A 144,179-nucleotide genomic window follows, 5' to 3' on the forward strand; every position below is an offset into this window, starting at 1 on the left:
TGAGCAGTCTCCATGGGTCACTTGACAAGAAAATTGTCCGAGCCACTTGAAATTTCAAGATTTTTCATTTTTCAAGATGGCCGACACCTTAGTGGAGCAGTTAAGTGATATAGTGTTTTATTTGGTGATACAAGTATGAAAATTGGCATGAGCAGTCTCTGATGGTCACTAGACAATAAGCCACCCACAGCTACTTGAAATTTTAAGATGGCGGCCATTTTTCAAGATGGCCGACACCTTAGTGGAGCAGTTAAGTGATATAGTGGTTTATTTGGTGATACAAACATGAAAATTGGCATGAGCAGTCTCTGATGGTCACTAGACAATAAGCCACCCACAGCTACTTGAAATTTCAAGATGGCAGCCATTTTTCAAGATGGCCACCACCTTAGTGGAGCAATTAGGCTCATGGCAATTTTCATGCTTGTATCACCAACTAAATGATTTCTTAAGCCCAATTGCTCCACTAAGGTGGTGGCCATCTTGAAATTTCAAGTAGCTGTAGGTGGCTTATTGTCAAGTGACCCACAGAGACTGCTCATGCCAATTTTCATGCTTGTATCACCAAATAAACCACTATATCACTTAACTGCTCCACTAAGGTGTCGGCCATCTTGAAAAATGGCTGCCATCTTGAAATTTCAAGTGGCTCGGGCAATTTTCTTGTCAAGTGACCCATGGAGACTGCTCATGCCAATTTTCACGCTTGTATCATAAACTGAACGATTCTGCCAAACATAAGCACTTAGCCGCTCCACTATAAGCTTTTAAGGCTTTTGTAAGATTTTGAATAGCAATTCCTTCCAATGGATTTGGTAACACTTTAGTCATTACTAGTGTTCCCATGATCTTCACTTTAGAATACTGATCCAAATAATTAGTAGTTCCTTTAGAAAGATGTAGTAACACTTGATTCATTACTAATGGGCTACCATTACCTTATATTAAACATTGTGCATTATAAATATTTATTAACCTGTATATAGTAGTTCTTATAGTCTTGAGTGAGGTATGAAAAATAGTAGTTATTGATTAGCTAATAGTGAACTACCACATCCGACTGAGCACAATTACTTACTAATTCGTTAATCAGAGTTTCTTGTTAGTTAATAGTCGTTACTACAGTGTTACTAATGCATTACTCATTTGTTCCTGTGTAGTTATTCATTAATGAAGGAACAGTATTCTAAAGTGTTACCCAAGTTTCTATGTTAAAGTGCACTTTATTTCAAAGGTTTTTTTTTTTATGTGTTTTAATATGAATTTAAAGGTTTGAGTCCAGAAGAAGAACAAGAGGTCACAGAAGGTAATGAAGCAGAAAGGCAGGACTTGAACGAGACTGTAGAAGTGACATTATACTGGAAAACAATGTAGAAGTGGAAAGACTGGCGGATGAAGAGCAGATCGAAGAACAACAGATAGAAAGTGGGGAGGAAGATCCAGAGAGGCCTGTTGAGGAACAGAGATTCAAAAGTCCAGAAAATGAACTAGAGGACACAGAGGGTGATAGGACAGAGAGTCAGGACTTAAAAAAGGCTGTAGAAGATGAAGAGGACATTTTATCAGAGTAAAATGTAGAAGTGAGGATGAAGGAAAGATTGGAGGATAAAGAGCAAATTGAAGAACAACAGACAGAAAGTGGAGGGGGAGAACCAGAGAGACCTGTTGAGGAAGGAGACATGAAAGTGACAAAAAAGACTAAACAGGCAAAGGAGATGAAGAAACAGGCAAAGAAAAGAATGAGTAGTGCACTGAAGATGAATGAAATGGAAGAGAGAAGAGAGATAGAGGGAGACGTATTAAAACCAGAATGGTGAGTAGAAGAATATGGGCTTCAAAGCAAAGACTCTAAGAAAATATTACACTCCTATTACTCATTAATAATACCCAACATGGCAAATTAATCCAACCTTCTAAATAAAACAGCAAATTGTTGATTAGAAAAGTTAACACGTCATCCCAACTGCTGTTCGAAGCTCCGATTGCTATAGAAATAGACAGTATTCAGAGATTCTTGTGTATGACTGCTCATGGGCTGCTCCAGACTGAAAATGTTTATATATATATATATATATATATATATATATGATAACATCAACATCGCAGATGTTATAAATGTTATAAATGTAAAAACTCCACGTGAATTTTTTCCGCTGAAAGTTCACTGAGTTTCTTTGTGTGAGATGCCCTCATTTGTCTTCATTTCTCCTCATGATGCGCGAGCCTCAAAAGCACAAGCTTGTTACCGCCAGACAGTACAGCGGCTGTTTGCGGATTGGTTGGCAGTCCGAAAGTTGGCAGATATTTTCTTTACCGATAATAATTAACAAATTTTATTAAATTTTAAATGAACAAATATTGTAAGTAAACAGCAATAGCCCAAGTTTAGAAAAACATTTATTATTAAAACCTATAAAATATTATAAATATTTCTGCATACATTTTTTGTCTCACACCATTTACTTGAATGTATTTGACATGAAAATGAAAATTAAAAAATAAAATATTTTGTGTGACAAAAATAAGATGTATGTTGTTCAAACAGTTGTACATGTTCAAATAATCGCAGCAAATTTAGCTTAGCTACACTCTAAAAAATGATGTGTTGGATTTACTTAAAATATATATGCACCATTTTTGCGTCACACTTTTTAAGCAATCCCAACTTGGAACAATTTTACTTAAAATTTACAAGAAAACCTTTGTTATATGTACTTAAATATTTGAGTTCACACAACATTCTTTACTTAAAAATATAAGTACATATAACAAAGGTTTTCTTGTTAATTTTAAGTAAAATTATTTACCTGACCGCTCATTAGTTTACAGGTGGGGGACGTTCAGGGATTTTGATATTGGATAGGGGGCGCTGGGCCAAAAAAGGTTGAGAACCACTGGTTTAGACAGTCGTCGTTGTCATTTAGGAATAATATTGTGCTTGAATCAAGATCGCCATTTTTTAATGATAAATCGTGCACACATATGGAGCTGTAGCCAATGTGTTTTCGAATTTAATATTTGTACGTTAACGTTACCAAAAGTAACCCGCGCCCAAGGTCTGGCCGCCCCCTTTTCCCGCGATCCATAAAGAATATGGGAATAAATATGCAAAGAACAACCACAACTACATTTACTTAAAAATATTCAAAAGCTACGTGACAACTCGTTAATGTAAAGTAAAAATTTATCCGTGCGGGAGAGCGAGCCTCCAAATAGCGCCGTCTGAATTGTCCTCTTAATGCAATCTTAATGCATACGTGCCATGCCAGTGCGATGCATGGTCATACCCCACGAAATAAACAGTAAATAGGCTACTCTGACTACTATAAACACTTAACCTTACATTCGATGGAAGCTCACTTGCTTAATAATTCAAATAAAATATAGCCTACTCGCGCACAGTCACTATAGGCTACATAATGTACAAACGTTTTTATACGTAGTCGTAAGTAAAACGTTTCTAATTGTTGAAAATTCATAGCAATTCTGAAATTCAGTTTAAAAGTTAATTTCTTGACCAAAAATGCAATAAACCAGTGTAACCTTACCATAAATAAAATAGTGTAGGCTACCTTAAGTTAAAAAAGTTAAGCTTACCTCTTTTCGGTGTCTTCATCACGTTGCGTTTCAGAAAATCTTCACCCACTAACACAATAAACAAGTGTTTATTAATGTTAAAAGGTCAAAATCTAATATTTTAACTAAGTTTATAGAAAGTTAAGCTTACCTTTACACCATCTTCATGTGCTTCACAAAATGGCTCAAATTTTTGTCTGGAAAGGCATCACGGGAAATTGCATATCACATGGCTCGTATAGTTACTTAAAATGTTATGCTAGATTTACTTAATTTTGACGCAATTGTTATAGTAGTTGATTTGACTTGTGTTTTTTCATTTTATTTATGCATACATTTAAGTTCACCTGGTAACTTATATTTTTGTGTTACACACACTATATATCTTAAGTAGAGGTTGAAAAGTTATAAATACTACGTTTTTTGTGTTTAATCTAATTACTTTTATAAGTAATGGTTGTTCAGCCAACAAAGCATTTTTTAGAGTGTACACTGAAAATAATGAACATAGCAGGTCTTTGAAATTACACAAATAAAGCATGCATATACAACTCAATTAATTTATGTTTCATCAGCATTTATTCCATGTGACAATATTAAATCTAAAGTATGATTACGACAATGAGTGGGTCCTGACACGTGTTGTCAAACTGCAATAGAGTTCAGAATATCTCTAAATCCCAATGCGTCTTTTTCATTATCTACATGGATATTAAAATCACTTTATCTGCAGCCAGTTCTAACTCTGATAGAAAATCAGTAAATTCTTTGATAAAGTCTGTATGGTGCCCTGGTGGCCTGTATACAGTAGCCAGCACAAATCTCAAACAGAATTTGTCACTTATACACTTACATAAAGCACCATCACTTCAAAAGAGTTATATTTGAACCTAGACTTTTGAGAAATACTGAACATATTACTATAAATTACAGCCTTTCACAGGAGGCTCATGTTTATAACAGTAATCTTGGACTCAATAAAGTAATGTAATCGTCTGGTTTTCTGCCAGGCTTCTGTCAGACATATCTAGATTATGATAATCATATCATAGTGCTTTTGAAGAAAGGGATTTAATATTCACCCAAGCTTTGTCATTTGTTTATCTGAATTATATATGTTTTTTTTATTTGTTTGACATCAATTACATTTTTACCCTTAAATGAATTTGGGAGCCACTTTGTCGTTTTTGCCAAAATAACTTGATATTTTTATATTAATTTAAAAGCAAAGTTTAATTTTACTTGTCAATTAATAGGCTATGATAACTAGGCTATATGAATATATTTCATGAATCAAAAGTAATTATAATTCATATAATATAAATATAATGAATAATTAGCAGAAAAAGATGGGCAATTTAGTCTCTAAAGTTTGTTTCACACTATAAACTGCTTTGATTTGGAGTGAGAGATACAGGGGGAGTGGCTTTATTGTATCAGATACATGTCACTGCACTGATTGGTCCAGTTTTGGTCTGCGATCTCTAACCCAGAATAAAGCCTGCTCCGGAGCAGCTTAGCCGTGTAGCGTAAGTTACCATGATGATGAACACAACTAAAACCAATCCACTTTGCTCAAACTAATCTCGAACTTTACCTGTTAGCAACTGAAGCCGGCTTTGTGCAACAGGCCACAGGACGTTTCTATTGCTTTACTAGAGACAAAGAACTGCCTTACACTGACAGCTAAATGACAAGTCAGAAAGTTACAACTCAAAAACAACTTCCACAAAACTAACGTCACAGAACTCACGTTTATTTCATTTATACGTTTGCTTTATCTGAATCTCACAGTTTATATTAATTATTGGATCTGTAGAAACCTTTTACTCACAAAATCACACATTGTCAGTCAAAACATTTGCTCGCTGTGACACAGAACAATGCTTTCTAATATGAGTCACTAGATTACTTGATTTGGTGAATTCTCATGTGTATGTTAAGGGTTCCTTTCTGAGTGAAGCTCTTCTCACACTGAGTACAGTCGTACGGCTTCTCTCCAGTATGAAGTCGCTCGTGTTCTTTCAGGTGTCCAGACTGAGCGAAACTCTTGTCACAATATGAGCACTTGTGAGGTTTTTCTCCAGTATGAATTCTTTGGTGCCGTTTCAGATTGTCAGCTCTAGTAAAGCTCTTCCCACAGTCAAAGCACATATAATCTCTCACTTCATTGTGTGTTTTCTGGTGCAGTTTAAAACTGTCCAGCCTTGAAAAACTCTTTCCACAGAGAGAACACACATAAGGCCTCTCGTCTGAATGAACTATCAGGTGTTTTTTTAGTTGTGATGATGAAATAAAATCTTTACCACACTGATCACAGTTAAATGGTTTTTCTCCAGAGTGAATACGCAGATGATACCTGAGACCTGATGAATGAGGAAAACTCTTTCCACACTGAGAGCATGTATACGGTTTCTCTCCAGTGTGAATTCTCATGTGTCTGTTAAGGTTTCCTTTCTGTGTGAAACTCTTTCCACACTGAGTGCAGGTGTGCGTCTTTTTGGCTTTTGTTCTTTGAATTGTAAAGTTATGATGTTCCTCCTCCACTTCATTCAGTTCTTGTCTTTGCTCTTTCACTCTCACCTGGTCTAAAATACACAGAAATACAGTTAGAATCAGTTCAAGTGAACCCTTATTTAATAGCAGAAAGCAACAGAGATCAGGTATAAGATATTTTTTGTGGCAAAGTTTTGTTCTGTCATTCACTTGTTATTATAGTTAAACATGTTTCACAACTGCTATATACAAGGTTATGATTTAGATGCATTTCATCATTTATCATCCATATACTGCTTATTAATTCACATCTACCAAAGCAGTTGTGACGACTGAGACAATCAGACACATAATTATTACATTTAACAAATAAGCTTCAAAGCCCACTCTTAGGAATGTAACATTGTTGTATGTTTGTTTAGTTTAGTTATGTTCGTGATTTAGTTAATAAAACTTGTGCACAATATGTATTTGGTTCTGATTCTCTGCTTGTAACAAAGTTTACTTTACGATTTAGATTTTGACTACAGGCTCTTAGTACTGTACAGTAAGAAAAGACTTTTCCCTTCCCCGAAAATGAATATTTCTTAGAATTAATAAACAATTAACGCTGAGTGTTCACAAGACAAACAGGTGTGTTGATTGTAATATTAATTTGACTACATTAAGTTAATTATATCCAAATATTCCAAATCAATTATAACCAGTTATTACTGATTATTAATATTTCATAGAGCTAATTCATCACACAGTCAACAATGAAGAATCAAGAATGGACACCAACCTATTTGTTCCTCAGTATCTTCATGTTTTATTCTGGATGGTTCTGGATCACTCATGTCTTCAATCTCCTCTTTAACAGATTTCAGCTGCTACTCCTGGAGTTTGAAACTAAAGATTTCACTTCAGTTCTTGCCTTTGCTCTTTCACTTCCACTGGGTCTGAAATATATTAAAACATTAATGAGTTCTGGAGGATAAATGTGAATTTTCAAGTGAACCCTGATTTAATAACAGCAAACAAGTGAGATCTGTTTATCAAATATCATATTTTTGATGTACCAAAGGTTAGTTTTGTCATCCTCTATCCGATTCACGGCAAAAGAGTAACACTTGAGCTGACGTACAACGTAATGATGAACGCGGAAGCGCAGAGGATAGAGCAAAACAAAACACCAGTCACGAATCAAAGTCTAAAACGACAGTTTCTGGAGAGAAATGTTGGAGGAGCTTGAGTTTGTTGTCCAGCCCTGTTTGTTTGTAACCGGAACTAGTTAAATAGTTCAAATGTGAATGACAATTGCTGCAGAAGATGAAGAGAAGTGAATTTATGCCATATATATACCTAGATTATGTGCTTATATTTCATAGCTCTTATTGTATCTAACAATATATATAAACTAGTGCTGTGCCCTAGTGGAAATATAAAACAAATGTTTTTTTATTTTTATATTTAACATTATGTAAGTTAACATTACTTACTGATATTTATTACAATGTTTTACAGGCTTTAGTACGGAGCCTCTGAAGGGACCTTTGCAAAAATAAAAAATATACAGACTTTCACGTGCGCACACATTACAATTTCCAGTTTGCGTTATAGTGTCATTACTACAAATGTGGGAAAAGGGATGAGATGAGAGTGTATGGATACAGTTGGATGCATAAAAGCCACTAGAAGACAAGCCTGCAACCTTCAGCCAAAAAAAGGAAAGGAGACCAGAGTCTGTTTTTTTTAATGGACATCAATGGAGATGGAGAAGAGGCTTCACAGAACCGGTTTTGTGAGGAAATATTTAATGAATCGACTGCCTGTCCACTAATCTTCAACACGTTTTGCGCTAAACAATACTTTTGTTGGGAATGAGGCTGTGTAGATTTTACTATGATAAAAAGGTTATTTTATGAGAGAATGCAAAGAAGGGAATTTTTCGCGATAGGTAGGGTCTGTAAGAATTGAGAAATTACAAAATGCCGGACAGTCTGGTTGAAGAGCGACCAGACCCTGAGAGAACAAAGGACCTTTCTGGAAATTAACATTTGAACATTTGAAGACGTATAGATAGAGAAGACGTCTCTATCGAGACGAAAGTCTCACCTCCGAGTCATCCTAATCTCTTTCCCCATTCCCTCACCCCCTCTCTCTCATGTTCAGATCACCTGAATTCACCCAAGAAAATGTATAGTTTAATGTGAATGATTATCATCGAGTATTATACATATTTAGTATCATTTGAAATGTCTCAGTGCGACTGGTACAAATGTCTCATTTCCAAATAAGTAAAACAAAAGCTAATAAGGTTTTTAAGAGTTTAGGGATAACTGACACACAAAGGAAAGTGGTCTCTGGACAAATGGTCTCCTACCCCCCCAAAAAGGTGTAACTTCTGAATGCAAATTTCCATTGTTAAAAGAAGTTTCCAAGTGAAAGAGGTCCTGACTATATAATGAAATGCAGCAGGGGATTCGGGGCCTTTCTGTACCTCAGATTCGCCCGTGAGGCTGAGAGTGAGACCTCTCAGCCTCATGTGTTTCTTAATGTTGGTTTCGCATTTCTTCTTTTTATTCCAGAGCATTTGATGTTTTGTATCGATTATCTTTGAATTGATTATGAAATTGGCATGATACATTTACCTGGCATAATAAATTGTTACATTTGAGTATTCTAACTGACTTTGACATTATTTTCATTAAAGAGTTAAAAGGAGTTAAAAGTCAAACATTCGCTCATAATTAATGATCTACAGATATCATTAAAATCTTTTCATTTATGGAGTCAGATGAAATAACGAGAGAATACATATTCAAATGTATTGCATTTAATCAAAAAATACTTTGCCTCGAGAAAAGGACAGTAACACGTAAAGACCTTCCGCGCTGGTCGGATGCCAGACTTTGGGCCGATCGAGCGCGAGCTTACAGATCCATTTGTGACATTACCATAGTATTTAATTACCCTGGTAATCCAGAGTTCTCGCGAGAGCACAAGTTGAATTTGCTCAGCGAGTTACTCTGGTGTCTAGTAATGATGCTCATTAAATATGCCCCTCGATCTGAGCTGCACCAATCACATCGGGTTATCTGATATAGGCGGAGCTAAAGATGACGACAGCGCTGTGACGTCAAAGTCATTAGTAAACATTGCAAGATGGCTATGGATGAACACCAGTTGTTTGAAACGGCTTTGGCCGCTACAATGAACGAGTTAGACTTGGCTTTTTATCTAAAACAGGAACAGAAGACGCCGCTCGAATCGTTCCTTTGCAAGAAGGATGTTTTTGCTGTTTTGCCGACCAGATACGGTAAGAGTATAATCAGAGAATGACTAATAAGGTTAGCTCCGCTGGTAGCGTATGGGGGTTTATTGTTGTGATTGGTCGCAGTGTTATCCAATTGCATTCAGCGAGATTTTCAAATGCATGTTTGGTGCCGCCCCTCGAGCTGGCCGATTTTTATTAGTCGACGCCAGACCATTAATCATTTAGATTTAGATCTGGATTTCCAGGCTAGTATTTAAAGGTTGTATCAGTGATTTCAGGCCCAAACATAAATGATCACATTCATCTAATCTTTCCTAACGATCCGCTAGCTGCCCCGGCCCATAAGCACGCCGTCAACAAAACGCGTCTCTGTAGGCAGCCTAGGCTCTGAGATCTGCACACAAAAACAGTTTCACCAACCACTCAAAACCAAAATAGTGTTCCAACCAATCACCGACAGGGGGAGGGTGTTGTGAGGTTTTTCGCTCGTGCACGGCTGCCTATGACGGCTAAAATAAATAAATAAATGATATGTGTTAAGAGCCAGCTTTTCTTTTCTTCTTTTCTTACATAAGCAATATATATATATATATAAAGCTAATAATTGCAAAACTGAATATTCAGCATCATTACTCCAGTCTTCAGTGTCACATGATCCTTCAGTAATAATTCTAATATGCTGCTAAAAAGAAGCATTTCTTATTTTCTTATTATTATTTTTAATATTATTAGTATTGGAAATGTTTTTTTTTTAATATAAAAGTGATTTTTTTTAAGCATAAACAAATAACACTAAATTTGTCTTCACTTAAAATGTTATAACCTCTAACTTAACCTACCCAGATAAGCTCCAGCTACTAAGCTACTACTAGCAAACATATAAAAATTAGGTTTTTATTTTCAACTTGGGTTTTACTGTTGACCAAGTTCAAAGTCTTTCATAAAACAAAAACCATAACAAACATCTTTGTAAAAATAACTTTTACATTACACTAGGCACATAGGCTAATATACGGTTTAATTACATAATAAAAGTTCACTCACCACAAAATACATTTTTAAATCCAATAATCAGATGAGATGATCCTATACTTTAACAATTATTTGTCTTTATTAAGCCATGATCAATGACTAACTGCATGATCTACATAGCTTTACTGAACCTAAACGCAAATATTGAGAAAGTGATTGACAAATATATGCATATACTTACAAAGCCAAAGACGCACTGTGCTGTGGCTCTTAAAGGAGCCTTTGGGTGTATGTAACAGCTATTGACAAAAAAACAAGGGAAGGAAACGGTGAGAAAAAGAAAAACACTGAATTTGATTGTATTGAAATGTATTGATTGTTCATCAATGATCATTGACTAATAAATTTTTTAAGAACATGGCAAATCATACATGCAGAAGACTGCTAGATTGATCACTTACAACGATCAGATGAAAGTTGACACTAAAAAAGAGAGAAAATAATTATTTTCATGCCATTCACCATAAAATCAATAAAAGCTGTTATTTATGAATATATCAAAACATCTGAAACATGTACAAAAGAAACTCTATTAAGTCTCTAATAAGGAATATTAAGTCACAATACAACATATTTTCATTATTGAAAATAATTTTACTTGAATATGATTCATATTTTTTCCCTGGTTGTATAAATGTTGTACCTTTACCGTATTTTTTTTTTTTCTTTTTTTTTGTATTATATAAAAAGTGCAATTATCTATCTATAAATTACAGAAATTTGGATTAGAAATGCTAAAGATATCATTCAATTTATCGGTCAAAGAAGCCTCAAGAAGGTTGTGGTTTAAAAATAAACATTCTGACATACTCTGTCAGCTACACTGTTTACTTCAGAATATTATATTTTATTCACAGCCATCAGCACCACTGAAAACACACACAAAACATTTACATTTACATTTACATTTTATTTACATTTACATTTACACACAAAAACTGATTTGTTTTATTATAATCTCACACGGGTAGGCTACTGTATGCTTAGTCATTTCTGTCTCTCACTCACTCTCTCAATGTAAACAGAGAGAGCGCTCGCGCTCAGAGTGCGTGAGAGAGGAGTTCACGCGCACGCGCTCAGAGTGCGTGAGAGAGGAGTTCACGCGCTCCTGAGAGGAACTCCCGCACTTTCACGCAGCCAAATATTAGAGTAAAATATTTTATAAAAAAAAACTAACGTTAACTTTACCAACATGAACCTGAAACGAAACAGGTTTTCTCAATCCTAGCAAATCTGCTCCATATAGTGTGAATGACGTCAGAAAGATATAACGGTATTAATGGTAATTAGCAGCGCTGAAAGTGTACCATATGGGAAAAAGCCACAAAAAAGGCAGAAAAGCCATTGTTTATGAGAACAGAAGATCTAGATGTGTACGTTTAACATACAGGCCGTCCAATTTATATTTATACATACAACAAATACTTTACCTCAGTAAAACTCTCAGTCCGGCGATGATCTCTCATCCAAAGGGGAGTCCGGCTGTGCGCGCGATGGGCGCGTGACCCTTGCTTATATACCCTCGATCTGGTTCTTTGGCGGTCTTTGCACTTGGTGTGAAATAGTAACGTTTATATATATTTTTTTCTTTATTATTATTATTATTATTATTATTATAAGAAAAGTTCATTTGGATGGGATATAGTAATACTATTACTACTAATACTATTATTATTATTTTTCTCTCTTTTTTTTGTTATTATTATTAAGCAAAGTCCATTTGGATGGGATATAATAATAATAATAATAATGATTAATATTATTATTACTACTATTATTACTAATTATAACTAGTAATAATAATAATTATTATTAGTGTGGCACCTTTAATAATAAAAAAATATATATACTAAAAGTCAAATGTTTTGGTGTAACTTAAGGTATACAGGTAGGTATACCCATCAGATTTATTTAACAAAAACATGAACAAATACAAAATAAACAAAAAAAAAAAAAAAATGTATGTCATTCCAATTATTTTATATACAGTATAGGCTATTTATTGTTGTTATTATTCTTTTTTGCCATAATCCACCTCTCTCTATTTTTCCTCACATTGAAAAATCATGGGAACTCAAATATGGTCCTTGTGGATTTTTTATGTCAACATGGTGAAAATGATATAATAATTGTATTTGCCCTGGTCTCTCATTTGCTCTACCCCATTTAAGTTCATCATACTGATCCTTGATATCATTAAATCATAAATAATATCGACACATAATATATTATATTTTATTACAGTACAATTTTGTTTATAATTCATTTGTTACAGTTTTATTGGCAACAGGTAAAATAAAATAAAAAATATATTAAATCATGAATTTAAAACTCCTTTTGACGTTCTATGAATTGTGGTCGTGAGACCAGCATTAGTTGGTCAAAAAGCTTCTTCTCGGCGAGAATGTCTATACCGTCTGAAGGAATGAAAACATCATACATTAATAAACTAATTTGATGAGGATAGATTTTAAATAAACACAAAGTTAAATATTAAATCAACACCTGTGTTCTGTTCCCGCCAAGGCCAGATCGTGCTCTCTGCAGCTTTGTTGGAGAGTTTTTGCACAACTGAGTGTGTGTCCACAGGATCACCATCAGGTTGTTGGTTGTATCTCTGGATCTCATCTAGCAAGCGCTTCTTTTCTTGGGCAATCTTCTGAGTAATCTCCTGACGCCTTTTGTTGCGATCTGTAATAAGAGCAAAAACAATGGTATTACAAAAGAGCTGCCATGGCATTTAATGAACAGAAACAATATAACTTCCATCTGCATCACTTACATTTACTAATACATACCATTCTGTCTGTTCTCATTTTTAGATAAAAGATTGGTGATTTTGCATATAACAGAATTTTCATGAGTTTTTTTTTTTTTTTTTTTTTAGATATTTGCCAATTTCATATTTAGTAAATTCCCAGTTGATCAATGAGAATCTTTACATAAACATTTTCAAGTAGCCTATAAACTAGTTTTGGAGGCCATCTGTCTATGCTGCCATCTAAAGCCACATTAAAATCTCCACCAACAGTAAATATGGAATTTGGGTATTTAGTTAATAATTTTAACATGTTCCTCTAAACAACTAATAAAGGCTTAATTTTCTTTCTGCTGGTTATAGCCATAAACACAAACCAGAATACACGTCAAATCTGAGATTTCAGTAACGAGACAGATATAACATCCATCTAAACCACTTACATTATGTAACACCTTTCCTTTAAACTGATTTTTTAAGATGCATACACCAGCTGAATGTGTCGTACCATGAGACATCCATATGTCCAGTCCCCATTGTGACCTCCAGAGATTAAGATCCTCTACAGTTGAGTGGCATTCTTGGAGGAAACACAAATCTGATTTGAATTGTTTGAGATAAGAAAACAGCCTTTCACTTAGTATGATTTCTTAGCATTTAAAGAAACAACAGATAAAGACATGAAGTAAAAGAAAGGAAATTGAAAAGAAAGAAAAAACAAACAAAATTGAATAGACCTAGATAAGCAAAACAAGTAACTTGTTGTAAAGAACTTTAACCGGTCAAGAAATGTGCATGACGAGAACCGCAACTCAAAAAATATGAATAAGATATTGAAATACAGTATGAAATTCCAATTAAGCAATACTTTCAATGAAATTTGAGAACATAAGTATACCAGATCGATTAGGTCATTATGAGACTGTATTGTATTATACAAGCCAGACAACACAAATGTCTGAAACATACTAGAACGTCTCAATATAAAAAATAAAATAAAAACTGTAACACGTTCTAAAATAGCACTATTTAAACCACGTGAAAAGACAGCATTTTAAATGTCTTTGTCACGGTTCACAAATCCTTGTGTTCATTTTGTGGATCTGTTGGTGTGTTGTAGGTGTTGGGTCTATGTATGTGTCGCTTGTTAGTTGCCTAGTGACCAGCTCATCACTCAATCACTTCAGCTGCAGCTAGTTTACTGCCTATATCTAGCTGGAGTGAGTTATGCTGGGTGTCGGTTCGTCACTCATGTCTTGTTCTCGTTGCCAGTTACCTCGTCAGAACTGCTTGCTGTGTTTGATTCCCGCGTTCTCCTCTGAGTCCTGTGTGGCACTGGATTACCAGTTTGGGAATTTACATCGACCAGTCTCTTGTAGTGCACCCTGAATATTCCTATTATGGTATCGTCTGTCAAGTTTCATCAGTCTCCTGCATCTTGTCTGATCTGAGCTGTCTAATCAACTTGAGCTACTTGGTGTGATACTGCCATAGTGAGCCTTTTATATGACGGAGAGGAAGAGCATGGTCCTGTTTTGAATTTTTTCTTGAACTGGTGTGAGAAATCAAATCTCCTCTTAAATGTTTCCAAATCTAACGAGATGGTTATTGATTTTAGAATGAGAGAACAGGATATAACCCACTCTACACTAATTAATGGGGAACAAATACAATTAGTAACACATTATAAATACCTCGGTATAGTTTTGGATCATAAGCTTAAATGGGATGTGTGGACTGACTTTTTAAGTAAGAAGATACAACAAAGGTTGTACTTCTTAAAGAAATTGCTGTCTTTTAACGTCCATAGCAGATTGCTCTTGATGTTTGATGGGGCTTTTATTGAAAGCACTATGACAGATTTTCGTTTTTTATAAATTGTATCTTAATTTTGATCAGTGTTTTATCAACCAATTGCCTGTATTTAATAAATAAGAAGCAAATATATAGCAGACAATGTAATAAGACGCCGGCACGATCACTTGCATTGCACGTGAACTGGAGGGCGCCGAAACTCAGCTTGTGCCTCACAGATTTGAGAAATGTATATTATATATAATATATATTATTTTATATATTTATATCATATATATAAATATTTGAGAAATATAGGCTATCTATTATAGAAAGCTTGAAATGTCTACTTTTAAACGAAAATATTAAAAACCAAAAGAAATAGGCTACTCTCTGAATATGTCATCTGAAATATGCATTTCTCTCTGGCGTTCATGGCGAGTCCGCATCGTCAACTTCATCTTTGCAGCGACACAGAAAACACCAGTTAATTAATAAATAATTAAATGTCTCCTTGCGGTTCTTTGTGGCAAGCTTTATGCGTGCGGTCGTGCCCTTGAGTGCGGCTATTACGTAAATGTTTATTATCCTATAGCCTAAGTAATTAAATTAATATAAAGGGGCGATTTGTCCACGAATGGCTTAAATGAACAACTACTAGTCGACTAGAAAAAATTTAGTCGGACACAGCCCTTATTCCACATATTTTCGAGCCAGGCAGCAGGCCATTCTGGGTTGAGCGTACACTTGCACTGATCGGGACAAACCCGAACCTCTGTCTGCTGAACTTGCGCAGAAACATCAAAATAGACATAACCAGCTTTTTAAAATTAAACATTAAGACTATTTTAGCACAAATTATGAGCTTATTGACGATTTTTTATAATTCTTGACAATATTAGAATATATTAAAAGTGTTTTTTTTTTTTTTTTTTTTTGCACAAAGAGCAGCCTAGGGGCCCCTGACAACCTTAATCCGCCCCTTAATCCGCCCCTGACTATATGAATATATTTCATGAATCAAAAGTAATTATAATTCATATAATATAAATATAATGAATAATTAGCAGAAAAAGATGGACAATTTAGTCTCTAGAGTTTCTTTCACACTATACACTGCTTTGATTTGGAGTGAGAGATACAGGGGGAGTGGCTTTATTGTATCAGATACATGTCACTGCACTGATTGGTCCAGTTTTGGTCTGCGATCTCTAACCCAGAATAAAACCTGCTCCGGAGCAGCTTAGTCGTGTAGCGTAAGTTACCATGATGATGAACACAAAACTAAAACTAATCCAGTTTGCTCAAACTAATCTCAAACTTTACCTGTTAGCAACTGAAGCCGGCCTTGTGCAACAGGCCACAGGACGTTTTTGTTGCTTTACTAGAGACAAAGAACTGCCTTACACTGACAGCTAAATGACAAGTCAGAAAGTTACAACTCAAAAACAACTTCCACAAAACTAACGTCACAGAACTAAAGTTTATTTAATTTATCTCAGATTATTTTAATTATTGGATCATGATGAAACGTTTTTCTCACAAAATCACACATTGTCAGTCAAAACATTTGCTCACTGTGACACAGAACAATGCTTTCTAATATGATTCACTAGATTACTTGATTTGGTGAATTCTCATGTGTATGTTAAGGGTTCCTTTCTGAGTGAAACTCTTCCCACACTGAGTACAGTCGTACGGCTTCTCTCCAGTATGAACTCGCTCGTGTGATTTCAGGTTTCCAGACTGAGTGAAACTCTTGTCACAATATGAGCACTTGTAAGGTTTTTCTCCAGTATGAATTATTTGATGCTGTTTCAGATGCTCAGCTGTAGTAAAACTCTTCCCACAGTCAAAACACATATAATCTCTCACTTCATTGTGTGTTTTCTGGTGCAGTTTAAAACTATCCAGCCTTGAAAAACTCTTTCCACAGAGAGAACACACATAAGGCCTCTCATCTGAATGAACTATCAAGTGTTTTTTTAGTTGTGATGATGAAATAAAATCTTTACCACACTGATCACAGTTAAATGGCTTTTCTCCAGAGTGAATGTGCAGATGATAACTGAGACCTGATGTTTGAGAAAAACTATGTCCACACTGAGTGCAGTCGTACGGCTTCTCTCCAGTGTGAACTCGCTCGTGTAATTTAAGAGATCCAGAATGAGAAAAACTCTTTCCACACTGAGTGCATGTATACGGTTTCTCTCCAGTGTGAATTCTCATGTGTTTGTTAAGGTCTCCTTTCTCTGTGAAACTCTTTCCACACTGAGTGCAGGTGTGCGTCTTTTTGGCTTTTGTTCTCTGAATTGTAAAGTTATGATGTTCCTCCTCCACTTCATTCAGTTCTTGTCTTTGCTCTTTCACTCTCACCTGGTCTAAAATACACAGAAATACAGTTAGAATCAGTTCAAGTGAACCCTGGATTCTGACATCAATCTGATTTTCAACGTTGGGTTTGGTCTTCTTAATGCAAATTTTGTCATTGTTTTGGAGCAAATATAATAATAATATGGCTTATAACGGTAAGGCTAACATATTCATACTAAAAGCCAAAAATTTTTAAATAGGGCACTATTTGAGGGTGTCCAGAACCATTGTGGACGTTATTGAATGCACTTATTCAATCTCATATTCAATCCCACTACCCACTACTACTTAGAAATAAATGTGATATTGATATGACGGTAGGCAGGCATAGATTCAGAGGCATAAGGTACTGTAAGTATTTCATACAATGACGCAACAATAATAAAACAATGCATTGACATTTACTTTTTTTACTTTTGATACTTGATACTTTTAAAAACAAGTAAAATCAGTCTTTACAACTTTTACTTGTAATGGAGTAATATTTGACCAGTAGTATCTGTACTTTCACTCAAGTAAGGAAGTTGTGTACTTTGTCCACCTCTGGCAGAAAGTAACAGAGATCAGGTTTCAGATCTTTATGTGGCAAAGTTTTGTTCTGTCATTCTCTTGTTTATACAGTTAAAATATGTTTGACAACTGCTATATACAAGGTTATGATAATTTAGATGCATTTCTCCTTCATTTATCATCTATATACAGCTTATTAATTCACATCTACCAAAGCAGTCAACAATGAAGAATCAAGAATGGACACCAACCTATTTGTTCCTCAGTATCTTCATGTTTTATTCTGGATGGTTCTGGATCTCTCATGTCTTCAATCTCCTCTTTAATAAACTCCATCTTTAACAGTCACACAGATTTCAGCTGCTACTCCTGGAGTTTGTCCTTCTCTTGTAGGATGATGGGAATATTCCCAGTATTTATTGGTGAATTGTTGTGGGAGGGGCTTCACTGCAGGTGTGAACTGTGACCACTGTGTTTTTATCCAATCTGCATTTAAAAAGTACAGGGCCATCAAGTTAAACTGCTGCTGAAAAACCTCTTTGTCTCCAAAAGTTCCCTGTTTTCAGCTCATTCATTATGGTGATGTCTGAGATCTTCTGTAAATTGGCACATTAAGCTCATTTTATTGGTGTCAACAGACTGAAACAAACTACAGCATCATCACCTTTAACTTCAGCTCTTGTCTTTGCTCTTTCACCTCCATCTGGTCTGAAACATATTAAAACATTAAGTTGTTAGAATGAGTTTAAGGAGGATAAATGTGAATTTTCAAGTGAACCCTGATTTACTAACAGAAAACAAGTGAGATATGTTTATCAAATATTATATTTTTGATGTTAATGGTCAAAATGTGAACGACAACTGCTGTATGAGATTATGATGTAATCAGCAAACAGTCCCACAGACCCAGCCCCAAACCCCATCTCTGCAATAATAATTAATAAAGGTTGGTTTAATAATTAATAAAGGCTGCACTGTGTGTCCATGTTAACAAACAATTTCAAAAAACTTGTAATACATTTTTTGTTTGCCTTGATGTAAGTAATTTGAATTTTCATGGTGATATCTAAAGGTAAAATTTTTTACCCTATTCATGTGAGAAAAAGAATGAATAGGCGTATGAATAGGCTATTGTAAAGAGTTCAACCAGGCGCTCAGGTAGAGTAAGAGTCTGTGATAGGTGCTCTTGGGGTAGGGGAACAAATCCAAAATAAAACAAGTCCCAGGCACTCAAAAAAATCCAAGGAGGAGAAGGAAAAAAAGGTTAAAAAGCCTTTATTAGTAGTGGCTTAAACCATTAAAAATGCCAACATGTTTCGACCAACATGGTCTTCTTCAGGGCAAATACATACAGAGAATGACAATGACAACAATTTATAAGCAAGTAAAGACCCAGCCCTAAACCAAGATAATTGAATTAACCTAATGAGACCAAATGTAATCAATTATCCCAATGAGACAATCAGGTCTCCAGGGTAATGGAAGTAACACTGTCTCCTCTCCACCAGTAAGCTGGTGTGTGGTGGGCGTTCTGGCGCAATATGGCTGCCGTCGCATCATCCAAGTGGATGCTGCACATTGGTGGTGGTTGAGGAGATTCCCCCTTTCATGTAAAAAGCGCTTTGAGTAGGCCTGCCTAGAAAAGCGCTATATAAATGTAATGAATTATTATTATTAACACAGTAAGTGAACAAAACAAAGAAACAAGCTACATATCTCAAAAAACAATATCCTTCAGCGCTGAGGGATGTTGTTTTTTGAGATATATAGCTTGTTTCTTTGTTTTGTTCACTTACTGTGTTACTTCCATTACCCTGTAGACCTGATTGTCTCATTGGGATAATTGATTACATTTGGTCTCATTAGGTTAATTCAATTATCTTGGTTTAGGGCTGGGTCTTTACTTGCTTATAAATTGTTGTCATTGTCATTCTCTGTATGTATTTGCCCTGAAGAAGACCATGTTGGTCGAAACATGTTGGCATTTTTAATGGTTTAAGCCACTACTAATAAAGGCTTTTTAACCTTTTTTTCCTTCTCCTCCTTGGATTTTTTTTGAGTGCCTGGGACTTGTTTTATTTTGTTTTAGTATGAATAGGCTATATTTGGGTCTTTTTCGAAACTTTCCCCTAATGGGTTACTTCAGGGCTTTTTTTCCCTTACTCAGGACATATTGAGGATACAAAATCAGTTGAGTTTGCTTCTGTTGCAATTTGTTCAAGGTTGACCCCCATTTTGGCTTAAAATGGCTGGACTACAAGGCGAGTACAGGTTGCAGACGTCCACAGATATGCCACGCCCCTTCTACGGATGCGAGACATTCCCCCGCTCCAAGCTCCTAAGGAAGCCGTCCTACCTAGCCTCAGAAGTCTGGAGAGACGCTTGGCCTGGGACCCCCTACGAGCCGACGAGTACTGTGCAGCAATTCACAAGTTGGTGGAGACGGGAACAGTTAAGAAGATTGAATTAAGGGAAGCCTCAACCACAGATGAGTCGTGGTATATACCCCACCACTTAGTGAGCCATAACGGAAAGAGTCGTTTGGTCTTTAACTGCTCCTTCCAATTCTGAGGTTGAAGCCGCAATGATACCCTCCTTCCTGGACCAACATTGGGAGCCTCTCTTCTGGGCATTTTATTGTGCTTCAGGGAACATGTGGTAGCAGTCACTGGTGACATCAGAGGCATGTTTCACTGTTGTCAACACTGCTTACATTAGATAAATGTGCTGTAAGTAAAGTAAATAAATCTATAAAGTAACTAAACATAAGGGTTACACTTTATTTCGATAAAGTCACTTTTCAACTAACTCTCATTAGAGTATTAGTAGACTGTAGTAGACTGTCAGTAGAATGTTAGGTTATGGTTAGGTGTTAAGCCTGAAACACACCAAGCTGAAAGATGGAACTCTGATTGGCTGTTCAGCTTAGTGAACGAGTCAGAGCACGAAAATAATAACAAAACACTGAGCAAAGAAGTCAAAACGGTACAGATAGAAGGCTGTTCTAATGTTTCGTCATCTTACCTGAGTGTTTCCAGCCTGCAGCGTCGGTTTCCCTTTTTTAATGATGAATTTAGACGAATATATCTGCAGAAATAGACAGTTGTCTCATTTACACACAGGCGCAAAATGCCCATTCTAGCCAACAGTCGGCAGTAGTTCTCTCGGGGTGTGTTCAAGTTTTTTACCCCGACGCGAGGCGACAACATATTCGGCTTTCATCAGAGCTAGTTCGCCAGCGTCGGCTTTGTGTGTTCCAGGCTTTAGGGTTCGGAGAACAAGTTGATTTGTAGTTGCCAAGTTATTCAGGCCTCGTTTACACTGCAGGTCTTGATGTCCAATTCCGATTTTTTACCTTTATCCGATTTTTCTGACCGTCCGTTTACACGTTCTTTCAACTGTGACCCATGTCCGATTCATGTGTTTACATTTGTCATTCTATCTGAAACATCGCACATGCTTAAAGGGTTAAATTCTCTTGCACAGATTGACGAACACGAAATATGCTTGATGCTAGGTCTGGGATATAAGCGAAGTTCGCCAAAGATCACCATGATTTTAAGGTGGAGGAGAAAGAAAAGTGCCATCATTGCAGCCTGTGTATATGCTTCAGTTATTGTGAGAGTTCAGAGAGTTCACAGGACTGGTGGGAGCATATTGTGTTTAAATATTGGCTTTAACGAGGAGCAGTGGGTCAGACATTTTAGGATGAGCAAGCCAACCTTTGATATGTTGTCAACGTTTGTCCCCATTCCTCTCCTATGACGTCACGGCGTGTCAATCCATCCCTTTGCATATGTGCGTCGGGGTTTCTCTCATCATTAAACTGCGGAGACGTTGCCTAATGCCTCCGAAAATCAGATCAGCCTGTTTACATGACAGTCGCATTGGCACATATCTGTTTACATGGTCATAGAACATATCCGATCTGTGTCACGTATGAGCAAAAAATCGGAATTGGGTCACATTTCACTGACAGTGTAAAAAAGGCCTTAGTAGAATGTCTGTTTGGGGACCAACAAAATAAAGTGTTAGCAGATATTAAGCAGACAGTCTACTAATACTCAGTAGAATTAGTAGAATTTCTAAAGTGGACTATGGAAATATAGTGTTACCAACATAAGTTATCTATTTTATTTGTCCATTACTACTGTTGATAAATTGAGGAACATTTATGTTCTTCTTAAGAAACCCACTCTAAATCAAGCACATCTGGAAAAATACAGACCAGTATCCTTTATTCCATTCATCGCGAAAATACTTGAACGAGTTGTTTTCAACACCCTGATAAGACCGTCCATCACTCCACCACCCTGATGAGACCCTCCATCACTCCACCTGCCCTGATGAGACCCTCCATCACTCTACCTACCATGATGAAACCCTCCATTACTCCACCTGTCCTTATCAGACCCTCCATGACTCCACCACCCTGATGAGACCCTCCATCACTCCGCCTGCTCTTATGAGACCCTCCATTACTCCACCTGCCCTTATGAGACCCTCCATCACTCCACTGCCCTGATGAGACCCTCCATCACTCCACCTGTCCTTATGAGACCCTCCATCAATCAACCTGCCCTGATGAGACCCTCCATCACTCCACCACCCTGATGAAACCCTCCATCACTCCAACTACCCTGATGAGACCCTCCATCACTCCATCTGCCCTGATGAGACCCTCCATCAATCAACCTGCCCTGATGAGACCCTCCATCACTCCACCACCCTGATGAAACCCTCCATCACTCCATCTGCCCTGATGAGACCCTCCATCAATCAACCTGCCCTGATGAGACCCTCCATCACTCCACCACCCTGATGAAACCCTCCATCACTCCAACTACCCTGATGAGACCCTCCATCACTCCATCTATCCTTATGAGAACCTCCATCACTCCACCTGCCCTGATGAGACCCTCCATCAATCCACCTGCTCTGATGAGACCCTCCATCACTCCACCGCCCTGATGAAACCCTCCATCACTCCACCTGTCCTTATGAGACCCTCCATCACTCCACCTGCCCTGATGAGACCCTCCATCAATCAACCTGCCCTGATGAGACCCTCCATCACTCCACCACCCTGATGAAACCCTCCATCACTCCACCGCCCTGATGAAACCCTCCATCACTCCACCTGTCCTTATGAGAACCTCCATCACTCCACCTGCCCTGATGAGACCCTCCATCAATCAACCTGCCCTGATGAGACCCTCCATCACTCCACCGCCCTGATGAGACCCTCCATCACTCCACCGCCCTGATGAAACCCTCCATCACTCCACCTGTCCTTATGAGAACCTCCATCCCTCCACCTGCCCTGATGAGACCCTCCATCAATCAACCTGCCCTGATGAGACCCTCCATCACTCCACCACCCTGATGAAACCCTCCATCACTCCAACTACCCTGATGAGACCCTCCATCACTCCATCTATCCTTATGAGAACCTCCATCACTCCACCTGCCCTGATGAGACCCTCCATCAATCCACCTGCTCTGATGAGACCCTCCATCACTCCACCGCCCTGATGAAACCCTCCATCACTCCACCTGTCCTTATGAGACCCTCCATCAATCCACCTGCCCTGATAAGACCCTCCATCAATCCACCTGCCCTTATGAGACCTCCATCACTCCACCGCCCTGATGAGACCCTCCATCACTCCACCTGCTCTTATGAGACCCTCCATCACTCCACCGCCCTGATGAGACCCTCCATCACTCCACCGGCCTGATGAGACCCTCTATCACTCCACCTGCTCTTATGAGACTCTCCATCACTCCACCTGCCCTTTTGAGACCCTCCATCACTCCACCTGCTCTTATGAGACCCTCCATCACTCCACCGCCCTGATGATACCCTCCATCACTCCAACTACCCTGATGAGACTCTCCATCACTCCACCTGCCCTTTTGAGACCCTCCATCACTCCATCTGCCCTGATGAGACCCTCCATCACTCCACCTGCTCTTATGAGACCCTCCATCACTCCACCGCCCTGATGAGACCCTCCATCCCTCCACCGGCCTGATGAGACCCTCCATCACTCCACCTGCTCTTATGAGACCCTCCATCACTCCACCGCCCTGATGAGACCCTCCATCACTCCACCGGCCTGATGAGACCCTCTATCACTCCACCTGCTCTTATGAGACTCTCCATCACTCCACCTGCCATTTTTGAGACCCTCCATCACTCCATCTGCCCTGACGAGAACCTCCATCACTCCACCTGCTCTTATGAGACCCTCCATCACTCCACCGCCCTGATGAGACCCTCCATCACTCCACCTGCCTGATGAGACCCTCCATCACTCCACCTGCCCTTATGAGACCCTCCATCACTCCACCTGCTCTTATGAGACCCTCCATCACTCCACCTGCCCTTTTGAGACCCTCCATCACTCCACCTGCTCTTATGAGACCCTCCATCACTCCACCGCCCTGATGATACCCTCCATCACTCCAACTACCCTGATGAGACCCTCCATTACTCCACCTGCTCTTATGAGACCCTCCATCACTCCACCTGCCATTTTTGAGACCCTCCATCACTCCATCTGCCCTGACGAGAACCTCCATCACTCCACCTGCTCTTATGAGACCCTCCATCAATCCACCGCCCTGATGAGACCCTCTATCACTCCACCTGCTCTTATGAGACTCTCCATCACTCCACCGCCCTGATGAGACCCTCCATCACTCCACCGGCCTGATGAGACCCTCCATCACTCCACCTGCCCTTATGAGACCCTCCATCACTCCACCTGTCCTTATGAGACCCTCCATCACTCCACCTGCTCTGATGAGACGCTCCATCACTCCACCTGTCCTTATGAAACCCTCCATCAATCTACCGGCCCTGATGAGACCCTCCATCACTCCACCTGCCTTTATTGCCTCAGATTGTGAAGCACAGTGCAGCGCATAACAACCTCAGGCACGATGGAATGGCTCACCTCTGGTGGTCAGTTGATTCATCAGAATAAAGCTGCAGAATGAGAACAGCTGTGTTGAGATGGCAGCAGGATGTGGGGTTCAGTGCCTGGAAACACATGATTCTTAAAACAATAAGTTTGAATAAAGCTTTGTTTCATGTGTTGTTGGCCGGTATATGCATTTGTTTATTTGTTTTCATTTCTCCTCATGATGCTCGAGCTTCAAAAGAATAAACATGTTACCGCCAGACAGTACAGCGTCTGTTTGCGGATTGGTTGGCAGTCCGAATGTTGCCAAATATTTTCTTTAACCATAATCATTTAAAAATTAAATTACATTTTAAATTAACAAATATTGTAAGTAAACAACAATAGCCCAAGTTTAGAAAAAACATTTATTATTAAGAATTTCAAAAATATTTCTGCATCAATTTTTAGGCTACGCCTGTGTCTCACACTGTTTACTTGAATGTATTTGACATGAAAATGAATTGTTGCTCATTGTGACTACTTCTTACGACATATCTTCATGTGACTAAGAAGGCTTTTTTTATGTTTGAAGCTCTTCTCACACTGAGTACAGTAATACAGCTTTTCTCTAGTATGAACTCGCTCATGTTCTTTCAGGTTTCCAGACTGAGTGAAACTCTTGTCACAATATGAGCACTTGTAAGGTCTTTCTCCAGTATGAATTCTTTGGTGCTGTTTCAGATTGTCAACTTTAGTAAAGCTCTTCCCACAGTCAAAGCACGCATGATCTCTTACTTCATTATGTGTTTTCTGGTGCAGTTTAAAACTGTCCAGCCTTGAAAAACTCTTTGCACAGTGTGAACAGACATAAGGCTTCTCATCTGAATGAACTTTCAGGTGTGTTTTTAGATGTGATGATGAAAAAAAATCTTTACCACACTGATCACAGTTAAATGTTTTTTCTCCAGAGTGAATGTGCAGATGATCTCTGAGAGTTGATGCATGAGAAAAACTCTTTCCACACTGAGTGCATGTATACGGTTTCTCTCCAGTGTGAATTCTTAAGTGTGTGTTAAGGTTTCCTTTCTGTGTGAAACTCTTTCCACACTGAGTGCAGGTGTGCGTCTTTTTGGCTTTTGTTCTCTGAATTTTAGAGTTACAATGTTCCTCCTCCACTTCATTCAGTTCTTGTCTTTGCTGTTTCACTCTCACCTGGTCTAAAATACACAGAAATACAGTTAGAATTAGTTCAAGTGAACCCTGATTTAATAGCAGAAAGCAACAGAGATCAGGTATAAGATATTTTAAGTGGCAACGTTTTGTTCTGTCATTCACTTGTTAATATAGTTAAAATATGTTAGACAACTGCTATATACAAGGTTATGATTTAGATGCATTTCACATTTATCATCCGTATACTGCTTATTAATTCACATCTACCAAAGCAGTCAACAATGAAGAATCAAGAATGGACACCAACCTATTTGTTCCTCAGTATCTTCATGGTCTATTCTGGATGGTTCTGGATCACTCATGTCTTCAATCTCCTCTTTAACAGATTTCAGCTGCTACTCCTGGAGTTTGAAACTGAAATTTATCAGCTTTGCTCTTTCACTTCCACTGGGTCTGAAATATATTAAAACATTAAGTTGTTAAAATGAGTTCTGGAGGATGTGAATTTTCAAGTGAACCCTGATTTAATAACAGCAAACAAGTGAGAAATGTTTATCAAATATCATATTTTTTATTTGCCATCCTCTTTTTAAAGGGATAGTTGAAAATTACCTCATGATTTACTCACCCTCAAGCCATCCTAGGTGTATATGACTTTCTTCTTTCAGACGAATACAATCTGAGTTATAATAAAAAATGTCCTGGCTCTTCCAAGCTTTATAATGGAAGTGAATGGCCGTTTCTGTTGTGAAGTCGGAGTCCATTAAAGTGCATCTATCCATGATAAAAGTGCTCCACACGGCCCTGGGGAGTGAATGAAGGCCTTCTGAAGAGAAGCGATGTGTTCATCAACTATCAACTAAAACAACTAGCTTCCAGCAGACAGCCGTACGCATCGATTTACGGCAAAAGAGTAACACTTGAGCTGACGTACAACGTAATGACGAACGCGGAAGCGCAGAGGAAAGAGCAAAACAAAACACCAGTCACGAATCAAAGTCTAAAACGACAATTTCTGAAGAGAAATGTTGGAGGAGCTTGAGTTTGTTGTCCAGCCCTGTTTGTTTAACCGTGCATCGTCACTCATCGTCACGTGTTACTCTTTTGGCGTAAGTCGACTTGCGTATGCCGTCTGCCGGATATTTTTCTTACACGAACACATCGCTTCACTTCAGAAGGCCTTCATTCACTCCCCAGGGCCGTGTGGAGCACTTTTATCATGGATAGACGCACTTTAATGGACTCCGACTTCACAACTAAACGGCCATTCACTTCCATTATAAAGCTTGGAAGAGCCAGGACATTTTTTATTATAACTCAGATTGTATTCGTCTGAAAGAAGAAAGTCATATACACCTAGGATGGCTTGAGGGTGAGGAAATGGGGTAATTTTAATTACTAATAAATTACTAATACTAATAATAAATTTTTCATTATAGGGAACTAGTTAAATAGTTAAAATGTGAATGACAATTGCTGTAGAAGATTATTATATAAGTGAATTTATGCCATATCTAGATTATGTGTTTATTTTTCACAGCTCTTACTGTATCTAACAATATATATAAACTAGGGCTGTGCCGGTAAACTTGACAAACCCGGTGGTGGTGGTACGCCAAAACACATTTTTTTTTGTCAAGTTAATTTGTAAACCACGTGATTTTAGTTTCACTTTCTCTGGCAACACAAAATCAAACATAGCCTAAATGTCTTGCCCTTGTGAAAGATCAAATTCCCACTTCAGACCTTTTACAACAAGTAGAAAACATGAAGATATCAGAAAAGAGATCGCCTGTCTCTTTCCTGCTCGTGTCCCACATCCCTCTCAAAGCGCAGAGCGGTGGGCTATATCACGCGTCTTTGTGTGGAAATAATGTTGTTTTTTTTTTTTTATATTTAACATATTATGTAAGTTAACATTGCTTACTGATATTTATTCCAATGCTTTACAGCAGGGATCAGCAACTCCGGTCCTGGAGGGCCACTGTCCTGCAGAGTTTAGCTCCAACCCTAATTAAACACACCTGAACAAGGCAATCAGTGTTCTCAGGATTACTAGATAGATACAGGCAGGTGAGTTTTTATCAGGGCTGAAGCTAAACTCTGCAGGACAGTGGCCCTCCAGGACCGGAGTTGCTGATCCCTGCTTTACAGGCTTTAGTGTGTGATTTATTTGACGGAATTGCTTTAACACGCATGTCTGTTATGATATGGATGTTTGGGCCTCTTTTATTATTATTATTTTATTTCAAAACACCCCCCCCCCCCCCAACCACCACCGTTAGTTGGTCCATTACCACTGCGGTGGTAAAAAACTGTGACTGTCACAGACCTAATATAAACTAAGCCAATTAATGACAATTATTAATGACAACTTGAACAAATAAAAATAGTAATTTTTTCACATACATTTTTGTGTGCTGTATACAGTAAGGGAGGTATTGGCAAAGTCTCACCTGTAGTAACTCAGTCTGGTCATACTACATGGTTATGTATGTTACGGTTATACCAAGGGCGTAACTTTGGGTCTACCATTGGGGGGGTTAAACTCGCTGCATATTTATTAATTTATTTATTGAATAATTTTCTTGTGTAAAAGGTAATTTGCCGTTCCTGTTTTAGAAATACATTGTGATACTTTTACTGATTTAGGCTACTTAACGTAAATGCAGTTGTTCACTTGACTATTTATGCCATAATGACACAGTGTTTAAGCACTAGCCAGCAGTGGCAGCTTCCAATTAATTGATTTTTTGTGTGTTCAATATCTTATAAAAAAAAAAAACTAAAAAAAAAAAAAAACTTAAAGATTAATCAATTGCATCACTGTATTGGCACCTACATGCAGCAAATGTATTATGCACAATTCAACTCTCAATATTACAATATAGGGTGGCACACTGGAGTGCAGCTTGCACCTTTATTCTGAACAGATTTCACATATTGGTGGGCATCACCAAAACTCACCATCCACTAACAAAATCTTTAAGTTTATCTGTTAAAATGTATTTTATTAACATCACATTTTAAAAACTTAACATCAAATAACAGCATTAAAAACTTTCAAAGAGAGAAAATGAAAGTGCAATTATATTATCACTTTGCATGAAATAAGACTCAAAAGTAGATAAAAAAAATTGTGTTTGCATTTAGCCTCTGATAACATCAAATTCAGAAACTGGGAAAGTGTGGACTAGTTGTGCTTTGATTCATTTTGTCACTTTGCAAACTGCAAAAAGAACAAAAAAATTATAAAAAAATAAAAATAATGATAATAATCTCAAATTGAGCCGGAGGTGGTAAATTCCTAATAATTTACGTATTTTTGTTTTTAGGTATTTTAAGATAACTTACCTAAAATACGTTGCGCATGCAACTAACGCGATCGTTATAAAGGTGTTTAAACAACAAAACACATCCACTTGCACATATTTGACAATCGGAATATCAGATATATCCTGCTATAGCTAACAAATTTGTGAAATTTTGAATAAAAAGAAATAAAAGCAGATCATCAGTCATTCATTCAGCGCTATTGTGGCTGCGGTGTGACAAGCAATGAATGACGCGTCTCCATGGGAACCATAAAGTGATAGCCTAGCTACTACTTTTAAACTTACGTGTAAAAAGGTTCAGCAAGGCTTACATTTAAATGTGTCTTTGTTTTGTTTTGAGTGTATGGTCAATAAATAAAGGAATTAAAAAGATGGGCACAAAACCTGTTTGTCGCGCCCCATTTGTCATGTCTCTATTCCCCCCAGTGTTGCCAACTTAGCGCCTTTGTCGCTATTTTTAGCGACTTTTCAGACCCCTTCAGCGACAATTTTTCAAAAAAGCGACTAGCGACTAATCTAGCTACTTTTTGAACAAACCTCAGTAACCTCCAAATGTTGCCAGCATGAGTCCTGCGAGCGCGAGGTTTGCTTTCTCCTTGCCGTCACACACCTCTCTCTGCGTCTACCCTGTTCTGTGAATGGCTGAGGGCAGCAGCACGGCAGCTAACAGACGTGAATGAGCAGTGTTGTTTCCACGGATGGACTTATCACTTATCTTTTGTTTATATTTAAAGTATTTAGTTTGAACATTTTATTTTCCTTTCTTTTCTTGTGCTTATTACTTGTAATACTCACTATCACAGTGCTTTAGTTCAGTTCCCGAACTCTCTCAGTTCAGATAATTTTACACATATAAAAAATAGTCATTCAATAGCTACTCGTTCTATTGTCTGACAAAAAAATATAGTAAATGAGAACAGCTTTATTGGACATTCGGCTATATAGCCTATATTATATTATATTATATTATTTTATATTATATTATATTATATTATATATTAAAATATAGTATGTAGGCATGATTTTAATGAGAAAAAACATTAGGCAGGCAGAACGAAAGTACGCCGCGATGACGTCATGAATATGCTAATTGACGTATGACGTCATCTAGCGACATTTAGCTACTTTTAGGGGAGGCGTTAGCTACTTTCCTTTGAAAATAGTTGGCAACACTGATTCCCCCCCAGCAGTGGGCCGCGCACGCGCCCGCGCCTCACACTTTGAGAAACGCACCTCCGTTTGGTCAGGATTTTTCCTCTTTTTGGCTGGTGTCGACCATAGACTGTAAAAAATGGTGTCGACCAACAATGAAAAATCGTTGTCTGGCTGCCTTTCAGTGTCCTTTTTCATCTTTCCATCCGTTAGCATGCACCGTCAGCTTTCTCCAACCATTCATCCCAGCGACTGCGCAATATAGTGAACAAACTTGGTAGAGAAAGCGGGTTGGGTAATACCAAGTAGTCGGCGGTGCGGTGGGCGGGAAGTACATTACAGATTATTTAAAATATGATACTATCTTTCTTGCTGGCAAATGAAATAAAGAAAACGAACAAAAGTATTCATTCGGAATATTTCATATTTATTTTAATATGGGGGGGGGGGGGTATATTAGCTGGATCAGATTTTTGGGGGGGGTCATAACCCCCGTAACCCCCGTGCAAATTACGCGCATGGGTTATACTACAACACTTATTTTGGGAAATTAGTTTTTTTTTTTTTGCATTATTTTATGATTTGTTATTATGAAAAATATTCAAAAACTTAACTGTAATTCTCTGTATTGTTGCCAAATTCAGATCACACATTTTTATACAATTATACAATTGTATTGCATTTATCCTAAACAAAGTCTTATCATATAACCAGCAGGACAGCAGTGATGTGTGATCTTAATTCGGCAACAATACAGAGAATTAGTTAAGTTTTTGAATATTTATCAGGTTTTGCACTTTGCAGCTGGTCCCTTCTCAGCAGCCTGCGCATAGAGATCAATGTATTCTGTCCACTGCGAAGGAAAGCTCGTTTTGAGGAAAATAAGGTTGTAGCTGCAGGTGTTATATGTGTAGTTAGTGTTAGGTGTGTTAGTTAGTTAGTACATGTGTTAGGTGTTATTTGTGTAGGAACAACGTTTAGTTCACGATTTATTGAACGCGGAAGTCCGCGAATATAAAACCAACTTTATCTAAGTCTATAAACATGCATCAACATCAAAATGAAAATGAAAGCTAAACCCACAGACTCAATCCACCAAAATGATATGTGAAGAAATGTATGTTTAAAAAAAAAACGCGCGTTAATAAAACTCCAAAAATACATCGAACTGTTGGAAAAAAACGCATACATAAACTTGTAACTATTATCATAATGAATAAAAACTACAAACTAAACTATTTTCACTCTTTAAATGCAGAGAGACCTACCTGACTGACACTCTCCAGTCACTGCTGTTCTGATTGAGCGCGCGCACGCGACCGGTCCATTACAAATGACGTCACTCACAGAACGACCTCAAAATAATATTCATAAACAAAAATATATATTTTCCCTCTGTCGTGCACAACAAAATAAAGATGATATACATTAAGTAAAAGAATATAAAACATTTAAAGCATAGCCTATAATTAATTGTTTCAGAATCGGAACAGTTACAACAACAACCCTCTCAACACTACAAATACATTATATCTGCACACACTTGCAACTTACTACAGCAGTTTTAATGCCGTTTTATACCATCTTAAAATCAAGAAAACGACCAACTTTATTTTTCAGTATGTTTAACATTGTACAGCTTTTATTATTTTCTAACTACAGCAAGTGACTCTTGTAGCCTACAATCAGGAAATAATATAGTTAACCTTGGTAAATAAGTAAATTACATGAATATTTTTTTTACAGATTTTGCATAGGTTATCCAGTTAGAAAAAAATACAAATAATTATTGACACTAAATTAAACTCAGTCAAGTCAAGTCACCTTCATTTATATAGCGCTTTTAACAATATATATTGTAGCAGCTTTACAGTGATAATAGGAAATTAAAGTAACAGAGATTATTTTGGCTTGACAGCCTTTATTTATTAATTTATTATTATTTATAATGAAGTGATATACAGTGCACACTTGCAGTATAATGGCTGACAACAGTGACAAGATAGGAAAGTGTGTGTTCCTAAGGTGAGATACTTTTTATTTCATAACAAGTTACGAATATAACATTATAATAATGACACTGACATATAGTTTTACAACATGTCTGACCGCAGAACTGAATTAGGAAAACACATTGCAGTCAGTTGATTTTTTCTTTAAAATTAGTCTGACAGAAGTCTCAATATCTTTCATGCACATCTTTCAAAATAAAAGCCTTGCATCAGAAAATCATAGAATTATGTTTGTTGTTGTTGTTTCTATAGCCCCCTTCACAGGGCCGGGATTTGTCCCATGATCATTTGATTTTGGTTCATTCCCACTGCCAGTGATTTTCTGGAATCTGTGAGTGTGTTCACACACATCCCGTAAAGATCCCGTAAAGACACATGGCGCGTTAGGGCTGTCAAAATTGTTGAAAAGCTAAATGCGAATTTCTTTCTTAAATATTAGCAAAATTTGAATTATATTTGAATTCTCAAGGCAATACTGAACGTTAGAGGAAAAAAGTACTGTATTGTCTCCTACCGGCCACAAGAGCACGCAAGTGAGCGCAACAAGCAAATATAAACCAAATCAAGCATTGCATCTTTTATTGAAATTAAATGACATTCACTTTTTAAAGTGCATTAACTTTTACACTCCTCTTGTACTCACTACATCTACGTATTGTTCGTCAAAAACATCAGAAGCTCAACTTGATCTGCAGCGAGTGCTGGGCGCTTTCTGTTGACAATGTTTCCAGCTGATGAAAACACACGCTCAGCTCTGACCGGTGCCAGGTGTGGACAAGTATGTATTTGCCAGCCGTGCAATATGTGCATACATACCGCTAACAGAAATAACCCACGTCAGTTCTACCAGAAAGACTCGGGAGATACATTGATATAACAAGCGTATATTTTTAACAGCCCAGCAAGCATACATTTATAAAGTTCTTTGGCATAGACCCCGTCCTTAGCGAGCAATGCGAGGGTAGCGGAAGCTGCATATCCTGCCTGAAGACGAAGGCAGGGGCGCAGCCGAACCCCTGGAGGTAAAGGAAGGGACCATCTTGGGGATGGTTGGGGAGGATGGAAGTAATTGGCAGCATCAGCATCTGCGAACTCAGACAAATTTAAGTACCAATGTTTTATACTGCGAGTGTTAGCACATGATTGGTTAGAAGTCTTCCTGGCAGAACTTACGCTAAAGCTTTCATTTACGTCATCATCATGTCTTGCGCACCTCTTGACACACCAAAAATTTGAATGCACGGTTTTTGCATTCATAGTGAAGATGCCTAACGTGCATCATCACTACGACACACCGCTTACGGCATTGGTCCTGCTTTTGTTCACACGGCACGGCGCGTTCCGGGACTGATTCCGGCAATGTTCTGCATCGATCCCGGCATCAATCCCAGGAAGTGTTTGCATTCACACAGAAGGCACTCTAGCAATTTTACGGCAATTGCCCGGGATCAACGCGCTGTGTAAAAGGGGCTTTTGACTGCAAACTCACGACCCACTCTTTTCGAAGCACCTCCATATTTTGTTCATCTCACATAAACTCAAATAAACAGAAAAAACAAAACGAAAAAATACGGCTAATTTACGTTTTTCTGAATTTTTCCAGTTGTCGTGGTTGTCTTATCGCTTTGTGCATGCGCAATATATAGCCGTGCAATAAGCCTGTGATTTTTCCTTGTATGGTATCGAAAGACCCACAATGGCCTCACTCGAGTCATACATGGAAGTAATTTATGATATGTTTATGAATGGAGTGACATATAGGGAGATTTCTGAAAGATTTCTTTTCTGACGAGGAAAAGAACCGGAGAGATAGCTACGAGCTAAAGTTAGTTCTAAGTTTTGAATGATTGATATATTACTGGTCATCGAAGTTAAGAGCCAGGGGGGGATTTTTCTTGTTTTTTTGTCAGTGTGTAACCCTGTTAAAACGTGAGAGTGAGCTTTGTTTGGAGCTGGTTAAATGGGTCACGGAGATTCTACTGAAGTGAAACTAACGCCATAGCCATGTGCGAACTGCTAATACATAGCCATGTGAGAACTGCTACTATATAACCAGAAATCCACTTTGCCACCGAGTTTCTGATGTGCGTCAGATGCTGCCACCCATGTTGCTGCAATAGATGTGCTCAGGATTCGCGCTGCAGGCCGGAGGTGTCGCGTTTGCACATGGACGGACGGAGCTTCAGGACGGGTTTCCTCATTGCGTATCTCACCATTGGACGGAATGGTTTGGATAGACGGTCACTACAATCATTCTGTTACCGAGGAATCGTGAGTACAGACAATATTATTTGGAAACATTTCAACTGAGCTTCAACAAGCACGCCAACGTTGTGGTACCACAAAACTGAGACATAAAAGTAGAAAAAACCCCGGGGTATTGTTCATTGTCATTTCATTTGGAACATGAGGACATTTTTAAAGGTTAACTCACCTAGTTCTGAATATATTTATATATATATATATATATATATATATATATATATATATATATATATATATATATATATAATACATTTTGAGTATAACATTCAATTGTTGTGGTCTGATATTTAAGTGTGTGCGAGTTAAATGTGATTGGTGTTATTTTAGTTTTTAATTTTAATCTTAATTTTTGCAAATAAGGGTTATAGTGGCTAAGTACAGTATATGTGCATGGGAGTTTTATGCTCACAGTGAAAAAAACAAACGAACACAGTATAGCTATATTTAAGCTAACCAGGCCTCTCTACACTCTAGCCAGAGTCGCATGCCCGAAGTTTTAGTTGCTGTGAATACATCCTGATTTTAAAATCTAGTAACCTCTCACCAATTCATTCCCCATGCACATGATAACTCCTTAAACAAAGTGGAATTGTGTAGGAGGGTTACATATATATTTGCTGCTTTACTATTTGCTGTAGTGTGTGTGTGTGTGTGTGTGTGTGTGTGTGTGTGATGTAGTGTCCTGGACTGGTATTCCTTACATTAAGGGAAAAATATAGTAATACCAGAAAATGTTGACCTCGTGGGAATATTTTTTTGGTCCCCATGGGGAAACAGGCTTATAAATCATACAGAATGATATTTTTTGAAAATGTAAAATTGCAGAAAGTTTTGTGTGACAGTACCCCTCCCCCTAGGAGCGCCTCCTGGTGCTCCCAGAAGAACTTGCCTGTTGATTGTAATCATCAATAAGGGAGTGATACAGAATGTCCCTAGCAGGATCCCAACTTCTCTCCTCCGGGCCGTAACCCTCTCAGTCCACCAGATACTGAAATCCGTGTCCCATCCATCTCGATTCCAGAATACGATTGACCGAATACGTTGGTTCCCCGTCTACGAGTCGCGGCGGTGGGGGAACCAGGACTGGCGTATTAAGGTGAGAATGAAACACGGGCTTTAATTTAGAGACATGAAAAACGGGATGAATTCTCCTGTACGCCGGAGGAAGATTGAGTCGGACTGCCACCGGACTATGGATTTTGGTGACAGTGAACGGGCCGATGAATTTGGGAGCTAGCTTGTTCGAAACAGAGTGGAGCAGAATGTTCTTGGTTGAAAGCCACACTTTTTGACCAACGTCATATATGGAAGGCCCTTGACCGGTGGCGATTGGCCTTAGCCTTGGTGCGCGCCCCCACCTGGAGCAGAGTCTCACGGGCTCTGTTCCATGTGCGGTGACACCTCTGGACGAAGGCGTGAGTGGAGCGAATCGCGACTTCGGATTCCAGATTAGGAAAAATTGGTGGCTGGTACCCTAAACTACACTCAAACGGAGATAGGCCCGTGGATGACACTGGTAACGAGTTATGTGCGTACTCAACCATAGAAAGTTGCTGGCTCCAGGAGGAAGGATTCTTGGACACCAAACATCGCAACATTCTCTCCAAATCTTGGTTGGCTCTCTCAGTTTGGCCATTGCTTTGTGGATGATAACCCGAAGACAGACTGACCGTAGCTCCCAGTAATCTACAAAACTCCTGCCAGAATTTGGACACAAATTGGGGTCCCCTGTCGAAGACCATGTCCATCGGGAGGCCATGAAAATGAAAGGCATGATCTACGACAGTCACCACTGTCTCCTTGGCAGAGGGTAATTTGGGCAAGGGAATAAAATGAGCCGCCTTCGAGAACCAGTCCACTACGGTCAAAACGACCATCATGCCATGAGAGGGCAGGAGGGCGGTGACAAAATCTAGCACTATGTGGGACCAGGGTCTCGAAGGGACAGACAGCGGTTGGAGTAACCCATCAGGAGGTCGATTAGACGTCTTACCAGTGGCACAAACCAAGCAAGCCAAAACAAAACTACGAATGTCGGGAGTCATTAATGGCCACCAGAATCGTTGCTTTACCAAACGACTGGTGCGGTTTACTCCTGGATGACAAGCCACATTGGCGCAATGACCCCATCGAATAACTTCGGACTGTAACTCCTCCAGTACAAACAATCGACTCGGTGGACAATCGAGCGGAGACGTTACCCCTTCTAAGGCTGTTTTGACCTTCGATTCGACCTCCCATGTGAGTGTGGAGATAACTAGTTTCTTGGGTAAAATGCACTCAGGAGTAGACAGGCGTTCATATGGATCAAAAATACGAGATAAAGAATCGGGTTTGATGTTCTTGGAACCCGGGCGGTACGAGAGGGAAAAATCTAAACGTCAGAAAAAAAGTGCCCACGAGCCTGCCTGGAGTTGAGTCTTTTGGCATATCAAATATATTCAAGGTTCTTGTGATCGGTCCAAACGATAAAAGGTACCCCTGACCCTTCTAACCAATGACGCCACTCCTCCAATGCCAACTTGACTGCTAACAACTCTTTGTTAGCAATATCATAGTTACATTTGGAAGGTGATAAACGGTGGGATAAAAATGTGCAAGGATGCATCTTGTCGTCTGTGGAAGAGCGTTGGGAGAGAACTGCACCTACCCCCACCTCTGACGCGTCGACCTCCACCACGAACTGACGTGAAGGATCAGGGGCGATTAAGATAGGGGCAGAAACAAAGTGGCTCTTAAGGTTGACGAATACAGGCTCGGCTGTATCGGACCATCTGAACATTGTTCTGGGGGAGGTCAAGGCGGTCAGAGGTGCCGCTAGTTGGCTGAAGTTGCAAATGAATCGCCGATAGAAGTTGGCGAACCCCAGAAACCTCTGTAGGGCCTTACGGGAATCTGGACTTCGCCAATCTATCACAGCCTTAACCTTGTCAGGATCCATACGCACTCCCTCAGAAGAGATGATGTAACCTAGGAAAGGAACAGACTGTGCATGAAAAGCGCATTTCTCCGCCTTAACAAAAAGCCCATTCTCTAGCAACCTCTGAAGCACTCGTCTGACGTGCTGAATGTGTTCCTGGGGAATGTAGACGTATATGAACTGGTCTACCATATCTCTCAACACGTCATTAACGAGTGCCTGGAAAACCGCTGGGGCAGCCCGAACTACATAACCAAATATTCAAAATGGCCCCTGGGGTGTTGAACGCAGTTTTCCATTTATCCCCCTTCCTGGTGCGAACCAACTGGATAGAGCTTGCCTTCCGGTAGATGTCTCTGTGTTTAGGAGATGGCACAAATGGGACATCCTTGAATGAAGCGTTGGACGGCCTGGGTCATAATTGGCCACCGGTAGCATTCACACAGGAGCGAGAGGGTTTGCTGGTTACCTGGATGAACAGATCCCAGAGACGGTGGTGGACACCAGTTCATGAGGTGGGAGCTGTGATCTGGTCGTTCAGAGACTTCTGAATCAGGCACACGAAGAGGTCTGGAGGGAGAATGGTTTCAGGAGATTGTTGAAATAAGTCTGGAGAGTGTATATGGGAAAGTGCATCCACTTTGGTGTTCTTGTCACCTGGACAGTAGTTAACTTTAAAGTCGAAGCGTGTGAATAACAAAGCCCTCCTGGCTTGGCAAAGATGGCATACATTCTGGAGATATTCCAAGTGGCAGTGATCAGTGATGACAAGGAATTTGTGTTTTGCTACCTCCAGCCAGTGTCTCCATTCTTCCAGAGCTAACTTGATGGCGAGAAACACATGGTTGCCGATGTCGTAATTCTGCTCTGTCGGGGACAGTTTTAGGGAGAAGCCACATGGATGAGGCTGGGCTTGTACCCCTTGTAAATGTGATAGCACTTCTCCCACAACATTGGTGGATGCATCCGTTTCACTACGAAGGGTTGGTTTGGATTGGGATTTTGAGGATAGGAGCAGTGCAAAAGGCTTCTTTAAGTTGGTTGAACGCTTCAGTGGCAGGTGGACTTTAGGACAGAGACATGGGCTGATTTTGGAGAAGTGAAGTGATGGGAGAGGCAATCAGGCTGAAGTTGGCGACAAATTTCCTGTAGAGATTTGCAAATCATTGCAGCTCTTTGATGGTTGTGGCCAGTTTCTGACAGCATGGACCTTCCCCTGGTACACCTGGATGCACATTCATCAATGATGAAACCCAGAAAGTGGACAGATGGGCGGTGAAACTCACATTTCTCCTGATTCTGGTAGAGTTGGTAGTCTCTAAGGCATTGAAGGACCTGCGCAACATGCTTGCGAGGTTCAGTCAGGTTTCTGAAGTAAATAAGAATATTAACAATGTAAATGATGACAAACTTCTGGAGCATGTCCTGGAATACTTCATCCATGAAAGCCTTGGAAGACTAAAGGTAAGTTAGCAAGACCGTATGGCATTCATAGTGGCTGGTATTCAGTGCTAAGATAGTGAGATGAAGGCTGTTTTCCACTCGTCACTCAGCGATGCGAGCGCCTCTCAGTTGTTCTAGAGCTGCTGGAACCAGGGGAAGAGGATTACGGTAATAGACAGTCTGGACATTAAGAGCTCTGTAGTCGATGCACGGCCTCAAGCCTCCGTCATTTTTTGCCAAGAAAAAGGATAAAACTTGAAGCGGCAGGGGAATCATGTAGTCGGATGAACCCTTGTTTAAGAATCCATGACATTGGCCAAAAGTTGTGAAATAATTGCATGATCTTAACTCTACTTTGGTGCTGCAAGGATTTTGTACAACACCAGGATAAACATCCTTCTCATCTGAGCTCCTCAGCGGTCTAACAGTGCTTGTCACTGTCAACAGGGTTGAGATGACAAATCAAATCAAAGTAGGCGGGGCTTTATGTTTACAGAAGCTGTTGAGCGCGATTCAAGAGTGATGCTTCAGTTAACGGTTATAAAGTGCAAGATAAGATGCAAGTAGCTAAACTAAACATTAATATTTGACAGCTGTTTACGATAGAAATGGTATACGACCAACAGAAATAATCAGATGCAAATTAAGAAACTTTTGACTAATTTTGCCATTTCGAATTGAAGCATTATTACAGCATTATTAATCAGCATACAAAGAGCATTTCATAATAAACAATGTTAGAATTTGAAAGATTATTTAGAGGTGGCAAGGAAAGACAAAAAAAAAAAAACTTTTAAATTAGTTAACTTTGATTTGTCCTCATGATAAGAGTTTTGATTATTAGATTATGTACATTGTTTGGTTTTAGTAGATTATTGCTTTGAGCAAAATATAAAAATGGACCATACTTTTCTTAAGAGGTAAATACTACACACCCAGCATGTTTTCTCAGTCCCAATGTCTTCTATGTGCCATAAATAAAGGTGTCTAACATAAAAAAAAACCTTTTTATATTTATACAAGTTGGGAGAAATATTAACTTTTTTGGATACATTTTTGGTAAAAATTCTTAAACGTCACTGTTTTGGCTCTCTGTGTGCTAATGAACGCTAATTGGTTGAGCAACATTGGGGGGCAAGGTGTTTAAAAAGGTATAAAGATAAAAGTAGGTTGTTATACGTTTTGTTATAGTTTCCATTATATTTCATTTAACAAGCTGAGACAAACCTTTGAAATCTATTTTAAAATATGTTTCTGCCTCTTATTAGATTTAGAACAGTATTAGAACATTTATTATACAGTCTTTGGATGGCAATTTGTCTTAGGTCAACAATATTCTTTCACAAACCTAATGTGAACGTGAGAAATTTGTCTATGAAAAAAAAAAATCTTTAATCTATATATTGAATGAAAGTGAAAGCTAAATGACAAGTCAGAAACGTCCACAAAACTAATGTCACAGAACACGAGTTAACTTCACTACACATTTGCTTTATCTGAATCTCATTGTTTATTTGAAGTATTGGATCTGTAGATAACTTTTGCTCACAAAATCACACATTGTCAGTGAAATGGTAATTATTTGTTGTTATTGTACAGAGCTTATAGACCTCTTTAATACAGCAGAGATATGTGTAGGTTTTTTTAATACATCTGTTTATGAAATAACAGGTTTTACAACTAAACAAACAAAATATAAAAAACCCTCCATATTACATTTAAAAACCAATATTGAGTGAATTGTTTCATATATTGACAAATAACTGATAGTTGTTTTCTTACATGTTTCCATTCTCTTTTTAAATTTTGGTATTTCTTTGAGTAAGCACTCAATCAAAGAATAATTCAATAATTTTCTAGTTTTCCAACATATAAAACACAAATATTGTGGCATTTCACAGAAACATTAGTTTAGTAGTTAACTATCTACACATTTACTTATAACATGATTTTCTTTAAAGTTTGGGATCTGATGAAAACATTTGCTCACTGTGACACAGAACAACACTTTTTAATATGATTCTCTAGATTCTTTGATTGGGTGAAACTCTTCTCACACTGAGTACAGTAATACGGCTTCACTCCAGTGTGAACTCGCTCGTGTGATTTCAGATTTCCAAACTGAGTGAAACTCTTGTCACAAGATGAGCACTTGTAAGGTTTTTCTCCATGATTTCTTTGGTGCCGTTTCAGACAGGCAGATGTAGTAAAGCTCTTCCCACAGTCACAACACACATGATCTCTCACTTCATTGTGTGTTTTCTGGTGCTGTTTAAAACTGTTCAACCATGAAAAACTCTTTCCACAGAGAGAACACACATAAGGCTTCTCATTTGAATGAACTATCAAGTGTTTTTTTAGATTTGATGATGAAATAAAATCTTTACCACACTGATCACAGTTAAATGGCTTTTCTCCAGAGTGAACGTGCAGATGATACTTGAGATCAGTTAAATTTGTGAAACTCTTCTCACACTGAGTACAGTCGTACGGCTTCTCTCCAGTATGAACTCGTTCGTGTGATTTCAGGTTTCCAGGCTGAGCAAAACACTTGTCACAATATGAGCACTTGTAAGGTTTTTCTCCAGTATGAATTCTTTGATGCCGTTTCAGATCACCAGATGCAGTAAAGCTCTTCCCACAGTCACAACACACATGATCTCTCACTTCATTATGCATTTTCTGGTGCCGTTTAAAATTGTTCAGCCTTGAAAAACTTTTTCCACAGAGAGAACACACATGAGGCCTCTCGTCTGAATGAACTTTCAGGTGTTGATTTAGATCTGATGATGAAATAAAATATTTACCACACTGAACACAGTTAAATGGCTTATCTCCAGAGTGAACGTGCAGATGATACTTGAGATTAGCTAAATTTCTGAAACTCTTCTCACACTGAGTACAGTCGTACGGCTTCTCTCCAGTATGAACTCGCTCGTGTGCTTTCAGAGTTCCAGACTGAGAAAAACTCTTTCCACACTGAGAGCATGTATACGGTTTCTCTCCAGTGTGAATTCTCATGTGTGTGTTAAGGTCTCCTTTCTGTGTGAAACTCTTTCCACACTGAGTGCAGGTGTGCGTCTTTTTGGCTTTTGTTCTTTGAATTGTAAAGTTATGACGTTCCTCCTCCACTTCATTCAGTTCTTGTCTTTGCTCTTTCACTCTCACCTGGTCTAAAACACACAGAAATACAGTTAGAATCAGTTCAAGTGAACCCTGATTTAATAGCAGAAAGCAACAGAGATCAGGTTTCAGATCTTTCATATGGCAAACGTTTCCCTTACGAAAAAGAAGTGTACCTCAAGTTAATTTTATGAATCATACTTAAGTAATGTTCAAATATATTTTAAGTATACTTATACTTTATGTAGTGAAAAAAAAATATATATATATCGCATTTTTGTCAAAGACTGCGTCCGGATGGGATTCAGAACGATAATCAAAACAAAGATGCAGTAGATCCAGTCCAACAACACCCCAAAGTTTCACAGTCATTAACGCTTACGGTAACGTTTGTCAGTTTTGATTAATATTGTTTTGATAATCGTGCCGTTTACATTTGCGTAAGCAATCCTCTATCAGTTGTTTCTGCTTCTTCTTAGCCTGTGTTTTAATCCGAAGATGCGTAATAGTCCCTGTACCGTCCAACAGTGAAAACATGGATAGCCGGAATATTCAGTCAACGGCGGGGGAAGATTTGAAGTAAATGCCTGTGTACACTAGCAGTGGACTAGCCTACACAAACATTCAGATACTCAGAATTAGGGAAATAGTCTGTTTTCTTTATAAACCAATATTTTCAGTGTAAAACTATGTGAAAAAGTATTTAATGCTACTAAATTAAAAAATTAAACAACATCAAGACAAGTATACTTAGAATACGTAATTACACTTTTAAGTATATCTCGTATACTTAAGTGCAATGTTAAGTACATAATAAGTAGGGCTGTCACTTTACGTTCGAAAATCGATTGCACAATCGACTGGACCAACCAACGCAAGTTTCGAAAACGAAAATAGGGAATCGATTTTAACTGTCTTTTCTCGGAGCGCGTCCAGCTCGTCACGATACGCCCGCAGCGAACGTGCGTCATACAGCAACTGCAGGCTCTGACAAACACGCATAACAGCAAATTATCTTTCTGCATAATGCGTCTCTTTTTACTACAAAACTGTGAATTCTGCCGGTATTCAGACAGTCTCATACAATCAGATACAAATTCGGGCTACGCGTCTACAATCGCCTACGTACTAGGCGAAATTTGTTTGACATTTCTAATCGTAAACACAGCCATGTTGAAGACTGACGTAATGTTTTTCATTTATGCTATGGCAGTCCACTCTGCTTATTGTTTTTCAAGAATGTTGCACTCCTGTTTGTCATTGTGTACGAAACTTCACGCCAATAAATCATCAGAAATATTGCAGACTTGTGCGCGTCTCAAGCGCCCTCTTTACGTTCGTCCTAATGCCTGTTCGTTGTCCGTGGATTTGCCCATAGGCTATTTTGCGTTTAAAATGGAAACGTCTTTAGACATGGAAAATCGATTTTACAATCGATTCAATGAACACTTATGTCTCAAAAATCTAACAGGATTTTTTCACAAAAGTGACAGCCCTAATAATAAGTAGACTGAAAGTATATGTTATTATTTTTAGTTTAAAAGAAGTATACTAATAGCACACTTATATAAACTTCTTTTTCGTTAGGATTGTTCGGTCATTCATTTGACAAAAATGTGTTTGACAACTGCTACTGTATATACAAGTTATGATCATTTGGATGTATTTCTCTATCATTTATCATCCATAAACTGCTTATTAATTCACATCTACCAAAGCAGTCAACAATCAAGAATCAAGAATGGACACCAACCTATTTGTTCCTCAGTATCTTCGTGTTTTATTCTGGATGGTTCTGGATCCCTCATGTCTTCAATCTCCTCTTTAATAAACTCCATCTTTAACAGTCACACAGATTTCAGCTGCTACTCCTGGAGTTTGTCCTTCTCTTGTAGGATGATGGGAATATTCCCAGTATTTATTGGTGAATTGTTGTGGGAGGGGCTTCACTGCAGGTGTGAACTGTGATCACTCTGTTTGAATCCAATCTGCATTTAAAAAGTACAGGGCCATCATGTTAAACTGAGCAGCTTAAAATCCAAAAGTTCCCCGTTTTCAGCTCATTCATTATGGTGATGTCTCAGATCTTCTGTAAATTGGCACATTAAGCTCATTTGGTGTGAACAGGCTGAAACAAATTACAGCATCATTACCTTTAACTTAAGTTATTGTCTTTGCTCTTTCACTGCTATCTGGTCTGAAATAAACATATTAAGGAGTTAGAATCAGTTTAAGGAAGATAAATGCGAAATTTTAAGTGAACTCTGATTTAAAGTCCCCGTGAACCGGAAGTTGCAAACGACTTTTCTCCAGTTTTATGACGTATTTCCCAGTGAAACGGAATATTGAACAGAGGGCAGGGTTTTACTCTAGCGCTCCTCCTCTCCATCTCTGCTCATAGCAGACTAACGGTTTGAGGGGAGTGGTTACGCGTTGCCCAAACCAATTCCTCAAACCTACGTCATCAGAGAAGGTCCTCCAATGCAGAGGGGAGGGGCATTTTCAGATTTTGATTGAAGATTACCATGGTAAAAAATTTTTTTTTTTAAATATTTTCTTGCACGGATTAATTGTTCACCACAAGACTAGTAATATGCGCTAACAAAGTAAATAGGGTCAATTTTGATTTCATGGGGACTTTAATAACAGAAAAAAGTATCAGAGTATCAGATCTTTCACTTTCTCTCATCTCTTTTGCGCTCACAAAGTGGAAACCGCACTGAAGCACATTCAAATATCAGGACGTTTTTGTTGTTGACTAGAGATAAAGTACTGCCTTACACTGTTTACTGGCATATTGTGACTTCTCTTTGTAAGTTGTCTGAGCAGAACTTGGTGAAAAAAAATATATATATGCGCCAACTATATTTGCAGCCAGACTAATTATCAGTATACCTCAATTGTGTTAATGATTATTTAACTTGAAGTGTGTTATTTTGAAACATGTAATTTTGTACTAAGTATATTTTTGTAGTAATTAAATCGTAGTAAAGCATAACTTTAAGTGTATTTAGTGTACTAAATTGGAACAACTTTAAGTATACTTAGTAAACTTTAAGTATATGTCTGTTAAGTGATATTAAATTACTCACAGAGTGATAATTCAAATAATAATAAATGCGTTCATCAGGAGATTTACTTAATCTATGTTGAAATTATCTGCTATTCTCTATCATTTTACTTTGTCTTACGCTGTTGTATATTATAAAAATGTCTTCCTATTTCACGGTCATTCCAATTTCCTTGCCATTTCCTATTTCAATCTTCTTTAAACAACAAAAAAACAGAGCATTCTGGCAAGATCAAGGGATCAAATTATCTCTCCACACTCAGATTACACGATTTTAGCCCGATTTGGCACGATCCGTCTTTTGTAAGGTGTTGTGGGGATTCGTAGACGACAACGGGCGTTGGCAAAGTTCGATAGTTTCATCTTGTATAGTGTGTCATAGTGGACGACAACCGACGCCGCGTCTGCGATGCTTCACGACATCACGATAAAAAGACTAGCATGTTTAAAAAAAATCGGTCCTCCACAACAGGTTCTGTCAAGAGTGAGTGAGTGTGTGTGTGTGCGAGTGAGTATGTGTCTATGTATGTGTGTGAGTGAGTGTGTGAGTGAATGAGAGAGTGAGTGTGAGTGAGTGCATGAGTGAGTGGGTGAGTGAGTGAATGAGAGAATGTGTGTGAATGAGTGTGTGTGTGAGTGAGTGAGTGAGTGAGTAAGAGAGAGTGAGTGTGTGTGACTGAGTGAGTGAGTGATTGAGTGAGAGAGTGAGTGAGTGAGAGAGAGAGTGAGTGACTGAGTGAGTGAGTGAGTGTGTTTGTGTGAGTGAGTGTGAGTGAGTGAGTGAGTGAGTGAGTGAGTGAGTGTGTGTGTGTGTGTGTGTGTGTGTGTGTGTGTGCGCGAGTGAGTGAGTACGTGTCTATGTATGTGTGCGAGTGAGTGTGTGAGTGAATGAGAGAATGTGTGTTAGTGAGTTTGTTTGTGTGAGTGAGTGAGTGAGTGAGTGATGAGTGAGTGAGAGTGAGTGTGTGTGAGTGAGTGAGCGTGTTTGTGTGAGTGAGTGTGTGAATGAGTAAATAAGTGAGTGAGAGTGTGCGTGTGTATGTGCGAGTGAATGTGTGCATGTGAGACGGCACGCGATGGCTGGTCGGGAAGCAATGTGTAGTCTGACATGTTTCTTGTCCACGACACGACAAGATTTTAGGAGTCAAAATCGCGTAATCTGACACAGATTACAGGCTCGCTTCCATACCCTCGAACTCCACGAGGACGCAAACGAGGGCAATTAATGACAGACAGCCGAACACAATGACTAATCATCAGTAGACTAACCATGTAACTCAAGAGTGGTGGGGAACTAGAACAAAGGAAACATGTGACTGAAGATAAACTAAAAGTCAATGAAAGTGAATTTAACAGAACAGAACTGTGATAACGTCTATAAGTACAACAACACATTCACTCTGAGTATCTAATATTATTTCTCTAAAAGCTTCACCATCTTTAACAAAGGTTCTACAACCCCCAACATTTGATCCAATTATATCCTTTCTAATCAAGTTAGATGTTTTCATCAGACAGAGGCAGGTTGGTGACTAATGGCGCTTTTCCACTACACCTTGCCTCGCCTTTGTTTGGTTTCCACTGTGTAAAAGTTGTAACTGTATCTGCTTCCAGGTACTTTTTTTCGTACCACCTCCGGCGAGTTTATGAGCGAGCTGAGGCGATACTAAATAGTGACGTGAAAACACGGCAGACTGCTGATTGGTCAGAGAGAATCGTCACTATTCACTGCGTTATCATTGCACGCGCCAGACGGAGTATCCTGAATAAAAAAACAAAAACAGCATACACTCGATTTACTCCATTGTCCTGTGTGTGTGGGTAGCGGGTGTGTGTCGCGTAGAAGAAGTCACGACAGTTTCCTGCGGCGTCACTATGACGACCAGGTACTATTGTGGAGGTACTATCTGCAATGGAAAACGGAGCGAAAAGCTAGCCGAGGCAAGGCGAGTCGAGTCGAGCTGGTACTGGTAATGGAAAAGCGCCATAAGTCTATTCCCAGGCGAGACCATGGCTGGTGAGGAATGGGTACTGGATGGAGCTTGCCTTCCAGTAGATGTCTCTGTGTTTTGTAGATGGCACAAATGGGACACCCCTGAATGAAGCGTTGGACGGCATAGGTCATACTTGGCCATTGGTAGCATTCACAGAGGAGCGAGAGGGTTTGCTGGTTACCTGGATGAACGGATCCCAGAGACGGTGGGGGACACCAGTTCATGAGGTGGAAGCTGTGATCTGGTCGTTCAGAGACCACTGAATCAAGCACACGAAGAGGTCTGGAGGGAGAATGGTTTCAGGAGATAGTTGAAATAAGTCTGGAGAGTGTATATGGGAAAGTGCATTCACTTTGGTGTTCTTGTCACCTGGATGGTAAGTCACTTTGAAGTCAAAGCGTGTGAATAACAAAGCCCTCCTGGCTTGGCAAAGATCAAGATGGCATACATTCTGGAAGTTGCAGTGATCAGTGATGACAAGGAATTTGTGTTTTGCTACCTCCAGCCAGTGTCTCCATTCTTCCAGAGCTAACTTGATGGCGAGAAACACATGGTTGCCGATGTCGTAATTGTGCTCTGCCGGGGACAGTTTAAGGGAGAAGGCACATGGATGAGGCTGGGCTTGTACCCCTTGCAACTGTGATAGCACTTCTCCCACAACATTGGTGGATGCATCCCCTTTCACTATGAAGGGTTGGTCTGGATTGGGGTTTTGAGGATAGGAGCAGTGAAAAAAGGCTTCTTTAAGTTGGTTGAACACTTCAGTGGCAGGTGGACTTTAGGACAGAGACATGGGCTGATTTTGGAGAAGTGAAGTGATGGGAGAGGCAATCAGGCTGAAGTTGGCAACAAATTTCCTGTAGAGATTTGCAAATCATTGCAACTCTTTGATGGTTGTGGCCAGTTTCTGACAGCATGGACCTTCCCCTGGTACACCTGGATGCACATTCATCAATGATGAAACCCAGGAAGTGGACAGATGGGCGGTAGGGCTGGGACGGTATGGATTTTTTCTTACCGCGGTTGAAAAGCAAGAAATTACCGCGGTATTGCGGTAAACCGCTTTAAACCTCAACCCCCCTCCACACCCTCCCCACGTTTTTTTTTTTCTGCAACGTCGCGGCTGGAACAACAAACAAAGTGTGGCAATGATAATCGCAGGTACTGTTTATGTGCTTTATTTGATGTTAAATGCATGCAATGTGACTTTGAATATCGTTTAGTGCTCCAGCTTTGAGGCTGTAAAAGCAACAATGGATAATTCACCTCAGATCTTGAAATTAAACAAATGGAAATAAGAACGTTCAAACTGTGAACATACAAGTGTATTCTTTGACAAATATTGTTTTAGTAACTCAGTAGCCTATGTATTTTTAATAATGTTTAAATGGTGTAATATTTGTGAATTCGATTATGTAGCTGCTTATCCATTTTCTTGCAAGTGCCGTCAAGATTACTCTCTGGTGCTGTGCACTTGCCGCGCGAGGGTTGACAAATGTGGTCTTCACGTGAGAGAATTGTGTTAAATAAGCACGTGCAATTAAAAGCTGAGGTCCTGCTTTTGGGGCTTCAAATTATAGGCTATAACACATTTGCAATATAATTGGGAGTCTGCACAGGGTGTTTATTTTGAAATTGACTTTTTTTTTGTTTTACTTGGCTTGGACGCGGCGTCCGTCGAAAATAGACTAGGCGCCTATCTTTAGCGAAGCGGCGCGGAGAGACGCTTCTGAAACGCGCTGCGTCGTGGCTGGTGTAAACACAAGCATTGAGTTAAGTGGGCGCGATCAGCTCCGACAGCCACGTCATGTTATTATGTGTCATAGAACATTGCGCTGCCCAACTTGCGAAAGGACGGATTTGCTCCATCAATTTGTTTAGAAAACCTTGAATCCATGTAAGACACACTGTTATTCTACACATGTCATTAGAATGACTCCGTGTCATTAGACACAACGTGAAGACATGTTAAGGCCAGTGTTTATTTAATTTTTTTTTGCGGTGATGACGGTGACTAGCTCAGACCCGCGGTAGGTGTCACATGACCGCGGTATTGCGGTAGTGCGGTAACCGTCCCAGCCCTATACACAAAGGGGTCTAACATAACATAAAAAATAAATAAAAATAAAAAAACTTCTGATCTAACCTTTTTATATTTATATCAAGTTGGGAGAAATATTAACTTTTTTGGATACATTTTTGGTAAAAATTCTTAGACGTCACTGTTTTGGCTCTCTGTGTGCTAATGAACGCTAATTCATTGAGCAACATTGGGGGGCAAGGTGTTAGAAACGGTATAAAAGTTAAAAGTAGGTTGTTATACGTTTTGTTAACAATTCCCTAACAGGAAACTGCTTCCTGTTGACGAATGCGCATGCGTCGCGTCTGAACGCGTTGTTGTCTTTGGAGCTCCATCGATTTAATTTATAATTCTTGATTTTCTCTTTAAACTCACTTACAATGATCATTTTCTACCTTTCCTCACTGAGAAGCACTGCTGCTCAAACCTCATAGTTACAACGCGGACTGCAGACGTGTCTCAAGCCTATTAGTGATCCAATGCCGGATACTCATATAGGTTACTCCCTTGGATCACGGCTAAACGCGTCTTCTCCACACTCACTTACAAACAAACATTTTTTTCGCCTATCGTGCGTCTACTCTACACCCCTACCACTAAAAAGACGGATTATATCCAAGACTTCAGCCATAAATTAGTATTAATATTGATAGCATCACTGGTAGCGTCGTTGCTAACTTAACGTTACTGTCCATCTGTTAATATCAGATGTAAGTAGTCTACCTTTTGGTGCAGGTGAAGACACATTTGAACTTCACACACTGTAGTCTGAGCTGGAAGCTGTTGAGAAACAGATCCACAACCTTTTAGTGAGACAAGCCGAGCTGATAGACCGGCGTTTAGCTCTTGAAACATCATGCGCCGATGCACACAAATCAGTGATTAACGTTAATAACCCGCTAACTCCGACCTTGTCTACTCCGCGCGTTACTCAGCATCGGTCCCGAGCGCCAGGTCGCGATCAGCCATGGTCTCGTTCACTCCGGCTCCAACACGCCACCACGAAGCCTGGATGGTTCCGCAGTGGAAGACGCGAGTCAGGTCTAGAACAAGACTCTCTCCGACCCTCCCGGTTTTGGAGTTATCCACCCAAAACCGCTTCTCCCCTCTTCGCGAAACTGAACACGATGCGGTGATCATCGGCGATTCCATCGTTACGTTAAGTAAAAGTAAGGTGCATAGTCACTGCTTTCCTGGTGCTCGTGTTTCTGAAATCGCTGCTCGCGTTCCCGAGATTCTGAACAGTGACGAGCGCGTCGGAACTGCGGTCCTGCACGCGGGAGTGAACGACATCAGGCTGCGCCAGACGGAGGTTCTGAAGAAAGACTTAAGGAATCTGATCGATACGGTACGCAGCACATCGCCTGAAATAACGATCATTGTGTCTGGACAGCTTCCCACGTACCGACTAGGTCATGAAAAGTTTAGTAGATTATTCGCGCTAAATGAATGGTTAACGTCATGGTGCAATGAGCAGAAACTGCTCTTTGTAAATAATTGGAATCTGTTTTGGGAGCGTCCTAGGCTTTACCGTGCTGATGGCTTACACCCAAGCAGATTCGGATCGGATCTTCTGTCAGATAACATCTCCAAAATGTTAAATACCTTTTGACTAGTAACCAAAAGTCCAAATCATAGTCTCTGCTGCACCAATTTAACTGATATAAATACTAGTGTTGAACATTGCATAGAAACTGTGTCTATTCCTCGTTTAGTGAGATCAAATAATAAATCTACTGCAGGATCAAGGAAAAATCTAATTGTTATTAAACCAGAAAATGTTGCTATTAGTAAACAAAAACAATTTCTAAAGCTAGGTCTTCTAAACATTAGATCACTCACACCTAAGGCAGTTATTGTAAATGAAATAGTCACAGATAATAGCTTCGATGTACTTTGACTTACTGAAACCTGGCTTAAACCAAATGATTATTTCGGTCTAAATGAGTCTACTCCATCTGGATACTCCTATAAGCATGAGCCCCGTCTGATTGGTCGTGGCGGCGGTGTTGCAACAATCTATAGAGATATTCTCAATGTTACTCAGAAAACGGGCTATAAGTTTATTTCGTTTGAAGTACTTGTACTAAATGTTACACTCTTAGATGCTAGAAAAACATCCCTATTATCTTTAGCCTTGGCTACCGTATATAGACCGCCAGGGCCTTACGCTGATTTCCTAAAAGAGATTGCAGATTTTCTCTCAGACCTATTAGTTAATGTCGATAAAGCATTAATTGTTGGAAATTTTAACATACACGTAGATAATTCAAATGATGCGCTAGGGGCTGCGTTTACAGATTTATTAAACTCCTTTGGGGTCAAGCAAAACGTTACCGGACCAACTCATCGCTTTAATCATACACTCGATTTAATTATATCACATGGAACCGATCCAACTGATATAGATATCATTCCACAAAGTGACGATGTAACTGACCATTACATGGTAACTTGCATATTACGTACTCCTGTAATATATCATGCTGCGCCATGTTATCGATCAGGCAGAACAATCCTTCCATCCACCATATAATTTTTCAAATTGCTTATCTGAACTGTCTCAGCTGCTCAGTGAACCCAAACAAACAGATGAATTAGAGGAACTAACCAGCACTATGAGCACCATTCTCTCTGGAACATTGGATATTGTTGCACCCATTAGATTAAAAAAGGTCAGAGAGAAAAGTAAAGCACCATGGTACAACAATACTACGCATGTTCTAAAGAGAGAAACCCGTAATTTAGAGCGTAAATGGAAAAAAACTAATTTAGAGGTCTTTAGGATCGCGTGGAAAGACAGTATGTCACGTTATAAAAAGGCCCTTAAAGCGGCCAGGGCTGAGCACCTCCGCAAACTAATAGAAAACAACCAAAACAATCCTAGGTTTTTATTTAAAACCGTGGCTAGACTAGGGCTGAAACGATTAGTCGACATTGTCGACATTGTCGACAATGTCGACAATAAAAAATTGTCGACAAATATCTTTGTTGTCGAGTAGTCGTTTGATCCCACGTGACCTAATGTAAAGGCCTGCAATATCGCAATTTGACCGCTACGGCGCTGTAGCGCTAGAGTGTAATGCAGCCGTTACAAATGCTTTTGCGGTAGAAGAAAACACAGCGCGAATTATGACGGGAGTGCAAACGAATCCGAACTAGTAAGGTGTGTGAAAGTTTCATAAAACTTCAAACCAAGAATGCTGTCGTGTGCAATACATGCAAGGCGGAACTTGCTTTTCACGGGAGCACAACATGCATGTTAAAACACTTAAAGAGGAAAAACCCGGCACGAGACGAGCCGGTGAGAGGTGAATGTTCTCCAGCTGAAGCTAAATAACTAGCAGTAAATTTATTAGAATTTATTAAATTCATTATCTCTTTATTAGATAATGCAGTACTACTAATAATAGCAATAATATTAACAATAATAATATAATTACAGTAATGTGATGATTTATTTTTGCATAGAATAAAGCTTGATCGAGCTTAGGAGTCAGGGCTGTTTTTATTATTGTAACTCTATTAGTTATTACAGTCTTATCACTTTCCTGTATTTTGTTCCATATTCATGAAGACTTACAAAAAGAGATGTTATGAAGAATATCATGTCAGTTATTTTTTATACTGTAAATTAAAAGGTGAATGAGAATGTCTCTGTCAGCTCAGCTGTCAATTTTTTTTTTTAATTGTATTCTTATAATAATTGTTTGCAGTTTAAGTTTGTCTGTAATTCAGCTAATTTTGTTGTTGTTTTTTTCTATTGAAAGAGAACAGAATATTTAACCAATGCTTAGAGAGCATTTGTGTGTGATTTGAGTTGAAATCTGAAAACTTAAAGAGAATGACCTGTTTAGTTGGCTCAAAGTTCATTAAACCAACCATTTCAAAAGCTGAAGTGATTTTCTTTTTTTATATTATAGTTAGAATATGTATAACTCAGTGTTTTAACTAATTGAAAAGGCTGAATAATCGTTCCAAACTTACTGATTAGTTAGCGAAATAATCGACGATTAGTCGATTAATCGTTCTAATAATCGTTAGATTAATCGATTATCAAAATAATCGTTTGTTGCAGCCCTAGGCTAGACTAACAAATAAACAGATGTCACCTGAACAAAATATTCCGTTACAGTTTAGTAGTAATGATTTCATGAAGTTCTTCACTGAGAAAATAGAAAACATCAGAACCACAATTGTAAACGTTCAATCCTCAATCGCGCCTTATAATTCAGCCTCGATTATCACCCCGCAAGAACAATTACAGTGCTTTACAACTATAGAACAAAAAGAGTTAAATACACTTATCACTTCATCTAAAACAGTGGTTCTCAAAGTGTGGTACAGGCTCTCTCTAGTGGTAAGCAGAGGAAACACTGAATTTCAATCTCACCGGTGTGAGTAGAACGTGATCAACTGCTAAATTCAAAGTGTGCTTTTTTTCCCAACTAACGTGATCATTATAAAGGCGATTCAATGCTGTAGCTAACAAATTTGTGAATATTTTGAATAAAATAAATAAATAAAAGCAGATCATCAGTCATTGAGTGGTTGTGGTCGCGTATATTCCAGGTACTGGACGCGTTTATCCAAGAGCACCTGAGATGCGCTGGACTCACTGCAGCATCCATCGTGAGGCGCTGGCAGTGAAGAAGATGCCTGGTGACCTGAAGTCTGTGCTGGACACTTTGCTGTGAAAACTGTGAACTTCATTAAGGCCAGACCGATGAATTCTCGTTTATTTTGTGTGCTCTGCGAGGAAATGGGCAGTGAGCATGTCCAACTCTTGCTACATACTGAAGTACGGTGGCTTTCAAGAGGAAAGGTGCTTTCGAGGCTTTTTGAATTGCACAAAGAGGTCCATTTGTTCTTACAGGACACACATTTCCCCTTGTCAGACATTTTTGAGGATACTGTGTGGCTCTGTCAGCTGGCATACTTGTCTGACATTTTTTCACGTTTAAACGAACTGAATTTGGGACTACAGGGACTCTCCATCAATGTTTTTGATGTGCATGACAAAATCAATGCACTGCTTAAGAAGTTGGAGTTATTTGAAATCAAAGTCAAGACAGGTGATGTTTCAGCTTTCCCTGCTTTGGAGAGTTTTCTGACTGACAATGACCTGACGCTTGATGGTAGACTCAGGGATAACATCACTGCACACCTCGTGTCACTCAGACAACAGTTCCTTGATTATTTCCCAGTGATGCCTGAAGCTGAAGCTAGCAGCTGGATGAGAAACCCTTTCAGCATCGACACCTCTCAGATGGCTTCACAGGACTTAACTGTTGGTGAGCAGGAGAGTTTAATAGAGTTGTCTTGTGACGAAACATTGAAGGCAGCTTTCAGAAAGCAGACATTGCTGGACTTTTGGATAAAGCAGCACAGTGAATACCCTGTGCTTTCCGACAAGGCCGTGTGTTTTCTCCTTCCTTTTGTGACCACGTATCTGTGCGAGAAAGGATTCTCTTCACTTGTTGTCATAAAAACAAAGTACAGAAACAGGGTGGACGCTGAGCCAAACCTGAGACTGAAGCTGACCTCCATTGACCCAGACATCTCAGGACTGTGTTCACAGAGGCAGGCGCACCCATCACAATAAGCTCATGTAAGTTTTAAACAACATGTCCTTGTTTTAAGTGCAATACATTTTCATTTAATCTGTTAGTACAGTTTTTATTTCACTTTTAAGTACAATACATTTTCATTTAATCTGTAAGTACAGTTTTTATTTTACTTTTAGGTGCAATACATTTTAATTAAATCATTAAAAAAATACCTCTATGTAAGCAGCACACAGTGCAGTGTTGATGTTAAAACTGTGTTGTTACAATGTTTAAAGTGGCTGACAACAATAAATATTCTTATTATAAATAAAAACTGCCTGGTTTTTGAGCTGTGCATAACTGTAGCTGAATAGTTAGGCCTACTACGCTACTGTATTTTAATATTGGTCATTATGGTGGTACTTGGAGAGACAAATATTTTCTGAAGTGATACTTGGTATAAAAAGTTTGAGAACCACTGATCTAAAACAACAACATGTTTATTAGATCCTATACCAACTAAACTACTGAAAGAAGTGTTACCTGTAGTGGAAGAGCCTCTCCTCAATATTATTAACTCATCTTTATATTTAGGTCATGTTCCTAGAACTTTTAAATTGGCAGTTATAAAACCTCTCATTAAGAAATCACAATTAGACCCACATAATCTAGAAAATTATAGACCCAATTCAAATCTACCTTTTATGTCTAAAATACTAGAAAATGTTGTGTCCGCCCAACTGGGCTCTTTCTTGCAAGAAAATGACACCTATGAAAAGTTTCAGTCTGGATTCAGGCCGCATCATAGCACTGAAACTGCGCTCGTTAAAATCACAAATGATTTACTTTTAGCTTCTGACCAAGGCTGTATCTCAATATTAGTTTTACTTGATCTTAGTGCTGCGTTCGATACTATAGATCACACAATACTCTTAGATCGACTACAAAATTATACTGGTGTTCAAGGACAAGCATTAAGCTGGTTCAGATCATACCTATCTGACCGCTAAAATTTAATCTTATAAATTACAGATATATAAGAAACTCTCTTACCATTGAGGCATCAAATACTTACTTAAGTGCAATGATTGTTCCACATTTTTTGTATTGCATGACAAGTTGGTCTCAAGCGGGTAAGACAGTCTTGAGACCACTTGAATCATTATATAAAACAGCACTTAAGATCCATGATAAAAAAACACGTCAATATCACCACTGTAAATAATTACTAAGTACAATATTTTAAATTTTGGAAATTTGATAATGCATTCAAATGTTTGCTTACTTTTTAAAATCATTAATAATGCTGTCGCTCCTCCTCTAAAAAAATTTATTACGCGCAACTCAGAAAAAAAAAGAGCTACTCGGTCAGCCACTAGAGGAGAGTGCAATATTCCCAATCGCAAAACTTCTTTTGGCAAATCAACTTTTTCATTTGTGGCCATAACTCAGTGGAATACTCTCCCTACACACCTTATTACATGTACAAATCCTCAAACCTTTTCGAGTTTGACAAAGGCATGGTTACTGTCACAACAAAATTGTACACATTTATGAAGTGTGTGTGTGTGTGTGTGTGTGTGTGTGTGTGTGTGTGTGTGTGTGTGTGTGTGTGTGTGTGTGTGTGTGTGTGTGTGTGTGTGTGTTGGTTTAAGTAAGGGGGAACAATTGAGCATATGATAGTTTTAATTGAAAATTAAGTGTGACTGTAGTTGTAAAATTGTATATTTTAATGTTTTGTATTTTACTTTTATGAAATGTTGTCCTATTGTCTTATTGATCTGCCAAGGGACTACGGGCGGAAAATAGCACTTGTGCTATAACCTGGCACAATGCATCTCTCCTTGTTTTGACACAAGGTTAATGTTAATTTGTGCATTGTCCCTGTTTAAAAATAAAAAGAAACTTCAAACTTCAAACCGCTACCATTTTGTCTAATTAAATGGAGAAAAATCGATCATTACTCCAGTGAGCTATGGAGTACCACAGGGATCTGTGTTAGGCCCTCTGTTATTCTTAGTATATGCTGCCACTTGGAAATATTATAAGGAAACATGGAATTAGTTTCCATTGTTATGCTGATGACACTCAAATCTATATTTCATCATGGCCAGATGAAAACGCTAAACTATCCAAATTGACCGAGTGTGTTAAAGATATAAAAGATTGGATGACGCGCAATTTTCTTTTATTAAATCCAGACAAAACAGAGGTACTAATCATCGGTTTAAAAAACCACCCACAAAACCTCTCACAATACAACTTTAACATCGTAGAATGTCCTGTTACTTTATCCTCTACAGTAAAAGACCTGGGTGTTATATTAGACTGCAACCTGTCTTTTGAAAATCATATTTCATATGTTACAAGAACAGCCTTTTTCCACCTTAGAAACATTGCTAAGCTACGTAACATGCTATCTGTCTCTGATGCAGAAAAAGTTAGTTCATGCATTCATGACCTCGAGACTAGATTACTGTAATGCTTTATTAGCTGGTTGTCCTGCATCCTCAATAAACAAGCTACAGTTAGTCCAAAATGCTAGAGTTCTAACTAGATCAAGAAAATATGATCATATAACACCAATTTTATCATCACTACATTGGTTACCTATAAAGTTCCGTATTAATTACAAGGTATTGCTACTGACTTATAAAGCCCTAAACGGCTAAGCTCCAGTCTATTTAACCGATCTTCTATCGCCCTATAATCCATCGTGCTCTTTAAGATCACTAAATTCGAGGCTTTTGGTCATACCTAGGATATCCAGGTCCACCAAAGGAGGGAGAGCATTTTCACATTTAGCTCCAAAACTCTGGAATAGCCTTCCTGATACTGTTCGTTGCTCAGACTCGCTCTCCCAGTTTAAAATTAGATTAAAGACGCATCTCTTCAGCCAGGCATTCATATAATACTTTTAATCTTACAGTTAAATCTGACCTATAGTTCATAAACGCCAGAGGAGAACTGGCCCCCGACTCAGCCTGGGTTATCCCAATGTTTTTTTTTTTCTCCATTAGGTCACCTGATGGAGTTTCAGGTCACCATTAGGTCACCTGATGGATTTTTTCGGTTCCTTGCCACTGTTGCCTTTGGCTTGCTCAGTTGGGGATATTTGGGGATATTTAATTTAATTAATCACTCAACAATACTATTGATCAGCATTACCAAACATGGACGTTTTCCACTAGAAACAAACATTGATGTATTGTTTTAATTTAATACTGTGAAGCTGCTTTGATACAATCTATGTTGTGAGAAGCGCTATATAAATAAACTTGACTTGACTTTTTATAGTTCCCATTATATTTCATTTAAAAAGCTGAGGCAAACCTTTGAAATCTATTTTAAAATATGTTTCTGCTTCTTATTAGAACTTATTAGAATTAGAACAGTTTTAGAGCATTTATAATACAGAGCCTTTGGATGGCAATTTGTCTTAGGTCAACAATATTCTTTCACAAACCTAATGTGAAAGTGAGAAATGTGTCTATAAAAAAGATATAAGTCAAAAACAACTTCCACAAAACTAATGTCACAGAACACGAGTAAACTAACAGTTTACAGTAAAGTAACACATTTGCTTTATCTGAATCTCATTGTTTATTTGAAGTATTGGATCTGTAGATAACTTTTGCTCACAAAATCACACATTGTCAGTGAAATGGTAATTATTTGTTGTTATTGTACAGAGCTTATAGACCTCTTTAATATTGCAGAGATATGTGTAGGTTTTTTAATACATCTGTTTATGAAATAACAGTTTTTATAAATAAACAAACAAAAGATAAAAACACCCTCCATATTAAATTTAAAAACCGATATTGAGTGAATCGCTTCATATATTGACAAATCACTGATAGTTGTTTTTCTTACATTTGTTTCCAGTCTCTTTTTAAATTTTGGCATTTCTTTGAGTAAGCGCTCAATCTAAGAATAATTCAATAATTTTCAACAAATAAAACACAAATATTGTGGCATTACACAGAAACATTAGTTTATTAGTTGACTATCTCCACATGTGAATCTCACATAATTTTTTTCAAAGTTTGGGATCTGATGAAAACATTTGCTCACTGTGACACAGAACAACACTTTTTAATATGATTCTCTAGATTATTTGATCGGGTGAAGCTCTTCTCACACTGAGTACAGTAGTACGGCTTCTCTCTAGTATGAACTCGCTCGTGTGATTTCAGGTTTCCAGACTGAGTGAAACTCTTGTCACAATATGAGCACTTGTAAGGTTTTTCTCCAGTATGAATTCTTTGGTGCAGTTTCAGATGCTGAGCTGTAGTAAAGCTCTTCCCACAGTCACAACACACATGATCTCTCACTTCATCATGTGTTTTCTGGTGCAGTTTAAAACTGTTCAACCATGAAAAACTCTTTCCACAGAGAGAACACACATAAGGCTTCTCATCTGAATGAACTTTCAGGTGTTTTTTTAGATTTGATGATGAAATAAAATCTTTACCACACTGATCACAGTTAAATGGCTTTTCTCCAGAGTGAACGTGCAGATGATTCTTGAGATAAGCTAAATTTGTGAAACTCTTCTCACACTGAGTACAGTCGTACGGTTTATGTCCAGTATGAACTCGCTTATGTAATTTAAGAGATCCAGAATGAGAAAAACTCTTTTCACACTGATTGCATGTATACGGTTTCTCTCCATTGTGAATTCTCATGTGTCTGTTAAGGTCTCCTGTCTGTGTGAAACTCTTTCCACACTGAGTGCAGGTGTGCGTCTTTTTGGCTTTTGTTCTTTGAATTGGAAAGTTACGATGTTCCTCCTCCACTTCATTCAGTTCTTGTCTTTGCTCTTTCACTCTCACCTGGTCTAAAATACACAGAAATACAGTCAGAATCAGTTCAAGTGAACCCTTATTTAATATCAGAAAGCTAGAGATCAGGTTTCAGATCTTTCATACCCTAGTAAAAAAAAAGTATACTTTATTGTATTTGTAATATATTCCCTGTTTTAATAGTACATAGCAAATATACTAATAAAAATATACTATTTTTAAATATACAAAAAGTATATTAGCAGCATACTTTTGACTATTTTCACAATACAATTTTTAACACACTTTAAAATAATTGTAATTTAGTATATTTTCTAAAAATATATTTTACAAAAATATACTAGAAGTGAGAGTTCTGTTTATTTTTTATAAGTATATTTATTTGCACTTTTCTTAAATATATTTTATGAATATTTTTTAACTATGTGCTGAAAATGATCATTGTAACAATGCATTGAAAGTATACACTGTAAAAACTAAAGGAGCCTCAAATATCCTGTCGGATACTCAAGGAACTTAAAAATGTAATTTAAGTGTCTCAGAGCTCTTTCTCCTAGTAGGAGGAGCATTGATATTTAGCACTTTGTATTTAGTTCAGAGGTTCTGGAGTCACCTTTTCATTACCATGAGACCTCGAAGTGCTTTGGGGGAAAATAGAGGAACTTGAATGCGATAAAAGGGTTATTGGAAGATCTTTTAACATTTAAGTGGTTCCTGGAAGATCTCCTATGTTAAAGCCAGCATCTGGAGGAACCCAATGGTTCAGTGAGGCCAGAATAAGATTATTATTATCCCATTATTATTATTATTATTATTATTATTATTATTATAGGCTACTTAAGTTTGATTCAGTATACATACCCAGGTGAAAAAGACATACTATTAAATGTATTAAAAATGTACCTGAGTGTGTTTTTAGTAGGCCTACAATACAAATATACTTTAATGCATTTTTAATACATTTAACAGTAGCCTACGTCCTTTTATAGTTTACATTTATTTAGTATAGGCCTATTTTATTGATTAATTTAAACCTTAAACAACAACACTAAATAATAATAATATGAAGAAGAAAAACCAGGAGGAGAAAAGTTTTATTCTGTCACGAAACTGCTGCTATTCCTCTGCTGTCACTCGCACTGCTCGCGCGCAACAAAGCTCAGCTGATCGACGTCATCGGGTTTGAAAGTGACGGCTCTCCTCATCAAAGCCTGCCGCAGCTTCCGCCGTTTGTTCGGCTCTCCGTTACAAGGTTTGTAAACTCGCCAAATAAATTTAAATACAGAGTGTGCTATATATTCAAACACACGCACACACACACATATAAACTAAATGTAGCCTATTATACATTACTACGTTTTTACAGTGTTTACCACTCGTTTATTGCACAGTATCTGGTATGAAGGTTTTAGCCGCGATGCTAACTACGTTGATCTAATGAACAAATGGAAATGGAAATTACTGACTTATAGCCTAACTAATTTAGCTGATTCCTGTTGTCGTCATTGGCATTTGTTATGAATAACAAAAGCAGGTTAATACAGTTTGGTCTGTTTTTGTTTAACGTTAGCCTAACTTAACGTTACTACAGGTGTCCTCATTCTCTCAAATGCCATTTTAAAGCCATTTACTGGTCAATAAATATTATGTTGTACAATACAATTTTATGTTGCAGTGAGTAAAGGTGCGGTAACATTTTTGAATTCTGTGAAATTACACAGGCAAAAAAGTCCATTGACCATTGTCAGCAGTGTAGCGGCGTAATGTATGAAGCACAGCTCACACAGGAGTCACTTTCAAGCAGCTTTCTGTTAGTCAAATCTAGCGAATTCCAGTGACCAACCTGGTCCCATAGTGACATTTTTGACCACAAACAAAATTGCTGATCATGTGGATTCTTATTGAAATGACTGGAATTCACCAGTGAACATTCACAGAACAACAGATAATTTTACTGCACCTTAATACTGTTTCTGGGTTGAAGCCTCTTGTTTCATGAGAATACTCGACAACCATTTTGTAACGGTAGCCAGCTGGAGTGCCCTTGAGAGCAACCACTCACAAACTACATTTCCCAGAACTCACTGCCCAGACTCATCAAAACTCATTATCACATTCACCTGTGTCTTGTTATCTTGTTTAGTTCACCCCATATAAGCCTGGTTCACTCTTCACTCACTGCAAAGTTTTGTATGTTGTTGCACTGCACTTCTGAGCGTTTTCCCTGGTTTCATGTCTCTTGGTTTTTGGATTCCTTGCCTGTTCCGTGGATTACTCTCTTGCCTCTGACCCCTGCCTGTTTCGTTTTGTTCGTTTATTTTGACTGTCTACTTGTGTTTTGACCCTTTGCCTGTTTATTGGATTTCATCTTTGGATTACCCCTTAATAAAGCTGCATTTGGATCCTCAACCTTCGTGTCTCGGAGCAGTCGTAACACATTTATTAACACTGTTGATTCAAGTCACATATTTATTGTAATGACCCTGACAGGTGCATTCAGCTTTGGGGAAGAAAGTATATTTTTACTCAAATATAATATATTTATGGTATATTTCTTGTTTGTTTGGAAGACAATTAATTAATTTGTAATGTACTTGTAATATAAAAAAGTACGCTTTAATATCACTAAACAAGCATGAAAATACGCATGTACTTAAAGTGTACTAAGTATACTTAAAATTGTCTCAATTTAGCATCAAAAAGTACACTAAATACACTTAAAGTTATACTTTAGTATAATTTAATTATAACTAAAATTCACTTAGTACAAAAAAAAATAGCACACTTCAAGTTAACTAATTATTAACACACTTGAAGTATACTGACAATTAGTCTGGCTGCAAGTATACTTAGCATACTTATTTTTCACTAGGGTATGGCAAAAATTTCCCTTACGAAAAAGAAGTATGCTTTAAGTTAATTTTATGAATCATACTTAAGTAATGTTCAAGTATATTTTAGGTATACTTATACTTTATGTAGTAAAAAAAAAAAAACGCATTTTTATCAAAGACTGCGTCCGGATGGGATTCAGAACGATGATCAAAACAAACATTGAGTAGATCCAGTCCAACAACACCCCAAAGTTTCACAGTCATTAACGCTTACGGTAACGTTGGGCAGTTTTGATTAATATTGTTTTGATGATCGTGCCATTTACATTTGCGTAAGCAATCCTCTATCAGTTGTTTCTGCTTCTTCTTCGCCTGTGTTTATATCCGAAGATGCGTAATAGACCCTGTACCGTCCGACAGTGAAAACATGGATAGCCGGAAAATTCAGTCAACGGCGGGGGAAGATTTGAAGTAAATGCCTGTGTACACTAGCAGTGGACTAGCCTTCACAAACATTCAGATACTCAGAATTAGGGAAATAGTCTGTTTTCTTTATAAACCAATATTTTCAGTGTAAAACTATGTGAAAAAGTATTTAATGTTTCTAAATTAAAAGATTAAACAACATCAAGACAAGTATACTTAGAATACTTATTTATACTTTTAAGTATATTTCGATCAAAAGATTGAGTACAAGTCCTATAAGTCCAAATATACTTGGATCTTTCTGTCAGTACCTATGAGTCAAGTATACTTAAGTGCAATTTTAAGTACATATTAACCCTTTGATGCGCAAGCTATGGAAACCCCTTCTAATGCACAACATGGGTCTAAAAAGACCCGTATTCATTTCCTATGTTATTTCATGCATGGCTGGACTTTTTTTTTTTTATCTTTTGAGATCAATTTATTTAAGCATTTAATATTCCATGATCTATAAATTCCATGATTTATAAATATTAAAAATGTCTTGTTTTCAATTACCAAAAATTATTATTTGAATTTTTTCTAGGTTTTGTGTTACTCTATCAAATTTACTTATCAAGCATGATAAAACAAAAGAATAAAGACAACATTTTGTCAAATTAATCATTTTAGCAGTCATTTAGACAACACATTTAACACTTGAAATGTTTATTTGCCACTTTCTCTAACATAGCAATCACCAAAGGTGTAAAGTCCAGGTTCAGAAAGTAAAGGTCCTCCTCAGTATTTTGTTCCAATCACCTGAATTAGCCTAATTACACCACCTAATTAGCAGTTTTTCAGCCAGTAGGTAGAACTAATTAGTGAAATCAGCTGTCTGAGGTCATGGGTGGAATAATATGGCAGGACTTTCTGACCCCTGGACTATACACCTCTGGCATTCACATATCATAGATAACTGATAACACTGAAATTGAACTGTGTAACTGTATTGAATTGTGGTGAATGTGATCAAATAAAAGAAAATACAACAAACAAAATAAAATCACACTGGTACAGCGGCATCTCAAATTGCCATCTTGGTGCTTACATGCCTCACAAATGACAAATGACACCTAAACTCTTAAAACATTGAATCATTTCAGCATATGAAGGATTATGAACTGTTAGGCCTTCTACATGTAAATAAGCTTTAAAATATAATCTTTTTTTTTTAGTGTAGCTAACATTAGCTAGCTAGAATATGTTCCCAGCTAGCTAGTTAATAGTATTGGACATGTTTCTCCTTCTCACAAGTAATTTCTCAGTAGGATTACAAGGTCAAGGTAACCATAGCCTAATATTCAAATATTATGTCCATCTTTTACAAAATATAAAATATTTTCTGTGGTTAAAATAAAATAAGACTTGCATCAAATATACAAAAGCAGCTGTGTTGAGTTGTGAAATGTGTGGCAGGTGAATAGTATTCTGCAGTAAATCTTCCTACTTGCAAAAATGTGCAAATATCAAAGGTTTATATATGGGTCTTTTTAGACCAATGTATGTTAAAAAAATTTAGAGATACAAAAACTGTGTTTGTTTATAAAGTAAGAAAGGAAACATAAACATAATGATTTGTGGAAATCAAAAACAAGATATTTAATGAATACATGGAATAACAAATGATAAAATACAAATATTTTAAAGATTCAGCAAAGAAACACTCAGCCATCACTGAAATAACATAGGAAATGAATACGGGTCTTTTTAGACCCATGTTGCGCATTAGAAGGGTTGCGATACAAAAACGATTTTTATTCGAAAAGAAAGAAATGAAAAATTTCAATTAGGATTTTCAATAATCTAAAACAAGTTAATTGAGGAATAGCTGGAATACTGAATGATGAAATTAATTTTTTGCAAAGATATAGAAAATGAAAACTCAGTCGGGTCTTTTTAGACCCATGTTGTGCATCAAAGGGTTAAGTAAACTGAAAATATATGTTATTATTTTTAGTTTAAAAGAAGTATACTAATAGCACACTTGAATAAACTTAATAAAGGATTGTTCTGTCATTCATTTGGCAATATAGTTAAAATGTGTTTGACAACTGCTATATACAAGGTTATGATCATTTGAATGTATTTATCATCCATATCCTGCTTATTAATTCACATCTACCAAAGCAGTCAACAATGAAGATTCAAGAATGGACACCAACCTGTTTGTTCCTCAGTATCTTCATGTTTTATTCTGGATGGTTCTGGATCACTCATGTCTTCAATCTCCTCTTTAATAAACTCCATCTTTAACAGTCACACAGATTTCAGCTGCTACTCCTGGAGTTTGTCCTTCTCTTGTAGGATGATGGGAATATTCTCAGTATTTATTGGTGAATTGTTGTGGGAGGGGCTTCACTGCAGGTGTGAACTGTGACCACTCTGTTTGAATCCAATCTGCATTTAAAAAGTACAGAGCCATCATGTTAAACTGAGCAGCTTAAAAAAACAAAACTTCCCTGTTTTCAGCTCATTCATTATGGTGATGTCTGAGATCTTCTGTAAATTGGCACATTAAGCTCATTTGGTGTGAACCGGCTGAAACAAATTACAGCATCATTACCTTTTACTTCAGTTATTGTCTTTGCTCTTTCACTGCTATCTGGTCTGAAATAAACATATTAAGGAGTTAGAATCAGTTTAAGGAAGATAAATAAGAGATTTCAAGTGAACTCTGATTTAATAACAGAAAACAAGAGATCAGGTATCTGTCTAGTATCTTTCACTTTCTCTCATCTCTTTTGCGCTCACAAAGTGGAAACCGCACTGAGGCACATTCAAATATCAGGACGTTTTTTTGTTGTTGACTAGAGATAAAGTACTAACTTACACTGTTTACTGGCATACTGTGGCTTTTCTTTGTAAGTTGTCTGAGCAGAAATGTTGATATGCTATACAACCGCATATGGCCCTGTATCTATGGGCCAATGTATACTTGTATAATACTGTATAAACAACAGAGTGAAATAACAGCACCACTACATTAAAGGTGCTCTAAGTGATGTCATGCGTTTTTTAGGCCAGCATATTTTTTGTCACATACAGCAAACATCTCCTCACCATCCGCTAGCTGCCTGTCCCCTGAACACACTGTAAAAAAACGCGGTCTCTCTAGACATCACAGGCTCCACAAACAGCAACAAAATCAAACTTGGGTAACCCGCACCATGAAAACATAACAAACTGTTCCAGCCAATAACTGACAAGAATGATTTGGGGGTAGGGTTTGGGGGGTTAGTGCGCGGATGAGGAGGAGGGAGGGTCTAGCTAGCCGTTTTGTTTGACAATACTTCAAACGTCAACAAGAAGTGACATCACCCAACATCACTTAGAGCACCTTTAACCGAGATGATGAAAAGCATCCGTCTCATTCCAGTATAATTTCTGTTTCATTTAATTTCATTCAACAACTGTAAAAATATGCCAAGTATATTTGCAGCCAGACTAATTATCAGTATACTTCAAGTGTGTTAATGATTAGTTAACTTGAAGTGTGCTATTTTGAAACAGTTAATTTTGCACTAAGTATATTTTAGTAGTAATTAAATTGTAGTAAAGCATAACTTTAAATGTATTTAGTGTACTTTTGTGTATTAAATTGGATCAATTTTAAGCTATTTGCACTATATTTTAATATATTAAATTGTGCTGAAATGGAACCACTTCAAGTATATTTAGTACATTTAAGTGTATTTTCTTTACAGTTCATTAAAAATATACTTTCATATGTCTTAAACTACAGTTATTATAATATATTTGAAGCTTAATTTTAATGTACTTCAAGAGCATTTAAATAGCATTTCAGCTCATTAAAAAACGTATTAGCATTACACTAATAGTTTATTATAAAGCTGTTATATTAAGTATTCAAATGGTATATTAAAAGTACAAAAATAATTAAATATAAATGTTAAGACATACACAGACTTTGAAATCACGGAAACTTTAATATACTATATTCTGTACATTGCAAAATAAATACATAAGTACATAAAAAAAGTAAATCAGCATATATAATCTCTTGAACAAAATACATTATAACAAAGATCAGTGAAATGCTATGGCAGAGCTATATTTATAATTTTTTTGTAGAACATTTCAGTTATACCTGTATTATTGAAAAGTACACTATGAATATTACATCACTAAATAAATAAGCATCACAATGCAATTTTCTGAAAAAATAAAATAAAAATAAAAGTTACGGAAAAACAATGTGCAGAAGTGAATGCATTATTTACAAACTCAAACAGGAACCCCTTCACTGCAAACAAGCTGAAATGGCCTAAATCATCAGTTTCAGTCTCTCTCTATGGATCTCAGCATTTTTAGACAGAATCTAGGATATGTTAGTATTAAAATTTATAAAATCTAATTTATATTTAGTACAAATAAAACTAATTACAGTAGTGTACCGATTAGCTAGGTTTTTACAGTAATGCACTGTATTACACAATAACAGTACCATGTAGTTACTGTAAAACTGAAATACGGTAATTGTACTGTAAATCTTAATTACAGTAACTTACTGGCAACAGTGTTCTGTTTAAAAGTCGACATTTCAAGCTTTCTATATGTGTCTCAGGTCTGTGAGGCAAGTAGGTCTTATACGCTTATAGTTTTGGTTAATTTATGAGACGAGCTCCAGGTTCACGCGCCAGCACCTCCGTGTTGTGATTATCTATTGTCTACTATATTCTTATTTATTAAATCCAGGCAATTGGTTGATGAAACATTGATTAAAATTAAGATACAGTTAATACAAAACAAAATTAAAGACAGGCTTTGTGCTTTCTGTTTGAGGTCTCTGTGAAAGATTTAAAGCAGTCTTTTAGTGCCGCTTTCAGAGCGCTCACGTCCGTTCAGTTTTTTTCCTCAATGCGAACACGAAAAATAAAATAAAATATTTTATGTTCTGTGGAGAGCCAACCCTTCTTCATTCATAGTATTACTTTTGGTTTGCGCAGTGTATTTCACAGAATTACTACAATATATTTTGTGTTACGTCCGTTACGGACATGTGTATTTCCCTCATATTAAATATAAAACTCATGTAGAGAAATTTTTCTAATGTCTGATGTATTTTGTATTAACTACTTTATTAAGGGAGTATGGATAAACAGACGTTTCAAGTTTTTACTGTTAATGTCACGTCCATAACACTGGAACTGCCCCATTTTAACTAGTTTTGTGGTGTAGGTTTACGTATTATGTTAACTTCAAATAATACTAATAGTAATTTAAAGATGTAGTAGCATTGGATCTGGACGGGAAGGATAACTCTGGAAGGGCTGTGTTGCGTTTCTGCCTTCTCACACCGGTTTCGATTTCGGTTTCATATCGCATATCGTTACAGCCCTAGTTAATGTGTTACGTTAACATACCCGGACACCTATTCAGCCTGTTGTTCTGTGTGCAATTGTGTATTTGAATAACTTCCTTTCCAGATGTCTGTACTTGGTCTTATGTGCAACTTATATGTTTTTTGACTGATGCGATTTATAATCCGGAGCGATTTATAGTCCGGAAAATATGGTAACCACATCTCGTGCACTCTTTCTTCTCTTTCCCTCCCTGTGTGCTTGAAATTCGCCTGCCTGACAGTTCGTGGTTTTGTTCACAGCCACTTCTGCTTCTTCATGCAGCACTTTCATATGGCTTTGTGTTATTTCGTTTGCACGACAGATATCCACTGCCTTTGCTAGGTTCAAAATGTTTCCCTGAGAAGCCTAGCTCTCTGTGTCAGTAACACCACAGACAATGCGATCTTTAATCAAGTCATCATTTAATCTTCCAATTCACATTTTTTCGCCTTATTTTTCAAGTCAGTCACGGAATGCATCAATGGTTTCGTTCGGTCCCCATGTGCTCTCGTGAAAAACATATGTCTCAGATGTCCTAATATTCTTTCTTGGCTCACAGTATTCTCTAAACTTCTCTTTGAGCACTTCAAAATCAACCACTTCATCATCAAAGTCCATGTTATTAAATACCTTTATAACTTTTGAATGAAACTTTTGAATCCACGCCAGATTTCCTTCGAAATCCAGATTGTTAGGAGGCTTCAGCTGGTCCACAGTTTTCTTCTGACTCCATTTGATGTTAATTGGATGCAAGTTTGAATAATTCACGGAGACACTGGTTTCATGCGACTAGCTGTTTTTACGGAACTTTCTTATTCTTCTCTTTTACAGGTTACAACCCAACACATCTTTATACTGAGAGCGCCATCCTCAGGTAAGGAATAATAATACAATTAGCATCATGCCCGATTCATTTGAAATGTATTTTAAAATATCCTCCTGGGACCCAGGGATAGACTTCTCTGACACCATACATGTCACATGTCACAATCTGGGTGTCCTGTAAAGAGCTTTTCAGAAATATGTTTGGAGGTTTCACCATGAAAACAACTAAAATGTCTGACATTAATTTAGTGATCAAATGTAGCAATCTTATGGAAATATGATAATATATTGTAATTATTTAAATTTAAATTAATCTGACTACTTTTCAAATTGTATTTTATAAACCAACATGTCAGGAAAACGTTATGGGGTTTCAAATAAAAAAAATGACTTTCTGTTACAGAACAGGGCGTTGATTTCATACATTATGACTTAAATCATGTTTATCAGGCATTTCGGGAGACACAACAAGTGAATATGGAAATAAGTTATACATTAATATTCCTATGACATATTAGATATTATTATTAAAATGTTGCCAATTATTACTCCAATTATTACACTTTTTTTCATTAAATGTTGCTCCAAGAACACATTAATGTGCACATTAGATACAGATATATTGCATTTAATGGGAATATTAATTTATGTCCATTTTACCCACATATTGCATAAAGTAAAATGGTGTATCAACTGATTCTGTTATATCTTTCATAACATAGTTGAGAATCATCTTTATACAAATTTTAGTTAAAATAAATCCTGAAACCCCAAGATTTATTGGTGACTGAAACAAAAAATCCCATTGGTTTTGCCTATACATATAATTTCATGTCATTTTATTTTTTAAACAACTGAGTCCTGGGGCCTCATAAACGTATTACGCTGTGTACACACAAAAGAAGGCGTACGCCACTCTCTACGCAATAATTGGTATTTATAAAAAGAAACTTGACGGGAAAATGTCCGGTCCTTCACGCAAACTCTGACCCAGGCGTACTCACAAAAATGGGTGAAATGAGAAATGGCGACACCGTCGGCAGATGGAAGAAACACATGAAAGTGTGTGAAAGTGTGTGAAACTGTACCAGGGGTCGGCAATAGGCGGCCCGCGGGCCAAAAATGGCCCGCCAGCAATATTTTCTGGCCCGCCGGATTATTTTGGAAGTCCGTTTTTTTTTTTTTAATCAGCCTATTTTTATTTTACAATAACGGTTTACAAATAGGCCCCGTGTATCATTCGTTCAATCATTTTTTTTTTTTGCAAATTAAAATAAAAAATAAAAAACGAATAACGACTCGTGCGCTCAGATCAAAAATATAAAAAAATAATAACGGGTTTAGACGAATTTTAATGTTGAATTTTAAACACCTTAGCAGACATACCAATGAAATCATTTTAAACAGATCAAGTAGGCCTATATTGTGGTAAAAGATTACAGACATTGTAATAAGGGTGCGAATTGCAATCATGCTCTCATTCGCTTAATACAAAATAGTCCACCCAAAACACGAGAATTCTCTCATCATTTACTCTCCTTCATGCCATCCCAGATGATATGACTTTCTTCTTGACATAAACATAGACAAAGATATTTAAGGAAATAATCCATCTCTGTGAGTCCATAATACAAGTGGATTGTAACCCATGTACGTAAGATTTTTAATAGTTAAAACAGTTTACATTATTATATCTAGCCTATTGTTTGACTTCAGAAGGCATTGATTCATCCACTGAGGTCGCATGGATTACCGTCACGCTCACTGTGTGTGGTTTTTAAAGTGTCTTTAGGACTTGCAGAGATGGATTACTTTCCTTACAATCTTAATTCGTATTTATCTGTAGAAAGGTGAGTAAAATAAGAGAGAATTGTATTTTTGGGTGAACTATCCCCTCAACATTCATATGCTATTGGTATGCTAATCCAAGATCAGCATAGATTAATAATAATAAAGTGAAACCTCTTGTGTGCTTGTGAACTATGTTTGTTTTAATCTAGAGGAAATTGAAATATTTGCTAGTTTATATTAAAATAAATCAGGTGTCTGAAGATCAAGATCCCAGTCATTCAAAGGTGATGTGTCTGAACAAAGTAAGATTATTGTCTGATAGGGACAGTGGATCTCTGATAATATCACTCCATCCTCTGTGTCAGCATCAGAATTTTGTTTATGGAAAAGTTGCTCCACTCCCTGGAAAATGAGAGAAGAAATGTATTATAATCTTACAATACAAACTGTTTTGAATTCCCCATACAGTAACAAGTTGCAGACTTAAAATATTTATTATATTTATATTTAAGGGATTTTACAGTACTAAATATTTACCTCGGAGTCAAGCAGCATTTATCATCTGTAATACTGTTGTGTAACCAGTAGATGGCTGTATTGCCCTATATATAAACATATGGATGTGTATTCCCTAGTTGCTGGATGTTTTCAGTCATAATTACTTGCATGTATTAAGTTTTTAATTTGGACATATATTATTATTAAAGACTATTAAAGATTTAACATTTGTCAAAGAAATGTTCATTTGAAGTGCACTTTTTTCATTATTATTAGTCAAATATGGACACAGAAAAAGCTATTTGTTACTCATACTAGATACATATAATAGCTTTATCAGTCATCTATATCACGCAAAAGTAATCAGTATAAATATTGCAACCAGGGCAATACTTCAAAATAATTGAGTGTTTACATGTTATGAACAGAGACGTGGCCTGTGGTCAAGTTGTGTCTCTCCTCTTTCAAAAACTTTGCATCGCAAATTAATCAGCAATTGATAAATTCAGGTTTAAATAGCTTTATTGGCATGGTAAAAAAGGCTTTACATTGCCAAAGTTGAATCAGGCAGTGATTGACAGCGCTCTGGTCCTATGGCATCGGTCATTGACTGATACAGTACAGATAGGCTACTGTACAGTACTCTAGCTCAATGTTGTTTGGGGTGGCTGGAGGGAAATATGATCTAATCGAAGCAAATATGATCTAATCGAAGACTGTAACCGAATGTAGATAAACAAGTCATGTAATGATTGGGCTAATAGTTAAATCAAGACAACGCAGCTCAGCTGTATAATGTTATGGGCTCTCGCTGAGCTCTAAAATGCCTCTCCACCTGAAAAAAGCCAGTACTGTATTATAAATAGTATTAGTATAGTATATAAAAAAAAATCAGACTTAACTGTTACCACAAGTAGGCTAACGTTATCCAGTATCCTCCTGATATAGCGACGATGATATAGCGACTTGATAGCGACGAAATATCATTCGTCTGTACTATTCCTTCTATAAGAGATCATCTCAACAATATATGTAGCAGCAAATAAATACAGATATAAACTTAATATCACTAAAATGAAATAGAAACTGTGATTACAGACGCTCACATCCACACAGAAACACACCACTGACGTCTTCACTTCCAGGTCACGAAGCTATCAATCAAAAGCTCAGTAACCAATGAGAACACACTGTTACTAGCCCCGCCCCCACGAGAGAAATGTGTCAGAACGGCGAACGAAAACTCTGGGAGCGTAAACGAAAACTTTAGAAGCGTAAATGAAAACTCTGGAAGCGCATTTGTAAGTTCAGATCAGCGATTAAAATATGAGAAATAGTTAGCAAGACATGCAATGTATTAAAAACGAAGTCAAAAAATTTGCCTGCGATTTATTCTTTTTCAGTTTTAGAGATAATTTATTTAGTTTCAATTTATATTTTCATTAGTTTCTTGAAAAGCTACGTTCATTTTTATTGGCACAAGAATAGCTCCATAGCTGTAGACCGTTGTGTAAAAGAAATGGCAATACTGCCTCTCATAAATAACATGAAGACTTCACAAAGCAAGTCTTACAATTAACAGCCTACACGAACACCCATTTGATCGATCTGCAGTGTAAAACAAACAAAATCAAACGAAGATTACAACAGATATGCAAATTAACACATATTTGCAATAGGGGTTGAACTGACTAGTCGATTAGTTGACTAGTCGACCTTAATGCATTGCCGTGACGCTTTAAGCTTGACGTCGACTAGTCGCGTTGATCATGTGACACTATGATTGTCACCATCAAGTGTGTGGAAATACTTCATTAAAGATGAAGCTTGTAAAAATGTCACTTGGAAAGTAAGTCTGTCCTGAAGTACAACAAAAGTACAAGTGCAATGCACACTAATCTGAAAAGGCATCCGCTAACGTTAAGTGAGGAATGCAAATCATCTCGACAGCAGGTAATTTACCCTTCGCAGGGAGTTTGATTGACAGGCGATCTGACCAATCGTAATCCGCCATTTCTGTCCGACAAAGCAGTCAGTAGAGTTAGTAGATTTACGTTGGAGGATTTGAACTTGAATAACGGCGTGTACTGACGTCTTTCCGCAGTTAAAACAACACTCCTTCTTATGTTCATTCATGTTTATTTGATGCTATTAACTAGAAGGAAGAGATGATCAGTTCATGAGCAGCTTTAACTGAGGCTCTACAGCGATCTGTCACGACACATTAAAGAGCCACAAAACGGTATTTATTGTTTAAATTACTTTATAAAATGACCAAATATGAAAGTTGAGACTTTGTTTCATATTAAAAGTAACCTGCTCTGTCCTGTCTGTCAGCACATCGTCAGTGTCCTCTCTGCTCCGCGATGTATATTCCACTGTGTCGGACATAGCAACAGTAACTAAAGGGGGAGTCGTCTTTGCGAACGGTCAATTAGAAACTTCACTAAACATGATCGAAAAGTAAAAACTGTGAATGAGCAGGACTGTGACAGTGGGCTTACAGCCTATCTTGCATAAATGGCATTGTTATACCAACATAATGCATCACTAAAAAATATTTGCACTAAAACGGGAGTTATTGTTGCATTGTTACCGTTAAGTTTGCAACATATTATGAACTGTCTGTCATCATCTTTATCATTTTCTGCCAATAAATTGCAAATTGGGGCATGTTGCAAAGCAGTCCCATCTCTTGTGTTTTTATGAATGACGAGTGACTAGTCAATGTCGACTCGACTTTGATGTCATGACAGTCGATTTAAAAAAATCGGAAGTCGTTCAACTCCTAATTTGCAAACAGAAAAGTGAAATATATGTTCTGCAATAGGAACTATACTCTCATTCCTACTTAATAATCAAGAAACTTTGCTGCCGTACCAGAGTCCAGCAGGCGTAATGATATGACGCAGCGCCTGAAAATAGTCCCCAGCTCGGTAGACTATAGGGTCGATTATTTTCAGGCGCTATGTCATATCATTACGCCTGCTGGACGTTCCTGCATTACGCAGGAATGAGAGTATTCCTAGCCATATCAGCCTATAAAATCACAACTTTACATTTTCTGTCGGTCTTAGTACACGATGTAACTACAGAAGAGTCAAGTTTTAATAGGAAAAATATTGAAACTCCTTGGTCATTTTTTTGAGAGAGATGCTAATGGTCATGTCCGATTCAATGATCTATGCTAAGCTATGCTAAAAGTGGTACCGCCAGACCCGGAGATCGGCTGAATGGTTTCGAAAACGGTAAAACTCAAATGTTTAACTCTGGGGGAGTTGTAAAATGAGCCTTTTTCCAAAAAAAAAGTGGAGTATCCCTTTAATAGGGATTCCCCAATAATTGCCACCAGTCTCTCATCAAGAGCTCCGGTGTCCCCTTTCCTCCACCCGTGGCAGACATTCTCTGGCGATGGAGCGCTAGATGCTTTTTTGCATCGACTTTGATGTCTGACCATTTCTTTTTTATTTCGGCCACGGTCCGAGGTTGTGAGGCTGAGGCATTAACGGCATCTGCAACCTTTTGCCACTCAAGTGCCTTTTTGGCATTAGTAATGCCCACACTGTGCCCTCCAAACAACATTTTACTCCTCTTTTCCACCTCGCCAACGATAATTTCTACTTCACATTCTTGGTTTTCCTCTCAGGGTTTGCCATGATTTCGCAATCAATGAATATTAACTTGTGGGCGTTTTACTGACTATTTATGGGCAACTACGGGCGTGACATGAAGCTTCAAAAGCTGCGCTACATTTAGAATTGATTGTGATTTATTAAGGGAAAACTGCGTAGGATGTGTGTGCACGATTTTATAAATCTGAATATTTCTGTGCGTACGCACATCCTATGTTTCATCCGTATACCACTTCTGACGCAAATCCTACGCAAAGTTTTATAAATGAGGCCCCTGGTGTCCACTACAGAGGCCATAGCATAACATATGTATAAAATAAATTTTTCAAAAATATTTTTTTTTTTTTTTTTTTTTTTTTTTTTTTTTTTACCATTTGTTTCTTATGCTCTAAAAACAATGTGATGACATGAAAAAAAAAACTAAATTAAAAAAAAAAAATTCTAGGCTGCAGGAGGATGTTTCTGCCTCAGAATTATACAGAGCCTTTGGATGGCAAATCTGTCTTAGGTCAACAATATTATTTCACAAACCTAATGTGAACGTGAGAAATTTGTCTTTCAAAAACTCTTTAATGTATATATGGAATGAAAGTGAAAGCTAAATGACAAGTCAGAAAGTTACAAGTCAAAAAAAAAAAAAAAACTTCCACAAAACTGATGTCACAGAACACGAGTAAACTTCACAATACATTTGCTTTATCTGAATCTCATTGTTTATTTGAAGTATTGGATCTGTAGAGAACCTTTACTCACAAAATCACACATTGTAAGTGAAATGGTAATTATTTGTTGTTATTGTACAGAGCTTATTGACCTCTTTAATATTGCAGAGATATGTGTAGGTTTTTTAATACATCTGTTTATGAAACAACAGGTTTTATAACTAAACAAAAAAAGATAAAACACCATCCATATTATATTGATATTGAGTGATTTTTTTCATACATTGACACATAACTGATTATTGATTGGATTACTGATTACTGATTATTTGATTGGATGAAACTCTTTTCACACTGAGTACAGTTTATCCAGTATGAAGTCGCTCATGTGATTTCAGGTTTCCAGGCCGAGTGAAACTCTTGTCACAATATGAGCACTTGTAAGGTTTTTCTCCAGTATGAATTCTTTGGTGCCGTTTCAGATGACTAGATGTAGAAAATCTTTTCCCACAGTCACAACACACATGATCTCTCACACCGGTGTGTATTTTCTGGTGCTGTTTAAAACCGTCCAGCCGTGAAAAACTCTTTCCACAGAGAGAACACACATAAGGCCTCTCATCTGAATGAACTTTCAGGTGTAGTTTTAGATGTGATGATGAAATAAAATCTTTACCACACTGATCACAGTTAAATGGCTTTTCTCCAGAGTGAACACGCAGATGACAATTGAGATTACCTAAATTTGTGAAGCTCTTCTCACACTGAGTACAGTAGTACGGCTTCTCTCCAGTATGAACTCGCTCGTGTTCTTTCAGAGATCCAGACTGAGTGAAACTCTTGTCACAATATGAGCACTTGTAAGGTTTTTCTCCAGTATGAATTCTTTGGTGCCGTTTCAGATGGCCAACTGTTGTAAAGCTCTTCCCACAGTCAAAGCACATATAATCTCTCACTTCATCATGTGTTTTCTGGTGCAGTTTAAAACTGTGCAGCCTTGAAAAACTCTTTCCACAGAGAGAACACACATAAGGCCTCTCATCTGAATGAACTTTCAAGTGTTTTTTTAGTTGTGATGATGAAATAAAATCTTTACCACACTGATCACAGTTAAATGGCTTTTCCCCAGAGTGAACACGCAGATGATACTTGAGACCTGTTGCATCTCTGAAACTCTTCTCACACTGAGTGCATGTATACGTTTTCTCTCCAGTGTGAATTCTCATGTGTGTCTTAAGGTTTTCTTTCCGTGAGAAACTCTTTCCACACTGAGTGCAGGTGTGCGTCTTTTTGGCTTTTGTTCTTTGAATTGTAAAGTTACGATGTTCCTCCTCCACTTCATTCAGTTCTTGTCTTTGCTCTTTCACTCTCACCTGGTCTAAAATACACAGAAATACAGTTAGAATCAGTTCAAGTGAACCCTGATTTAATAGAAGAAAGCAACAGAGATCATATATCAGATCTTTCAAATGGCAAAGGTTCCCCATACGAAAAAGAATTATACTTTTTATTAATTATACTAATATTAATTATTAAGTATATTTTATGTATACTTTATGAAGTAAGTATACTGATGTCAATGTTCTAGTAGTATACTTGTAAGTGTATTATTTCAATACTGCTTGGGACCAAAACAAAGATTTGAAGTAAATTCCTTTGTACACTACCAGTGGACTAGCCTACACAAATATTCAGATACTCAGAATTAGGAAAATAGTCTGTTTTCTATATAAACCATTATTTCCAGTATGTAAAACTATGTGAAAAAGCATTTAATGCTGCTAAATTAAAAGATTAAACAACATCAAGACAAGTATACTTAGAATACTTAATTATACTTATTTATACTTTTAAGTATATTTTGATCAAAAGATTGAGTCCTATAAATATACTTGGACCTTTCTGTCAGTACCTATGAGTCAAGTATACTTAAGTGCAATTTTAAGTACATAATAAGTAGACTGAAAGAATACTTTATTTTTAGTTTAAAAAAGTATGCTAATAGCACACTTGAACAACTTCAAGCCAAGCATACTTAGAATACTTATTTATCCTTTTAAGTAAATCTCAATCAAGATTGAGTCCTATAGTCAAAATATAGTTGGAACTTTCTGTCAGTATACACTTAAGTGCAATTTTAAGTACATAATTGTCAGAGTTCTGTCACTTCCGTTTGGGTTACATCTTGGGTTGGTGACAGAGCTCTGGCATTCCCGGTTTGTCATGTGTTTCTGTATAGTCTGGGCTGCGTTCAGCCCCGACAAAACGTTGCACAACGTTTTTTAAACAGACCACAGAACACATCTTACCTAATTCAGACTAAAACACATCTATTTAGCCTCACATACTGACTTTATTTGTAGTTCATACTGTTTTAATACCCTGTATTTTCTTTCTTATTTTTAGGAAAAGCACTTAATTACCATGGTTTATTTCTATACCAAATGTCATACACTTGCAATGAAGCTAACAATATAAACAACTACATCATTATGTTGATATCCTATATTTTTACAATAAAACTTACAACAAACATGTCTTCTAATATCCTCAGTTGTTGTGTATACCGAGCTGCATCAAACACATTTGTACATTATTTTCCTTCCTCGGTTGTTGCGTATACCGAGCTGCATCAAACACATTTGTACATTATTTTCCTTGAACCCATTGTGCGAGTTCACTTTAATACCGCGTGCTTTATATACATGTTGCTGCTGATTGGACTGCAGTTCTGACACACCCACTAAACAAGAGAAAACGTATCTCAAACCCCGCTGCACAGGGGTGCACGCCGTTTCCAGGAAACATGACGTTCAACCCGGAAACCGTAGCAAACCGTTGCGCACCGTTTTGAACTTGACAAGCCATGTGCTCACAACAAACCAGGGGCACGTTCATGTATTTCCTTGTGCCATGTGCTCTCCTGTCTATTGTCTAGCCCCCTGATTATTGAATAATTTGCCCCACCTGCTTTCTTTGTTACCCTCTTTTGTTGCTTCCCTATTTAGTCTCCCTGTGTTTGCAGTCCTGTGCTGGTTCGTTGTCTATGTTCCCTCGTGTTTTCAGTTTTGCCAGATACCGTCTTTGTCCCCCCCCCCCCCACAGGGAGTTGTTGTTGTTGTTGTAGTTTTGTTTTATTTTTGATTACTTAATAAAAACCCTTTTTTCCTGTACATGAATCCTCGCTTCACTATTTTTTACCATTCTGTGACAATAATAAGTAGTCTTAAAAAGTATATGCTCTTATTTTTAGTTAAAAAGAAGTATACTAATAGCACACTTGAATAAACTTCCTTTTAAGGATTGTTCTGTCATTCATTTGTTAATATAGTTCAAATGTGTTTGACAACTGCTATATACAAGGTTATGATCATTTAGATGCATTTCTCTATCATTTATCATCCATATACTGCTTATTAATTCACATCCACCAAAGCAGTCAACAATGAAGAATCAAGAATGGACACCAACCTATTTGTTCCTCAGTATCTTCATGTTTTATTCCTGATGGTTCTGGATCTCTCATGTCTTCAATCTCCTCTTTAATAAACTCCATCTTTAACAGTCACACAGATTTCAGCTGCTACTCCTGGAGTTTGTCCTTCTCTTGTAGGATGATGGGAATATTCCCAGTATTTATTGGTGAATTGTTGTGGGAGGGGCTTCACTGCAGGTGTGAACTGTGATAACTGTGTTTTTATTCAATCTGCATTTAAAAAGTACAGGGCCATCATGTTAAACTGCTGCTGAAAAGCCAAGAGTTCCCTGTTTTCAGCTCATTCATTATGGTGATGTCTGAGATCTTCTGTAAATTGGCACATTAAGCTCATTTTATTGGTGTGAACCCATTGAAACAAACTACAGCATTGTTACCTTTTACTTCAGTTCTTGTCTTTGCTCTTTAACTTCCATCTGGTCTGAAATAAACATATTAAGGAGTTAGAATCAGTTTAAGGAGGATAAATGTGAAAATTCAAGTGAACCCTGATTTAATAACAGAAAACAAGAGTTCAGGTATCTGTCTAGTATCAGATCTATCACTTTCTATCATCTAATCTATACTTATTTTAGGTTTGCACTCACAAAGTGAAAACCGCACTGAGGCGCATTCACATATCAAGATGTCTTTGTTGTTGTTTGACTAGAGACAAAGTACCGTCTTACACTGTTTACTGGCATATCGTGGCTTCTCTTTGTAGAAATGTTGATATTATAAACATCCGCATATGGTCCTATATACGTACAATGCATGTTTGTATAATATAAACAACAATAGAGCGAAATAACAGCACCACCGAGTTGCTGAAAAGCATCATTGACTCATTCCAGTATAGTTTTTGTTTAATTTAATTCAACAAGGTATAAGACAAATCTTTTGAAATCTATTTTAAAATCTGTTTCTACCTCAGAATTTAAACAGTTAAGAACATTTATTATACAGCAGAGCTGTTTGTTTCATGTGGAAAAACCGAACCCCCAAATAAAAATAACTATTATTATTTATAATAAAACATTAGCTTTTGCTGTAATAATTACTGTAATGTCATCATATCTGATTATAATATACTTTATACTGTACTCGAATTGAGAACAAATGCATTTATTATCGTTATTCCAGAATATTAAACCTCTACAGTACAGCGTTGCCTTCTCAAGCCCTATGTTCAGTACATGTTTCTTCAAATGATTGCAACCAATTAGAATGATTGAAAAAGTATCAAAGAACAGTCCAGTAAGGGTTGGGAGTCACTAGCATGCACCATTTGAAGGTGAGAAGGCAAGATTATTTGCTTTAGTAATGTTATTTAAAATGACCAGGAGACGTTGCGATATCTTTCAAGCAGAAGTTATTCTTTATTGAGGACTTCGCTTTGCGTTGCTGCAGTCATCCAACAATCTAATCTAAAGAAAATTGCCTTGCAATTTTATATACATTTAGGGGAAGGGATTTACATTGAGGTTGAACAAAGCATATAAATGAAGTATACAGCTTAAGGAACCCGCCCCAGACTCCAGAGTGTCACCACTCTTAATCCAATCAGCATAGCTATTCAAACGCATATATGCTAATCCAATCAGCCTAACTATTCAACGTCTGGGGCTCCAATGAGCCATTAAAGACAAAAGGTTAGAGTCTCCGTGATCTGACTCATTTAACTTTCAATGGAAAAACAGCGGAGACAGAGTAGAGTGTTCTATTGTGTTGAGGTCAGGACTGGTGTGCAGTCATGTTGGAAAAGGTAGATGCCATCCCCAAACTCTTCCCACAAAGTTGGGAGCATGAAATTGTCCAAAATGTCTTGGTGTGCTGAAGCATTAGGAGTTCCTTTCACTGGAACTAAGCGGCCAATCCCAACCCCTGAAAAACAACCCCACACCATAATCCCTCCACCACCCAACTTTAAATTTGGCACAATGCAGTCAGGCGAGAACCATTCTCCTGGCAACCGCCAAACCCAGTTTGGAGGTCTGTAGCTATCGACTGTGCCAAAAGTTGGTGACTTCTGTTCCCAATTGCTTCTACTTTGTTATAGTAGTGAGGAAGTTTTATGAATGAACTTATGGCACTGGTGGCAAACTATCACAGCACCACACTTGAATTCACTGAGCTCCTGAGAGTGACTGGGTATTCCCTCTGCAATGGTTCCCCTTTTACCATCAGCAGGAGCGAGGAGGAAACTAGCATGCCCGCCACAGAGTCTGTTCCAGTGAGAGAGTCTGTTACAGTGATGGCTCCAGCCCCTGACCAGAGTCCGCTCCCATTCACAACCCCATAGCTCCTTCCAAAAAAACAAATCTTGGGGTAGGCGATGGTGGTACTATACGTTTTCATCATAGTGGCCAAGCCAAGTTCCAGAATCAAGGCCTACCTGGCTTCCTGAGCTGCTGGCGCCACCACTTATCACCTTCCAACTTCTCCTCAATTAAGTGCCACCATCCCTGCAGTGTATACTGTCCCATCCCTTACCCCCACAAGTTCCTATTAAACTTTTTTCCTGGCCCCTCGGAAGGACCCTTGTCTGTACCAGGCCGGCACAGACTTGGGCTTGGTCTCCAGAAGGATAGTGTTCTTGACAGATTCCTCCAGCCTGGGTTGGAATGCTCTGTGCAAGGGCAGGCCAACATCCAGCTCCTGATTGAGCATGGACAACATGGCCGTGGTGTCCTACATAAACCTCCAAGGTAGACTCGGATCGAGGCCTCTGTACAAACTGGTGAGACGGATGCTTCATCCCCAGATGGTTCACAAGATCTGGAGAATCTTCAAAGAGGGCAGAGGTTGATCTCTTCACTTCAGCACAAAAGGGACATCCTCGAATGTAGCGTTGGACGGCTTGGGTCATACTTGGCCACTGGTAGCATTCACGGAGGGTTTGCTGGTTACCTGGATGAACGGATCCCAGAGACGGTGGTGGACACCAGTTCATGAGGTGGAAGCTGTTATCTGGTCGTTCAGAGACCACTGAATCAAGCACACGAAGAGGTCTGGAGGGAGAATGGTTTCAGGAGATTGTTTAAATAAGTCTGGAGAGTGCATGCAGAAAAGTGCATTCACTTTGGTGTTCTTGTCACCTGGATGGTAAGTAACTTTGAAGTCAAAGCGTGTGAATAACAAAGCTCACCTGGCTTGACAAAGATCAAGATGGCATACATTCTGGAGATATTCCAAGTTACGGTGATCAGGTCTCTGTTTTGCTACCTCCAGCCAGTGTCTCCATTCTTCCAGGGCTAACTTGATGGCGAGAAACACATGGTTGCCGATTTCGTAATTCTGCTCTGCCGGGGACAGTTTTAGGGAGAAGGCACATGGATGAGGCTGGGCTTGTTCCCCTTGGAACTGTGATAGCACTTCTCCCACAACATTGGTGGATGCATCCCCTTTCACTATGAAGGATTGGCCTGGATCGGGGTGTTTGAGGATTGGAGCAGTGCAAAAGGCTTCTTTAAGTTGGTTGAATGCTTCAGTGGCAGGTGGACTTCAGAACAGAGACATGGGCTGATTTTGGAGTTGTTAAGTGATGGGAGAGGCAATCAGGCTGAAATTGGCAATGAATTTCCTGTAGAGATTTGCAAATTATTGTAGCTCTTTGATGGTTGTGGCCAGTTTCTGACAGCATGGACCTTCCCCTGGTACACCAATCAAATCAAAGTAGACGGGTCTTATTGTTCACAGTAGCTGCTGAGCGTGATTATAGAGTGACGCTTCAGTTAACGGTTATAAAGTGCAAGATAAGATGTAAGTAGCTAAACTAAACATTAATATTTGACAGCTGTTTATGATAGAAATGTTATACGACCAACAGAAATAATCAGCAAATTAAGAAACTTTTGTCTAATATTGCCATTTCAAATTGCACAATAACACTGGCCTACATGAATCATGTAAATTATGTTTTAATTTACATGATTCATGTAGGCCAGTGTTATTCAAATTTCAAAATATTACCATTTCTATAGAGCTAAAACACTTCAGAAAACGAGAATACAGCTAATACAATTATTTTTGTCTGTCATAAAGATGACTCTGACTGTTTAACTAAACCACGTTTGTGACTAAATCAGGTTTTAAGTTAATTTGTGCCATTTTTAGACGCTTTATTTTCTTCATACATACAGCATTATTAATCAGTATACAAAGAGCATTTCATAATAAACAATGTTAGAATTTGGAAAATTATTTAGAGGTGGCAAGGAAATAAAAAATAATAATAAATGAGTTAACTTTGATTTGTCCTCATGATGAGAGTTTTGATTATGTACATTGTTTGGATTTAGTAGATTATTGCTTTGAGCAAAATATGAAAATGGTCCATACTTTTCTTGAGGTAAACACTACACACCCAGCATGTTTTCTCAGTCCCAATGTCTTCTATGTGCCATCCACAAAGGTGTCTAACATAACATAACATAAAAAAAAAAAAAACTTCTGATCTAACCTTTTTATATTTATATCAAGTTGGGAGAAATATTAACTTTTTTGGATACATTTTTGGTAAAAATTCTCTGAAAAATGAAAAATATTTGGCTCTCTGTGTGCTAATGAACTCTAATTGATTGAACAAAAGTTGGGGGGCAAGGTGTTAGAAACTGTTTAAAAGTTAAAGGTAGGTTGTTATACGTTTTGTTATAGTTCCCATTATATTTCATTTAACAAGCTGAGACAAACCTTTGAAATCTATTTTAAAATATGTTTCTGCTTCTTATTAGAACTTATTAGAATTAGAAGAGCTTTAGAACATTTATTATACAGAGCCTTTGGATGGCAATTTGTCTTAGGTCAACAATATTATTTCACAAACCTAATGTGTACGTGAGAAATTTGTCTATAAAAAAATCTTTAATGTATATATGGAATGAAAGTGAAAGCTAAATGACAAGTCAGAAAGTTACAAGTCAAAAACAAATTCCAAGGCTCTTGATCCTTATATGTTTACTTTAGATTTTGTTTGGCTGTTGTATCTGAGTTATAACTGTCAGTTGAACAAAGAATAAAGTGATCTGATGGTGTTGGTTATATTATGACTATCATCATTTAAACTTGATTACTGAACTCATTAAGATCCTTCTTTCTGACTTCGATTTATGTTGTTGGTTACGGCATAACTGTGAATCTGCATAAATGCCCAGAATTTTTAATATAATATAAAGGATTTCTTAGAAATTGTTTAAAAAAATAAACTTACAAATTATTTTAGGCACACACAGACGTCAAGATTCAGTCTATGCATCTCAACAATGGTGACGAGCAGAATATTCAATTAGGAAAAGTAAATTACATAGACAATTCAGATAATAATTTATTCATACCGCAATGCATGATGGGAGCCATTAATGAGTTGTGATTGGTGGCAGCTACTGCAACATGCTTTATTATTGTCACCATTGTTGAGATTCACAGGCTGATTATTGATGTCTGTGTTTCTAAATGAATTTATTGAAAGTGTTTTGATCAGAACAATGTTTATTCTATATATTGGATTATAAGTAAAGTACTGATAATCATATGCTGTAGAAACACAAAGCTGCTGCTAACAAGCTAAACCAAACTATCTCAACAAGTTTTATTTTTCAGATCACAGCATGATTATGTCAAAACATAATCAACACTATCAGATCACACTTTACTTTGTTCATTTAACTGTTATAAAACAGTAGACAGACAACAGTAAAATTTAAAGTAAACATATATGGGTCAAGAGCCCAACTAAAGCAAACACCCATGACCATAATGGTAACTTACAATTTGTGATTTTCTCCTTCAGTGATTCTGCTTGTTAACATCAGGTGTCTTCAATAATGCTCAATCATCACTAAATGAATCAATTATCTCATTAACTTTAACACTCTTGAGTGTTAATTTAACACTCATATTTTAACACTTTACACTCTTGAGTGTGGACTCATATACACTCCCAGCCCCAGGAGTGTTAATTTAACACCGCTCCATCTGAAAGCAGGTGATGGCGATTTACTACTAATCAAGGAACCGGCTTTACTGACGAGATGCGCCTAACAATATTGTGCAATATATCGCCCAGCCCTACTCAGAATGCATTGCAGCATGAAGCATGTCACCATTGTTGAGATTCATATGCTGATTCTTGATGTCTGTAGAACTTTCAGCAGTCCAACATGTGTAAATGGGGTTTTAGAAATCATTTGATGTTCTGATTAAACTGTGCTGGATCTCTTGCTGTAGAATCACAACAATAAAACAAAATGAATGACATACTACTCGTACAAACCTTACACAAAATATCAGTGAGTTAAGCCACTACATGACGATGCCTATATTCTTATCATCAATCAGCTTACAGCATCTGATTGCATTTTATTTTGCTGTTCTTGCCATAACAAACAGACACACAGCTGCCTGAGAAAAACTAATGTTAAAAGTCAAGAGCCCGACTGAAGCACACACTGATCGCCACAATGGTAACATCAAATCAAACTATTACTTTTAAATAAGTAATCAACATCTTAACCTCTGTTAATTCTCAATAAGAATTTCTGAAGACGTCTGACAGAAATAAAGTCAGTCTGGTTACTAATAAGTGAAGCTGGTAATGCTGTTTGTGGAGTTGTTTAATCCAATCTTGAGAGATGTAATGTATTTTATCTTCAGTTGATTTCATCCAAGGCAGTGGCTGGAAGGAGGCCTAGTTCTTGTGTTTCTCTTTCCTTCAGTGATTATGCTTGTTAACAGCAGGTGTTCATCAATAATGCACTATCAATATTCAATCACTTAATTATCTCATTACCTCCAACACTGATTCAGTGTTACATTAAACAGCCTGTACTGTGCACACTAAGCAGTGTTCATTTCATCTGGGCAAACCCATGTGGGGCCTACATGGAAACCGAGGACAAAACTGGCTGGGTCCCAGTTAGATAGCCCAGGTCAAACCCATTTGGGCCCCACATGGCTGTGCTGGCTGGGTTATTGACCTCTTTAATATTGCAGAGATATGTGTAAGTTTTTAAATACATCTGTTTATGAAACAACAGGTTTTATAACTAAACAAACAAAATATAAAAACACCATCCATATTACATTTAAAAACAGATATTGAGTGAATTGTTTCATACAGTATATGGACAAATAACATATTGTTTTTCTTACATTTGTTTCCAGTCTCTTTTTAAATTTGGGTATTTCTTTGAGTAAGCATTCAATCAAAGAATAATTCAATAATTTTCTTTTTTCCAACATATAAAACACAAATGTTGTGGCATTTCACAGAAACATTAGTTTATTAGTTAACTAACTCCACATGTGAATCTCACATGATTTCCCTCAAAGTTTGGGATCTGATGAAAACATTTGCTCACTGTGACACAGAACAACACTTTTTAATATGCTTCACTAGATTACCTGATTGGGTGAAACTCTTCTCACACACAGTACAGTGATACGGCTTCTCTCCAGTGTGAACTCGCTCGTGTGCTTTAAGGTTTCCAGAATCAGTGAAACTCTTGTCACAATATGAGCACTTGTAAGGTTTTTCTCCAGTATGAATTCTTTTGTGCCGTTTCAGTTCACAAGATGTAATAAAGCTCTTCCCACAGTCACAACACACATGATCTCTCACTCCAGAGTGAATGCGCAGATGACAATTGAGATTAGCTAAATTTGTGAAACTCTTCTCACACTGAGTGCATGTATACGGCTTCTCTCCAGTATGAACTCGCTCGTGTGATTTCAGAGTTCCAGGCTGAGTGAAACTCTTGTCACAATATGAGCACTTGTAAGGTTTTTCTCCAGTATGAACTCTTTGGTGCTGTTTCAGATAGTCAGCTCTAGTAAAGCTCTTCCCACAGTCACAACACACATGATCTCTCACTTCATTGTGTGTTTTCTGGTGCAGTTTAAAACAGAACAGCCTTGAAAAACTCTTTCCACAGAGAGAACACACATAAGGCCTCTCATCTGAATGAACTTTCAAGTGCTTTTTTAGATGTGATGATGAAATAAAATCTTTACCACACTGATCACAGTTGAATGGCTTTTCTCCAGAGTGAACACGCAGATGATACTTGAGATCAGTTAAATTTGTGAAACTCTTCTCACACTGAGTGCATGTATACGGTTTCTCTCCAGTGTGAATTATCATGTGTATTTTAAGGTTTCCTTTCCGTGTAAAACTCTTTCCACACTGAGTGCAGGTGTGCGTCTTTTTGGCTTTTGTTCTTTGAATTGTAAAGTTACGATGTTCCTCCTTCACTTCATTCAGTTCTTGTCTTTGCTCTTTCACTCTCACCTGGTCTAAAATACACAGAAATACAGTTAGAATTAGTTCAAGTGAAACCTGATTTAATAGCAGAAAGCAACAGAGATCAGGTTTCAGATATGTCATTTGGCAAAAGTTTACCCTTACGAAAAAGAAGTATACTTTAAGTTAATTTCATGAATTATACTCAAGTATATTTTAAGTATACCTTATGTAGTAAGTATACTAATGTCAATGTACTCGTAGTATACTTGTAATTGTACCATTTCAATATTGTTTGGGACTAAATCTGCCCACTTTTAGTGTATAAAGGTAAGCATTTAAGTGCACTATAGGTACAAAAGTAGCAAACTTTAACTTTAACTAGTTTAGAACTATGTTTCTCATTTGTACTGCATCTTTACTACAAATTAACTTATTATACAAGTATAATTCTAGCTTACTATTTTAATTCTTGTAGTAAATGTTTTTAGTTTATAAAAGTACACTTTGAAGTGTACTCTCAGTAATCTATAGTTTAATAGTTTTATACTTTGTATACTTGTAAGTTTTGTGAACATACCTTTGTAACATTTGTGAACGAAGTGACCATACCATCATACTTATAGTTTACTATTTATATATTATGTTTTGCTCTTTAAGTATACTAAGTTCCTATTTAAATATTTCCATTTTAAATACATTTAATCTTAGCTTCATGGCTTCAGAAAATCGCATTTTTGTCAAAGACAAACGATGATCAAAACAAACATTGAGTAGATCCAGTCCAACAACACCCCAAAGTTTCACAGTCATTAACGCTTACGGTAACGTTGGGCAGTTTTGATTAATATTGTTTTGATAATCGTGCCGTTTACATTTGCATAAGCAATCCTCTATCAGTTGTTTCTGCTTCTTCTTAGCCTGTGTTTTAATCCGAAGATGCGTAATAGTCCCTGTACCGTCCAACAGTGAAAACATGGATAGCCGGAAAATTCAGTCAACGGCAGGGGAAGATTTGAAGTAAATGCCTGTGTACACTAGCAGTGGACTAGCCTTCACAAACATTCAGATACTCAGAATTAGGGAAATAGCCTGTTTTCTTTATAAACCAATATTTTCAGTGTAAAACTATGTGAAAAAGTATTTAATGTTTCTAAATTAAAAAAATAAACAACATCAAGACAAGTATTTAGAATACTTATTTATACTTTTAAGTATATTTCGGTCAAAATATTGAGTCCTATAGTCCAAATATACTTGACCTTTCTGTCAGTACCTATGAGTCAAGTATACTTGATTTCAATTTTAAGTACATAATAAGTAGACTGAAAGTACATTCTTATTTTTAGTTTAAAAGAAGTATACTAATAGCACACTTGAATAAACTTCTTTTTCGTAAGGATTGTTCTGTCATTCATTTGACAATATAGTTAAAAAATTAGTTTGACAACTGCTATATACAAGGTTATGATCATTTAGATCCATTTCTCTATCATTTATCATCCATAAACTGCTTATTAATTCACATCTACCAAAGCAGTCAACAATCAAGAATCAAGAATGGACACCAACCTATTTGTTCCTCAGTATCTTCATGTTTTATTCTGGATGGTTCTGGATCACTCATGTCTTCAATCTCCTCTTTAATAAACTCCATCTTTAACAGTCACACAGATTTCAGCTGCTACTCCTGGAGTTTGTCCTTCTCTTGTAGGATGATGGGAATATTCCCAGTATTTATTGGTGAACTGTTGTGGGAGGGGCTTCACTGCAGGTGTGAACTGTGATCACTGTGTTTTTATCCAATCTGCATTTAAAAAGTACAGGGCCATCATGTTAAACTGCTGCTGAAAAGCCAAGAGTTCCCTGTTTTCAGCTCATTCATTATGGTGATGTCTGAGATCTTCTGTAAATTGGCACATTAAGCTCATTTTATTGGTGTGAACCCGTTGAAACAAACTACAGCGTTGTTACCTTTTACTTCAGTTCTTGTCTTTGCTCTTTAACTTCCATCTGGTCTGAAATAAACATATTAAGGAGTTAGAATAAGTTTAAGAAGGATAAATGTGAAAATTCAAGTGAACCCTGATTTAATAACAGAAAACAAGAGTTCAGGTATCTGTCTAGTATCAGATCTTTCACTTTCTATCATCTAATCTATACTTGTTTTAGGTTTGCACTCGCAAAGTGGAAACCGCACTGAAGCGCATTCAAATATCAAGATGTCTTTGTTGTTGTTTGACTAGAGACAAAGTACCGTCTTACACTGTTTACTGGCATATTGTGGCTTCTCTTTGTAGAAATGTTGATATTATAAACATCCGCATATGGTCCTATATACGTACAATGTATTTTTGTATAATATAAACAACAATAGAGCGAAATAACAGCACCACCGAGTTGCTGAAAAGCATTTTTGGCTCATTCCAGTCAATTCAAGTCAAGTCAAGTATATTTGTATAGCGCTTTTCACAATACAGATTGTATCAAAGCAGCTTCACAGTATTAAATTAAAATAAAATAATACAACAAGGTTTGTTTCTAGTGGAATTTATTGATTGATAAAACAAAATTAAATATCCCCAAAATATCCCCAACTGAGCAAGTCAAAGGCAACAGTGGCAAGGAACCGAAAAACTATAGTTTTTGTTTAATTTAATTCAACAAGCTATAAGACACATCTTTTGAAATCTATTTTAAAATCTGTTTCTACCTCAGAATTTAATCAGTTAAGAACATTTATACTACAGGGCTGTTGAATGCTTGAATCTGATTGGTTGAAGAATGTTCTAAGGTGTGCATTATTTTCAGGGAAACGCACGGCTAAAGTAGTTCCAGGCAGGTCTTGACCGCATTACAGTTCCATATCACTTCGCGTAGTCAACTGTAATAACGGAAAATAGGATACAATTCATAACAAGAAAAAGCATTTAGCCCCATGCGCTTGATCTGCAATTTTCAATGTCTAGCTTCACAATCAATGGAAACATGCAGTTTAATTTTAATAAATAAAGTATATTCCTATCTATAATCAATAGAAAATTAAACTGAATATAGGCTAAATAAATGGATAGTCCTGCAGCACAGATTTTTATTGCAGATAATTTAACAAATAAATAATTATTGATAGGCCTACTTGTTAAAGTAGGAGCTCTTAGAGCTCAAACATGACAATCTGGGGCTCAGGCCAGGAAGCAGACAGACTGGCTTAACCGACTGTCTGCTAGCGGCCTCGCGTCACCAAGGTCAGATAAATCCCATCACATAGAGCCTCTTTCACCTAGCTATCATCATATAGAGACTGTGTCTGTTCCCCGAATTTGGAAATCCAAAAAACGTTTAAACCCAACTAAGGTTAAAAATTTAATTGATGTTCAACAAATGAAAAACAGCTATAATACAGATGAGCAAATGCTAAAGCTTGGGTTGCTGAATATTCGATCGCTTACTTCAAAAGCACTCGTTGTTAACGATATGATTTCAGATAATAACCTAGATGTGCTGTGTTTGACAGAAACCTGGCTAAAACCAAACGATTACATTACTTTAAATGAATCAACCCCGCAAGATTACTGTTATAAACATGAGCCTCGTCTGAAACGCAAAGGGGGTGGTGTTGCTGTAATCTATAGTAATAGTTTCAAAACCACTAAGAAATCAAGTTTTAAATATAATTCTTTTGAAGCATTGGTGCTTAATGTAAAAATATATAGTGTAAACGATAAATCACGTTTGAGATTTGTGCTGGCTACTGTATACAGGCCACCAGGGCACCATACAGACTTTATCAAAGAATTTGCGGACTTTCTATCAGAATTAATATTGACTGCAGATAAAGTACTAATTGTTGGTGATTTTAATATACACATCGATAATGAAAAAGATGCATTGGGATTGGCATTTAAAGACATTGTAAATTCAATTGGAGTTAGACAACACGTGTCAGGACCTACTCATCGTCGTAATCATACTCTAGATCTAATATTATCACACGGAATAGATGTGGATGCCGTTGAAATTCTGCAGCAGAGCGATGACATCTCAGATCATTACCTAGTCTCGTGTAATTTGCATTTAGCCAAGGCTGCAAAGCCGACTCCGTGTTTCAAATATGTGAGACCTATCACTTCTGCTACTAAAGATTGCTTTATTAATAATCTTCCTAATCAGTTTCATCATCTCAGCATCTCAGATAGCTTAGAAGAACTAGATCATCGGTTCCCAACAGAGGGGTCGCGGCCCACAAGGGGGCCTCAGCGAGCTCTGTGGGGGGTCGAGTCATATTTTGAAAGGTTTTGAGCAATGAGCATTAAATAAAAGTACTTAACTTTTTCTGTTCAAAATTTACAAAATTTATATAATAAGCGAGCTCATCATGAATCCATTTTCCAATCCGTGTTTTTGTCTTATCTTGAACCACTATGTTACACCTATAATAAGTGTTTACATTGGGACTATTTTACACTGGTTCGCATCGCTGCCGCTGCGGAGTAGCCCCTACCTGCGTGACTCGTTCATAGACGTACACAGAGAGAAGTAGTTCCGGCTACAATGTTCTTCCGAAAGACGCATTATTCTGTTAATAAACGCAAGTTTATTATCGCTCGCTATAGCGCCAAAAGCGTAAAAAATAAAGCCTCATATTGATAAAGCCTCACAAATAACATACAAGTATTGAGGTCCCAGACAGCAGTCATTTAGTAATAGCCTTTATTCCTTTTTTTTTTTTTTTTTACCTACACACCAGTGTGAATATTTTTGTTATTGCATTTCAAATAGGGCCAATTTATAGGCTACTCCTAGGCTTACGTTTTTAAATTACAAAGGGCCTACTGATGTTTTTGTTATTGTATTTTCAATATTATAGGCTATTATTTGTGCATAAACATATCTGGTTATAGTAAACATACCGTTTGAGAGCGATAATATCATTAAATGTGAAGGGGGGCCCTAAAATATTTTCTTGGGGAAAAAGGGGGTCTCAGACAAAAAAAGGTTGGGAACCACTGAACTAGATATTACAACAGAAACGTTTAACTCTCTCTTTTCCAGCACTTTAGACACAGTTGCTCCGTTGCGCTTAAAGAAGATTAAAGAAAATAGTCCAACGCCGTGGTACAACGAGCACACTCGGGCCCTTAAGAGAGCAGCCAGAAAAATGGAGCGCAACTGGAAGAAAACAAAACTAGAGGTATTTCGCATTTCATGGAAAGAGAGCTCAATTACTTACAGAGAGGCTTTAAAAGCTGCTAGATCTGCTTATTTTTCAACCCTATTAGAAGAAAATAAACATAATCCTAGGTATTTATTTGAAACGGTGGCTAAACTAACGAAAAATAAAGCTTCAAGCACCGAAGTTTCCAAGCAACACAGCAGTAATGACTTTATGAACTTCTTCATTTATAAGATTGATAATATCAGGGACAAAATTATAACTATGCAACCGTCTACTACAGTATCGCATCAGGCAGTGCATTGTAGTCTCCCTGAGGAAAAATTTGATTCATTCGTTGCTATAGGAGAGGAAGAATTTACTAAACTCATTAAATCATCTAAATCTACAACATGTATGTTAGACCCTATACCGACTAAGCTACTGAAAGAAATACTTCCAGAGGTCATAGATCCTCTTCTTAATATCATTAATTCGTCTTTGTCTCTAGGATACGTACCAAAAAACTTTAAGCTGGCTATGATTAAACCGCTTGTTAAAAAAACGCAACTTGATCCTTCAGAATTAGTCAATTACAGGCCGATCTCGAATCTACCTTTTCTGTCAAAGATATTAGAAAAGGCAGTATCCTCACAACTGTGTTCCTTTCTTGAAAGAAATGATATCTGCGAGGATTTCCAGTCCGGATTTAGACCGTGCCATAGTACCGAAACAGCTCTCGTTAGAGTCACAAATGATTTGCTCTTATCATCCGATCGTGGTTGTATCTCTCTATTAGTGTTACTCGATCTTAGTGCTGCATTTGACACCATCGACCACAACGTTCTTTTAAATAGATTAGAACATTATGTTGGCATTACGGGAAATGCACTAGCATGGTTTAAATCATACTTATCTGACCGTTATCAGTTTGTGGCAGTAAATGATGAGATGTCTCATCGATCACAAGTTCAGTATGGCGTACCACAAGGCTCAGTACTAGGACCGCTGCTGTTCACTCTGTACATGCTACCCTTAGGAGATATCATTAGGAAACATGGCATTAGCTTTCACTGTTATGCCGATGATACTCAGCTCTATATTTCTTCAAAACCTAACGAAACTTATCAATTCACAAAATTAACGGAATGCATAGCGGATATAAAAAATTGGATGACTTGTAATTTCCTACTTCTAAATTCTGAAAAAACAGTTTCTAATTATTGGACAAAAAACTTCCTCACGTAATAACCTAGAATACTGTCTAACACTTGATGGCTGCTCTGTTAAGTCCTCGTCGTCGGTTAGGAACCTGGGTGTGCTCTTTGATACCAATCTTTCATTTGAAAGTCACGTGTCTAGTATCTGTAAAACTGCATTTTTCCATCTTAAAAATATATCTAAATTACGTCATATGCTCTCATTGACAAATGCGGAACAATTAGTTCATGCGTTCATGACCTCAAGGCTAGATTATTGTAATGCTCTACTAGGTGGTTGCCCTGCACGCTTAATAAACAAACTACAGCTGGTTCAAAACGCAGCAGCTCGAGTTCTTACCAGAACCAGGAAGTATGACCATATTAGCCCAGTTCTGTCAAAACTGCATTGGCTCCCTATTAAACATCGCATAAATTTTAAAATATTGCTGATTACTTACAAAGCACTGAATGGTTTAGCTCCGCAGTACTTGAGCGAGCTCTTAACGCATTATAGTCCGTCACGTCTATTACGATCTCAAAATTCCGGCCAGTTGATTATACCTAGAATATCAAAATCCACTGCTGGCGGTAGATCCTTTTCCTATTTAGCACCAAAACTCTGGAACAGTCTTCCTACCATTGTCCGGGAAGCAGACACACTCTGTCAGTTCAAAGCCAGATTAAAGACACATCTCTTTGACCTAGCTTTCACATAATACATTGTAGACTTCTATAATTTAATGTTATGCTGCATAGATTAGGTCAGCCAGAACCGGGAACACTTCCCAAAAATCCTGATGTACTCGTTACATCATGAGAAGAATGGCATCTACGCTAATTTTAGTGTCTGTGTTTATCCCAAGGTTTTTCCTGCAGCCTGCCGGATCCAGGCCGTATCCAGATCTGACGAAGGACCTTCACCTGGACCGATGACAACGCAGTGCTGAAGTGCCAACTAGTCTCTCCCTATGGAGGATCCCACTACCACTCTACAGATAAGGCGTTGTCGGGAAAATTCGTCTCGCGGTCCTACCCCAAAGCAACAAATAAAATAAAATTCCTTATCAAAATTTATAAGGAAAGACAAGTATTTTGTTTAGGCTTGGCTTGTAGGGAATTCCAAACCTGCGTATATTCTAACGCACATAACTATAGAACCCATTCTAAATGCGCATGTGACCGCCATCAGCGTTTCTCACAGGTTCGCGTTTAAAGTCTGTGTAGAGAGAATGGTGTCGTCTTAGCGGCCCCTAATTTAATAACAAATGATCATTGCGACAGAACCAAATCAATTAAAACTAACTTTAGATGGAAATAACTTAACTCTGCTGTAAAGCCGAAACAATCTCTGTTACCTTAAATTATACGCTTATCTCTGTAAAGCTGCTTTGAGACAATCTACATTGTTAAAAGCGCTATATAAATGAAGATGACTTGACTTGACTTAAAAGGGCTTTGTGTTTCATTTATTTGGCTAGTCTGTCATCTGTCAATAATAGAAACAAAAAAGAATGAACGAATTAATTCAAACGAATTGAATTAATAAATAAATAATAATAATGACACACATGCTTTTCTGTCTCATTATTGCAACATCTCTCTAATAACTGCATTAATAACAGCATAAAGCCGGGGACACACTTTAAGGCTGGTTATGAATGTAATTTGATACGTGTGACTGATCATGGCCAAACGCATTCAGCGCGTTCAGTCTGTGTTCAAAGTCGGTGTTTAAAATCTGCTGTCATGAAAACAGTCAGAGAATGTGTCAGCTAGTCGTGTGTGTCCAGCATTAGTCTGCTATCAGTGGCTCAAACCTCCGTTACTAACTCTAAAATGACGTTTTGGAATTAGCAACGGAGGCAGGGATTAGATGCGTAAGAAATTAGTCCTACATACAAGAGCGTTTTAATGACAAAAACTTTACAAACGTCTTGAAATACATAATCTGAACAATGGTTCGAGGTGTGGTAACTGTAGTATAAGCGGAATAATTGACTTCAGGCCGTTGAATTATTAGAAAAATAATGCACACCCGAGGTGGTAATGCGGTCACGACGCGAAGCGGAGTGGCCGTTACACCTCGGGTGTGCATTATTTTTCTAATAATTCAACGGCCTGTCGTCAATTATTCCTTACTTATTATACAGCAGAGCTGTTTGTTTCATGTGGAAAAACCGAACCCCCAAATAAAAATAACTATTATTATTTATAATAAAACATTAGCTTTTGCTGTAATAATTACTTTAATGTCATCATATCTGATTATAATATAATTTATACTGTACTCGAATTGAGAACAAATGCATTTATTATCGTTATTCCAGAATATTAAACCTCTACAGTACAGCATTGCCTTCTCAAGCCCTATGTTCAGTACATGTTTCTTCAAATGATTGCAACCAATTAGAATGATTGAAAAAGTATCAAAGAACAGTCCAGTAAGGGTTGGGAGTCACTAGCATGCACCATTTGAAGGTGAGAAGGCAAGATTATTTGCTTTTGTAATCTTATTTAAAATGACCAGGAGACGTTATTCTTTATTGAGGAGTTCGCTTTGCGTTGCTGCAGTCATCCAACAATCTAATCTAAAGAAAGTTGCCTGGCAATTTTATATACATTTAGGGGAAGGGATTTACATTTAGGTTGAACAAAGCATGTAAATGAAGTATACAGGTTAAGGAACCCGCCCCAGACTCCAGAGTGTCACAACTCTTAATCCAATCAGCAAAAAAATCTTTTTGTCTAAAATCTAACTTACTGTGTTTACTCAGCTCTAACAGTGATTTTCTGAAGTAAAACTGACGCTTCATCTTTTGTGTGATGTACAATAAACTTTATTAAACTCATCAGTATATGTTTGATCATCATTCTGACCTGGTCCGAAACAGCAGACTTGTAGGCTATTAATAATGGATACATACAAGCAGATGACAAATACGTTATAACCATAATTAAACTACTAAACTATACCTGTTTCATCTCTATACAACACTCTGACTCTGTAGGCATTCTTGTCCGACTCGAAATGAACGCCGTTACTGAGAGTTTCTGATATTATCATCATTCCGTGAGATGAAATTGTCCTGACAGATTGAGCGCAAGCTCATGAAGCTCCGCCCCCTGTGTCGTCCAGCAGCAGCTTATTTGCATTTAAAGGGCACGCACTAAAACAGCACGTTTTTCTGATCACCAAAAAATGACAATTTAAACATGCTGTAAAAAATGATCTGTTGGGTATTTTGAGCTAAAACTTCACATACACACTCTGGGGACATCAGAGACTTATTTTACATCTTGTGAAAAGGGGCATAATACGGGACCTTTAAGTGCATGTGTCTTTAAATGATAATGAGCTTTGCTCACCCCGCCCCTCTGTTCTGTGGGCGTTTTGCCACAACACCACACGTGGAGTGTTGCCTTGACAACAGTTGAGAGTAACGTTATATTTTGAAGAATGGCAGCAGGAGTCTCTGAGGACACTGTGCAACCGTATCAATTTGAACTGGAGTTGGAAAACAGGACGTTTCTGAATGGTTGGTTAACGTAATGTCACTTTGATCTATCTTTGTGTGTACTGGCAGGGTAGTAGAGTAGTGAGATACGAACGCTATGTGTTTACTGATGTATACGTTAGTTCATTGACAGATTGATGTTACAGCTAATGGTCATAAAAAACTTTTTTCGGTAAATGTAGGCTTGTCCGTGATGCGTAACGTTATCTATGCAGTGTTTGGTACAACTGTCAAGACTGAAGCACTAACATTTTACTGATCTGTTTAAAAAATAACCAGTCTGTGAGACTATGACAGTCATTAGGCACATAAACAACACATACTCAGACAGGAGCTAATACCTTTTTCAATGTTCTCGCTTATAAAGCAGTCTGGTGAAATGATTCACGCAAACATGAAAGCATTGCAGTTGATCGTGGGGAATATTCCCTTCGAAAACAAAACTCAACCACAGCGCATAGACGCCATTCTGCTCATAGACAGTGGTCCAGCCTATCAACAATGATCGCGCAGACTATGATGACAGCTCGCTCACGAGCGAGGGCGGGTCTGTGTTGAAACGCTGCTGTCAATCAACAATCGTGGGAGGGGCGGCTTGATTTGAGAGAGGGGAAAACACATAAGGAGATAAAATAAAAAACACTGGATGGATTTTTATCATTTTATGATGGTTGTGTACAGGCACTGCCAACACACATTTCAAGCATCTTGTAAAAGTGCATGTACCATTATATGACCCCTTTAAATAAAGCACATAAACAGTAGCCTTCCTGAGATTAGCATACTTTATGTTCTCTGCAATGCTGCAAATAGGAACGTTTCTAAAAATTAAAATGGAAAAGATACCTTTTAATACATGTCACGGCTGGTGAGGACACGGTGTAATAAATGTAGGCACTGACAGTGACAAGAAAGCCTATTCTTTAAATTTGACAATAAGGGTTTTTGTTATCAGCTGCAATTTGTTTACGGCCAACAGTTGTTTTTTTACAAATAAATGAAAAGCCTGTTGAAATTAACAGCATCTCCCCTCTTGCTGTATCAGAATCTCACAGATTTAATTTATGATTGTCACTGTAACAATGTGTCTATTCCTAAGATCAAGCTGCCTCATTCTTTCAGTTTTTTTGATTACATTACCTTGGGAATAACTTATTTTTTAAATACTTTAAATGGTAGATTATAAGGCTATATATTTTATGCTGATGTATAGTATTTCTAAAGTGTTAAAAATGAAAAAAATAACCCGACACAAACCGAACCGAGGATTTTGTGAACCGTTTCACCTCTACAAAACACCCATGGCCCTGAATCAACATACAATGTCTGTTTTGTATAATATAAACAACAAAAGAGTGAAATAACAGCACCACCATGTTAACCGAGATGCTGAAAAACATCTTTGCCTCATTCCAATTTAGTTGCAGTTTCAATTCAGAACCTATGTATGGCAATGTGGCGCAAGTCAAAAATCGTTACTTCATAAATTACTTCTATGAAAAAAAAAACTTCAATATAAATACATATTGAAATGAAAGTGACGGCTAAATAACAAATCACTAGGGTTAGCTACAACTCGAACAAATAACACTAACACCATAGAACAGGTTTATTTCACTATACATTTGCTTTATCTGATTGGATCTGTAGACAACTTTTTCTCACAAAATCACACATTGTCAGTGAAATGGTAATTTTGTTTTATTGTACAGAGCTTATAGACATTTATAGATGCACATAAAATACTATTATATTGCAAAGAAGTGTGTAGACTTTTTTAATACATCTGTTTATGAAATTGCAGGTTTTATGTAACAAACAAAAGTAAAACAACAACTTTATTTTGATATTTCTTTAAATAAATGTTCAATCAAAGAATAATTCAATCATTTTCAATCATTTTTTTTCTCCAACAAATTTCATTGTTTATTAGTTAACTAAATACACATTTACTTAATGTGAATCTCACATGATTTACTTGGACGTTTTGCTTATTTGATTTGATTGATTTTGTTTACTTGGATGATTCTTTGATTGGGTGAAACTCTTCTCACTTAAGTACAGTAGTACGGCTTCTCTCCAGTATGAAGTCGCTCATGTGATTTCAGGTTTGCAGACTGAGTGAAACTCTTGTCACAATATGAGCACTTGTAAGGTTTTTCTCCAGTATGAATTCTTTGATGCTGTTTCAGATGACTAGATGTAGTAAATCCCTTCCCACAATCACAACACACATGATCTCTCACTTCATTATGCATTTTCTGGTGCCGTTTAAATCCTTCCGGCCTTGCAAAACTCTTTCCACACAGAGTACACAATTGAGGCGTCTCATCTGAATGAACATTCAGGTGTTTATTTAGATGTGTTGATGAAATAAACTCTTTACCACACTGATCACAGATAAATGGTTTTTCTCCAGAGTGACGGAGCAGATGATTTCTGAGATCAGATGAATATGTGTAACTCTTTCCACACTGCGTGCATGTATACGGTTTCTCTCCAGTGTGGATTCTCATGTGTGTTCTAAGGTCTCCTTTTTGTATGAAACTCTTTTCACACTGAGGGCACGTATACGGTTTCTCTCCAGTATGAATTCTCATGTGTATCTTAAGGTATCCTTTTTGTACGAAACTCTTTTCACAATGAGGGCATGCATGTGGTTTCTCTCCAGAATGCATTATTAAGTGTGTCTTAAGGTATCCTTTTTGTGTGAAACTCTTTCCACACTGAGGACATGCATAAGGTTTCTCACCATTGTGAATTCTTAAGTGTGCCTGAAGGTTTCCTTTTTGTTGGAAACTCTTTCCACACTGAGTGCAGGTGTGGGTCTTTTTGGCTTTTGCTCTATGAGTTATAAAGAAATGATGTTCCTCCTCCTCTTCATTCAGTTCTTGTCTTTGCTCTTTCACTTCCACCTGGTCTAAAATACACATCAAGTTAGAATAAGTTCAAGTGAACCCTGATTTAATAGCAAAAAGCAACATATATCAGGTTTCAGATCTTTCATGTGGCAAAGGTTTGTTCTATCATTCACTTGTTAATATAGTTAAAACATGGTTGTAATTAGAGATCGACCGATTCATCGGTTTTGTCGATATACCAGTTATCGACAAAAATCCAGACCAATAGTTTTTCCGGTTTGCATCCGTTGCTGGAGCGGCTGAGAAGGGTGCGCTGTCATTACACAGGAGAAGAGCGCCATCTAGAGGCCCAATAAAACTAGCACTGGCACCTCAAGTTGTTTATTTTATCACGTGAAGCTGTGCGCTGCACGGAGAGAACACGCTTCATGGAGAGCGCTGACACTTCAGATGCGCATTTAAAACAGAGCACTAAAGTAAATGTTGCCATTTCATTATAAAGTAATTCATTTGTTGACTAGATGCTGCGTTTGCAGAGAAAGAACAGAAGTATGTCTGCCGTCGAGGCTGAGAGGATTAACATTAGTAGTACCTCAAGCGGTTAAAAGAATATGATAAAAACCACACGCAAACCTGACCCAAATGTTTAATGTCGCAAATGTTACCATCTATTTCCATTAGTTTATATCCAGCTGTTAACTTTTATGCATTCATTGAACTTGCATATTTAAAGCTAGTGACGTGATTGCTTTCTCAACACTGCCACGTTCATGTAGCTGTCAGAAACATAAACAAATCAGAAACACATTCGATTTCAGTTTTTTTAGCACTACAATACATAGTTATTTTGATTAGATAATCTTCAAGTGTTCTAAAATTGAAGCAAATAAAGTGAGAGACTATAACATGTAACATGGTAGATTATAAGGCTATATATTTGATGCTGATGTATAGTATTTCTAAAGTGTTAAAAATGAAAAAAAAATATATATATATATATTACCAATGTATAAACAATCTCACATGATTTACTTGGACGTTTTGCTTATTTGATCTGATTGATTTTGTTTACTTGGATGATTCTTTGATTGGGTGAAACTCTTCTCACTTAAGTACAGTAGTACGGCTTGTAACATGTAACATAGGTCTACATTTATGTAATTGTAATGCTCTGGCCCAGAGTCCTGCACGGGTCCGCTTTTGTAAATACCCGCAGTGCTTAAAACCGCATCCGACCCGTTTTCCGACAGCAGCACTAATTAAAATCCGCATCCGATCCGACCCGCTTAAAACAGAACCGACACCCGACCCACACCCGAAATAAAATAAGTTTAGCCTATCACATTATAGACACAATTACAAAAATGTTTATTGCCAGGTCATACAGAAGTTATTACACGACAATTAACACAAGGACAACTTCAGCCGAAGCTGTCAAAAGACCGGTACATGAAGAACATGGCTAACGTTACCACAAAACTTTTTACCAATCGAACAGACGCGGCTACAACACTAACGTTATATCTGCCACGCAATTTCGTCTAGCCTACATCGGACAATTCTGGGTTCAAAAACCCCTGCACACCACATACTTAACAGTGTTAAATTGAAAAATACTGTTCGATAGAACTGCTTTGTTACCACAGTTATCTGCGTGCTTCCTCTGCGATGAAGTTCCACATTTGCGGCTATCCAACACGAAAATATAGCAGCTAAGACTTTCACAATATTTTCTTCAGATAACTCCTAATTTCTCCCACACACTGGACTTGATTTTTGATGACTATTGTTGACAACTTTACAATCTCCACTAGCTATTCTTTTCTTCAACTCCTCAGCATCCATCTCGACGACTGCGAGCAGATCGCGCACGGTTATGATGAATTTTTAAAAGTGGAAGTAGCCTAGGTAACGTTATAGATTCCTGGGAGGGTGTGGCACGTGGGCACAAATAAACTGATGTGGATTTTAAATTATTTTATCAACTTGAAATACAGGCATATTTTTGTAGATGTGTTCCTAAAAATATGCATATATTTTTACGTTTGCATGTGATTGTTTTAAACCCGTGTTTCCCCCGTGTCCGACACAGTTGGATATTTTTCACCCGTTTGAGCAAAACTTGCGGGTGACCCGTCGCACCCGTGCAGGACTCAACTCTGGCCTTGGCAGATATTTAAAGATGGCCATCTTTAAGCATGACTCTTTGGATTTATATGAAATGGTAACACTTTACAATAAGATTCCATTTTTAGCATTAACTAAGGTTAATAAATGTTGTAGAAGTATTGTTCATTGTTATTTTGTTAATTTCAACATTTACTAATAGCCTACATTTTAAGTAGTAAATACATTTTTTATTTTATCTGTTAACCTTAGTTAATGTACTATGAACTAACATGAATGATCAAGGTACAATTGTATTGCTCAAATATTAATACATGCTGTAAAAATGTACATTGCATAATATAGTTCATGAAAGCTAGCTAATACATCCTTGTTAACAAATCAGTGTTACCTATGAAATGTAAGTATGTTTCTAGGTTATAGCTAAAGAAACAAACCTGTAATATTTTAATGTTTACATTATTTTCTGTAGAATTAGTTCTGTATAACTTTTCATTTTAATACATGCATATTTATGTATTTATTTCATTTAGTACATTTCAGTTCAGCACTGTTTTACTTGGAGTGTTGCGTTTGTTTTTTATCCAGTATCCATTTAAAAAAATATTGGTTGATTAATCGGTTATCTGCAAGTACAGTCAAACCTACTTATCGGTATCTGTAAAATCCACTATCGGTCGACCTCTAGTTATGATTAAAAAGGTAATGATCATTTAGATGTATTTCTCCATCATTTATCATCCAGAAACTGCTTATTAATTCACATCTACCAAAGCAGTCAACAATGAAGAATCAAGAATGGACACCAACCTATTTGTTCCTCAATATCTTCATGTTTTATTCCTGATGGTTCTGGATCACTCGTGTCTTCAATCTCCACTTTAATAAACTCCATCTTTTATAGTCACACAGATTTCAGCTGCTACTCCTGGAGTTTGTCCTTCTCTTGTAGGATGATGGGAATATTCCCAGTATTTATTGGTGAATTGTTGTGGGAGGGGCTTCACTGCAGGTGTGAATCTTTATCCAATCTGCATTTAAAAAGTACAGGGCCATCATGTTAAACTGAGCAGCTGAAAAGCCTCATTGTCACTGAAAGTTCCCTGTTTTCAGCTCATTCATTATGGTGATGTCTGAGATCTTATGTAAATTGACACATTAAATCGTTTTATTGGTGTCAACAGGCTGAAACAAACTACAGCATCATTACCTTTGAAATTTCACTTCAGTTCTTGTCTTTGCTTTCACTTCCATCTGGTCTGAAACATTAAAACATTAAGTTGTTAGAACAATGTAACGTGAAACATAATGTTAACATGTTAATGTTAACTGTACATATTTGCTGTACAGAGAAAGGCTATACATTTTTACTATAAAGCACATCATGAAAGAAGCAAGTACATCTTTGTTTACATGTATCTCATTAAAATGAAAATGAACACTGCCAGTAATTTTCCAGAATCTGTGCGTGCATTCACCCACATCCCGTAAAGAACCGTGACATAGATGTGACATGTAATGTCTCCAGCGTCTTAACGTCTTAGCGATTTCTCTCTTGCTAATGCATTTTTTTTCTAATTCGATCATAAACTTGCGCATTACATACCGTTTCACTAGCTGGTGAACGATCCCAGCGTCAGCGTCATCACTATGACACACACCTTACGGCATTGATTACGGCTTTTGTTCATGCAGAGCACGTTTCGGGACTGATACCGGCAATGTTACTAGGTCCCTAACCCGGATCGATCCTGGCATCAATCCCAGGACGTGTTTGCGTTCACACAGAAGGCATTCTGGCAATTTCCCGGGATCAACGCACCGTGTGAAAGGGGCTTAAGTAACTTGGCAACTACAAGTCAACTTTTTCTACTAACCCAAACCCTAACCCTAACCTAACAGTCTACTGACAGTCTACTAATACTCTAATGAGAGTTAGTTGACATGTAGTTGCAAAGTTACTTATAGTTAGTAGAATATCTAAAGTGGACTATCAAAATAAAGTGGAACCATCTTATACATTATAAAATCACTTTTACACACACAGAATGACTATCAAAAGGTACACATTTATTAAAAACTGTTAACACAGTCAAACGTAACAACGTGTGCGTGAGAAGAAAATATTGCAAATAAACAGCCAAACAGTTTACAGTTAAATGAAATTGTTTTTAACAGTTGTTAACATTGATGAATATGACCTGCATTTAAGACCAAATTAGACTTTTTTCAGCATATTGCATTCAAATTCAGACTCAAAACAAATATGTTTAGCCGTGTTTTAGCATTTACTGAATGAGCACTGAGTCACTGAACATCTGACTGATTGCACTTTATGTCATCTATGTATCATCTTTTTCTTCTTTTCTTCTTTTTATAACTGGTTTAATTATCCTTGTTTTTATTTTGATTACGATTTTGTTTATTTTTTGGTTAGGACTGTCTGGTTGGAAGAGTTGAGAGAATTGGGAAGCGAGTTTACGCATGCACTCAGACATGAGTTTGGGACAGCAGGTCCTTGGATGCAGGCTGGTGTATTACTTATGTATATGTTGTGATTATTTTATCATTATTATAATTCCTTTACTATGTAAAGCACTATGTGCATTAAATGTGCTATATATAAACATCTTAAACATTAAAATAAAGCAATAAAATATTTATATGTAAATCTTACTTTTGTCTTTTTTTCCCCATAGGTTTGATATGAGCATTAGTAACCTTGGTTACACGCGCACAGCATCCTGAATAGTAGAATTCAGTTCTTTTTCGCGACTTATCACGCTTTTAATATTTCTTTTCAATATAAAGCACATCCTGCTCTTTTCTTTCTCATTCATTCATGTTTTGTTATTAACAACTTTAAACAGAATCATCAACTGAAATCTGCGCGGATTATCAAAAATATGACATTTATAGGACATAAAGGGTCTCTGCGGCAAAGGTGAAAGGACCAGCGGGTGAAATGTTTCAAAATGTCTCTTTGCAAAGCCAAGCACCCGTTGATAAAGGGTGAGTGACCACACCTGGCTCTTTGGCAAAAATCATGTGGCTCGCGAGCCATAGGTTCCCGACCACTGATCTAGACTGTAAATGGATCAACAAAAAAATTGTGATAATATTAAAAAGATCTTCATTTGTGTTCCGAACGTGGACAAAAGTCTTGTGTGTTTGGAATGTGATGATGGCGAGTAAATTATTTTTGTGTGAACTGTTCCTTTAAGAAATGGAAGATCAAGAAAGATGACTCCTCTCCAGTCGGTTTGAGTTCTGCAATGAATAACACGGACATCAATGATTTAATATATAATGTGAAAAAGAAGGTATACTGTTGCATAAAAATTAGTGCTGGGCAACGATTAATTGTGATCAATCGTATCCAGAATAAAAGTTTGTGTTTAAATAATACATGTGTGTGTACGGTGTATAATTATTTTGTATATAAACACATATGCATGTATATATTTAAGAAAAATGTGTAATTTATATTTAAAATATTTATATATAATATAAATTATGTATAAATATATATTCAGTGTATACATGCAAATATTGCTTAAATATATACATTCATGTATATTTATACAGTGAGGAAAATAAGTATTTGAACACCCTGCTATTTTGCAAGTTCTCCCACTTAGAAATCATGGAGGGGTCTGAAATTGTCATCGTAGGTGCATGTCCACTGTGAGACATAATCTAAAAAAAAAAATCCAGAAATCACAATGTATGATTTTTTAACTATTTATTTGTATGATACAGCTGCAAATAAGTATTTGAACACCTGAGAAAATCAATGTTAATATTTGGTACAGTAGCCTTTGTTTGCAATTACAGAGGTCAAACGTTTCCTGTAGTTTTTCACCAGGTTTGCACACACTGCAGGAGGGATTTTGGCCCACTCCTCCACACAGATCTTCTCTAGATCAGTCAGGTTTCTGGGCTGTCGCTGAGAAACACGGAGTTTGAGCTCCCTCCAAAGATTCTCTATTGGGTTTAGGTCTGGAGACTGGCTAGGCCACGCCAGAACCTTGATATGCTTCTTACAGAGCCACTCCTTGGTTATCCTGGCTGTGTGCTTCGGGTCATTGTCATGTTGGAAGACCCAGCCTCGACCCATCTTCAATGCTCTAACTGAGGGAAGGAGGTTGTTCCCCAAAATCCCGCAATACATGTCCCCGGTCATCCTCTCCTTAATACAGTGCAGTCGCCCTGTACCATGTGCAGAAAAACACCCCCAAAGCATGATGCTACCACCCCCATGCTTCACAGTAGGGATGGTGTTCTTGGGATGGTACTCATCATTCTTCTTCCTCCAAACACGTTTAGTGGAATTATGGCCAAAAAGTTCTATTTTGGTCTCATCTGACCACATGACTTTCTCCCATGACTCCTCTGGATCATCCAAATGGTCATTGGCAAACTTAAGACGGGCCTTGACGTGCTGGTTTAAGCAGGGGAACCTTCCGTGCCATGCATGATTTCAAACCATGACGTCTAGTGAATTACCAATAGTAAGCTTGGAAACGGTGGTCCCAGCTCTTTTCAGGTCATTGACTAGCTCCTCCCGTGTAGTTCTGGGCTGATTTCTCACCTTTCTTAGGATCATTGAGACCCCACGAGGTGAGATCTTGCATGGAGCCCCAGTCCGAGGGAGATTGACAGTCATATTTAGCTTCTTCCATTTTCTAATGATTGCTCCAACAGAGGACCTTTTTTCACCAAGCTGCTTGGCAATTTCCCCGTAGCCCTTTCCAGCCTTGTGGAGGTGTACAATTTTGTCTCTAGTGTCTTTGGACAGCTCTTTGGTCTTGGCCATGTTAGTAGTTGGATTCTTACTGATTGTATGGGGTGGACAGGTGTCTTTATGCAGCTAACGACCTCAAACAGGTGCATCTAATTTAGGATAATAAATGGAGTGGAGGTGGACATTTTAAAGGCAGACTAACAGGTCTTTGAGGGTCAGAATTCTAGCTGATAGACAGGTGTTCAAATACTTATTTGCAGCTGTATCATACAAATAAATAGTTAAAAAATCATATATTGTGATTTCTGGATTTTTTTTTTTAGATTATGTCTCTCACAGCGGACATGCACCTACGATGACAATTACAGACCCCTCCATGATTTCCAAGTGGGAGAACTTGCAAAATAGCAGGGTGTTCAAATACTTATTTTCCTCACTGTATATACAAAATAGTTATACACAGTACCCACACATATATTATGTAAACACAAACTTTTATTTTGGATGCAATTAATCGCGGTTAATCGTTGCCCAGCACTAATAAGAATTTAAAGTAAACAGGCAGGAGACAAAACAAACATAGTTATAGCCTTAATTAAAAAACAATTGATAACAACGAGGAATTTTAACCTTTCCTTACCATAAACCGTCTTTTCCTCTGTTCTGAAGAAGCTGAGAAAATCCTCAAGTGTCAATTACTCCCGGCGCAGGCAAAATGAACACACAATGCGCAACAAGTCTGAAATATTACATGCAAAACATTAATTTTAACAATTATCAGCATATACATAATTCAACCTTTTTTTACATATTGCTGTTTCATTTCCTTTAGGGAAACTAAATTCATTACATTCGGGTTAATAAAAATAATTAAATGTAAATCTGTTGATAACCCTCAGTCAACATACTTAAAAAAAAAAACTTGTAAACATGACATAAGAAACCCACTATATTAAAAGTGTCTCTTCAGTTCAATAAAAGAGGCCGTTAAGTTGTTAAAACCACGAATATTCCCATATAAATATTTTTCTTGCTTTTTCCGCATTCAAAGAAACCTCAACATAATCTTGGGGGAAAAAAAAAATGATAAGGACTTTAATTTATTATCTTTACTTACCATAAACCACTTGCTTCCACCTGAAGACGCTGAGAAAATGGCTTCTCTCACTGATGTCGTTCGTGTTGTTAACGTGAAATGCATGTTCCCTTTCACATCCGCGTTCCCAACCCAGCAGCGTTGTGTTACAGATTAAGAACGATTTTCAATCAAAATTGGGTTGAATCAACCCAGCGTCATTATCTCAAAAGTCTCAACCCAACGTTTTTTAATTAAATTGAATAATTTTAAAATAAAAACACTTAGTAAAAATCAGGGTTTCCCATACATTCATTAATTTGTGGCGGCCCGCCACATATCAACGCTGACCGTCACGGATTGATTCAGATTTATTTAATATGGGTAAAATTGTATTTTATTCGCGCTGCTTGCTCCCCCTCTCTCTCACAAACTGACAATGGAGGCACGACTAGCCCCTCCTTCTCTTACCGCACGAGCTGAATCAAAACATGAGCATGTAGAGGGCGGATTGTTGCCGGTGCTTAATGCTTATTGCCCCAGCGAAGATTCCAGAATCAATCCGGAGTTGAATGGTTAGTATAATGAACACTGTTGCTCAACATAACTCTGAGAAGTTGCCTAGATGTTAAGCGCGGTCGCGTTTCATTACAGATTCGCGCAAAACTTTTGCGATTTTTTTTTTCTAAATATCCGTTACAACTTTTGCGAAATGACGGCGTTTCTATTAACCGATGTTATGCGACTAAAACATAATTTGTTCCTCTCGCGATCAGTCATTCCAAAAATCATTGCAACGGACGTTGGTAGGTTCATATCACAGCCACCAGACTAGACATTATATTATTATTATCTCCAGATTCAGGTTGGTGTGTGTTGGTTTTTGTCCACCTCAATCTCCAGGGGCCTCATTTATCAATCTTGCGTACGCACAAAACTTTGCGTACGCCAGCTTTCACGCTCACGGTCGGATGTACTAACAGTGAAATTAACGCGAGAATGTGCGTTCCTCCACGCCAATTTCATGTCTGGCGTACGTACATTTCTCATTGTTTTTGTCCGTTGGCGACTCTTACAGGCAATAAAGTGAAGTTGCAAACATTACACAACGAATTGTTCTACAAGTCTATCGCACCACCAACCGTGGGAAGCATTACTATTAATTTGCTATTTATAAAATAATTGTCATATATTGTCACACGCCTTATGGGAATATTCTTCTATAAATTTTGCAATTAAGTAAGAACATATAAAAGCATATGCAAACTGATACAACCCTTAGTCTATGGCAATGACAGCTTTGGTTTAATGTCCACCTTTATATCAGACCATTTCTTTTTAAGGTCATTTAGGGTAGACTTTGTACAGTTGAGACATGTGTAGGCTACAGTTGAGACACGTCAACTGTACCCCCGATAGAGTTCTATTAGGAAACACTGTTTAGTTGTTCAGTGTTATGATAACAGTTTAAACGCCGTAATAGGACCAGCATAGGACACAAATGAAAATAAAATGTGATATTTGTGATATTTAAACTGTGTATTATTAATAAATATTGCTACATATCTTGTTCCTGCTGTATACATTTTAACCAGTGCTAATTTAAATAAAATGAATGAGTAGCCTATAAATGGATGAATAAACAAAAATGTTGCCCAATTGTTATTTTCTTTATTTGTCTTTATTTGTAATATTTTCAATGAATGGTTAGTTACCTTCACATCATTATAAATTGGTGTCTCAACTTTTCAGTGTCTATTTTTGTATGAAAAAATCAAAACGCAAAAAAGTTTCTCAACTGTACTCAGTCTACTCTACAGTGTGACTTTCAGATCCCACCGCATTGACGACATCAGCCAAACTTTCCCACTCATATTTTTTTCATTTTGTTATTAATTCTGGAGGACAAACTTCAAAATAAAACTTTTTTTTTCCGTTTCTACCTCCGATAGTAGCACCTCCAATTCACTTTCTGTAAAGTTTCGTTTCTTGTCACCATTTTCTTACTGTTTCTTTTGCCAAAGTGGACTCATTACCATATTTAAATTAATTTAATTAAGGGAGGAGACTGGGTGGGGCGTTGTGCTCGTGCATGTGCGCTCAAATTTACGTTAACTGGGATGTACAAAGAGAATATGCGTGGGATCCTTCGTACGCAGAGATTCATACATCTGGGTTTTTTTGTGCGTACGCACATTTACAGCTTTGTCCGTACGCAATGTTTTAGTATGAATTCAACGCAAGTCTTTGTACATGAGGCCCCAGGTGTGCGTGTGTGTGTGTGTGTGTGTGTGTCTGAGTCTGTGTGTGTCCACCTCCAGGTCCAGTTTGGTGTGTGTGTGTGAGCCTGTGTGTGTCTGAGTGAGTATGTGTTTGGGTCTGAGTGTGTGTGAGTGTGTGTCTGTGTTTGAATCTGTGTGTGTGTGAGTCTTTTTGAATGTGTGTGTGTGTGTGTGTGAGCCTGTGTTTGAGTGTGTGTGTTTGAGTGTGTCAGTAAGTTTGTGAGTTTGTGTGTGTGTGTGTGTGTGTGTGTGTGTGTGTGTGTGTGTGTGTGTGTGTGTGTGTGTGTGTGTGTGTGTGTGTGTGTGTGTGTGTGTGTGTGTGTGTGTCCAGTTCCAGGTTTGTGTGTGAGCAAAATTTGCAACAAAAAGTCTGTGGAGCAGTCATAGCATAGAAAGTGTAGCAATGGCAAAGTCTTTAAGTTATCTGACACTAACTGTTGGCAATGGGAATGTGTACTTGTCAATAAAAATATATGATATATATATAAAGTTTATATATATGATGTATATATAAACATTATATATATATATATATATATATATATATATATATATATATATATATATATATATATATATATATATATATATTAACTTAATCACCCTCCCCCGGTCCCCGGTCCCCAAACACCACACCACCGCAAATAGAATCTAATTCTGTGGGAAACACTGAAAATGATTAAATATATTATTTGTGTACCTGCATGTCATGTGACTATTAACCAACATCAAAAATCCATTAAAGCTACAATATGTAAAAAAAAAATTTCGCAGCTAGGGGTCACTAACCTCTTACAATAACAAAGGCGTAGATTGATGACGCATAACCGGAATTATGGAACTTGTCGTCATGCCGATGGATCTAATAATGTTTATGGATGAGTGAATACATTGATGTTTTTAACATTACTGTGGTATGAAGCAGGGTGCGAGTGCTAATAAGAGGCAGATATCAGCGGCACACGCGAATCCCGCGGATATAAAGGAAAAAGGAAATTTCATTCTACCGAACTACCCGCAAGTTTTGAATTACTACTCACACAGGTCAGTTTATTTGACAAGTTAAATTTGTGAAGTAACGCAGCGCTGTTTCACTTGGTCTAACGTTACACTATCATACTAAACTGCATTTGAGTGTGTTGACAGTTATAATGTTATTCTGTGTTAGTTTGTTGGCTGTATGAGACTAGAAGTAAGCTAGATCAACATTAGAATAACATACTGATCATATTCTAACATTTCATCATGTTGAGCTATATAACATTGATTAGTTTTATGTACAAAATCTCAGCATCTCAAAAACGGCACCCTGATATTGATCCTCGTTTTAGTTCTCCTTTTGTCCCAAAGTCTGCTTGCCATGGTCCATATTGTTTGAACGAAACAACAGCAGTGTGAGCGTGCCGCTAGACGTAACACAGTTGTCCACGTCTGTCGCCATGGTTACTATGGCAGTACCAGCAGAAACCAGGGATAACGCGGATACCATAAAACTTTAAATAATAGCCCAGGCTTTTATTTTCCCAAATCGCCGAACTGCACCGGCTTGTATTTGAGACAGGCGTCTATATGAGACAGGCCTTTAATTTAGTGTTGAGATGAGCATGACAGAAGGAGGTTACCATATCTGTGTTTGTGTTTAACAAATCAGTTAATGTAAGAATTAGCCTACTATAGTTCCGTATGTCTAAAGGGGGTTCGCAAACCCGACGAGAAGCACAGCGCCACGTCTTTAAAATTCGAACACATTATTCTCTATGAGTGTACATTGTCTCAACTCGTCATTAATGTATATACTGACTTCACCCTGAGCTGCAATATAGCCTACATTCAGTTTTACATTCATTAACAGAAATCAGCTGCTTGAATGAAAATTGCTGATGTTATCGGATTTTCAGGTGATATTCTCAATTCATTCAGTTAACGGACGCTCTGAGGTAAAGTGAATTCAGACTGCAGACTAAGCAACGATTGTATTAAATTGTACAGTACAATCATAACATAGCACAGACATGATCTTAATACCATAATATCCATAGACATAACTGTATTGCTGGCCATAAACTGACAGAGTGCACGTCTGGTGTGCGATACTTCGAGTTGTCATAGACGCGACGCGGCGCTGCGCTTCTCGTACGGTGTGCGACCCCCTTTAGATTATTGGCAGCATAAAAAAACGAAACGATGTGACAGCCATGGGCTGAACAATACAAGATACAGGTAATATCCATTGAGCCTATGAACTAGTTGCCAGAAACACATCAACAAGAAAGAATGAAGGCTACCCAGTAAAACAACTGCAATCATGTGATACAAAAGGACCCTATTCATCACTATCATCATCACCACGATCCTCAACTACAAGTTCATTGGTGAATTCCTCCTCCTCCTCCTCGCTCTCCTCCACTTCTCCCTCTCCTCCGCTAACTCTGCCTGCCTTGTTTGCGCTAACAGCTCCCGCCCAGATGCGCAGGGCTCTCTTGCGTGCGCAATCTGCTCCATAGAACTGGCTTAAACAGACGATCTGATGGGTTTTAGAAGATTAAATACAACCCGAACAGACCGGGCCTCTATTTGAGACTGGCCTTTATTTATCCAAACCTGTAGCCACACCAGGCATGTAAAGCCTCTGTTATACTTTCCGCGACCGCGATGGCGCGAGGGTCCGCAAGGGTCCGCGTGACGTAAAAATCGTCATCGGGGGTGCGCGCGGAGGCTCGTTGCGGACTGGCGCGTGCCTCCCATTTTTTGTGACCGCGCGGACCAAGGGCGCGCGTTCATTAGGTTAAAACCGCGAAAGAGATGGAAATAACATGGACGCCGAATTTAAAAAAACGGAAAACGCGTGCATTCTAGAAATAGAACCAATGCCTATTTTTCACGCAAGCCTGTTGGAAGCGTTTCCAGGCAAAATAGAATAGGAAAAGATGTTTATATGTCATTTTGACAAGAATACATATTAATAAATGTCATTTTGATGTTTGAAAGTGTCTATGTTTTGACATAAATGCAAACATAAACTATAAATATTTAATATATTATCGATTATACTGGCCAGACCGATCTACTGCGCATGCGTTTAACGCGTTTACCGAGCGGACCTCAGCAGAAAGTATAAATACAAGTAGTCCGCGTCCGAGCTGTGCGCAGCTGTCGTGTACGCGTCCAAACTGGAGTATAACAGAGGCTTTAAAGAGACAGGCATCTATTTGGGACTCGGCTATTATTTGAAGTTTTACGGTATTACGTCATTGACAGATGGCAAGTGAACAAGGACGAGCCATTATCTAAAATTGGAATTACTCTGAAATTAAAAATCTTTGGGAACTTTTGGAATATTGAAAGTACACAACTGCAGGAAATATATCACACTGTGCAAGTGATTTTGGATATTTTATTACAAAAATCTTACATATTGTACTTTTAACTTAATTTAATTTTATCTATTATTATTATTATTATTATTATTATCATTGTCTTAATTGTATTGTTGACCTAACATGTTTGCTTAAAATCTCAGGGTAATCTTCAACTAAATATATTAAGACAAAGAGGTTTAGCTGGGGGGAAAAAGGGGGTGGAGGGGGGGTGGGGAATCCCTGCATTGCATACAAATAAAATGATGTGAATTTTTACATTTTAATGTGTTTGAGAGACAAAAGCCTTCCAGAGACAGTAATCCATGACTGGGTGATATAATTCAAATAATTAAAGTGTGTTTAACAATAAATGCTGAGAAAACTCTACTCAATTAACTACTGCTTTTTTCTATTCAATTAAATGAACTACTAGCCTACTTAATTTTAGGGAATCTTGTAATGCGTTATCCAGATTACAGTAAATCAGTAACTAGACAGCTATGTGCATACAAGCATACTCTGTGTGAGTGTGATTAGTGTATATATCTATCCATAGTCCATATATATATATGAAGAGTTCAGATGCAAAAGCCTCTAAGTGCCATCTGATATTTTCTTCTAGAATGATCATTTTTATAAAGCTTGTATATTTAAGTTCAGTAATTTCACTTAAATGACAATTAATAGGTAATTAGCATTTCAAAATTTCAGATGGCACTTAGAGGCTTTTGCATCTTAACCCTTCAAATATATACTAATCAAATTAAAGACTAAATTCAGCTCTAGCCTTAGCCTAGCACTAGCCTTATATAGGCTAGCTCTACATTATGGACCATTATTCTTAACGTTAATCAACTAACATCAATTCTTACATTAGAAACTAAGAAGATTCCGTGTTTATTACATATTAACACTAAACCTGAGCACACAATGTGTTATAAGTAGTTAAATACCTCATATCTCAAGCTGGTTCATGGTCATCTTTCACGTGTGGCAACAACACACTGACTGAAAATATCCAGCATCCAGCGAAAATACTCCACAATTTCAGTCATTCAAACTCTTACACGGTCGTTAAAGCATCTTAGTAACAAATAGTACATTTGAAAGCTCTGTTTATATGAACCCTAAACTTTGCAATTCAATGCGCATATTAGTTTACATGTGTATTACGTGCAGTCTGAATGCAAACAAACAGTAAGCGCATGCGCAGTGCGTCAGTCAGAGCCGGAGAAAGACAGACAAAAAAACTGACGTCACGTCACAAGAGATTTTTAGCTAATTTCAGTCTCTTCTAGGGCCGTATACTCACCAATGAGGTCCGGACCTCGACATTTTTGTGTATATAATAGAAGTATATAATAAAGGTCGTGAAATAATTGCCAGATCTTAACTCTACTTTGGTTCTGCAAGGATATTGAACGACGCCAGGATACCCGTCCTTCTCGTCTGAGCGCCTCAGTCTAACAGCGCTCGTCACTGTCAACAGGGTTGAGATGACCAATCAAATCACAGTGGGCGGGGCTTATTGTTCACAGAAGCTGCTGAGCAAGAAATCCAGACAGAGTGACAACGGTTATAAAGTACGAGATAAGATGCAAGTAGATAAACTAAACATTAATATTTGACTACTGTTTTATTATAGAAATGTTAAAAGACCGACATAAATAATAATGGGTGCAAACTAATAAACTTTTGTCTAATTCTGCAATTTTGAATTAAAAATAGCCTTTAATTTGCGTGATTCATGTAATTTGTCAATGTAAAATGTAAAAATGTGGAGGATAAAAAACTGTCAATGTGACAAGACAAGAAACATTAACGAAGCCCTTCTCATCATATTAGGCACAATGAATGTGCACATATTGTGTACCTTAGCCTTCAGTAAATGTAATGATCCATGAAACAAATAGCTTTCAGCTTTGTTTACCTTCTTCACTGACAGACGAAAAGACAGTATCAATCAAAGCTCAGCACTGGAAGGGAAGAGATACAAGTCATAATAAGGAGACTGAAAGAAAAAGAAAGAAAGAAGATGATGGAGAAGAGAAGAAGAGCAGGTACTGACAAATAAATAAATTACATGTATTTGACCTTAATTCCAATATATTAAAATGCACATTTATGTAGCCCCTAGCAAGCTTTTGGGACCTCAGTATTTATAAAACCCTGTATACGGTCCTGGTCTTCACTGAAAGGTTTGAATTTTCATTCAGATCAGTTTTAGAACATGTATTATACCGAGTCTATGGATGGCAATTTGTCATAACAATATTCTTTCACAAACTTTAAGTGATCTTAGAAATAATTTTGTGAATTTATAAATAAACAACACCTAGGCCTATAAAAAAAATAAAAATCTTTAAGGCAAGGCAAGGCACTTTTATTTCTAGAGCACATTTAAAACAGCCACTGCTGAGCAAAGACTTGTTGCCCAATCTTACAACTTTAGAAAATAAAAATACATAAACTCACAGGAACACACACAAATTCATAAAAATTACATTGAACCAAAAGTCAGAGAGAAAAAAATAAGTCTTCAGTGAGGATTTAAAGCTATCAACATTGGAAGACTGCCGTATGTGTTCCGGCAAATCATTCCAAAGATGTTGAGCAGCAACAGAAAAGGCACTATCAGCCTTTTAGTTCAAGCGAGATTGTGGCACAGTCAGCATTAACCTGTTTGAAGACCTTAAGGGCCTAGAACATTTCCGGTGGAGAAGAAGATCTGTAATGTAGTGAGGAGTCTGGCCATTTAACCCCTTATACACATACAACAAAACCTCGAACTTAACACTGTATTCGACCGGCAACCAATGAAGTGAAGAGCAGGAAAAATATGTTCCCTCTTTCTAGTTCCAGTAAGAAGCCATGGCGGCAGCATTTGTATCAGTTTAAGGCGGGGTAAGGAGGATTTAGCCACGCCAAGATACGGTGAGTTACAATAATCCTTCCTGGAGGATATAAAATGCATGCATATGTAAACATGAACATTTAATGTTGAAATGAAAGTGACAGCTAAATGACAATTCAGAGACTTACAACTCAAAAACAACTTCCACAAAACTAATGTCACAGTTCATTTCAATATACATTTGCTTTATCTGAATCCCATTGTTTATTTGAAGTATTGGATCTGTAGATAACCTTTTGCTCACAAAATCGCACATTGTCAGTTAAATGGTCATTTTATTTGTCGCATAGAGCTTATATGCTACTTTTATGTTGCAGGGAAATGTGTGCTCTCAAATAAATCCGTTTATGAAATAACGGGTTTTATGTAACAAAGAAAAGTTTAAAAAAAAATTATATTTGCAGTCAGCATACAACAAAACAATTCAAAGAAATACTTAAAGAGACTAGACATATTTCTGATTCTGATGTAGAAGCAGCTTTGAATGGTGTGACAGATTTGCATTCTTCATACATGCAGCCTTCCTCTCTCTACAGAATATACCAGGAAGCAGTTTTTTCAAAAGAACTTCTCTTATATGCACCCACAACCTATTTACCTAGGGACATATGATAAAAGAAGAGACAGGTATGCACAGTACATCCCTCTCAAATACACTAGCAATGCAATATTAAAAGATCCTGTGGTTTGGCAGGAATGTGTGAAGACTCAAAATGTCCCTTCTACAGGGGTGTTAACTGATGTGTGTGATGGATCAGTATTTCATACCAATGCTTTGTGTGTGCAGCCAGGTATAAGTTTAAAGCTTATTTTGTACCAGGATGCTTTTGAGGTAGTCAACCCTCTCGGCTCGGCAAAGAAAAAGCACAAGATAGTGGGGGGTGTACTTTACACTTGCCAACTTTGAGCCGTTCTATCGGTCAAGTGTTGATCACCTGCAACTTTTGCTCTTGTGCACAGAGCAAGATTTTAAATACTTTGGGCTGGAGAAATTGTTTTCAAGAATGCTGTCAGACATTAAAGAGCTAGAACACAATGGTCTAGTCACGTCTTCAGGTCATATTGTACGGGCAACGGTCTTGTGCATCGTTGGTGACAATTTGGGATCCCACTCTATTGGTGGTTATACTGAAAATTTCAGTACTGCCTCTCACTGTTGTAGGTTCTGTTTGGTACCTAGAAAGGAGATTGGTAATGTGACAGTCAGGTTTCCAGTGAGGACAGTTGAAAATTACAAAGAGGCTGTGCAGTCTTCAGTATTTTCAAGTATGTCAGCCTGGCCTTTCACCCTGCATAGGCCATGACTTATTTGAAGGAGTGGTTGCCTATGACCTTTCTATTTCGCTGCAGTACTTTGTGAAAGTATAGAAATAGATGACTTACCAGCAACTCAACCGGCAAATCAAACAGTTCAAATACATGGGTTCTGATGCTAGTTCAGTTCCTTCAGAAGTCAGTGAACGTGGAATTAAGATTGGTGGGCAGGCAGCTGAGAATTGGTGTTTGCTTCCCATCATTAATGGGGACAGAATCAAAGACACCCAGGACCAGGTATGGCAGGTAGTGATAATGCTAAAGGAAGTAGTGGAGTTAGTCTGTTCCCACAAAATATCTGCTGCCCAAGTTAGTTTCCTTCAGGTCCACATTCAAGAATATCTTGAAACAAGGAAGCATCTATTTCCCTCTGAAAAACTGAAACCAAAAGATCACCATCTCCTACACTACCCATTGTTGATCATGAGGTTTGGCCCACTCATTTGTTTGTGGACTATGAGATTTGAGAGCAAACACTCATACTTCAAACAATGTGTGAGGAGGACACAAAACTTCAAAAATGTTTGCAAAGAGTCTGGCAAACAATCATCAGCTCCTTCAATCCTTCATGAACTCCAGTTCCTTCTCCTTCTACCATGCTGAGCTGTACAGCAGTAAAGTACACAATACTATTGAGGCAAGCTTGGTCACGCCTGACTTCATTTGTGTCTTGAAGATGAACGAAGCTTATGGATTTGGAACGACATGAGGGAGAGAAATTAATGACAGAAGTTTCATTTTTGGGTGAACTATGCTTTTAAGCAGCTTTCTCTCAACAAACATTTTACTGTTGTCAGTGTAAATGAGGTATTTGATCACTACAGAAGTTATTACTCCACAACCTGCGTGATGTCATTAATTACAGTTTTATGTTCTTGAGCCTACATGGTTTGAACGAAGGATGTGCCACAGTTGCTATTGTTATTGAAAATAGTTGTGACTAGTTAGTTAATTTCTCCAACAATGGTGGTTGCTCTCCTCCATTGTCATTCTTCTTCTTTGAACTTTGAACAGGAAGATTTGCTATAAACACTGCTCTGTTCTGCTTTCTGCATGTAAGGGGGAGTAAATTAAGTAAATAATTTACTAGTGTGCATGTATCAAATCTGTCTGCACGCAGACATGGCTCGACAGGACGCATACGCTGAGCCTTCATGTCAAACTTTATTATACTTTGGGCTTCAGACAGTACTTATTTCAGTAAGTTTGAACCTAGTCTTATAAGGCAGATGTTTTAGCTTGTACATATGGCTAATCCTTCTAATAAACCATCTGTACTTCTCATCTCTTGTACTGGATGCAGCGCCGCCGCTCCCACCACGCGCATCACGCGCTGTGCGTAGGGCACCAAGTGCTGAGGGGGCACCAAAAATAGCCTAATTAAAAAATATATATAATGCCGATATTATTTCATTAGCTAATAATATAGAAATATTATTAGGCACATTTTAGCCATGTATATGTAACAAAAAAGGGGGAACAAGATTTAATTGCTCAAGTCTAGAAAGTACCGCCTCCCGCTTTGGATGGTCCGTGCCGTTTGTTCGCGCAGGCGCCTTTACGAAGGACGAACGCGAACGAAGTTTGACAGACAGACAGTAGGCAACTTTTTTGGAAATGGCCCCTAAAAGACAGCAGAAGTTAGGATGAGCAAAGAAAGAAGAAGAAACTGCGAGATGATGCCCGTGCATCACTTGCAGGTAAGTCCATGTTTAATCATTCTTAAATAAGGGAAATGTGCTGCTGCTAACGCGCCTCGAACTTGCTGACGTTAATGTTAGCAAACTATGTAATTATAACTTATAACTTCGGTGCAAGCTAAATTGAGATTTTACTGTTAAACACTACCCGTTTTACAAATAACTGACGCCAGCTAGCTGTTACTTTCTTTACTATCTTTCTTTAGATATTGAGCAGTAGTTTATGGTTTATTTTGACGTGACGGTGGTTAATACTTTCTCAGTAACAGTTAACGTTAGCAGTCAGTGCAGTGCACATGGTAGGCTAACAATTCCTGTTAAATATATAAAAAAATATAAAATGTCAATATGAATGATGTAAAGCAAACAATACTGTTTAATTGTGTGCATTATTGCACCTCATTCTATTATGCTTTTATATTATATTATATTTATCAAATAGTTGATAAATAAGGAATAAAGGGGGAGAACTCCTTGGCTGCCATGCTTTCAGTTTTAAATGTTTATAATTTTTTTCTCGTATGAGATTCTTTGTTTGAATATTTTGTCTAATAAATGTAATTTATTCAAAGTGACATTGAATTTGGGAAAAACATGTCTGGATTATTTTGATAGTTTTTTTTTATTTTGCTATTCTGTTTACTGAAAAAAAGTTTGCACTTTCAAATGTGTAGTGTGTGTTGGCTATTCTACATATGTTTACAAAGTCAGCAAAGCTGTGAAGATTTTACTTTCTCTTTTTAGTGTTCTTAAATTTTATACTGTGGTGCTGCCATTGTGTTATTGGTATTGAGTTATATGTTTGGTAATAAAAAGTCAAACTGGCAAAAACAAACGTTTTTTTTCTCGGGGTCGGGGTGGGGGGCATCATAAAGGAATTATGCTTAGGGCACCAAAATGGCTAGCAGCGGCACTGACTGGATGCCATTTTTTCTTCACAAGTTTTCGCAGCGGCAGATATTCCAGAAAAAATCTCTGGAATCTCAAGTCTCACAGACTTATAAAAAGTCCACCGGCACTGCTCTACATCCTCCTCTTGTCATCTAACACATCTTTTCCGTCTTATCTCTTCCTCACTAACAGGTTGTAATGTTAAAATTCCAAGGTTTTATTCGTTTTAGAATTCTACATTACATTTTAGCACAGTAAACGAGATGATCTGTTCAAAAATGTCCATCAATTTTGATGCTGAAGTAATACAATGTTTTTGCAATAATTAATAAAATGTGTTATAAATATGGAGTTGTCTGATTTCTGATTTATAAAAAAAAATAAAAAAATATAGCTGCAAGCAGCGCAAAAGCATTTGAATTTTGCTATAATGTACTCAATCACTGGTATAATATAAAATATAAACACAGACATTGCACCCTGAAGAAAGTAATTCCCGGGAGGTAGCATTCTGAAGGTGGATAAATTTAAAACACTTTACTGATTTATGTAATTTTACATTAATTTCTGTCATGAACAGGAAAATAATCTATTGAACATTAACAGTTATTTTATGTAAAACTACATTTTTAATCTGTAAAAATAGTATGAATATTACTGTCATTTTAATGGTAAAACTTTAAATTACAGCAAAGATCTGTAAAACAACAGCATTTTAATGTTTAATAAAAAAAGGTAAATTCTGTTTAACAGAAAAAAAAGAACATTACCTGTAAAAAAAACGTGTTTTTTTTACAGTGTATTTAAATTTTAGGCTTTTTTTTTTTTCTTTTTTTTTTTACGGATTCCCCAACCACCCGTACATGAAAAATCGATGGTTCTACACCAGGGGTGCCCAATCCTGCTCCTGGCGATCGACTGTCCTGCACAGTTCATCTCCAACCCTAATCAAACACACCTGAAGCAACCAATTAAGGTCTTCAGAGCACGTCAAGATCACTTGAAAATTAAAGGCAGGTGTGTTTGATTAGGGTTGGAGATGAACTGTGCAGGACAGTCGATCGCCAGGAGCAGGATTGGGCACCCCTGTTCTACACAAATCACTAGGCTGTGTGACATATTTTAGCTTCAAAACTAAGAACTAGAGTTCTCAACGGGCCTGAAAATTACAACCCGACCCGACCCGGCCCGTGGCTTTTAAAGCCCGGACCCGATGTAACCCGACACATAAACATGAATTATCTGCCCGAACCCAACCCGCGGCCCGACGCCGCGTCAGTTTTTTTTTTTTTTCTCTCATACACATATTATCATGACCAGCAGACGGGAATTCAAATTAACCTTTAATGTTCACTCCTTTTAACAATACAAACAATACAAACAACTGAAACAATACACTTTAAATATATAATTAGGCTGTAGTAGCGACGGTGAATTCACCTGCGGCAAGTTTACTTCTCACCAACTCCATCTTCTTCTCCAGGCTAAAGGCGTGCACGCAGGGGCGTTAGGTCTGCCCCCGCCCCTCTGCATGATGCACGTTACACGCAGCAGCCAGACTTTCTTTACGGTGACCAGCAGCGATGATTAATAAATGTTTTTTTTTTTTTTTTTTACTGAGCGGAAAAGATTAAGCCCGAGGTCCGACCCGACCCGAGTCATTTGATTATATTTTCGACCCGAACCCGGCCCGAACCCGCGGGTCCCGTCGGGTTTGTCGGGCCGACCCGACCCGTTGAGAACTCTACTAAGAACTAAGAAATTCGCCAAAAGACGAATATGGCTGTATATTCTAAACTCATCTGAAATAAGCAAATTCATCTATATGTGTGTGTGTGTGTGTATATACACTATGTTGCCAGAAGTATTGTGTCACCCCTCCAAATCATTGAATTCAGGTGTTCCAATCACTTACTTGGCCACAGTTGAATAAAATCAAGCACCTAGGCATGCAGACTGCTTCTACAAACATTTGTGAAAGAATAGGTCGCTCTCAGGAGCTCAGTGAATTCAAGTGTGGTACCGTGATAGGTTGCCACCTTTGCAATAAGTCCATTCGTAAAATTTCCTCTCTATTAAATATTCCAACTGCAACTCAGCCACGAAGTGCTAGGCCACGTAAAATCACAGAGCGGGGTCAGCGCATGCTGAGGCGCACAGTGTGCAAAAGTAGCCAACTTTCTGCAGTCAATAGCTACAGGATACAATAGCTCAAGAACAGTGTGTAGAGAGCTTAATGTAATGGGTTTCCATGCCGAGCAGCTGCATCCAAGCCTTACATCAAGTGCAATGCAAAGCGGTGGACGCCATGGTGTAAAGCACGCCGCCACTGGAGTTCCGAGCAGTGGAGACATGTTCTCTGGAGTGACGAATCACACTTCTCTGTCTGGCAATTCGATGGACCAGTCTGGGTTTGGCGGTTGCCAGGAGAACGGTACTTGCCTGACTGCATTGTGCCAAGTGTAAAGTTTGGTGGAGGGGGATTATGGTGTGGGGTTGTTTTTCAGGGGTTGGGATTGGCCCCTTATTTCCAGTGAAAAGAACTCTTAATGTTTCAGTATACCAATACATTTTGGTCAATTTCATGCAACCATCATTGTGGGAACATTTTGGGGATAGCCCCTTCCTGTTCCAACAAGACCATGCACCAGTGCACAAAGCAAGAACTTGACTGAACTTGAATGGCCTGCACAGAATCCTGACCTCAACCCGATAGAACACCTTTGGGATGAATTAGAGCGGAGACTGCGAGCCAGGCTTTCTCGTCCAACATCAGTGCCTGACCTCACAAATGCGCTTCTAGAAGAATGGTCAAAATGGTCACTGTGCTGGGTATAGTACTCGGTAATGTAATCCATAGCATAACACTTTAAGGAAATGTCATTTGGCTACTTTTAGATTACTTTTGACCTAACTCAGTCATCACATTAATTTGAAATGGGATAATCTTAATCCTGTTTCTCAAAGGACAGACCTCGAGGGACATTTGAGGAGTACGTGGACTGGGTATTTCTCTGCAATGATTCCACTTTTACCATCGGCAAGAGCGAGGAGGAAACCAGCGTGCCAGCCACAGAGTCTGTTCCAGTGAGAGAAATTCCTGAGTCTGTTCCAGTGATGGCTCCAACCCCTGACCAGAGTCCTCTCCAGCCTAAGAGCCTGCTCCCGTTCACAACCCCATAACTTAAAAAAGTTCTTGGGGGAGGGGGTGGCAGTACTATATGTTCTCGGCCATAGTGGCCAAGCCAAGTTCCCGGATCAAGGCCTCCCTGGTGTAGGATTGAGTGCGAAACAAACACAAATGAATCTTCCAGGTGAATTGTTCAAACATAATTTCTCACAGAACTGAACATTCCAGACACCAAATCACCAACCCCAGAGCCATAAAAGAAGGCTCCAGCCAGCCAGTCTCCGTTGACCAACGAAAACCCCCAGCTAAGAACTTTATGGCCATGCAAGCTTCAAAGAAGATGAGCCCAACTAAAAAAAAAGAACTGGTCAATGTAAGATAGCTTGGAAAAGAATGATTGGCTCAGAGATAGCACAATTCAGCCCGATCAAGATAACAGCAGAAGCTGCTCGAGCCCACAACATTCCAGAATCCCCCCTCCGTAAGGACCTCTGATAGACCTCAGGGTGTAAAATCGTTTCAAACCACAGAGCTGAGATTTTACCTATAACATAAATAAAATCATTCAAGAACAATTTTCAATGGACTTATAGATCAAGCATCATGCAACGACATGATTCTATATTGTTCCTACAATAGATGGGTGTATCTGATATGCTTAGATGCCATACAATTCATGTAATTGTTATAATTGTTAGATTTTTGAATGAAAATGTGTTGTGTTTCATATCGATATTATCATATGTACTTAATTCAAAGGATGGCTTGATTGAAATCTGTGGAAAATGTTTCGGATTCTTATAATAGTAATAATGTCTTAGCTGTGGCCTCTGTACTCTTTGCTAGAGCTTAGAGAGTAAGGAGAGCACAGATAAGCTTGATTTATGATAAGAAGTGAAGAGAACGCCACCTCCTAAACAAAGACAGTGTCTAATTGGTTAGAACTGATCCAGGAGGCTGGGCGGACATTTGAGTTTAAAATCTTAACACCAGAACAAAGTTTAGAGTTTCAGTGCAGAACCAAAAATGCAGCGGGAGATGAAGATCTAAGACAGACAAGTAACCATGTAAAACGCGCAGACGAAATAACCCAAATCAAGATCTGAAGAACATGGGTTAAACAGCTTCATTCAAGCCATCATCTACTCTTCTCAATTTCCTTTCTTTTCTTAGTTTCCTTTCTTTTCCGTTGTGAGTCTCGGTTCTAAGTTAAGTTTTGCGACAAGATTTCGAGCCACGTTTCATCTGCAAAGCCAGCTTCAAACAAAGACTTTCATTCCGCCAGCACACCACGTGACTGACCACGTGACCCAGACATCAGGCACGCGGAGACCAGCCAACGAACGGACCGGGAAAACCCTTTACAAAAGGGAATCCCCAAAAGCAAAAACAAGCAAGTACTGCCTCCAGACTCTTAAACTGAACTGGTGTATTTGATACTGATTTAATAACCTAGGAAACGATAAAAGGGTTAAACTAATGATTGATGGTTCATTCAGGTTGTGTTTTATAAGTGCATAGAAACTTGGGATTACATCATCTCACTCTTAAACTCACTCTTAAAACTTAATCTTTCCTTACTCTCTTTCTTTCTGCAACGCGTATGAATGTGTGTGTCTGTGTTAGATATTAGTTGTATGTGTTAGAATAATCAATAAAGTCTTGTTTGTATTTTAAAGAGAAATATTACTTGTGTTATTGTGCTTACAAATTTAATGTCTTAAACTTCTGATCTAAGTTACCTTGCTAACTATATAGTGTTTCACTATAGTTCGGATATTTATATCCGTTGCAGAGTTGATAATTGCAGCCAGTTCAAATGAACCGCGAACGAGTCATTTGCTCGGTTGTAATAAGTGACTCTTTTGAATTCCCTATAAATTAATTAATAATTCCTTTGAGCTAAATTGTAATCACTACAAATTACAAATATCTTACACTGGCTTCCTGAACTGCCGGCGCCGCCACTGATCAGCTTGCAGGGTGTCCACCCTCCCACCCCTATAGATGTATTACACCGCGAGGACATGCCTTCCGAGAGGCTAAAAAATCAACACATGCTGGTAACCAAACAAAATGAACTATTATTCCAGCTTGTCTTAATCTATACAATATATTCATTATGAAGATATCATATCTCACTGTTTGAAATATTTGAAGGCCGGTAAGTGATACCATTGAATCTGAACAGATCACAACTTTATTTGCCATCACTTCTTCTACCCAATTAAGTGCCACCATCCCTGCAGTATACTGTAAACTAAAGTCCCATCCCTTAACCCCACATAATTTCATATTTTACTTATTTCCAGGCCAGAGCAGATTTGGGGTTGGCAACCTGCACTCGCAGAGAGCATCGCATTACCGGGCAAGAACATGTGTCCTCAGAGGAATGGACACTTCATCCCCAGATGGTTCACACGATCTGGAGTTTCTTCGAGAGGGCAGAGGTTGATCTCTTTACCTCAGAAGACAACTTTCACTGAGATCTTCTTTGAAGGACAGGGATGCGCTGGCCCACGAGTGGCCCAGCATTTCTCTGTACGCCTTTCTCCCTTTCCCTCAGGTCATCAGACGAATCAAGGTGGACAGACACGTAGACCCTCTGGTAGCCCCTTTCTAGCGGAACCAGTCATGGCTCCCCAAGTTGATGCTGCTGCTGGCAGCAGGTCCCTGGCCAATTCCCCTGAGAACGGACCTCCTTTCCCAGGCGAAGGGCACGATTTGGCACCCCCAACCCAAGCTGTGGGCCCTCCATGACTGGCTCCTCGACAGGAGCCTAAGAGCCTCCCCGCGAGAGTATTAAGCTCTATTTCTGAGGCTAGAGCCCCGTCTACTAGATGCTTCTAAGACCTTAAATGGTATTTCTTCTCTGACTGGTGCACAGTCTGGAATGAAGACCCAGCATCCTGTGATGTTTCACTGGTGCTGTCCTTCCTGTAGGAGCTTCTGTACAAGGGGTGCACCCCTTCCACGCTCAAAGTTTATGTGGCAGCCATAGCATAGCATAGCAGTCTATAGGCCGGAACGACTTAGTAATTTGTTTCTTGAAGGGGACCAGAAGCCACCTCACCCCCTTATTATTCCAACATGGGACCTGTCTACAGTCCTTAAGGCCCTCAGGTGCCTGCCTTTCGAGCTGCTTCAGTCGTCCAAGCCGCAGCCCCTTTCACTGAAGTCTGCCCTTCTGCTAGCCCTAGCATCAGTCAAATGAGTGGGTGACTTGCAAGAGCCCTCTGTGAATGTGACTTGCCTTAAGTTTTGGCCCAATGACTGTAAATGCATTCAAAACAATAAGTGGTTACGTGCCTAAGGCGCTCTGCACTCCGTTCAGAGCACAGGTAATTTACTCTCTCTGCTCTTCCCATTTCTGAGGATGAGCGAGAGTTGCACTTACCCTGCCCGGTTTGGGCTTTAAGGATATATATATTGAGTGCTGTGCCCAGTTCAGACAATCAGAGCAGCTTTTCGTGTGCTTCGGAGGACACACCAAAGGGCTTCCGGTTGCAAAGCAGAGATTATAAAGAGTGGATGCAATTACACTAGCTTACGCTTTTATGGGCCTCCAGTGCCTCATCAGAGTCAGGGCCCACTCCACCAGAGGCATGGCATCCTCCTGGGCATGGTCCAGTGAAGTATCCAATGGCGACATATGTGCGCATATGTCCCTGCTCTGCAAGCATGGGTCCTGTCTGTTTAGCTTGGCCTTGAACTCTATGCAAGCTCAGCCCGCTCAGAACATTGTCCCTCCAGGCTCCGACCTACATTTGAGCTCCTTAGTCTCGGAGGAATACCTTCGCCCTATCTTAGCCTTGCTACCTCCAGGGCCCGTATCCTCAAGTGCCTTAGGGCAGGGCCTTAGAACGATCGTCATTCTGTGTTTATAGCACGGCGCTATTAGAATTGTGTTCACAAAGAGGAGAAGATTTTTCCACAACAATCTTTGTAAGAAGTTTTCCATGTCTGAGCAGAAAAGGGGAGTGGTGCTCATCGGCCCCCCTCTTGTTGATAGGCTTTACAAAACACCCATGGTCCTGAATCAATGTACCATGTCTGTTTGTATAATATAAACAAAAGAGTGAAATCACAGCACGTTAAACGAGATGCTGAAAAACATCTTTGTCTCATTCTAATATAGTTCTTGTTTCATTTCAGAATCCATGGATGGCAATGTGGCGTACATCAACATTTTTGACTTTATAAATTATTTCTATAGGGGAAAACATTTTAATATATATGTATTGAAATGAATGTGACGGCTAAATCACAAATCAGTTACAAAAAAAAAAAAAAACTCCACAACACTAACGTCAAAGAACAGAGTTTATTTTACTATACATTTGCTTTATCTGATTGGATCTGTAGATAACTTTTGCTCACAAAATCACACATTGTCAGTGAAATGGTAAATGTATATGTTGTTATTGTACTTAACTTATAGACACAGAAATGTGTAGACTTTTTAATACATCTGTGTAACAAGTTAGCTCAAAGGGGAAATATTAATAATTAGTTATTAATATTTGGGTCAGTTAATTGGATTAACTTGATGTAGCTAAATTAATATGACAATCAAATAATCAGTTCTTCCAACAAACTCTTTTGATTATTCTTTTATTCTAAGAAAAGCGAATATTTTATGGCCACCGAAAAATAATTGTTTCTTAGCATGAACAGCACTTAAGAGCATGTAACAAGATCAAGATCGTAAAATAGACTTTGTTGCAAGCAGAGAATCAGAACCAAATACATATTGTGCACAAGTTTTACTAACTAAATCACAAACATAACTAAACTAAACAAACATACATACATACATGCATAGGTAAAATGGTGAGTGATATGGAACCGGAAACAGGAAATGGAACTATGGAAAAGATCCATTTAACTATGAAAAGAACCATCAGCTTATAATTTTCAGAGCACCTCATTAAATTGGTACTTGCATGGTCTGTGCAGTGGACACAATTCTTGAAGTGGTTGAAAATTGAAGTTGTTGAGGTTGCAATCGTTTTCTTCTCCACTGAATGGATAAGATATGATGAACTTGCATGGTTATTTCGATGCTGTTCTCCTGGCTGGAGTGCAGATCGTGGCCTGCCGGCCCTGGGCTGGAGAGGACACGCAGAGCAAACAGTGGGAGTTGCAATGGTTTTCTTCTGCATTGAATGAAGACGTTAAACTCCTGAGGTTGTCCTTGATTCTGTTGTGGTTGTGAGTCGAGGCCTGATGCCCTGGGCCTGCTGAGGCCACACTGGACAGCACGGCACCCTGAACGTACCGAGAAGACCAAGAGTTGATCCGTTGCCCATTTAGTGATGGTAAGGTTGCAGTTTTCTTCTGAGTTGGATTGAAAAAAAAAAACAGTCTGACTCCTTTGGGAGAGTAAAAGGATAGCAGGCGGTGGTCATGGCCTGCCGGGGCCCTTGGGCCCCAGTGGAGGGGTCCCCACAGACATCAACCCGAAGAAACAGCAGTAGAGAGCCAGAAGAAGAGAGCGAGGGTCATTGTGAATTTGTCTCTAAAAAGCCTGAGAAAGGCTCCACCTCTCCGGGTTTGCTTGACCAATGAGAAGGGTGGAATTTCCAAGTGGGAAAATTCATCTGTGGTTGATTTACGAATCTTTGTTTTGAGCGTGCTCATTTGTATGTGCAGCTGGATTGGTTTCTGATGAAAAAACTAAGAAAGATTCTTGTAATACTAATATGTTGCGCAGCTATCGGCATATCATGTGCACAATCATTTCGATCTTTAAAGTACCAATTTATAGAGACCAAACATGGTATAGGTGAAGTTACATTGACCGTTGGTTCTATCATAAAATACACAGTATAAAAACATTTTTTTTTTTTTAAATTTAATTAAAAACACTACACAACAGTAAATCAGTCACACAATTTTCTGGGATGCATGTTCATTTATAGATCAGATTAATGCAGCAAAGTCTGTTTTAAAGTCTTTTTCTGTCTTCCCTATTGTCTCTGTCTCGACCACGTGACCATATTTATAACAGCAATAAAACATTTGATCATGGTAATGGTAACTAAGACCTTCTTGCCCTTATTGGGGGGATGAGACCACAGATCCCCGAGTGAGTTTTAAATATTATTTGTTAAACTATAACAAATACTTGTGTCTGATTTGTCTCAGTCGTTACATTTGTTTATGAAATAACAATTGTTGATTTTATGTAACAAAAGTAAAAAAAAAAACCTCCATATTAAATAAAAATAACTTAATTGAAAGAATTGTTTCATACAAATAACTGATTGTTTTTTTCTTTTCTTCTAACATTTGTTTCCCATCTCTTTTAATTTCAATATTTCTTTGATTAAGCGTTCAATCAAAGAATAATTAAATCATTTTCTTTTTCTCCAACATACAAAACACATTTCATAGTTAATAAGTTAATTAACTACACATTTACTTAATGTGAATCTCACATGATTTACTTGGACGTTTTGGATCTGAAGAAAACATTTGCTCGTTGTGACACAGAACAATGCAATAGATTCTTTGATTGGGCGAAACTCTTCTCACTTTAAGTACAGAAGTACGGCTTTTATCCAGTATGAACTCGCTCGTGTGATTTCAGATGTCCAGACTGATTGAAACTCTGGTCACAATATGAGCACTTGTAAGGTCTTTCTCCAGTATGAATTCTTTGGTGCTGTTTCAGATGACTAGCTGTAGTAAATCCCTTCCCACAATCACAACACACATGATCTCTCACTTTATTATGTCTTTTCTGGTGCTGTTTAAATCCTTCCAGCCTGGAAAAACTCTTTCCACAGAGAGAACACAAGTGAGGCCTCTCAACTGAATGAACATTCAGGTGTTTATTTAGATGTGATGATGAAATAAACACTTTTCCACACTGATCACAGATAAATGGTTTTTCTCCAGAGTGAATACGCAGATGAATTCTGAGATCAGATAAATATGTGAAACTCCTTCCACACTGCGTGCATGTATACGGTTTCTCTCCAGTGTGAATTCTCATGTGTATATTAAGGTCTCCTTTTTGTGTGAAACTCTTTCCACATTGAGTGCATGTATACGGTCTCTCTCCAGTGTGAATTCTCATGTGTATATTAAGGTCTCCTTTTTGTGTGAAACTCTTTTCACACTGAGTGCATGTATATGGTTTCTCTCCAGTATGAATTCTTAAATGCGTCTTAAGGTTTCCTTTTTGTCTGAAACTCTTTCCACACTGAGGGCATGTATACTGTTTCCCACCATTGTGAATTATTAAGTGTGTTTTAAGGTTTCCTTTTTGTCTGAAACTCTTTCCACACTGAGTGCAGGTGTGCAGCTTTTCAGCTTTTGCTCCTTGAGTTTTAAAGAAACAATGTTCCTCCTCCTCTTCATTCAGTTCTTGTCTTTGCTCTTTCACTCTCACCTGGTCTAAAATACACATAAATACAGTTATAATCAGTTCAGGTGAACCCTTATTTAATAGCAGAGAGCAACAGAGATCAGGTTTCAGATCTTCCATGTGGCATATTCACTTGTTAATATAGTTAGAATATGTTTGACAACTGCTATATACAAGATTAAGATCATTTAGATGTATTTCTCTATCATTTATCATCCATATACTGTTTATTAATTCACATCTACCAAAGCAGCCAACAATGAAGAATCAAGCATGGACACCAACCTATTTGTTCATCAGTATCTTCATGTTTTATTCTGGATGGTTCTGGATCACTCATGTCTTCAATCTCCTCTTTAATAAACTCCATCTTTAACAGTCACACAGATTTCAGCTGCTACTCCTGGAGTTTGTCCTTCTCTTGTAGGATGATGGGAATATCCAAGCCACGCCTACCGGTTACAGAGGGCAGTATCAGAAGATACAACTAGGCTACTAGTTGACTCGAAACTGAAAAGACGCCGTTTTATCGTGAGTCTCCGTGACGAGTTAGTCCGCCCCAGCTCGAGTCTGCCCGGGCTCTTCCTCCTGACCGCCAAGCAGGTCTTGCTGTAAGCTTAGCTTAAAAAAAAAAAAAAAAAAAAAAGATGGCTGACACTATTTGTACATTCTGTGAGTAAGATCCCACCCTCTATGGGCGGGTTGAAAACATGCGGAACTAGCTCCTCTTACTGGCTGTAGTCTCAAAAAAGCCTCCGATGACGCAAAATGATGATTTTTGCATCATCTGAGTTTTTTTTCCAGACACACAATACAGAAATCTCTCGTCTTAGGGGGACATGGGAGAGGGAAGCACGGTCATTCGAAAATACTACCGGGTTTCTACTGATACAAAGCTTAATGCTAATCGGTGAAGTATCCTTTTAAGAAAAGGAAGACTAAGAAAGATGACTCCTCTCCAAAGTCGGTTTGAGTTCTGCAATGAATGTGTTACCAAGCGTACACCTGCGGTCATTTAAGCACTTATTATCGTAATCCATGTAACATACCGTAATCTGATTTTATCCCATATACAAATATTTACATTAATAGTCTACATCCTTTTATATACATATCACAACAATCCTCAATTCAAAAAAAATTTTAACATTTAAAAAAAAATATATGACTATCAATATGAACATAAATATACTCATTCCCATTATTGAATATCACAAAAGATTATTCTCATCATCCCTACACATCACACAATTAGACAATACAATGCATAATGAAACAACATTTATAGAAAACAATTGAGAGTATATTCCTCATTCATGTTTAAAGGATATCTGACATTTTAGGTCAAAAATCCATTTAAATTCCCTCTGCAAAAAACTCCCATTACCACCCCTACGCGACTGTGTTATATGCTCTATAACAACGAAATTGAATTCCGATATTGAATGGGACATCTCATTAAAATGACACGCAACTGGAGATTTTTGGTCTTTCCTTCTGATAGCACTCAGCACTCATATGTTCACTGATACGTGTCTTAATTTGTCTATTTGTCTTACCTACGTATTGTTTGTCACATGGACAAGATAATAGGTAAATCACATTGGTAGAAGCGCATGTAACAAATTGTTTAATCTTATATGTACGGTACATTATGCTACTACGAAACGAAGAACATCTTCTATGGATGTGTCTACATGCCGCGCACTTAAGACAGGGAAAGAAACCAGTGTCCATTTATACGTCTCTAATGTTTCTCACTCTATAATGTGAAAAAAGAGGCGGATCCGCAAAAAGACTCTCACCCACTGGATCACACTTAAGTATATACCAAGTGGGACTTCTTTTGTTTGTCCGAAATATAGGACGATTCTCGTACCAAAGTGATATCCAGCCATTTTTTTCGGATAACACCTAAGAATAAAACACTTATACATTATAAGCCAGAAAAAGCAAGTTAGTTTCAGGGAAAGATCCTTCAACATGTCGGGTTCAAGTTCTGAATTCCAAACCGACTCTGATCCTGATTTTTTTAGGAAGAAAGACTCACGAGATGGATGTGCATCCTCCACGACGACGATGCTACAACACTCAAGGTACAAAACACATTGAGGCAGAAGCGGAAGAAAAAGTGGGAACTCAACCCATGAGAAGGAAAAGGATGTACAATACCAAAGTCTAGTGTTTCACTTATCCACGATCCCTTTTAGGTACTGAGGAGCAACTGCTGAACAAAGGTCTGACTTATGTTCCTCCTACACCTACCGATCCCCTTCAACTTAAAATCGAGATGTTTAAATTTTATAGATCTATCAAACTTAAGTATTTTTTTCATAAGGACAGTTCTCAGAGAGAATACACGTCGGTCAGTACTAAACAGCCTTTACGACCACACAGTGTATTTTGTCCTGTTGTTAACAACAATCAGCGATTGATATGTTTTCAAACGTGGTTGATAAGGAGATTGAAAATATCTTGAAATGTCCCACACATGATTTAAAAGGTTAGTTCACCCAAAAATCAAAATTCGGTCAGTGATTACTCACCCTCATGGTGTTCCAACCCCGTAAGACTTTCGTTCATCTTCGGAACAGAAATTATGATATTTTTGATTAAATCTGAGAGCTGTCTCACTCCTCCATAGGTTTCTATGTTGTTGAAACTTGCCGGCCCAGAAAAGTTAGTAAAGACAATGTTTAAAGGTGCCCTAGAATGTGTTGAAATAATATTTTAATTTTGTCCCTGATATCTACATAGAGGGTATGTGGCTTAAAAAGCCATTTAAAATGTCCAGAAAATGTTTAACAGGTCAATTTCCAACCCTATAAATTGGCCCTAGAATGAAATGGTCTGTTTTTACCTTATTTGGAAGGGTCATGAATAGTAATGAGGAGTTCTGCTCTGATTGGCTCTTTTCACTGCGGGCTGCAGGTTTGAGTGAGCTAAGTTATCTGCTTATCTGTGAGGAACTATAACAGCGTAGTTACGTTAGCCCCTGACATGTTCATGAAATAAACGAAAGTAACATTTGAAAAAAAAAATAGGGAATTTACACATGCATCCACAGTATTACTTTGTACATTTAACGTTATATGACAATACAGGCAATAAATATGAACCTCAACGTAACAGTTACTTTGTCATACTATTTAGCTAACGTTGTGTATGCTAGTTTGAGTTTGCTATTTGTTGCCGTAATTTACTAGGATCTTACGCTTGATTCAGATAACACAAGTGTAAATTATCACTACTTACCACTTGCTGGACTATCCACCTTATTCTGCTCTAAACAATGGGCGCTGCCATAACGACGACTCCGGTTCCATACTTCCGGTTCGTAGGCTTGACCTGTACTAGTAGCGAGAGAAGTTCAGTTTTAACGCTAACCACTCTAAACGTTTACTTTATTGAATGCATCTGATACGGAATCGGACATGGACATTATCTCCTTCTTATCTTATGCTCGAAACACTCAGTTTCTAAAAAGTTTGAAATCTTTTTTGAATTGTTAAAACAAATAACAACAGCACATGAGGAGCTTGAACTCATTCTCTCGCTGCCAGTACAGGTCAAGCGCTACGAACGGAAGTAGGCAACCGGAGTCGTCGTCATGGCAGCGCGCATTGTTTAGACCAGGGGTTCTCAAACTTTTTGAGTGTGTGGACCACTATTTGTAATCAAGAATTTTCGCGGACCACCTCATAATACACATAATAAAATATGTCTACACACAGTCCTACCTGAATTAATCTGCACCTCTAAATAGGCTTACTAGCACTAAAACTATAACTGCACATCACAGGCTTGTTAAAGGAAAGTTTACTGCACACAACGGCTGCCACATATTTAATTTATTTATTTAGGCAACTCAAGCGCCCAAGGGCATAATCAGGTTCATTTGAACAACAGGCTTATTTACATAGCAATGTAGTATGAAATCTATACAGTAATGAGAACATTGGAATATAGTCAACATTGCAAAACCTTTGGCGATTTTAGGGGATTATTAATCTTTAGAGTTTTACAAGTCCTCAAAAAGTTTGTCCACTTAACAGCACATCTGCAAAATATTTCAGAAACGCAAGATCAAGAAACTAACTGGAAATTAAAATAATAACAGGCCTTATTCATTCCATTTATAAACATTTCGTTTCATATAAACTGCCTATGCCTGTGCGTTCACACATCGGACGCGATCATAGCGCGTCAAATTCAAAAAGGGATTAGCCTATGTGAAATTCGCGCCTGCCGCGTCTAGTGATACGCTTGACCATTTTGTATCAATTTACGCGTCAAGAGCTAAATTGACGCGCGTAAAAACAAAAGTTTGAAGCGAAATTTCGTCCGTTGTGAACGCACCATTAAAAGCTATGCGTGTGATGTGATAATGAGAACATATTTGCCTCTGCCCTTTTCTCTTCAGAGAACCTGTTGCTATCCACCGACCAATGTTGTGGTTCTAACGGCACTGAACTTGAATGTCACGCTGACTGAAGCCTACTTGATATTGTCCAAGGTTAGCAAAACAGTCCGTGGTGAAATGAGCAGAGCAAACAAACAACTTAGAATTAAACTCTTGCGGGATCCGATTATAGATGAACATCAGCCACGCCTGTTGACATTGCTTTTCTGTGGGAAGTGTATGAAAAGCCATCACATCCCCTGCACAGCCTGGTACATAACATCTATGTCCATGATCAGCCATTTGCCCTACGATGCTCGCTTGATTCTTTACCTGCGCAGCGCAGTTCCGTGTAGCACCGTAGCTCTGAAAGGGCTTGGCTTATGCAAATTTTGGAGGCGTACATATTAATGATCCCATCGGTTACGTCACAGTTGGTGTTATGTGGAGATTCGCCCGTTTTTCAGGGGTGTTTTTCAAAAACGAGATTTAAACAAGAAGGAGAAAACAATGGTGTTTGAAACTCACTGTATATCATGTCCATGTACTAAACTATTGTTATTTAACTATGGCAAGTTAAATTCAATTTCACATTCTAGGGCACCTTTAAAATAGTCCAAGTGACTACAGTGGCTCAACCATTAGTTTATCAAGTGACGAGAAGTCACTGTAGTCACTTGGACTATTTTAAACATTGTCTTTACTAACTTTCTGGGCCGGCAAGTTTCAATAACATGGAAGCCTATGAAGGAGTGAGACAGCTCTCAGATTTCATCAAAAGTATCATATTTTGTGTTCAGAAGATGAACGAAAGTCTTACGAGGTTGGAACAACAAGAGGGTGAGTAATTACTGACATAATTAAAAAAAAATTTAAATTTAAATAAATTTAAAACTTATTCACCTTCTTTCCTACATTTAGATAGGTGGGCAAATGCATTTTGGTCTCAGTGCATGCATTGTTTTAATTTGACAGGGTCGGCGCCAGCTTAGCTTAGCTTAATGAATGGAATCCTTTGTTGCCAGCTAGCATGTCCTGAGTAAAAGTGATAAAAAAAAAACTAAAAAAAACCCCACCTAATTACTTCTTGTGGCCTGCGTTCTCATTCACAATTAGTGGTGTCAACAATAATCGATTCGTCGATGCATCGCAATGCGGGGCATGCACGATTCAGCATCGATGCGGCAAAGTGCCATAATCGATTATGTCACTGTTTATTTTCTGACCTTGAGTTGGACAATAAAGTTGTTAAGTTTCAATTACTTCCGGGACTTTTTAAACATCAAAATAACATTTATTAATATGTATTCTTGTCAAAATGACATATAAACATCTTTTCCTGTTCTATTTTGCCAGGAAACGCTTCCAACACGCTTGCGTGTCGCGTGAAAAATAGGCGTCGGTTCTATTTCTAGCATGCACGTGTTTTCCGCGCGTGTGTCACGCAGGCAGTGTGCAAGCTCTACCTGTTAACATGGGAGCCGAAAAAAAACAGACACGCCACGCAGCTGAGACGCTCACGCCACGCAGCCAGTGTGTTGCCGGCCTTATGCGGTGTGTAAAACCTACCACACTAAAATCAAGCACGATGGCAATACAACTAACTTAAGTTAGTTTAAAAAAACACTTATGTTCACTGCTGGAAAAAGTTGGCTGTTATTATTGCTCTATTTAATTTCAAATGGTTCTAAAGCAGAGAGAAGAGAAACATTTCTCATTCAAAGCACTGAAAGCAGTGATTTATGTTTTCTTTTTCAGTTTTCAGTTTTGAAAATGCCATATCCAATACCCTGTACCATTAAATTTTATTTAATGACATTTATGTCAAAGATACAGGAGAGTGATAATACACACATAGCAGCCAATAAAATCTGTTGTTCAATATCTGACTGCTTGTGTATTGCCTCTGATGATATTGACTGATGAAAAATTTGCCTTGTTGTGTGCAGTAGAATTTTGATGCATCGCAATGCATCGTAGAATCGAATTGAATCGAATCGTTACCTGGTGAATCATAATCGGATCGAATCGTGAGGGCAGTGCCAATGCACACTCCTATTCACAATGAGTACAAATAGCGATGAAGATTAACACTAGGCAAATTCCAGGCGAAGCACTGCTACTTGGGCGCAGAGATATCTATTAGTATCTATTAGGTAAATATTAGTGGAATTGCACAAGCATGGTTTAAATCATACTTATCTGACCGTTATCAGTTTGTAGCAGTAAATGAAGAGATGTCTTATCGATCAAAAGTTCAGTATGGCGTACCACAAGGCTCAGTACTAGGACCGCTGCTGTTCACTCTGTACATGCTACCATTAGGAGATATCATTAGGAAACATGGCATTAGCTTTCACTGTTATGCCGACGATACTCAGCTCTATATTTCTTCAAAACCTAACGAAACTTACCAATTCACAAAATTAACGAAATGCATAGCGGATATAAAAAATTGGATGACTAGTAATTTCCTACTAAATTCTGAAAAAACAGAGATTCTAATTATTGGACAAAAACACTTCCTCACGTAATAATCTAGAATACTGTTTAACACTTGATGGCTGCTCTGTCAAGTCTTCGTCATCGGTTAGGAACCTGGGTGTGCTCTTTGATACCAATCTTTCATTTGAATGTCACGTGTCTAGTATCTGTAAAACCGCATTTTTCCATCTTAAAAATATATCTAAATTACGCCATATGCTCTCATTGAAAAATGCGGAACAATTAGTTCATGCGTTCATGACCTCAAGGCTAGATTATTGTAATGCTCTACTGGGTGGTTGTCCTGCACTTCCCATAAATCCTGATGTACTTGTTACATCATAAGAAGAATGGCATCTACGCTAATTTTAGTGTCTTTGTTTATCCCGAGGTTTTCCCGCAGCCTGCCGGATCCAGGCCGTATCCAGATCTGACGAAGGACCTTCGCCTAGATCCGATGACAACACAGTGCAGAAGTGCCAACTAGTCTCTCCCTATGGAGGATCCCTTTACCACTCTACAAAGAAAGTGTTTTCGGAAAATTTGTTTTGCGTACCAACCACGAAGTGACAAAATAAAATAAAATTCTATATCAAAAATTATAAGGAAAGACCAGTACTTTGTTTAGGCTTGGTTTGTAGGGAATTACAAACCTGCGCACATATATTCAAACGCACATAACTATAGAACCAATTCTTGATGCGCATGTGAACGCCATCAGCGTTTATCACAGGTTCGCGTTTAAAGTCTGTGTAAAGAGAATGGTGTCGTCTTAGTGGCCCCTAATTTAACAACAAATGATCATTGCGACGGAAGTGAATCAATCAAAACTAACTTTAGCTGGAAAATAACTTTATTAAAGAACCACTATAAAGCCAAAACAATCTCTGTTACCTTAAATTATACGTTTATCTCTGTAAAGCTGCTTTGAAACAATCTACATTGTTAAAAGTGCTATCTAAATGAAGCTGACTTGACTTGACAAATGAATAATTGTCCTAGACATAAGCCTACTTATCCTAATTCTTCAGGAAAAGTGGCAGGTTCTTTTCTATGAAAAGTAGCTTCTCTGCTTTCTCACATGAAAGTCGGTTCATCTTCTCATCGATGACATGAGATGCAGCACTAAACAGTCTCTCGCTGTCTGTGCTTGTGCATGGACCAGACAAGTACCTGGGATCAGAATAGTTACAATTTTAAATATTGCAGTTTTCTGACAGTTGCTCGTTTCAAAACAAACAGTAGCTACGTTTACATGGACACAATCGGAATGAAATCAATCCGATTGATGAATCCGAACAAGGTGTTTACATGAATGATAAATAAAGTAATCGGGTTGATGTGCGCGTTTATATGTCACAAGTTTCAAATCGGATCTGATGTTTTGACATGCGCACACTGCACGAATATACAGACTTTCCCGCATAAATATTCTCATATATTGGTTCTTTGTTTGTTTTAAACAGCAGACGTAATATTAATTCGTCTCTGGTCATAATTTAGAGCATATTAACCGTTTTGCCGTGCTGCTTATTGATCACGCAGTAAAAATGCCCCTCCCCGCAGCCAAAACCAGTCGTCTGTGGATGAGAATCCAAAACGAGCACTGGTGGGACGTTGTCCTGCTTCACTTCACAGACGCACGAGTGAAATTAGGATTTTAGAATGACGGGAAACTTATTAATATGACACTTTATTCAACAGGAAGAACAGCTCGTTCCGTGCGTCATACGTCATTACGCTATTTAACGTCATCGCACATGCGCAGTCCTTTTAGTTTCGGTTTTCAATCCGATCAAGTGTTTACATGTTCTCTCGATCGGATTACAAAAGGGATAAACCACCCCTTTCAATCCGATCGAAATTTCATTCGGATCGAGCTCAATCGGATCGATTAAGGTGTTTACATGAGGTTTTTTTAGTCCGATTGAGCCGTCAGTCCGATTATAAGTGTCCATGTAAACGCAGCTAATGTCTCAGAGATAATGAAATGGTTTAAAACCGGTGTACGCCTACTATTTTACTATACTGAAAATAGTACAAAATACATAATTTAAAATGTAGGTAACACTTTAAAATAAGGTTCCATTTGTTAACATTATTGCATTAACAAGCATTAATTAACATTAACTAACAATGAGCAATACATTTGTTCCGGTATTTATTAATCTTTGTTAATGTAAGTTTATAAAAATACAATTGTTCATTGTTAGTATAAGCGCATTAACTAATGTTAACAAATACCACTTTTGATTTTAATACTATATTAGTAAATGTTAACAGTAAGATCAATAAATGCTTTTAATAAGTGTTTTTCATTGTTAGATCATATTAACTAATAGCCTAGTTAATGTTAACAATAGAAACTACTTATAAAATGTTACCAAAATATAAATAAAATCTTAAATTAATTTCCCATGCAAGAAGCCTACCTGCCAGGTTGGGAAATCGGCCTTGATTGGTCCTTGATCTAACTGTTGAGCAGTTGAGCTTGTCTTCTGTCTTGCAAATGGGTTATTCTCTTGGAGGATCTCATAGAGCAAGTCAGACAGCGAGATGGTGTGTGGCTCATCTGTTGTACGAACCCGTTTTCTCTCTGCGCTGTTTTCATCTCCTGCGCTGTGCATCACCTAACCATCTCCATTACTTAGCGGTTTTCCCAAATCAGCCTGGATCTTTTATTGTTTCCACAGCTTTTCCCCCACATCCAAGTAATGATCTTTATATCACGGATCAAGTACAGTCGCGATGCAGTACAGGGGTTGTGAGTCCGCCTGACTAAATCGTGTGCTGACAGCCTCTAAGAGCGCACTTTTAGTTGTTTTCACTCCGTGGGTCTGTTTCAGCCTCTTTTTTAAAAGACGCTTTAGTGCTGCAAGTAAGGGGTTAACGTCTGCCACAGATGCATCAGATGAGCTTATCTGTTTTGTTATCTGCTCAAAGGGGGCGAGAAGAGAGAGAACGCTCTCGATAAACACCCACTGGTATGCGGTGAATGTCGTGGGCAGATCATGATCTTCTATGTATGTAGCCAGGACTCGCTTTTGCGCAAAAAGGATTTCCAGCATATAGTATGTACTGTTCCACCTTGTGCTCACATCTTGTTGGAAACGTTTTTGTGGCGCTCCGAACTGTTCTTGGATAGATTTTAGGCGCGCATAGGCAAGCAGGGAATGTTTAAAGTGGCCAACAATTTTCCTGCCTATCGCGCTATACTGCGGTGAATCAACAATCCCTCGTTGACCGCCAGTTGAATTGTGTGTGCCATACACCGTATGCCTTTCAGATCGCTATCTTCCATGGCTTTAGCCATATTTCTGTTTTATTTCACTGACTACCGCCCTACGCCAAGTGCCAAACATGTTGGCGAACGCCTCGGATATGGCTGCAGCTGTATGGGAACCCCTAAACTCTTGTGAGTGCAGTACAATCTTTTGTAGCTTGAAATCTGTGTCGATCCACTGCGCAGTTAAACTCAGCATACTGGTGGGGCTTACATCCGAGCTCCATATCAGTCGTGAAGCTGAGGGCTGCAATATCTGTAGCCAAGAGTTCATGGATGCGAGTTGAAACGACGTTATACATCTCAGGTAAGCACACGTCTGAGAAATGCTGTCTACTAGACATGGTGTAACGGGACCCAATATGGTCTATAAGCCTGCGAAATCCAACATCCTCTACAACCGAGAATGGTTGATCATCCAATGCGATGAATTCCATTATCCATTTAGTAATGCCTTTAGCTTTGGCACTGTCATTGGCAAACTTTTTTGCCTTTTCTAAGAAGTCAGCCGCAGATGGAGTGGGTGTCCTGGGACTGGGAGGAGCTACTTTCCTTTTCGCTGCTGCCGCTGTGTCGTTCGTACTCTGCATGCTGTTCGGGGTGTCTTGATTTTAAGTGATAAATTAAACTTTTAGTGCTGTAAGTTTTTGCAGATGCACAGCCTCTAGACAATTCAGCAGAACAGTGTCAGCAAACGGCCGTTTTTGCCTTTTTCTCAGACACTTTAAAATGCTTCCACACCGCCGACAATTTTGCTGCATTTATAAAGCGCGCATACTGGTTCACGTACTGGTTACTATTTGATCACGTCATCAAAAACATAATTGTTCTGAAAAATGTATTCTGTCTTTTTACTTATTCACCGAACGTGCTTTTTTTTTTTTGCTATTTTCGGCCGAATAATTTCAGTTGCCGAACATTCGGTGCATCCCTAATTCTGTCGTTTTCAGTGCAACTAGAGTTATATTTGAATCCGGCACGTTATTGACCTCTTTATATTCCAAACCAACGTACAAAAATAGTATTCTCCATGCACCAAGCGCTCATCCATCTTATTTAAAAAAAGGACTACCCTATACCCAATTTCTTCGACTGAAGCATATATGCAGTGTAGAATCAGATTTTTAACAACAATTGGTGATAATGTTTAAGCGTTTTATTCTTAGGGGTTATTCGAAAAAATGGCTGGATATCGCTTTGGAGAAAGTATGAGAATCGTCCTTTATATCAGACAAACAAAAGAAGTCCCACTTTGTAGTTTGTACCACTACTTATTCTGCACACAGTCAAGCGATCAAGAATGTGATTAAAAAACATTGGTATATACTTGTGTGATCCAGTGGGCGAGAGTCTTTTTGCGGATCCGTCTCTTTTTTCACAATATAGAGTGTGAAAGATTAGAGACTATTTGGTCAAATCCAACACCTTCATGAAGAGTAGTCCTGATGGACGTATAAACAAGGACTATGGTTTATTTCCCTGTCTTAAAGGGATGGTTCGGAGTAAAATCAACCGAGGGTCCTTTGCACCGTGACCTTGAGCCAAACACGGCTCCTCCCAGTGTAATGCTTTCTAATGCCTCGTTTTATGAGTACAGAACCTATTTGTACTACTGTATAAGTTTGGTACCATTCTGGTCATTATTAGTGGGGTAATTTACGAGATACAACATTGGTTCCATTAGCGCCTGCACTAAACCATCCGGCTGATTTCTCTAAATATGCTCTAACTTTAATTAAAAAGGGGGAGTGGGGAGATGCTACCGTTCTTCCTTCAGCAGTGGCATAACGTACTGTTACGTTCTATACGTGTTTGTTGTTGTGCTTTTGTTTTTCCCTCCCTCTCTTGTACACTGTCTGTTTGCTCTCAGGTTCTGTGATAGGCTGTGTCAGCTGTCAATCATCATCAGGGCGGCTCTTCAGCGTCCAATCTGCTGTCAACCTGCTGTTTTAAAAGACTTCCAGCACGTCTCGTTTGGCAGCATTGTGTGTTTGTTCAGTGTCCTGAGTTGCGTACTTTGTATCAGTTTGATCGAATCCCATTTGTGTTTGTGTAATCTAACATAAATTTCCTTAGTGTTATTTTGTGCTTTACGCCAGAGTTTAATGTTCTTTAGGCCTATGTGGGAAAAGAGAACAGGTCAGTAGATCGCGCGATGTACATTGTGCCTATAGTAATGTCAGGTGTTAGACACACTAGGTAAGAAATGTGCGCCACCCTTTGTATCTTTGTTTTCTTAGTTAGAGAAGGATTTTTGAGCGTTGAATTCGCTGAAGGATTCGGTTTATTTTTCACATTTTATTTTATTAGGTTGGAGGTTGTGGGGGAATAGTTTAAGGGACTTATTTTGTTATATTTGGTTCTTTAATTTGGCACCACTTAAGTTCCTTTTCCCTATAATTATTTGTATGTTATTTTCCCTTCTGGGTGTTTTCATTTACATTTTACATAGCTCACTCACTGTATCTAGTAGCTTCGACTTTTTGTAATAAATTATCATGTTTCCAACACTTTGTGTATTCTATTCATGGTTCTTTCTGCTGTACCCAATCTACCAGCAGTAGTGTGATATCTGAATGTTGCGTTCCATCTCCTAGACCTTTAAAGATCGTAACACATATCATACAAATAAGATTAAACAATTTGTTACACGCATGTGATTTACCTATTATCTTGTCCATGTGACAAACAATACGTAGGTAAGACAAATAGACAAATTAAAACACGTACTAGTGAACATATGAGCGCTATCAGAAGGAAAGACCAAAAATCTCCAGTTGCGTGTCATTTTAATGAGATGTCCCATTCAATCTCGGAATTAAATTTCGTTGTTATAGAGCATATAGCACAGTCGCGTAGGGGTGGTAATGGAGTTTTTTGCAGAGGGAATTTAAATGGATTTTTGATCTAAAATGTCAGATATCCTTTAAGCATGAATGA

At 37.9% G+C, this 144,179-nt stretch overlaps 2 protein-coding genes across 8 annotated transcripts; both read right to left on the reverse strand.

Moving 5' to 3' along the window:
* Nucleotides 1-40,507: 40,507 nt before the first annotated feature.
* On the reverse strand, nucleotides 40,508-69,158 carry LOC308693087 (uncharacterized protein). Of its 4 annotated transcripts, XM_081369809.1 has the most exons (5): nucleotides 68,932-69,128; nucleotides 65,502-65,545; nucleotides 65,101-65,335; nucleotides 43,889-44,123; nucleotides 40,508-42,185 (listed from the first exon to the last, which is right to left on the reverse strand). In XM_081369809.1, exons 4-5 carry the CDS (start codon nucleotides 43,971-43,973, stop codon nucleotides 40,999-41,001), a joined length of 1,272 nt encoding a protein of 423 aa, XP_081225935.1. In that variant the 5' UTR covers nucleotides 43,974-44,123; nucleotides 65,101-65,335; nucleotides 65,502-65,545; nucleotides 68,932-69,128; the 3' UTR covers nucleotides 40,508-40,998. The 4 variants fall into 4 exon arrangements, 2 of the variants coding, with proteins under 2 accessions (XP_081225935.1, XP_081225936.1); XR_014030407.1 differs by lacking the exons at nucleotides 40,508-42,185; nucleotides 43,889-44,123 and adding an exon at nucleotides 58,416-59,671 and having other exon boundaries at nucleotides 68,932-69,135; XM_081369810.1 differs by lacking the exons at nucleotides 65,101-65,335; nucleotides 65,502-65,545; nucleotides 68,932-69,128 and adding an exon at nucleotides 44,289-44,335.
* A 16,350-nt stretch (nucleotides 69,159-85,508) lies between these two features.
* Nucleotides 85,509-115,214, reverse strand: LOC308693151 (uncharacterized protein). 4 transcript variants are annotated; one of them, XM_081369932.1, is made up of 4 exons: nucleotides 115,056-115,214; nucleotides 89,398-89,441; nucleotides 88,996-89,230; nucleotides 85,509-87,476 (listed from the first exon to the last, which is right to left on the reverse strand). In XM_081369932.1, exons 3-4 carry the CDS (start codon nucleotides 89,078-89,080, stop codon nucleotides 86,539-86,541), a joined length of 1,023 nt encoding a protein of 340 aa, XP_081226058.1. In that variant the 5' UTR covers nucleotides 89,081-89,230; nucleotides 89,398-89,441; nucleotides 115,056-115,214; the 3' UTR covers nucleotides 85,509-86,538. The 4 variants fall into 4 exon arrangements, with proteins under 4 accessions (XP_081226058.1, XP_081226057.1, XP_081226059.1 ...); XM_081369931.1 differs by lacking the exon at nucleotides 115,056-115,214 and adding an exon at nucleotides 114,697-114,962 and having other exon boundaries at nucleotides 86,156-87,476; XM_081369933.1 differs by lacking the exons at nucleotides 85,509-87,476; nucleotides 88,996-89,230; nucleotides 89,398-89,441 and adding exons at nucleotides 98,973-100,212; nucleotides 103,091-103,311; nucleotides 103,491-103,539 and having other exon boundaries at nucleotides 115,056-115,182.
* Between the last annotated feature and the right edge of the window lie 28,965 nt (nucleotides 115,215-144,179).

Source organism: Scardinius erythrophthalmus, assembly GCF_964197995.2.
Source record: "Scardinius erythrophthalmus genome assembly, chromosome: 7".
Lineage (NCBI taxonomy): Eukaryota > Metazoa > Chordata > Actinopteri > Cypriniformes > Leuciscidae > Scardinius > Scardinius erythrophthalmus.

What these genes read in the sequence shown, in the direction of transcription:
- LOC308693087 (XM_081369809.1), bottom strand. Translation starts at nt 43,973, where the DNA reads ATGGAGTTTATTAAAGAGGAGATTGAAGACATGAGGGATCCAGAACCA. An exon ending in AGATACTGAGGAACAAATAG is followed by an intron (nt 42,186 to 43,888) that starts GTTGGTGTCCAT and finishes TGTGTGTTTTAG; the next exon opens with ACCAGGTGAGAGTGAAAGAG.
- LOC308693151 (XM_081369932.1), bottom strand. Translation starts at nt 89,080, where the DNA reads ATGGAGTTTATTAAAGAGGAGATTGAAGACATGAGTGATCCAGAACCA. An exon ending in AGATACTGAGGAACAAATAG is followed by an intron (nt 87,477 to 88,995) that starts GTTGGTGTCCAT and finishes TGTGTATTTTAG; the next exon opens with ACCAGGTGAGAGTGAAAGAG.